Genomic DNA, 144179 nt, shown 5'->3' on the forward strand with positions numbered 1-144179 from the left:
AGCTAAATCTTATTGTAAGAACTTAATAGCCTTCCAGTGTACAAGGCTTCAGCACGAGAAAACAGGGGTCATGTAGCAGGACCTCAGTGAAGACTCACAAGTCGCTGTAATATGCTGTGTAAATACTTAATATGCGTATGTTTCATTTTGCCAGTCCTGTAAATTAACTTTTTATCTGGTTATTCAGTTCTCTTATCATCCTCAGCTTGTTTACTGAATTTCATGTCTTGGGCAAGATGAAGCAAGCTCATGAGGAGTAGCTGGTTTTCAAAAGATACAAGCTCCAGATAACTGAGGACAAGTAAGGCACACAACAATATTGAAATCACTCAGAGTTTTATTGCAGCTGACTGAGACAGAGTGTGCTTTGAGGCTGGGAAATTTCCATTCCTGAACTGCAGGACAGTGCCTGGATACTGCTACAACTGCAGTTGAAAAATAAAAGCAACTTAATTTTATACAGACAGCTACAAAATGTTAGTATATTAATTAAAATAGCTAGATTTATATTATAAGCTTTTAAGGTTGCTGTAAAATAGATCCCTTTAAAAATATTTAGAGTATGATTGTAAATTACTTGTTCAAAACTAAAGAATATGAAAATGATTTGAAATTGCAACTGTGTTTTCAAACTGTATTTGTGAACAGCAAAACTAACCAGAACATGATAGATAATACAAGACATCTCCTACAACAGTGACAGGTTCTGACAGTGACAGAATGATACCCAGTGCAGGATCAAGGCTGTTACTGACAGAATCATTCTGCAATTAATAATCTTTTGTGCTCCCCTTGGCATGCACAGAACAACCACAGCAATCTGTTTTCTCATCTTAACTCCATGGTGTCTAAGCTCCATGTAAAGTCTGCCAGAATGTTGAATGCAGAAAAAAAGAAATACTGGGGAGGAAAGTAAATTTTTTCTGGCACCAAGGCCCAGCAGTGTGGATGAGAGATTGTTTTTAACCTCCCAGCAGTGCAAGATTACAGCAATAGCCTCATTTTCATTAAGGTCGTTTTACACTGCGAAAGCAGTGGTCATTCACATGAAGATGAGTCTCAAGGGATTTCTGATGTGTGTCACCTGTTCTGTCAAGCCCAGGTAGGTACTGACTAGAAGTTATTACCAGCTGATGCTCTTTCTGAATCTTAGGATAGTTCCCTGTGGATCAGAGCTCATATCTAAGCAATTTCAAGAACCATCACCATGGTTCCTGAGTGCCTTAGAAGTTAAAATATATCTTTATAAAACATTTTAACATGTCTTATTTCTCTCTCTCATCACCCCCGCACAAAGGCTTGAGGTCTTTTTAAATAATTCTGGTAAAACTGTATGTACTTAATGCCAGTGTTTGATTGGGATGATGGGGAGGTTCAGGTTTATGCTGACATACTTGTACAACAGCTACCAAGAAAGCCACGGCTGCAAATCACACAACCGGTATAATTATGATGATTTTAGGAGATGTGGCTTCAGTTTTAAATTAGCACAAAGATCTGAGATGCCTCCCACCCCCACTACAGAGGGACACCATAGGGCAGCTCCATGCTGTTTGTCCTCAGCCTGACCCAGCACTGCTGATCCCAGGGCTCAGGGGCCCTGTGGTACAATGTTCCCTTTTCAAGAGACCTATTTACAGAACAAGAATTAACAGTTAAAGCAGAAACGAGTAACAGTGCAGGGAATTTCTAGATCCTGATTGTAGGATGAACTCATTCATGTGACTCCTGAACTTGACTGAAGATGGAGACAGTCCAAACCATGACGTATTTACACTGACTTAGCTAATGGCTTAGCTTTTTCTTAATATTCCTGTTTCTGCTTACACAAACTCTTCTCTGTTCAAAATAAAAAGGTCTTTTCCTTCTGCTTCTCATTATCTGCTATAATTTTTTAGTAAGTATCACCTCTTCTCCCCCTTCATTTTGATCATGGAACTCATAATTTTCTTAAAACATGTTTATGTGCTTTCCAAAATTGAGGCTTTTATGTCACCTTATTAAGGCAAAAGACCCAACATTAAGTGCAGGTAATGGCAGTGTATTTAAGTAGGGTGAAAACTGATTGATACCACTCCCATCTGCTCTGCCTATCTCAGCAACTGCAGAGCTTCACTGAAACACTGCACCCAGTTCTGCCATGGGAGGAGTTGTTGGGAGAGCATGCTGTAGCCTCTGACCATTTACTCGGGTTTAATTGGATTAGACATATATTTGAACACAGTGCTCAAAAGAGCTGACAGTCCTTCCACGATTTCCTGGCCTGCCTGGTTGGTTTCCTTTTTGATCAGACACATCCCACGAAGGTAGAAAATAATTTAGATATACACCAGTTTTTAATTAAATTTAGTATGGCAGGCTGTGTTTAAGCTACATTCTCCATAATAATTTGTTTTGCATTTGCTAATGACAGAGTTATATATGTATGTAACAGAACTGTAAGCAAATTTTCATTTTTAGAGTTAAAAGAACCTTTAAAATAATACTGTACTTGGTTTCAGAAAATTGAAACACTTGCATTTACTGGTGTCTGAAATTTCTGAGAAAAAGAATGCTGTGTGTCTGAAGTGCAGAACGCATCACGAAACAAAAACCATCATAGACATGTAAAAATTAATACATCAGAAGCATTATCCCACCCAAATATACAAACCACGAGCTGTAGAGTCGAATGCCTGTTAAAGACAGAGGCGAGTTTGTTGGATTTTGGTGCTTGTCCCTGACAGGTTTCCCTCCATCAGCCGAGGCTGGGTGGCTCCCGGAGCCCTGGGGCAGCCGGGGGCGCAGCCGGAGCCGGGACTGCGCTCCCCGCCCCGGGCACCACTGAGGCGGCTCGGCCGACGGCAAAGGAGCCGGGTCGGAGCAGGAAGGGCCGGGAGAAGGCGGGATGCCAGAAACGACCTCGGCGAGTTGGGAGAAGCGAGGCATCGCCGGGGCCATGGGTGCGGACAGACGCGAAGCAGCGGAGATGCTGGCAGAGAAAATATCAGTAGTAACCACGGTTAGTACTTCTGTCAGGGTCATTAGAGAACTGCTGGAAAGGGCAGAACTGGAGTTAAGATCCTTGTGCATGAAGCCCTGCAAACAAGGAAAAAGCTGTTTCAGGAAAACTCTGCCTTGCAGAAAACCAGAAAAGATACGGCACGGTTGCAAGCAGTACTCAAACCATGACTAACCTTCAGCTGAGATTTTACCTCCCCTACAAAGTTTATTTACATTTATACGGGAAGCAGCGAACAGGAAAACGTCATTACATGTAAAAACATTATGCTGAAAAGAGTTTGCAGAACCGTGTGAAGCCGGGAAGGGTCACAAACGAAGTCGCGCTCATGGCAGGGCGGAGCGGGCTGAGGGCGGCCGGGCCCGGCTCCATTTCCCGCCCGTCACCTGACGCCTCTAATGGCGCCGCGCGGCCACGTGACCCGCCGCGCGCCCCACGTGACCCGCGGCCGCCGCGCCCCCTCCCCAGCGGCTGCGGTTACCGCAGTCCCCGGCCCCGCCCCCGGCCCCGCCCCCTGCGCGCGCGGCCCCGCCCCGCGCCGCTCCCTGCGCGCGCGTCCTCGCCCCCCCCGCTCCCCCCTTGCACCTCCCGGGCCGGGCGGTGCGCGCGCGCGGCCGGCGGCGCCTCCTCAGAGCGGCCGCGGCGGGTTCGGCGCTGACGGGGCCGGCGGGCCGAGAGCGGCGGAGCGGCCGGAGCGGGCGGCGCCTCTTCCTCCCTCCTCCTTCTCCTCCTCCTCCTCTCTCCTCCCTCCCGCATCCTCCTCCTCGCCCCCCTCCTCGCCCGCCTCCGCCCCCCCGCACGCAGCACCGCGGTTCCCGGCACGGACAACATGGCGGCGGTGTCGGGGGCAGGGGCTGCGGGCGGCTCCGCCAGCGCCGGCGGCCCGGAGATGGTGCGGGGACAAGTGTTCGACGTGGGGCCGCGCTACACCAACCTCTCCTACATCGGCGAGGGGGCCTACGGCATGGTGTGGTGAGTGCAGCCGCCGGGGCAGCGCCCTTGCCCCGGACAACTCCCTCCTCCCTTCCCTCCCTCCTTCCCGCCGCCCTGCCCGGCCGCGGGCCTGGCCCGCCCTTGCCCTCGGGGAGGGGGAGCAGCTCTGCCTCCCGCTCCTCAGCTCTGCCTCCTCTCCGTGTTCCCGAGGCTGTCTCTCCGGCATCACCCTTCTTTCCCTCCCTTCACCCCCCCATCCCTCGGTCGGTGGGTGCAGCTGAGCGTCTCGTTTCGTTTCGCTCCTGCGTTTATTTTCTTTAAATCTTGTGCCTCTGGAGTTGGTCGCTCTCGTTATTTCCTCCGTCTCCGTAGTGCGATTGCAGACGTTCAGGAAGGGGAGGAGGTAGTAAATCCTGCTGGCAGCCCCGCGTCCCTTCCAGTGCCCTGCGAGGGCTCACCTGGCTGCAGCAGCCGAGGTCGCGGGGATAAAAAAGGTGAATCCGAGCATAGGAGTTGCTGCCGCTGCCTGACTTTGCTCAGGACGTGCTGTCTGTGCTGCAGAGCTGGCCGGATTAGTGCCTGCCTTATTGTGTGCAGGTGAAAGTTATCTTCAGCCTTCCTAGGTCTAAATTATATTGTATTATAAAGACTTAGTCTGAGTCTCGCTGAAAAGCGATCGTGTAGGTTTGCTGTGGGTAACATCGGTCTTACAGAGAGCCGTGAACGAACTACAAAAAACGTGAACTAACTGGATTGAGAGTGTGAGATGGATTTTTTAGCAGTCTCAATGAGCTGGGGTGATGCTGTCTGATCTGTGCATCTAATGACTAGGTTATTAACCTGGCATGCTCAGTAGCCTTACTTAGGATTTCATATTTTGTCTTCCATTAGTTAAAAAAACCCTGTAGTCCTGAAATAACTTAAGGGATGCAGATAAAAAATTCTTTTTTATTGCTGTTTTATCAACTTCTTTGCAACGCTGCCTCTGTTTCTTCAGTATGATTTTTGACCAGAAGTACTAAAAGCAACTTACAGGCTGTGACTTAATGAAAGCTTTATCAGCATTAATTTCTCTCTCTGATGGGGAATCTTTTGTAAAGCAGTGTATTTCTCAGCGAGGACACCTCACAGCCTTCAGCTGTGTGCTACATAGATTTTTATAGCTGTAGGTTTTTGCACATAGTCACTGAATTGTGCTGGCCTGTCAGGATGAAGTCGTTGTGTGTTTCAGGGAGGGGGCTTTCATCTAGGCCTGAGTTCAGCTGGGAGATGAGCCTCTCTCAGAGTTTTGTGTTGTGGCCTTCACTTTTCTTACTTTGCTGTGGGAAGATTCTTCAAAATGTAAATCAAAAATCCTATTTACTGTATAAAAAATATCCTTGTTATTGTTTCAGTGTTAGAAATCACAGCAATATATCTAGTCCAAAATTTGTTGATATATCTTCTGGTACAGGCTGTATTTTATTATGGTTATTTTATCATCTGGAGCAGTGTAAGGAAATGAATGCAGATAATCTCAGTAGTGGCTGCACTGGTTTGCATTCACAGTCAGGTTTTTGAAGGTCCTGGGGAGTAGCGTAGCTGAGGTGTGTGCTGGGGACAGTCCAGTTGACTTCAATGGGGTGTTAAAAACTGGGTTTCACAATCAAAGTGAAAAGCTAAAATATTTCACCACAGATGAGGGACTGCAAGAAGCAGCATGATGGCAGTTGATGCCCTTTTTTGGCATCCCTGTGCCAGTGTTCAGATACAGGGGAAACGGGGCCACTTCTGCCCCTCCAAATGGTGTGTGGTAAACTTCTACACTGAAGCTGTTTCCACTCTAAATCCAAAAGACTGATTTTTATTTGAAAACTTCTTCTGATACTTTGTGTCTGCTGTGAATGCTGTGCAAAATCACTATCAAATTGATAATTTCCAAATCTCCAGTTCAGCTGAAATACACACTTGGCTCCTTGCACTTGTCTGTAAAATTATTAACATAAAATGCCACATTATGTATTTTGTGCTTGTGATTATTGCTCTTGTGCCTTGGGTGTGAAATGACAGGGAACAAAGTCTCAGTTTATGGCGTGTACACGATCAGGAAAGTGTTGGATGCACTTGTAGCAGTGCCATAGCAGCTGTGCCCTATTGTGGTGACTGCGATGAAATGCGATTGCCTATCAATCCCAGCCATGCAGGTTGAGCAGTTTACTGCTCTGTGTTTCTTGTTTTGCTCTGGTTGCTAATGCAGTGAGGATCTGCAGAAGCTTCTCCCTCAGGGGGTGGGGTAGAGGGCAAGCTGTGAGTGTGCAGATGGAGATGTTTCCTGCAACTGCAAAATCCATTTAAATTTGTACACGTTAATAAAGGAAAGCAAAGCAGGTCCTGATGGTTTTGTTTTAGACCCACAGCTAATGTGGAGCTCTTTGGAGATGATGGTTATTTACAAGTGCACTGTGCCATAAGGCTTGTTACTTGGCAAACGAGTGTCTTTTGAATCTTAAAATCCTTCACTCTCTCTCTTGTTTTATCCTGATTCTTATGTTTCTACATTATTGGATTAGGGATTTGAAAACAATAAAATGCTTTCGATTATATGAGTAAAAGGGCAAATGAAGTATTCTTAGGACAGTGCTGTTATGGCCAGTCTTCCATTTTGATTTTGCAGCAGAGAGAATAATGTTTGAGAAATATTGATCACAACATAAAATACCAGTACAGGAAATAGAAGAAGATGTTGGCTGAAGAGACTGTACGTGAATGTTCTCTCATCTGGATTTGAAAACCCTTAAAGGCATTTAACTGTTTTCCCTAGTGCAGTCATTTTTTTACATAATCAGATTTTGAACAAAAATAAACTCAGCAGAGCAGTATATTTACTGCTGTGTTGTGGTTGCACTTTCTCAGCTTCGTAAGCAGAAAAGACACATTATCAGGCCAAACCCCAACCTAATGTCCTCCAGTTCAACTCTGCCAGAATCGTTCAGCCTGTGACGCAGGCTTCTGCCTTACTCTTGTTGCAGAGGGTGAAGTGGTAGGAGGTGGATCCCTGTCACAGCCCCTTTCTAACCCGTTTTTGTTTTGGTCATTCTGCATGTGTAACTAAGGGCTGAGCACAGAGCAAAGTTTGCGCCAAAATCCTCAGCTCTTCCTAGGACTGCAGGACATTCTTTGAGCAATTACTTAGTCATACAGTCTTGTTTGTTACTCTGACTTAATTTATCCAAATACATGTAAATGTTGTGTTGTCTTCTTCCTCTCTGCTTTCACTTAAGAATTTTTAGTTCTTTTGGGGGGTGTTGGAGTAAAGTTCTTTAAGTGACTTACCCTTTTATTCAGTGATAGGATGTTATCAGCATCAGAGTCAGATGGAACACACTTTTAGACCAGGTCTGAGAGTTTCAGAAATACATTTCAGATAAAACAAATTGGAAAAGGTTGTTGGGGTTGTTTCTTTCTCCCCTTATGTGGGCTTGGTTTTATTATTATTAGTACTATTGTTTTAAATCAGCCTGTTAACAAGCCGTACTTCAAACACACTGGAACAGCAATAAAAACATGATAGAGTTGAGCTTTACATTTCCAGTGTGACTTGTTCTTCCTCCAGTTGATCAGCGGTAATTTGGCAAGGATGATAATTTGACAGTAAAAAACAAATAATCATTTTGGAAAGAAATGGTGAATTGAACGTGATAGGGATGTTCTCATTTTTATCCTAGCTTTTGGAAGCTTTTTTTGTCATCAAGTTTATATGAATGTGAAGTAATATCAAGGCTGCAAATAACTGCTTATAAATAAGCAGTTGAATGCAGATGAATGCAGTTGGAAGAAAATAATCTGCAAGCTCATATCTTGGATTTCTTGCTCTGAATTTGCCATGTTACAAAGAGAGCTTTGTGTTACTGCTGTTCTGTGAAAGAGTGATGTTAGAAGTTTAGGTAGTCAATAGGTAAATGTTAAAGTAATACTGAAGAGAATACTTAAAACACTCGGCAGTAGATTCTTTAAAGTTACACTTCTCTCTACGGTCTCATGGAACTGCCCTACTTTAAGAGCATCAATAATTTAAAATTAAGAGAAGCATATTAATAAAGAAACAAAACCAGAAGGAAATCAGGAATAGAATGATTTGCAAGGCATAGATATTGATATTAAAACATGAAATTTGAATGGCATTGATGATTGTGTAATAGTTTCTTTTGAGTTACATAAAAAGGTGGCTTTTGCATCCTCTGTGGGGGGCAGCATGGTGGCTGGGGTGGGCTGCTCAGGGGCAGTGATCAGAAAGAGCCTATTGTGTTTGTTCTGTTAACTCTTGCCTGGATCCAGAGAGACACAGAGCCCTTTAATGATGGAGCCAGTGCAGGGACCCGTGCCCCTGGCTGTGTGTGCTTTTAGGGAGCACAGGTTGGGTATGGGTGTCCATACCTGGTACTTAACATGTTCTGTCTGTGTGATAAGTGGAACAGGGAGCTGATACAACTTAGCCAACCCGCCCCCAGTGCAAGGATCAGAGGAGGGAATTAGGGAGTGTAATTGGTGGCTAGTTATCAGCTTCTTCCCTCTGGGGAGAAGGCAGATGTAAGCACTTCCCTTCAGTCACTCAAGCTTCTAGCACTTACCTAACCTGGCGTGGGAATCCAAAGGAGAAATTAGAGCTGCTTTTCCTGCTCTCCCCGGTGATGGACAGGTGGCCCCCACACGCTGTGCAGCAGGGACAGGCAGCAGCCACTCACTCCGTGTCAGAGCTGTCTTCCAGGTTTATGGAAGATAAGAGGTAGCAACTTCTGCTGTCAGCCCAGGGCAGTGGGATACTGGCTTAGCTGAAGAGTGCAGCTCATGGACACTTGATTTTATAAATAAATACACATTATTCTAGCACAGCATGATCCATTCCTTGGGAACAGACAGAGATATCTTATGGGTTTTCTTAGAAGCATGCTTCATTAAAGAAATAAGGCTTATATGTGTACGTAGCTGCATCTGTCCATCTCCCATACCCGTACGTGTGATTCTAGTACCTGTTGCCTGCCTTCCATCAAATCTGACAGATGGTAAAAGTCTTAAAGATGGAAAGTTATTCTGCAGGTTTCACAAAAATAGGTATTTTGCTTGAGTGAAGAGATCCTGTATGCTGCGCAACAGGGGAAGAGATTGTTTTGGGTCACATATAAGAAATCAGACTCCCTGAGGAGACATGACATGCCCCAGTTTAACAGATGGATTTATTGCTACTCCTGAGACTAGAAATGTGTATTTGTAGGACACCAGGCTCTGTTAGTTCAGTGGCTTCTTGCTCAGGGGTGGGGATCTACAGCCCAGAGAAGAGTTGGTGCTTTACCAACTGAGTAGGTGTAGAGCTCAGCTTGTGTTGAAAACTAGTACTTCGCCAACATAGTAAGTTTTTTTAATGCTTTTTCTGTTGATGCTTTGTCAGTTTTCAGCTGTGATCTAGAAATGAAAATAACTGATTGATTTGGTATTTAATGAAAATTTTTTATGACAGCTTGCTATGGAATATTCACAGCATAAGGTAGGTTGAAGGGGACTTTCTGAGGTCATGTAGTACAACCTCCTACTCAAAGCAGGGCTGATGTCAAAATTAGACCTAGTTGCTCAACATGTCCACTCAGTATTCCCAAAATCTCCAGGGATGGAGATTCCACATCTATGGGCAACTTCTGATTTTTGTGTTAAACCAATTGTCCAGTGATACGTTTCCCCTTAAAAAAGGAGTTTGCCTTGGTGCAACTTGGGACCATCCCCTCTTGTCCTTTGTACTGTTTGTCTCTGAGAAGAATCTGGATCACTTTTCTCAGTGATTCGCTTTTATGTAACTTAAAAGAGCAGTTGGATGTTTTCCACCACCACCCCTTTTTCCCCTCCTAGCCTACACAAACCCAGTTTCTTCAATTTTTTTTTTCTTTCATGTCACATCCTTCAGCTTCCTATGCATCCTAATGGTTTTCTGCTGGATTTGGTCCAGTACTGGAAGGGAGGAAAACTGGATGCAGAATTCCAGATGTGCCCTCACAGCAGGAATCAGTTCCCTTGACCTGCTGGCTGTGTGCATAACACAGCCCAGTCCTTGGTCAGCCTTCATCACTGGGAGCTGACACTGCTCATGGATGAAATTGGATGTTGTTCTGATAATTTGGAGAAGGCTTTCACTTAAGGTGAAGTATTTTAGGAACTTATAAAATAATATCTGGAAAAAAATCCCAAACCCAGAAACATTTTATTAAGTGATTTCAATTATATTTGATTTTGATTTCCAGGTCACTCAAATGAAGTGTATGGATCTATGAATGTATTCAAAAATATAGCTTCTATGTTATTGTATTGTAAGGTAAATAAATAATTATAATGTAATAATGTGAAATTCAGCAGTATAGTTCATTTCTGTTGATTTTGCTGTGTGAAATCTGTGTTCTGTTAATTGGCAGGATGGTTATTAGAGACACTGGTTTGCTTGTGGATGAAACTCCTTTTCAGAAGAGAGCTTGTTTTCCTTTACTTTAGTACAACTTTTGGGTATATGTTTGAGCTATTGTCAAACTCGTCTTTTTGCAAGGTGCACAAAAAACCAAATGCAGTTCATTGTCAGCTCTGAGGAGGTAGATTGGTAAGATAATTACAGCTTGTAAGAAATGTCACTGATTCCTATAGGGTTATTTGATGGTAGGTCCTTTGGCAGGGTTTCCTGTGCTCCATCGGGGGCTGGAGTTGGTTTCTGTTTCCAGAGCATTCCCGTCTCCAGCCGTGTCCGCTGGGAGAGCCGGTGCAGGGACAGCCTCGGGTCCCCCCCAGCCCCTGCTGCACCCCCTGGTGCCCCGGCTGCCTGGCCTTGTGCTGTGCCCCTCCAGCCCAGTGACCTCTTAGTGGTGGATTCAATACTGCTTTGTGTATATGTATCTTGTAGCAAGGCCTTAGTAGAAATATTTTTCAGTCAAATTTGGGCAGAATCTTCATGACAGTTGAGTTTTAGCAGAGTTGTTCACGTGCTTTTACTGTCCATCTGTTTGCAGTACCCAAAATCACAACCACCTAAGTTCCCCTAAGAGGAAATTACTTCTCTTGGAAGTTCTTCTTTTGTATTATAAGAGAATTTTCATAAGATACTGAAATACTCTGTGGTGATTAGGATGCAAATGAGAGTTTTTGTTACATGGTGGAAAGTAATTCGTCTGTGTTGTGGGTATGTTTTAAGTACGAGCAACTCGCAATTAGGCTACAGTTTATAATGTGCAATTACCTCATTTTGCAGTTTTTCTTAACATTAGCAGCTGCCACTGCAGTACATTACTTCTTGCTTCTTCAGAAGGAAGGCAGATTGCTTCACCAAATATTGCTGATGTGTCCTGAGTAAAATGTCAGGTCATTTGAGCACTCCAAATCAATACTCCCCAAAATGCTTCAGTCCAGAATTTGCTTAGTTTTATTGGGATTTGGATGTTGCAAAATATCCTAAATGACATTCAGGTTGACTTTTATATTGGATTTTTTTTTTTTTTAATTAATGCTTCATAATTGTAAAATAGCTTCCTTTCAGCTACTGTAGCCAACATGTCTTAATGCTGATACCTCCTGAACAAACCACCAAGCAGTGAATGTGCTGAGGGTTTAGAAACATGGAAAAAACATGCAGAAAATGCCTTGTAATCTGATACAAAGGGAAGCAACTTCTGATAGCGGTGAGATGCACACTCAGTGCTAGTGGTTTGATTGTTTTGGTTTGCAAGTGAAATACTGAACTAACCATGGCAAAATGGACAGTAGCAATGACCTTGCTTTCATCAGTGCTTTGAGATAGTTTTCATTATGCACTGATGTTTCTGTCAGGTTTAGGAAAATCTCTGCTTTTGAGTGTGCATGGATGATTTTGTTCTATTTTCTGTTGGAATGAAATACAGTAAACTATCTCTTCTGAAGATTTATGTGGTATGGAATCAATTAAATAAGCTGATTTTAGGAGGAGTATATGGGATATAAGTCAAATTAGAACCTTAGCAGACAAAGGACTAAACCACACTGGAGGATTTGTTAATCCTATCACCACTCACAGCTCTCTGGTAGTGTTCTGCCTTCTCTCTAGGAAGGGGAAGTGTTTCCTGCACACATTTATGATTTGTGCTTTGCTGCTTGGAATGTGGTGGTTGTTTTTCAGGCTCTGGAGTAACAGTGATGATGTTGCTGGCCTGTTCTTTGCTGTCCTGGTGGGTTTTTGTTGCCCCTTGAGGAGCCTTAGGCACAGGGGGAGGAGGTGGGCACCTCATGGGCTGTGTGGAGGCTGAGCTCTCCTGGGAGGCCCAGAACCTGAGCCGGGCTTTGCAGGGCTGAGCCGGGCTTTGCAGGGCTGAGCCGGGCTTTGCAGGGCTGAGCCGGGCTTTGCAGGGCTGAGCTGGGCTTTGCAGGGCTGAGCCGGGCTTTGCAGGGCTGAGCCGGGCTTTGCAGGGCTGAGCCGCGCGGGCCGGCCTCTGCTGATCTCGGGCTGTGCTGCTGCTGCAGGGGCAGCTTTTCCCTTTATGCCTCTGCTCTGTCACTCCTTCCTCCTCTCTTGTGCTGGTGCCTGCACAGCATTGGCTGTGTTGGAAAGCTGGTTTAGCTGAAGAGTGACTTCATAAAAAAATAAAATTGAAAGGTGAGAAGATGAAATGATGGATACAAAAAGGCCTTGTGAGTGCTGGTGCTGACACAGGAGGGGAATAGGACTATGCAGGTAAAAGCTTCTTTACTGTTCTTGCTTCAACTTGGAGCTGCTTTAGTTCTCTGAACTTACACAAAGGCACTCCTCTAACCAAAAAAGTGAGAAAGGGCAGGGATGTGAGGCATGAAAGGGAGAGTGAACCACAGCCCCTCCTTTGAATTCACTGAGACCTTAGGTTATGTCGTGTTGCTGAGCTCTTACAATTTTAGCCCAAAACTCATTCCCACAGGAATTTATATACAGAGGAGAAAGATAGTGATATTTAATACTGTAAATGTTTATCAAAAGTGATGAGTGCCTTTGGAATGGATTTATTTCACAGATGCCAAAGGGCTTTTAAATGTAGTGAAGTTTGTTAAATTTGGCATTGATGCTATCAAAGGAAATACTGGCAGTGGAGAACCAGTAAACCTCTAAATAGGGAAGGGAAGTGGGAAGGGAAGAAATAGATAAAGTGAGATGTAAGAGTTTTCTATTTTCTGAAGACTAACTTGAAGTGGCTTAAAACAGAGTAGGCATACGTGGTGGTTTGAAGTCTGTGTTCTACAGTTAAAGGTATGGAAAGAAAAATACACATGAGAAGAGACTGAGAGAATTGATTTTTTTTTCCAAACAACTAAGATTAATCAAAGCACCATAAAATTAAATAACATTTTTAACCAAACAGTACAGAACCTTGGGTGAAATAACCAGTATTTTTCTAATGCTGGTATTAAGGTGTAGTTCTAGAACTGCTGCTCTTCAGAGTTCTGTTTAGGAGGTGCTAACAAAACACAAATCATCTGGTCTGCCACACCCAGGATTATGAATTGACTGAGCTTCTGGCAAAAGTAATTAATTTAACAGACTCCATTTTGCATGACTAGCTATTCATTTTCAAAATACTAGGAGTGATCTAAGGAATTATACTGTTAAGTAATTATTATGTGCATAGTAGGTAACTTAAAATTGATTTTTTTGCAAGGATCCATCAAATACTACTTTTCAAATTCTGAAAAATAAAATTCTGTATTTGTAACCTATTAGAGCCTAGAATGGTTTGAGTTGGAAGGGACCTTAAGAATCAAGTAGTTTTAGCCCCATTCAGGGACACCTTCCACCAAACCAGGTTGCTCCAAGCCCTCTCCAGCCTGGCCTGGAACACCTCCAGGGATGGGACATCCACAGCTGCTCTGGGAAGCCTGTGCCAGCGTCTCATCAGTATTAATTAGATTTATTTGAGCAGATACAATGAAATTAAATGAAAGCAAATATTAGGATGTTTTGAAAGTGCCTTAAGAATTTGTGGTGTGAAGGGCAAAAACCTGTAGTAGATCAGATCTGAGTAAAATAATTTCAGAGTCATTATTCACCTTTGCCATGGGAGGAAGGAGTTGGCGTAATTGTAGCAGGAAGCTTTACTATCAGGATTGATTTGGATTGTTAAGAGGAAGATGACTGAAGCAGTAGGTGGTAGAGGTGAAGGCAGAGCTGTTCCAGTTTGACCCAGGAAGCCTCAGAGGTTTACTAAAAGCACAGTGGAGTCTGTGGGGCTCACATGGGCACCTTGCTATGGACTTGTGGTAGAATAAAGGACACTGATTTAGAAGTTATATTTCTTTTCTCCCTTGTTGGGTTTTTATTTGTTGGTTGTTTTTAAAGAATCTAATGGTGAGGTAACTCCATTTTCATGGGTTGCTGACTTTCCTACATGGCAGGAATTAGTCTGTAAAACTGAATCTTTAACGGAGAAACTTAGACGTGTATTAAGATGCCCCTGTTTCTGTAGTTCATTTCCTGAATTCTCAGCTGACAGACCTGAGAAATGCTTTGTTATTGAGGACCTCTTCTAGAGAAAGCTGAGAAATCAAAATGAAACTGTGACATGGGTTGTCTTTTTATAAACCGGTTTCTTGAAACAAGGCAAATGTATCGCAATATAAGTAGGCACTTGTTCCTTCTAAAACCAGGTGCTGGTTTTGTAAATAAGTGCTAATAAAAAAGTCTAATGAATACACACTTGTCTTCAAAATATTATGAATAAATGGAGGAAAGCACAAATATTTCTAGTAAATGTAGGTGTTTACAGTTGGCTACCAAAAATACATTCAACAGTGTAAAAATGACACATTACTCAGTGTCCTCAAATAGTCTTTGACTATTTTTATCCTTTTTCCAATCTTTTTATTAAAAAGCCATACACTGTAGCTGCTCTCTCTGGTTTAATCATGTAGAAGAAGAAAGTAATTATTCTGAAGAATCTGGAAGGGTTAACATCTGATTATTAACAAAACAGCTCCAAACAAAAAACCCAAAACCCTCTACAAGTCTGCACTTTTGCCACCACCATCCCCCATCCCCAAAAGATACAGAGAACAGTCTGTTACAGTGGTTGTTACTGTGTCAGAATAATGCATTATTTTATTTACAGGAGTCTTAAAAATAAGTTTAAGCTATTTGCATTGTAACTTGATAAATGTCAGCGTGTTGTGGAAATGTCCATGATTGAGCTAAATGTAGACCGAATGAAAAGATTAAAGATCTCCATAGAGCAGCTTGCTTGCTGGGAATTATTTTTGCCTTTCCTATTCTGTGTATAAGCCGAATTAACCCAATATTTCACAAAGATTCTTATCTTTGGATATGCCCTTGGAATCATGTTTCCACAGCAACACAAAGCTACTGATGAAAAAAAAAAATCCCTTTTAAACTTCAAATCAATCTTTTATTTAGAGTTGTAATTAGGATGTTTGCCGGTAGCATTGTGTATTTTGTGTGTGTGTGCTGAGAGCAGCCTGTAAAACAGCCACGAGGTGAATAATCCTCGAAATGTTGGAAGAACATCCCGTGGTGGGGAAGCCTGCAGGCAGCGGCAGAGGAGCAGGCAGTTGTTTTCCAGTGTGAGGGACCGGCCCTGTGTGGGATGCAGGGACTGCCAGGAGCTGGCTCCTTCCCTGCCGGCAGCTGCGGCGTGCTCTCACTTGTTCCAGTTCTGCCCCAAATGAAACATGCGAGGAGTAGGAATGGTGGAAGAGCGTGCAGCAGGGGCTGAGCTTTGGCACTCGGCCACACGTGCCTGGAGAAAGCTTCCCGTGCCGCCGGGGAGTTCACGGGAGCGGGGCGCACGCCCGGAGCGGGCAGCGCTGTGCTCAGAGCGCCGTGCTCAGAGCTGCTGTGCTCAGAGTGCCGTGCTCAGAGTGCCGTGCTCAGAGCGGCCGTGCTCAGAGCTGCCGTGCTCAGAGTGCTGTGCTCAGAGCTGCTGTGCTCAGAGTGCTGTGCTCAGAGCGGCCGTGCTCAGAGTGCCGTGCTCAGAGCTGCCGTGCTCAGAGCGCCGTGCTCAGAGCTGCCGTGCTCAGAGCTGCCGTGCTCAGAGTGCTGTGCTCAGAGCTGCCGTGCTCAGAGTGTTGTGCTCAGAGTGTTGTGCTCAGAGTGTTGTGCTCAGAGTGCCGTGCTCAGAGTGCCGTGCTCAGAGTGTTGTGCTCAGAGCTGCCGTGCTCAGAGTGCCGTGCTCAGAGTGCTCTGCTCAGAGTGCTCTGCTCAGAGCTGCCGTGCTCAGAGCGCCGTGCTCAGAGCGCCGTGCTCAGAGCTGCCGTGCTCAGAGTTCTGTGCTCAGAGCGCCGTGCTCAGAGCTGCCGTGCTCAGAGCTGCCGTGCTCAGAGCTGCTGTGCTCAGAGTGTTGTGCTCAGAGCTGCTGTGCCTCTCTGCTCGCCGCTCTTGGAAGCAGCCCCGCCCTGGGCTTCTGTTTAAAAAGGAAGTTGGTACCAGAGAGTAGAAGGATATAAAACCGGCTTTAAAAGTTACGTGGTGCAACTTCTTGGGTTATAAATGCTCATTTGTTTATTTTATGCAGCTGTGCCTGATGTTTTACTTAGACAAAACTTTATTATGTATTTACAAAATACTTAAAATCGGGAATGATAAACTCTGCTGCTGGGGCTCGTATTGATTTTCACGCGATGTTGCAAAAGGGTCTAAATAACGGTGCCATTGCAGGTTGTCACAGGTTAGTATCTACAGCTTGAAACAGGAATAATGTTGTGACTACAACAGTTGGGCAGTTGCAAAATCTGTATGTAAATTTATCACATTACAGATAAATAGCACTCACAGCTCAACGGCTGCTTCAGCTTGTGAGGCTGCCCATGATTGGTGTGGAAATAAATTTTCCCTTCTGAATATTTAAAGTGTTGGTGTCTAGATTCATCATAATGGGACAGTTCTGTGGGTGATGGTCAGTACATGTGCTTAACGATTAGAAACTAGAAGCTATAGACTGGCACTCTGAGAGTTCTTAATATGGGAACTGTTATTCCCACTTTACAAATTTTTGTATTCTCTGGAAAGAAGTCAAGATAGTAGAAAGTTCCTGACTTCAGAAGGTGTCCCGATTAACTGCTTCGTTGCAAATATAACCAGTTGTTGTGAGGTTTAGTAGAAGCTGACAGCCCAGACAAATAGGTTACACTGTGCACACTGGGACAGCGCTGCCAGAATGCAAATAACCTAAATGTAGGGATACATTGGGAGGCGGATGAGATGTGCTGGGGAGCTGATCCTGGTCGGACTGCAGGGGGAGCACGGGTGATCAGGAGTTGCAAATGAGATCAGTAATTGCGGCTGCAACCCGCAGAGCTGAGCTGCTGCACGGGCTGCAGGGAGATACACCGGGGCCTGCATTTGCACCTTCAGAGTGGTTTTGTTTGCAAATACTGGAATGCACGCAATGAGCAGCATATTTCTTCAGCAGAGCTCTGGGGAGGAGTGTGTCAATCTGCTGCTGGTGGCAAGCAGTGAACGGTTGGAGGGAGGGAGAGCTTGGGAAATGGTTCCGTCTCCCTTACAAAGGACCCAGTTCTGTGAGTTTGAGGGGTTTCCTGCACAGTCAGTCAGTTATTTTGATAGGGCTTCATAGGCCAAATAGGGCTCTGGTTGTGGTCTGACTCTTCAATTCCACTGAAGTTCAGTCTACTATGTAGCGTTTACACTTTCCTATAGCACGTGTCAAATCAAGAAAGCATTTTTTTAAGGGTCACAGAGTTTACTTAAGGCAATATGTGCTTTAAGGGCTGTGGCTGAGAATGTGAAATGGTATTAACTAGATAATACAGATTCTTAATGTACCTGCATTATGCATGACATTTAAAATATTATGCACCAGCAAGTGTACGTGACTGCTTGTATGATTAGCTTCTTGCTCATAGAAGTTGAGATAATCCCTTGGATGTTTAATCAAGTAACAGAAAGGCTTATATTTCAAAAAGTGTGACATCAGAAATAAATCCAGTATCCCCTTTAATGTTTCAGCTAGACAGTATTTCAGTGTTACTCCCCTCAGCTGAGGCAGTGGAAGCTTAGCTGTGTTAGTGTGGGGAAATAAGATACAAACAGAAAGATGACTGTGTGGGGAAGGTACCCTGGAGAGGAAACTAATTGCATCTTTATTCCAAATATGCAGCTGTTTCTCCTCAGTGAACCAGGTGTATTACAGTTGAACCATCACTCTGCATAGCTGCTGCTGTCCAGTCCTTTGAAAGGACATAAGATTCTGCATTGTGGCAGAAAAAATGCTCAGGTCAGTACAGAGGAGAAGGCAGGATGTTTGTTTATAATGATGAAATGGCCCATAGGATTCTTTCCCAAATCCAGGTTGTTCATGCTTCAGAGTTATTTCTGGGTTTGTTTTCTGCTTGTGACTGACCTCACTGGTCTATTGTAAATACCACAGGTGATGAGCTAAGAAAATTACTGGAGGAATTTTCTTGGAGGCGATGCCAAGTTCCACTTACAGCACTTGGTTATTATCTATTTTGGGATGGAGGAGCTGCTAATGTGTTATCTATACATATGCAGTAGCAACAGTTGTAATGAATACTTGCTCAGCATGTGGCATTTCAAAGCTCCCCATGGAGCATTTGAGTTCAGTGTTTCTAGAGGCAAATAAATGGTGCTGTCTGTGGGTACAGGCCAGGGTTGGGGATGCAGACAGGTCAGAGGGGTTGAGTGGGAAGACCGTGCAAAAAGGATGTTGTTACAGTTACATGTGCATGTGCTGTATGAAGATCTTACTGATGACCCTAATTGACTGAAGTATATGTTCATTTGAATAATGAAAGTGAGAAATTTTAAGCAGTTTTGCATCCAGTGATGACATTTTTATTTAATTGAATAATGAAAGTGAGAAATTTTAAACAGTTTTGCATCCAGTGATCACAGTACCATCTCAAAAACACCTTATTGCACCACATTTCTGCTTAGTTATCAAAGAGCCTTGATGTGGCCTCTGAGTTCTCCTTTTCTAATTGGATCTTTGCATTTTATTCTGCTTTACCTAGTCACCAGGTATCTGGACATCTCAGCAGAGTAAGGCACATTAAAAGTGTATCAAAGAAAGTTCTGGGACTCAATTATAGAAAACTGGTGGGATGTAAAGCCTCCTTGGCTAGTATGATTATATTTTTAAATTAAATAGTTGAGGCTAACAGAAATGTATGGAATGTAGGCTTGATTATTTTTTAATTTCCTAATAATGCATTAGTGGGCTTGAGTAGGGACAAGAATCATACAAACACATCTAAATTCTAATTAATTAAATTACCATATGCTTCTAATACAGTAGGAGATACTATAATGAGATGCTTTGTTATTTATATAAACAAGACCATATAAAACATACTAAAATTTGTTAGAATTCATAGTCCAGATTTCAGAAAATTAGATATGTTTTACTGAGATTTTTAATTACTCAGGCTGTGATATTCTTCATGAATGCGTAGGCACGTTGAACAGAGCTACTCTTTATTGAGCCTGTTTATTAATGTAGCTGGGAATGGAGTTCTGAGCTTCTGGAAAGTCATGTAAATGTAGGAGGCAGCGAGTTCCTTACCATGGGTAACAGTCACTGTGATCCTCATTGTGCTTCCACTCCATGTGTGTACCTGGATACAGCTTTCTTTCCTCGGACTCTTGTTATCTTTGGAACTGAACTGGGAAAGGTGTTGTCAGAAATTCTCCATCCCTTCTGTTTTTCCATGTCTGTTGCAGAGGTGCTGACAGTGTAGATGGATGAAAACATGAAAGAGTGTGACAGCTGGTATTACTCGTGGGAGCTGGACACAGGATGTGGTATTCTGCTGCTTAAGAGATCATTTCTGGAGGTTTTTCTGCAGCCCAAAGTGAATGGGTTAACTCTAGATGAACTTTCTTAAACTTGTGATGATTGCAGCATATAGAAAAAACCTCAGACTTGGTTGTTGCACAGGCTGATAAAGAGGACAAATACCTTTTTCTCTGTGCAGTACGCACGAACCAGAGACTCCAGGTCAGCTGGGAGAGCCAATGGTTGTAGAGACCCAAATAGGCTGGTGAAAGTACAACAGTGTTTTGTCAGTTCCCCAAATTAAAAGGCGTGTCACTGTCACCTCTCCCCGTTTGATAAAAGTAAATGTAAACAAAATGTACCACCGCTGTATTAAATGAATTTACATTCTTTCTTTCTGATTTAAATGAATTTAATGTTCCTTGTAATTGATGTTACTGATTCTCTTCTAGTTCTGCTTATGATAACGTCAACAAAGTTCGAGTTGCTATAAAGAAAATCAGTCCTTTTGAGCATCAGACATACTGCCAGAGAACTCTGAGAGAGATCAAGATCCTACTGCGCTTCAGGCATGAGAATATTATTGGAATAAATGACATTATCAGAGCTCCAACTATTGAACAGATGAAAGATGTGTATCCTTTCAAAGTGTTACTCGGCATCATTAGTAATGGTTGCCTCCTCTCTTTTGATTGTTTCTTCCCCTTCATCCTCTTCCTTCCTAAATATTAATAAAAGTTGGCTTCTATTGTTGTAAATCAAAAGGGAAGTTAATAGTATTTGATCCGTTTATAGTTTTGATGTAGATGGGCACTAGTTTAATTCTTTCTTTTCCAGGAAAAGAGAATATCTTCTGTCTTCCAAGGCAAAGAACTCAACAGTGTAGAGAAGATTTAGTTTAGTCACATAATTCTAAAACTATATTTGCTCTTAGAGCTGCTGTTACAACTGGTTGCTTTGACGAGAAAATAAAATGGCCAGGCTGCTACAATTGTCTCAAATTTTCTTGAATTAAGGGGGAAGAAAATTTTACTGAACTAATTCCTGTCAAAGCAAAAAAAAAAAAAAAAAAAAAAAACAAAACAAAAAAAAACCCACAAACAAACAAAAAACCCCTTCTTTTAATTTTCATCGCAATCTTATTAAAAAAATAATCTGAATTACTATGTTGGGATTTAATTTTGGTAAGAGAAGGATTGTTGTAGCATAATAAATATATATAGTAGAGAAGAACAGTCGAATTTTTAAAGTGGGTAGATGGTGAGGAAAATTGATCAGAAATTGTGAGATCTACATTCCTGCTTTTATGCAATTGCAACCAAGTATCTTGGAAGCTTATTACTCATTAACCAAAAAAACCACCCTTTGTTTCTTGGCAAGCAGGATAGGAATCAGATGAAATTAAGGTTCCAATAAAAGTCAAGCTCTACTATGAAGAAATAGAGGTTTGTGATGATTAATTTGAAAGGATCACATGCTGGTGCCTCTTTATTCTGTAAAGGGCTGCATCATGGAACAGGATTGATTGGATTCCAAACTTCTAAAGCAAGAATCAGCTAGATGATTTCATAATTGTCATCAAACAGACAAATGAGAGAAAAGATGTTCTAGAAGTTTCCTTGGGTACAGTACATTGATATCTGACGTGACACCAAGTTTTTATGCTGCCTTACATCTAATACCTCACAGATACATTGTGCAAGATCTTATGGAGACAGATCTTTACAAGCTCCTAAAGACTCAACACCTCAGCAACGATCACATTTGTTACTTCCTTTACCAGATTCTGAGAGGGTTAAAATATATCCATTCAGCCAATGTGCTTCACCGTGACCTCAAACCTTCAAACCTGCTGCTTAACACCACATGTGATCTCAAGGTGAGTTGAAATTTCTTACAGATTTTCCATGAAAGTGGGGTTTTTACTGGGTATTAATTTGATTTTTGTCCTGGAAAGATTGCCAAAACATTATTTGGTTTGATAAAATAATTATCAAGATTTGAGTGACTAAGAATCTGTTGGACTGCTGTAATGAGTGCATCACTGTTTCCATCTGGAGGCTGACTTGGAAACAGCTTCTTTGAAAGCTGGGTGAAAATACTGATCTGAAGCAGCATCATATTTACCTCAGAAGTAAACTCAGAACTGTGTATGTTTCAAGATTTGATTTCTCTGTTTACACTGTTAATATTTTGTTGTTGGAAAAGGACTTCATATCAGTGGGCAGCTAAAGCAGCCTCTGAGATTCAGTGCTGATTAAATGCATGGCAATTACTTAGGGAGGGAATGTTCCTAATTTGCATTTCCAGTGATCGGCTCTGTACTCATTAATACTACAGAAGGATGAGCTTAGAGCTGTTATGATTCTTGGAAAATGTCAGCTCAGTACTTAGTGGCATTCAATAAAGCAAACCAAGTGTGAAGAAATAGAACAGAAATAGAGAATAAAACAGAAAACATGCCATTCTGTACCTTTCAGTTGGTTTTGAGTCTTCAGTGTGATCATAGTTATCACACTCTCCTGGTGATATGAGGAGAGCAGGATTTCAGAGTACTGCTCTCCATAACACAAAGAGCTATTTAGCCTGGATTGCCTCTGCTGAGGAGCTGAGGAGTCCAATAGAATTTGCCAACACTGATAATGTTGTCAGTGGCATAGGGATGGCAAATAGGGAGCAGTTGTGTTCACTGTCCTTACCTATGGAAAAGGCTGGGAGGGAGGAAAGGAGCAGGTGAAGTTTACTTGCAGCTTGGTTAAGCTGTGGAATTTGGTATCACAGAACACTGCAGATATTTCAGTTTTTAAAAAAACACCAAGCAAGTTAGCAGAAAAATACTCTTATTGAGTGCTCCCTGAGGTTTGGAGTCCCACAGTGGCAGATCCGTGGAAGATGAGAGAGACATTGGAATATGTTCCCCTTTTCACTGTGCATCACGTACAGCTGCTGGCTACTGATGGAGTGGAATTGCTGAGTTTACAGTGCTTGCTCCCAGGTGGTGCAACTGTTTGTTGAATACTATGTTGCTCCTAATTACCCTTTGATTTTTAGTGTAGCTCTAACTTTCTCAATAAACAAACCACAAAACAAAAATACTCTCTTCAAAGTGAAGAAGTGAAGTGAACCAGTTGTGAGCTGTACAGGTTTGTCACAATTCCAAGAGTGTCACACAGTTCCTTGCTGTTTGTATGCTTGTCCATTCTAAAGGCTGGCTATATGATCAATTCTGTCTACATAATGAAAATACACAATTAATAAAACAACCAAGAATTGTTACCTACTGCAGCAGGCATGAAAAGAAGGTGATGAGAGAGGGATTTTTTTAAAGGAAAACTGCAAGTTAGTGTTTGTTTCACAATTTTACCAGTTGCTCAGGAGATGCAACTGTTTGAACCACCATCTTATCGGTAGCAATTGAACTTAATGTCTGTTTCTTTTTGCACAAATACACAGAGGCACAGGCTACTCAACAGTACAACTGCAGATATTTCAGTATATTAGTAGTATTGTTGGTGTCATTTCATTTGCCTAGTAAATGGTTGCATGTACATGATCCTCCTAAATCTTTCCATCTGCTTGATAGCTTCATCCAATTTTAAGCCATCTCTGTTTAAAAAACCACGATAGTGATTGAAAGAACATTGTTTTCAAGAAGTGGAAGCTAAATATATCGATAGGATGCTGGTTCTATTTATTTATTTATTTATTGGTTTTAAATTTATTTAGCAGGGAAGTAATTTCTTCTGTCTCAGTAGCATTGTTCTGTCTCTACAAGGCTTGAAGCACTGACTGACATACCTGGCTCTTTCATGATGTAGTTTTTTATTCTCTGCCATGACTTAGTGAAAATGCCAAGAAAATTTGCCTGTTATTGTATTGCTCTCAGATTATTTATTTTATTTTTGTTACTGTTTTCGTTCACGTGGAGAAGCCTAAAAACCAACTCCTGGTGCTTTGCCTGCTACACATCATCATTTGTACAGGCACAGTGGCCCCACAGCCCCTCCAGCAGGGCAGCTGCTCTCTGTGTCCTGTCTGCCCTCCCCAGCTACAGGCAGAGCTGTGCCCTCCCTCACCCGGGGCTTCAGGCAGAGCCCTGGGCCTCCAGCGTCCCTTTCACTCTGTGCTCTCACTCCTGTCAGTTCTGCAGCCAAAACCTCTTCCTTGCAGCTTCAACCTTGAAGTCTCTCTCACTAATGGTGTTTCTGCTTTTCTGCTTAACCTGTTTCTGCTCCAGTCAGCAGGGGCTTTTTGTCATTTTAATTAGCTCCCTTTGTCATTATTCTTCCTTTCCATCCCATGAGCATTTTTCTACTTGAGTTGAGAGATTCAGAGACATCTTCTGTCATTCAGTTCTCGCTTTTCACTGTGGACCAGAGTGTCTTTCTCCTTTTGTTTTAATAGTAACAAACCCTAGCACTTTGGTTTTGTGTAATACTGAAATTCTGCACAAGTCTCTTTGCCTGTAATCTTATCTATCTTTTTCCGAGGTTAGGAGGAAGAGATTACAACAATTTTGCCTGCTGCATAATTATTTTCTGAAGTCTCTAAGCTGTTCTCTTACGATTTCTTCATTTCTGTCTTTAGAGGAGGCTCTTCTGATTATTTGTACTGAGTCTCTTTATGTAAGCTAATTGCACACAAGGCAGCTGCTCTGTTCCTGTAACCTGGGAGAACCTTGCCATGCTTTAAAAAGGTTCTTTTTGGGATTGTTTTATAAGGATTCAGGGAGCTGGGTTTATTTTTTTAATATGTAGCTAAAATAATAGCATGCAGCTTAGCTTATGACATTCATCATTGCCTTTTCTTCAGACCTTCTGTGTAACAGTCAGCTGCTGAATCTTGTCTTTCAGATGTAGCTTTTAGTCAGATTAAGTATTTCTTCCCTAACTGATCTATTAGTTACACTGACAGGCTGTCCCTACAGAAAAATTAAGAAATACCTGCCAGGGCAAAGTGAGGTTTCTGTGGTTTTGGTAGGATTTTCCATTACTGACTTTATTGACTACAGCCTATTTTCACTTCACATTTTCAGTATAATCACTGTACAGAATTAACTATCTAAGAGTAAATATTATAAAACAAATATAGCAGAGGAACCTCCTGCTGTTTGCCACTCCTACATTTGATGCCTGGTTTTCCTGAGACTATGTATTCTTTCATGGAAATACACTTTGTGTGTCAATCATAACCTAGTATTTTTTGGGGATCAGCAGAAGCTTGTGAATGTGTCTAATGTACCACTCAACAACCTTGCCATTGACCTTTGGAAGGGTAAGAAAGGAACAGCTGCTCTGCTCCACAACAGGCTGTCTTCACATTTTCAGTTTTTTAAATTTCTCTCTAGACACTAAATAGCTCTGAAAACCTTGGAGCCTCCATACCAGAGTATAACTAAAACCACCTTTTTCTTTTTGCTGAACTCGCTAGTCTAAATCGGTGTTTGTTTTTCTTTTCATAGTTAGATAAAACTAATATCTTTATAAAGGGATTGAGAAATATTATCTTTCTTGTGTTTTGTTTTTGGGGGATTTCTTTTTTCGTCTTTTAGACTTATGCTTCCTTCAGCAGCCCATAATCTCTCCAGTCTACCATTATCTCATGATTGGATAGGTTGTTTCTTATGCAAAGATGCAGTTATGATGATCGCTTTTGTAAAATCGGGTGTTGAACTTGGTTACATATGTGTTGGTTGATAATTATGTTTTCTGGAAGTCTTAATTGCTATTCTTTTTGTTTTCTGATGAGTTTCTGAGAGGTTGGAGCAGTGTATGCTCCTGTTTGGCAAAGGTGCTGTAAGCAAGCTCGTAGTGGAACATAAATTGTGAACTGTTTATTCTTACTGGTTCCTGAATGGCAGTTGGATATTCTTTATAATTGATCCAAAACATTTTTCTTCACCTCTGCACAGTAACTTTTCTAAAAGCTTAGGTTGCCATCTCTGCATTTGTGGGTGTTACATCATTGATTGGAATGGTGAATTAGTAATGGTATTGGAAATGTGTGTCTAATGTGTCTTTTTTTTCTATTTACTTCTCTAAAACCAGATTTGTGACTTTGGATTGGCTCGCGTTGCAGATCCTGACCATGATCACACAGGATTCCTGACAGAGTATGTGGCCACACGTTGGTACAGGGCTCCTGAAATCATGCTGAATTCTAAGGTAAGGGCCACAGTGAGCTGCTGGGGTGCTGCTGTTGCTGCTTATTTTCTTGTGAATTCCAAGTGTGCTGGGAACAGCAAGCCCTTGTGTGTTTTTATGATCAGAACGCACGCACACTCTTGGGGGGAAGTAGGCATAGCTTTCAGTAGAGCTGCTGGCTTGAAATAAATTGTGATTTTAGAAGCAATTATTGGGTACGAGAACTGAGAAATCACGTGCTTGACTTCTCCAGTTTGTTGCCAGTCATGAGACTGCTTCCATCACCTGCTGTGCCACTGAGCAGCACAGGAGTGGTAGGAATGAGCATTCCACTGCTGCCTCCATCAAGGCTGCAAATGTTGCCTTAATGTTATCTTGACATCTTAATTTAGGTTTAGAATGTATAATGAGGGTGAAACTGATTCTGAATGAAGGCACGTGATCCTTCGTATCTGTCAGTCTTAAGTGCATTCTCATAGTTTTCATTAAATCATTCCTTTGGTTTTATAAATTTGGAATTATTGTTGTCTTCTGTGGCTGTTTTAAGGTGCATCCAATCCTTGTGTGGGTGCTGGATGTCCTTCAGAACCCCTGTGTTCACTCCCACAGCCAGACACTTGTTAGCAAAACACCTGGCTGACACCTGGAGCTGTATTTTATATTCTGGGACACCTGTTGTTGCTGTGGCATTTACAGCTTTTCCAGTTGGTGGGTTTGTTTTGGTGTGTCAACAGCGTGTCCAAGCACTTTAAGAAAATAGATGTTGGACCAATTGAGGGTGTTTTCCCTCAGCTTTTTGTATTTTAAACTCACATCTTGTATTTTAAACCCTCGCTGAGGCCACAGCACTGGGCTACCCACATCTACTTATCAAAGGCTTTCACAATGAATATATTTTGTATTTGTAAGAGGTGGTCACATTAAAAGTTCCTGGCATAATGTGTGATTCCTTCTATGATTCTGGTGCCTTGAACACAAATGGTGAAGGGATGACATCCTGAGGAGCTGGTGCCCAGTGGCTGAGGGGTCAGTGGGGACAGACTCTTCCCAAGGGAGGGGCAGTGGCAGCAGGCCGGGCACAGAGGGGGTCTGTCACTGCTGGGTTTCACTGCTGTGCCTTTTCCTGTGGATGGCACAGGTTAGCCATACACATGGATATTCCACTGAGTGTTTGTTCCATTCCTGTTATATCCCAGTGACTACTGTGGTCTCCTCCCAGCATCTTCACCTCTCCCTGCCTGTCACATTGTACAGAGCAGCCAAGCAATAGCCATTGATCTGGCCATTTCCCCCTTTGCAAAGGCCTTGTCCTGGAGTGCTGCTTAGATTCCCTCAGGGACAGCTCCTTTCACACATGTTCAGCACTGTCAGGGGCTGTGCAATTCAGAATACCTGGTTTCCAAAATGTTTTAATTTAAATATGTTATAAAATTAGGGAATCTCAACAATTTGCAGTTGGTAACAGGTTTAGCTAAACTTAAAAAATCGATTTGGAAAACTGTATCTTGGAGACTTCAGTTCTTGCTACCCCATCAAAATAGTATTTTGATATATGGTTCTTGATTATTTCATTTGTACAGAAAAACCAAACAGCATGAGCAAGCACGACTCATCTAAAAAGGAAGATTATTTCTGTGCACTTTCACAGTTTACTAAAGTAACATGTTGCTGCTATTACACAAAAATTTCACAAAAATGTGGTTCTGCTTCACTTGCAGGGTTACACCAAGTCTATTGACATCTGGTCAGTGGGCTGCATTCTGGCAGAGATGCTCTCCAACAGACCCATCTTCCCAGGAAAACACTACCTTGACCAACTTAACCATATCCTTGGTAAGCTTTATGGAACAGCAGCATTTCCACATCCATCTGTCTCTCTCCATCGTTTCTGCTAGCTGGGCTGGTCTTCCTCCAGTGGATTACTGTGTAAGGTGTGGATCTGTAGGTGTGTCTGCTGTCCCCTCTAGTTATTTTTGCAGCAATTGCTACAGGTAATCATTGTTTTGGGGACAGCTAGAGAATACTCAGCAATTTATTTACTACATCAGCAGATATATTTTTAAAACAAAATTTAAAAAAATAAATTAAAAGCTCATATATTATTTGGTCCAGGTCAAATTTTAAAAAATTTCTTTAGATACACTACATACTGGGATCTTTTTAAGAGATTACAGAGCATTAGAAAACTCAGATCCATTTATTTATTTAACAAACGGCTTTTTGTAAAAGTTTTTAAAAACTACTCAAGTATTCTGTATCCTTAAAACATTTGGTCTGAAATCTCCTTCCTAGCAGTTCTAATACTGAATTTTAGAAGATACAGCTGTGTTAATGTGATTTGCATAGAATGCATTAATTGTTTATATTTATATTTTTTAGGTATACTTGGATCCCCTTCCCAAGAAGATTTGAATTGTATAATAAATTTAAAGGCCAGAAACTACTTGCTTTCTCTACCACACAAAAATAAGGTACCATGGAACAGGCTGTTTCCAAATGCCGACCCCAAAGGTATTTTATATTCTATTACATTGTATCAAAGTGATGGTAGGATGGGAGTTTCTATAACCTAAGAATTTATCTTTATATTGGAAATAAAACATGCAGGCACCTTAAAATAGCACCATAAATCTAATATAAAATCATAAACCAGCACAAAGCCCTGACACTAGTTTATCTTTTCAATGCAATTTTTAGTAACTCTAAGATTACCTGTTGTGGTGTTTGGTCTTTAACTTACATATGAAATCCAAACTCTTGTCACTGTCCTTGGAAGCACAGTACATTATTCAAGTGCTGATCACCAGCACTGGATTTCAACACTGGCATCAAACAAGTCTCGAACTTTGTTTCTAACATCAGATGGGAGGCAGCTGCTTGCTGCTGCCCTGGCTGGAGTTTTTGCAGACTGTCCATCAGTTGTAGGTTAAACAGGGTCTCATCAGTGGGTGGGATCCTTGGGTACCATGAAGACTTGAAATTTAATGGGTTAAAAGATTCAGTTAGGATGTGTGGAGCAAAAGTTTAAAAAGCAAGGAATGTATTAATTGTTAACCTTTCTTAACAAGCTTTAGTAAAGGGTAAATATGATTTTGTTGTGCTAGACAGCTATTAATTTAGCTTTTATACTCAGCTTTGTACAGTTTAATGGTGGTTGTGTTCACAGTACAGTGCTTCTTTGCCTGCTCTAGCACAATTTGTAATTTACTCTTAGTGGCTATGAGCAGGTACTGAATTACCATGTAAAAGCTGATTTCTGCAGATGGAACTGTATGGAGCTGATTATCCCTGTCATTGAGGAAAGCAGCAGTGATTTATTCTGCTTTTATAACAGTGCTCATCAGTGTGAGAATCCTCCCTGTGGGCTTTGACAGCTCAGATGGCAGCAGTGCTGGTAGCTCAGCTGAGGGGGAACATGCCATTTGGTGCAGCCCCTTGGCAGTGACACCCTGAGGGCAGCTGTGCCAGGGCAGCTTTCAGGAGCTGGTGGAGCCCAGCCGGGGCTGAGCACAGGAGCTGCCAGCACTGAGGAACCACAGCAGAAGGCAGAGTGATGGTTACAGTGCAGCTCTGAGGCCTTTGGAGCTGCCCTCCAATGCAGGCGGGTCTCTTGTGCAGTGCTGAGTGCCGCAGAGATCCAGGGGAGCTCACTGCTCTGGTGGGTGATGGTGATGGTGCATCCTTCCTCCCCAGGCTGGGCTATGGCCTGAGGTCACAGGTGTGCTCCTCATCCTGGTGCAAAGCTGCGACTGCTGTCCTGCATCAAGAAGCCTCTGTTAAAATTCTGGTTCATAAATGATGTGGTGAGGAGAAGAAATGTGATGGAGTTTAGGATACTGCAGATATCTTAGGGCTTCTTGCCCTATAATCACTTCTTTCTCTTCTTGGAAAAGGGAAGTGTGTTACAGGCACAGTAGCTGACCAACTGCAGTAGCACTGATTTGTGATGTCTGTCCAGAGTTTCACCAGACCTCACTCTCTGTTTTACTGGATCTTCAAGTTCCTTAAGGATTCTTCGCGAGTTGTCTTCAACAGCTTTTCCCTGAATCTCATGAATATAAATGTATTTGCATCTTCTCTGGAGAGCATCTTCTGTGCTGCTGGTTGTGCCAGAATATTTCACTGTGATGATCTAGAACTCCTAATGACTTTTGGATGATATTTTCATCTGTAAACAGCCAAGTTTTCTTTTCAGAATAAGAATGTATTAATAATTATTTATTTCAGAAAAGCTCCATCTTGGTTTGGATTTTGGCACAAAAATCCAAAGCATTTTTCCGAGGAAAGAAAGAGTTTCTTTCTGTTGAATTTCTGTTGTAGTTCAAGCCAGATAGTGCTGTAGGATTTGGTGTGTTGCTTGCCTTGCCATCCAGTCTGGGGCTGGAGGGCTTGGGCAGGGTACCACCTCTTGGAGCAGGTGGTGCCCAGGGCAGCTGTTGCCCAGGTGTGCTGAGAGAGGGGCAGGCACAGCCTCTGTGCCCAAGCTACAGGTGCCAGCTACAGCAGGGGAGCTCCAGGGTGCACTGCCTTTAGCACAGACCTTGGGTAGTGGGCATTGTCTGGGTAAGGTCAAGGTTTGTAACACTTTTTTGGAGTGTGTATTAAACCCTTGCTCACTTTTTCCCCTCAGCACTTGATTTGTTGGATAAAATGCTGACCTTTAATCCTCATAAGCGGATTGAAGTGGAGCAAGCTTTAGCCCATCCATATCTGGAGCAGTATTATGACCCAAGTGACGAGGTAAAGACATTGTTAAAATGTAAATATTGATAAAATGATCCAGCTGATTATTTTCTACTTTAGTTCAAGGGTAGTATTTCTACTGCACTAATGGAGTTGAAGAACAAATTGCATCAATTTAACAAAATTTGTATTTCTCACTTTAGTACAACACTTAGGAGATGCCACACAGTAAATACAAACTAAGGTGTGCTCCCTCTCCAGAAAATGGAGATTCTCATTTTGTGGGAGGCCTGGTTTCATAATGACTGAGTTTGCCATCAGATTATGCTTTAAAAACCTGGATTGGAACTGGCTGTATTTATGTACAATTCTGAGGAGATTTCTGACACCTTTTTGTGAAAAAATAGGGGAGGAGGAAATAACCTAGTTTTCCTTAAGGGCCAGCTGTGTTTATTCCAAGAAATAAAAATGTTTAAGATAGTTTTTTTCTTCAAGGATACTAAGTTATGAGCCTCAAAGAAGTATTTCAATTTGTAGTTTGGATTTGACTAGCTACTTACTGTGCTTGATGTAAAATTTTGTAAACTAATACGTAAAGCAGACTTAGGACTAGTAGGGTGAGTGCTGCCTTGAAGACCTGCTCAGTGTTAGGTATTTTTGTGAAGGACATTTTCAGACTTTTTTCCCGTCCATAAAAGGACTGCATGAAATTCAACAGCACGGTGACATTGATCATATTTCTTTGTGTTATGAAGCCTGTAGCTGAAGCACCCTTCAAGTTTGATATGGAGTTGGATGACTTGCCGAAGGAAAAGCTGAAAGAATTGATTTTTGAGGAAACTGCAAGATTCCAGCCAGGATACCGATCTTAAATCATGCATAGGTAAAGTCACAGCAACAGGGGACACTCGGGCAGGGGGGACATTTGAGACTTTGGTGCTGCTGATGAAATGTAGTACTTGCCTTTTCCAGTACCCAGTAACTCCCTCTCCAAGGACCTGACCTCAGTCCTGTCCTGTTTTTGTGGGAAATTTCTGTTTGCCCACAGCATTGAAGTGTCCACATGGAATCCAGGCAACTGCCCAAGGTGTTTAATGTAACCTTACTTGTAGGTTACATTTAAGCATTGCATTTCAATAATGCTGCTTAGAATAAAAGCAATGGTAATGCTTTGAAATGCAAATTTTATTTTAAAAAACATTTTAGGGGGCAATTTTCTTCATATTTTACAAATACATAATTTTGTCATATGTCTTCAAATGCTTTTAAAAAAAACTTCCTTCTAAACGTAATGTACAGAGGAGAAATCTCTTAAATTATTTTAAAGGAAAAAACCCACACACAAAACTTCAGTAGGAGTTATCGTTAGTTTTAGGTAGCTCCCAAATAGTGTGAGTAAATAAGAATAGGTATTTAAATATTCAAAAATTAATTGTGACTAATCTTCCTAGCATTTTGAAGGTCTGAAAGTTTAATTTAAGATTAAATGTACTGATATTCACTGACTGACTTTTTTTTTTTTTAATCAATGAACTTAACTGGTCTTCCTGTACCACAAGGCTTGCAGGTCTCAGGAGTTTCATACCAAATTGGTCAAACACTGACTTGATTGGAGTACCTGTGAAACTTCTGTGATACTAACAGGGGAAAGTATCAAAGTTTTATGAGACAAGCCAAAGGCAACAGTCTGCCCTGGGTTTCCTGGTTTGTGCTCTCTGTGCTTTCCTCCCTCAGAGCAGCATTCTGCAATCGCTGCTTTGTGTGGGCAGCTCCAGCAGGAAGGTGAAGTTTTTAGCCAGGGCACTTCCTTGCTGCCAGAAATCCACAGCTCTGCTGGCAGTGTGCAGGAGCTTTGTGGCTTTGCTGTAAGCAATACTTTTTCTGTACTAAAAATCTGATTTCAGTTTCTGTATTGCATATACCCCCAGATTTTCATTTAATGGTGAACTAATAGGAAATAAAAAGAAAAGAATGTGGGGGAAACTTTTAAAAGTATAGTTTTTACTTTAGTAGGGTAACAACTGTTGCCACTGGCTTGGAATATTTAGATGTATAAAAGCTCATAAGTGAATGAATTTCAATTTTTACAAATACTGCGTTTTGTTTATTTAAGCTTGCTAGGTGATACTGGAACTGTTGTAATAATTAAAAGATAGGGAAATCTGAGGTTCACACACTGGTTCTATTAGTTGGCATTGTTCATAGAGCAGAACTGGGACTCGGTAACTAACTGATGTTAATGTCCCACCCATGTTTTCTGTGTGAGGGCACAGCTGTGCATGTACACATGGTGGAAGAAAGTTACGGAAATTTTTAGGAACAAGGTGAAGCCTGATCCTAATAGGCTGTAGTCTCAAAGAAGGATAGTGAGTGGTTACTGATGTGGTAAATCATAGTTTGTGATCTCTTGCTTGCCTCTTTGCTCAGACCATACTCACCTGGTTGTACTAGGGATTAAGGGATAAAAGGATTAGGGATAAAGATATCATCGGTTGCTAGCAGAAATTTCTGGTTTGATAAAAATGCTCCAAATGCTACTATATAGAGTTGCTTTGGCCAGCACAATACTGAAATTGAAATATTGTACTTAGCTTGATAAGGATATGCTGGTAATTTGTCCGGGTCATTTGTGGTTAGGATTGCCAGCTATGCCATAGCACAACAGTTAAACATAGCTGCTTGACATCCTAGTGAGGGCCAGTCCCCAGGAGCTGGCTTCAGATGCACAGTGACAGTGTCCTGCTGTGCATTCCCGTTCTCCTGCACACTCCCACTGTGCTTGATCAGCCAGCTCTTCTCACTGGGCTGTTTCTCAAGATTCGGTGTCCCCTGAGCTGTGGGTTTTGGAATTGAGAAGCAATATGAAAAGAACAGATTTTTGGTTTAAACAAATAATCTACTTCATTGATCAGTTACATTTAATCTTCCTAATCTTTTGAATAATTAATAGTTTAAAATTGAATGCCCTGAGATCCACTGTCTCTGAATTCTTTTTTAACATCTGTAGATCCAGCTGGCTCTGGCGGATGGTAAACCCAGTGTGCACAGAGCACAGAAATAGGAAAGGGCTTGTTTTAAAAGGTGATGTTAAACTTCCTTCACTGAAATATGTCTCTGCTCTCTTGTAGGACAAGGACTTAAAGGACTGGGCATGCTCAAATGTTGCTGTTCCTCTTCCCAGTTCTTTATTGTTGGTCATGTCTTGTGGCCTCTCTCAGCTTATCCACTAACTCCTTTGAGCCATTCAGGAGGGCGGTTCCTGGTAGTTTTGGCTTTTCATGCTTTCAATGAATCTTTTAAGCCTGAAGAATTGTAATTGACACTCCTATGCGTAATGCCCATTGTTGACCTGTTGCAGTACTGTACTGTACGTGCACCTACTGCTGGCCGTGTTTTAACTGCTTGCTTTCTGGTTTGAAAGATGCAGTGGTTCCTTTCACTCCTGGATCAATATCCAAGAAGATAATTCATTAACCTGTAAGACGTTTACACCATGAACTGTGTTTTTCTGACTTTACTGAAGTCGCTGGCATTTTTTTTTTAGAAAAGCTACTATTCAGGGCACTTTAAGTCAGTGACATCCCAGATTTTTTTTGCACGTCCTTTTTAAATAGAAATGGTTGGTTAGCATCCGGCAGAGTGTACCGTTATGCTATGGATTGCAGCATAAGTTGTGTTCATGTTAATCTTGCTTATGCACTTGTTTGGGTGTCCTGTGCTGTACATACAGGTATTCTATCCAGTGTAAGAGCCACATAGGAGCCCAACTTAACTGAATTCATCTAATAACATTTTTCCATGTATTGACAAAATTTGTACCCTTTTCTCCATGCTTTTCCTAAGAGATCATTTAAAGTTTACTCACGTTGGAGGCATAGTACTCCCAAAGTTCCTACCATGCAGTAGTGTTTGTACGGCCTGTGCAAAGGCAAGGTGGCAGCTGCAGCTGCTCTTTGCTCCCTGAGTGCTGGAAGGGTTAACACAGACCCCGTGGCCAGTGCTTTTCCTGGGCAAGGCAGCCGTATCTGGTGGCAAGCAAGAAATCAGAATATGATGTTAATTAACTCAGTCTACATCCTGCATACCAATGAAATGTTTCAAATGAGGATTGATAGTTTTGACATTTGAATCTAATTACTGACGTTCAGATTCTTGCAGAGAGGAACACTGCATCTTCAAATGAGAAAGTTTGATTTACTTTTGCTCCTACAGCATGTCAGCATCTCAAGTTCATTTCTTGCAACCTACACTATGGTGATTTGTAATCAAGCCTCCATGAGCTCGTGACATGAAGTACTGTTCTGTTGTCAAGTACTATCAAACTTTTCTGATAATGCTGAGTTAGGACAACCAAACAAAGCTAGCACTAAATAACATTTAAAATTGTATACCTTTTAATGATCTTTTCAAGTATTTGTTACTGAAATTGTATAATGTGGAGTTTACTAGGTGTTATGTTCCAGTGCAGTGCCTCCTTTTCTTTCCCCACTGCTCTCTGTGGTGAGAAATTTGCCTTGTTTAAAATAATTACTGTGCCCTCGCATGACTGTTAAAGCTTTCTGTGCAAAGATGATTGTCTAAGTGCCACATGCCTATGATTGAGAAAAAAAATAATCTATTGTTACCTCTGAGTTGTGTTCAACTGAAATGCTATTCAACAAATAACTTAGGAAAAATAGTTCTATTTTTAGCTTTTCATATCTCTGCTGTCTTTTTCTCATTTTATTTTGGCAGCAGTGAAGAATGGATTGTATAAAGACTGCTTGCTAATATGAACAAAATGCACTTGTAATTCCTGGAAATAAATTTAAATCTTATATCTTCACATTAACATTAAGAATTAGTTTTTGGTTTCCTCTTGGGTAATGTCTTTGAATGAAAATCAGGTTCAATTGCTACTGTAGTACATAAGGATGCTGGCTGGTTAATAACTCCAGGCTTCCTCATACCATTTAGTCTGCTCTTCAGAGAAATCTAGAAAGCCATTAACTTAGACTCCAGTAGATAAGGGTGCTTACAAGATTCCATTTCAATTTTTTTTCCTATAGTTTAAGTGTTAATCTGCCAAAACTAATTTTTAATAAGCAAGGGTTCATCATTAAAGGGCATTTTCTATTAGGAAGTTCCTTTGGTACATAAATCTCTGATGTGGGGAACAAATTCAGAGCATTGTCAGGACACTGCACAAGTTATCATGGAATTGTGGTATGGAACCTATGCTAAAAACATTTCTGTAGAAGAAATATGCACTTGACTGTTGATACCAGTGTAGAAATTTCTCTTGACTTTTCTACACATCTTTACCAAAATGCTTTTCTCACTCAGTTTTGAAAAGTTGAAATAGTTCTAGAATCTCTGCTACTTGCATGATCATCATTACAAAAGGAATCATTTTTGGCATGGTTGGAAAGATGACTGTTACTGAAATTAGTTTGTAACACCTCAGTTTTAATTTATTAAGGAAGAACTTTGGCAGCTTACATCACCCTTCTCTTTCCCAATTCTTTTTTTTTTTTTTTTTTTAATACTGTCTTTAATTTGGGATGTTTGAGGAGGTGTAGACTTACCCTTGCATCCTGTCCCTCTGAGTGAGAAGCCGAGGGTTTGCTTTACCTAATGTCTGGTGCTTTTGGGCTTTCTTCCTTAGCTACTTTTGCTGAATCCAATTGGCATCCATCAGGATCCATAACCACATTCATCAATCCTTTACTGAATTCAGTAAACATTGTTGGGTTGAATTTGTTGATGCGTCAAATGCTGAAGCAAGACTTTTTTTTTTTGGTCAGATTTTAAAAATAATTTAAAGAAGGTGCCTCTAACAACACTGTGTTAGGTCAGTTATTTCATCATTTTACATTGGGTTCTTTTCTTTATGCAGTTTTTATATTTTAGAGCAGAGAACAGCAACTCTTAATCGAAGTAGCATGCATATTTCATGGTAAAGATGCTTTGGGAATAAGGAATGTAAACAGTTCACTGTCAAAAACATTCCAACCTTACAGCTGAAGAAAAATATGCAAACACAAAATTCTCATGGATACTTTGGCAAACAAGCCTCTGACTCTGCTGTCCTGCCTGTGGCCAGACTCTTCCTCACCCCTGTGACACCAGAGCTGGGCCGCGTGCGCCGGGAGCTTCCGGAGTGGCAGTGGGGACAGAACTCGGCCGTGGCCAAACAAAACCTGAGGAGCTGAGCAGGGCTTTCCTTGCAGAATGAGAGAAAGAAAAACCTGTTGTTGCTGCCCACTGTAATATGCTACGATATATTTATACCATGTCAAAGTTGTTTGCTGAGCAACTGTACTATAGATTTAAACTTTATTAATATATATTGCTTATGTTAGTGTAGTTTATATAGTCCTTGGTTATTGATAAATTTATTGTGTTGTTACAGCACAGTGATATGGTATAAATATAGGTCTATACATAACACACCATATACTTATGAATTTGGTCCCTTGCATAGTACTTTTATATTTGTACAGCAATGTCTTCAAGCAATCCCAGATTTTAGGGGAAATATTTTTGTAAATGCAGTGGTTTAAACAAAAAAGTCCAAACAATCCTTTTACTAATCCTTTTAAATACATTTGTGGTTCAAAATGGTTTCATTAACAATTGAAATCAAGACACTAAATTAGTGAAAAGTGCACATTAGTAAAGTGAAGCTTACAGTGGTTTTTGTAGCATGTGCTGTGATCAAACCAAGTGATACATCGGCAGAAATGTAAAAGTTGGACTACATGTGTAAATCTAGAACAAATTTCTAAAGGTTGCAGCTGGTTTACTTACTATTGTTGCCTTTTCTCGTGTTGTATCAGTGTAGAGCACTCTTAAAATACTCAAACTGCTTTGTCTTTGCTTTGTACTGTTGGTGCCTTCTTAGTCATGTACCCCACAAGTCCTGCATAGCTAATTTCGTTAATGGTAAGTTTAAAATAAAAAAGCAAAGGAAGATTTTATAAAAAATAAATAAATCATTTTCTGTATGTTCCTATTCATTGTAACAATTAAACATTTATATTGTGACAGATTTGTGATTTGGTTAATCTGTATAGATCAATTGTAAGTAGCAAAGGTTTATATTTCGTCTTATTCTTTTGATGTTGTAAACGTTTGTGATTTTCTTTTTTAAATCAGGTAACTTAATGTTCTGTTTTGTTTTTGGCATCTGAATCTTGTAAAAACAAATGCAAAGAAAATCATTAAATTGTGTCCCTGTATTACCAAACCAGCATAGTTCCGTGCATATCTAGAATGACTGGTCTGAGCTGGTCCATTGGCTGATCCAAAACTGCCCCTCCTTGAAAGTGCACAGGGAGCAGCCTGCAGGCAAGAGCTGTAATTGCTCAAGGTGTGTGTCCCCCTGTGGAACTGTACCAACTTGGAATTAAACTAGGGAAGCCAAAAAAAACCAAAACCAAAAACCAAAAAAAAAAAAACCAGATGAGCTTTGGTGTGAGAAAATTACGAAATCTTGACCCAATGAGTGATGCAAATTAATTTCAGTGTTACCTAATGGTTCATGGGCTTTTTTGACACTTTATATGGGTTTTCATAATGCACTGTTCCCATGAAATCTCAAAAATTTTTACTTATGTAATCCTTAGAAACCAAATGTTTTCATTTCAGTACAAAAAGGGGGTTCTCTGACCAGGGATTTGAAATGTAGGATTTCTGGGAGCAGTGCAGGTAAGTTCATATCGCTGTCATAGACTTTCAGTTCTTCTTCAAACAATTAAACTCTTAAAAGGTGTAGCTGGATAATGGCAGCTAAAAACTTCTCCAATTAATATGAAAAGGCAGAAAATGTGACCTGAAACTAAAGAAAACTTAGCCATGACTGGCAGGCGTGTAACAGCTCTGAGACTGGCTTCTAAAAATTCATCTCTCCTTCTCCTCCTTGGCTTTCACTGCAGAGTGCAGGTTTTTTTTCCCCCAAGAATAATACAGGATTTAATTTTCACCACGTTTCTTATGTATTCTTAACATTTTTGTTGGCTGTGGCTGTTCACCTGGCAGAAGATGTGTTCACCATAGCATGCACTTCAGGAAGGGACTTCAAGGTACAACTGCACAGCTGCTTGGCTCCAGGAAGGTTTTGACAAATAACTGATTGACTTAACATTGCTGTGATCCTTGTTTCAGTGGGATTAGTTTGAAATACCACACAAATTCCCTGTGTTTCACCAGAAGTGGCTGTAAGCTCTCCATCTGTAAGCTTCAGGTGTAGTGGGCACTCCTGAGCCGTTGGGCACGTGGGTCAGGGTGGTGGTTCCCCTGAGCACCCCCAGGTGCTGGGGAGATGCTGCACTCAAATACTCAGGAAGGCTGGCAAGGAGCTGCTTTTGAGGACAAACTGTTTTTTGGAAGAGATTAATGTAGGTCTGATGGCATCAAACTCTGTAGAACTCTGACCTAGGACTTTGCAGACCAAAGATAATTCTGTGTTGTGCATGTTTCATCTCCAGTTATTCTTTCTAAACTGCATATATGTAACACTGAAAAGCTGAAAAAATAAAAAACATTTGAGGCATGTAGACTCACAAACATCATTGCATGAACATATGCCGCATCTGTTGGTTACCTTGCTTATGTGTCTTCTCACCACACAAGTCCAGGTAGCTTCAGAAGGAGTTCCAAAGGCAGCTTCAGTGTGGCTGCTGAACACCACCCTGATGTCAGAGGTGTTCACATCCCCATCAGAAAGGCAGCCCTGCTCACGTGCTGTTTGTGTGAAGCCTGATCTTGGGAGCTGGATGTGAGACCTGTTCTGTAACCCCTGTCTTTTCCCCTGTAATTTATAAATTGACACTGACAACTTTCCTTCAAGTGTTTTCTAAAACTGCCTGTTTTTCAGCACATCTTGCTGTTGGCAATTTATTTTCTCTGTGTTTAAACTGAGTAAACAAGTTCCACTTGTTACAAAAAGAAAATTTTATTCTCTAGGATTTGTGAGCATTCTGATGATAAACAGCAGATTATTTCCTGTTAAACTGATGTACCTTGTGAATGCTGAAAACTTCCTGCAAGTTCCCTAAAGCTGCCTAAAGTTTCTCAACATGCACACACAGCCCATTTTTCCTGAAGTTCCTTCTCTTTACAGCTGATTAGCGTGGTAGAGAAATGTGTGATCCTTCTAGCTTCGCACAGAGGTAGCTTGTGTTCCTGTGTGAAGGCTGAAGACAGGAGACTTGAAGTCTTCCATTGCTGAGTTCCCTGAAAAGAGCAAGAAATGCCTTGCCAGGGTCTTGGGTTTGCAGTGTTTTCTCACTGAAAAAGACAAAAATCCTTCAGTGTCTCTTCCCAGTCTGTGTTTGTGTGCACTCAGCTGCTGACTGCTGCCTGCAGCGCTGCTCCTGTCTCCGTGCCTTGCTGCTTGCACTGGGCTGACCTTTGCTCTGAGTTCCTCTTCCAGCAACACTGCTCTTCCTCAGGGGTTTACACTTTCCATGTTGGGATCTTTCTCCAAAGTCCCTTGTCTGCTCTGGGTGATGACTTCACTCCTTTGTTCCTACTTTTCCTTACCTTGCACGCTTGCAGAGTCCTGCAGTCTCACAACTCTGCTTTTATTTGCTTCTTTCATTTTTTGCCTCTGTCCAGCTGAGCCGAGGACAGAGTTGTGCTTCACAGAGCTGGGCCTGGCTACAGGCAGCTGACCTGGAGCCCTGGCTCGGGAGAAAACAGAGAGGGCAGGGCAGCTGCAGTCCTGGGCCAGCCCTGCCATGGCAGCAGCCAGGGTGATGGCACTGCAGGGATCCCCCATTCCACCTTGCAAGTTTAATTCTGACCTTGAACACACAACTTAGAAATAATGGAAGATGTTAATCTCTCTAGCTGTGATGTGTGTGTGATCTATGTCTGAAAATTCAGGCTTTTTTAGCAAAAAAAACCCCAACAAACAACAAACCCAAAGCTATAAGAGAATGCCATCGAATTTTTTACAATTTGCTATTACTAAAAGACTTGAGATGCATCTTGTAGGAAGGTTGTTTATTTGATTGTTTTTGTTGGTTTGTTTGTGATTTTTTTTGTAACATCCCAGACTAAATGGCTTGCTGTGAACATCTTTTTCTGCCTTAAAATTACAAATGCAAAAATGCTGAATATTCAGAATTTTGGCTTGAGACTCACTGAACTGATGATACTGCAAGAGAACTGGAAGGCTTTTCAGTCAGGCCTTTCTCCTAGGTCACCTTTAATTTTGATAGCTGGTCCGGAAAGGGAATTTGGACTAAAAATCCTTTCTTGGTTCCTGCAAGTATTAAAACTCACAGATATTCTAACTTATAGTTGAGGCACCACAGACTCAAGAGTTCAAACTTTAGACTTTTTAATGCATTCTGTGTTTTAAAAAACTTTTTGTTAGTTTTTGTATATATACCTTTTCAGGCTTTCTGAGTAGGTTTGCACAGGTATGGAGGGGACACAAAGTGGCCAGTTTCCCCACTCAGAAATATTTCAGTGGGTGTTGTGGCTGTCACTGTAGCTCCGTGTTTTGATTCTGTTTGCCTTCATGCAGTGTAAGCACAGCACTCCAGACAAAAGTGGGGATTGAAAACAAACCATTTCTTAATCATTCTGTTGTAGCTAAATGTAATATAAATTTGGATTTGAGGATATGCTTGGTATTTTGGAGGCACTGTGTTAAAGTTGTTTTTACAGCTGACTTGGTGACATTTCTGTAAGTAAAATATGCTGTTGTTCCAGCATGGCAAAGGTCTGCATAATTCATGTGCTCAACTTAATCACTGGTTTTCTTCTTGTGACAATAAATGGCATTGTACCAAAAGCAATATATCCTGTGTGTAGTTAGTAGTGGAAATAATTATTACTGTGCAGCTTGTATTTTCATTGTCTTTGCAGCCACTAGTATGGATTGTGTGCACTGACAGTCGCTCCAGGCTATTAAAGATATCTAGGGGAAAACCAGGTCCTGGATAACACTTGTTTGCTTTCTGGAAGCTGTTGCTGTACTTTGAAGCAGAAAAGGGCTGCACCTGATGTTGCATTAAGCTTATTTTCTTCTGAGTCTTGTCATCAGAATACATCTAAGTCTAGAGTGTTTCTCCAGATTTGCTCCTCCACATTGTTCCTCTTGAGAAAGGCCCAGGCTCAACACCAGCATCATTAGAGCCAATGGTGGTAAGAGAGCAGAAAGGCTTTTTTTCTCTGCTTGATTTTGGGATTCTGCTAAACTGTACTCAGCTTTAGAGCATGGCACTATAAAAAGACTTGTGGAATGCTGCAACTGGCTTTGCTCACCAACTACTTAAGACCAGATAAGACTTCACAGGCAATATGCAATGCTTGGGAACTCTAGTCATAAGTACTGTTCCCTCCTACCCCCCAGCAGCAATTCTGCACTTCTGGCTCTGCAAGTAAACCCTGGATAACTCAGTTCAAAGGGAAGCTTTCATTTCTGGGTGCTCAAAAGGGCAAGATAATAAAACAGTTTCTCCCTATCACTTGCATTTGACTGCTAGTGTAGTACTCGTTATACTAAATTGTCACTGTACAAAAAATTTCATGCTGTAGAAATAAGAGGGCTGAAGAGCTTGTTTTTCTCAACATATTCCTTCTCACTGTCTAAGTCTGTTGAAAAATACCTACTTTCAGTTATAGCTAAATAGCCTCTCTGCATTCTCTGTGCACATTTTTCTCTGCTGCCTCCTACTCTTCTTAGATGTGATTTACTTTACTGCTAATGGTGTTATAAAAACTGTGGTACTACAGGTGTCGTGGTAATTTGTAAATAAAATTACTGTAAACGCACAGTCAAGTTATTTGTGGTGCTGCTCTGTATGCGTGTGACACTGCCTTAGCTGTCAATCCTCACTGCACTTCCCTGGAGGATCACCTGGGGATTAGAAAGGTTGTGCCTGTGCTTTCTATGAGGAACCTTTTGCTGACCAACCTCCACAGCAATCTGGTCATATGAACAAGTTCCAGGCAACTCTAGCATTGACAGCAATTATTCCTAGGCAGGAACGTCACCACAGTATTTGCCAGCTGACAGCAAACCAACCCTTCTGTCAGACTGATTGTCAGTAGAGCAGTAATACCGTTTTATGTAAATACCCCTAACCATTTGTATAGCAAGTACAGAACGCAGGATTATTTACCAGTGGGAAGCTGAAGAGGAAGCTGTTGCTGGGGCGTTGTGTCCTTGGAGCCTGTTGGTGTTTCCTATCCAAGGAGAGAGGGGCAGAAGAGTGGAGGAGTCTGACCTGTGTGGAGAACACGAAGCGCTGTGCTGCAGTTCCAGATCCAGCTGCGCTGCTCTGCTGCGCGTGTCGCGGCCGGCAGCGGAGCAGCAGAGGCTGCGTGGCTGGGCTGCAGCACAGGGACAGCAGGAATGCCAGGAGCTGGGAGATGTGCTCAGGAGCTCTGCTCCCTCTCCTGGAAATTGGTCCCGAGGAGCTGGAATGAGCGGCCAGGGGTGAAGCCCTTCAGAACAACGTGCCCTGCTGAACGCTCGTGTCCATGTGCTGTGGGAGCCATGCCATCGGGCAGTGCAGCAGCAGATAAAATTTAAGGGGTTTCGTGTCTTTTCTTTGAGGGGGTGAAGATGAAATACTTTTAGGAAATATTCAAATGGCGGATTTTCTACAGTGCTGAAGAGAGAAGCAGCTTGTAATATTCCCAACTACCTGAGGCTCCAGTCAGCTGTTTTTCATGTATTCAGGGAAAAATTCACTTTTTGGAGATGACAATATTTCTGCTTCCCAACTTTTAACTGCTTCTGTAATTCACTGTTTTCTTCCCTTGAAACCGTCTTCCCTGCAACTGCTACATACGATCTTTGGGAGCCTGAGTCTTTCAAAGGTATTTAAGTGAATTAAGAGGCAAATACCACATGGAAACATTTATCTGGAAACAATTTCACTTAACAGTTTCTCAAAGCAGGAACTTGTGGCCTTTTACCACAAGGGGTAATAGAGTTTATTTACAACAAGTATATTAAACAAAACACTTATCTTGAAGAATAAATAGAAATACAGTCCCTCTCAGAATAAAATGCCGTGTCTGTAATAGTTATTGAATTAAATCTTGGGGGCGAAAAAGGGACTAGGAAGCAAAAATATATCCAGATCAATGTGCTTGAATGAATGAAATTAGTGTGTGCAACAGGGGTTGTCTGAAGGTGTTGATTATAATCCCGGTGGGTTTGGTGGGTAGAGAGGTGGGCAGCAACAATGAAGCCTGTGGCATCACTTGTATAAATATTGCTATCTGCAAATTGCCACACTCCTCATCCAACAAAGGTAGCAATTAATTAAGCAGATGAGTCTATTTCAGCTCCTAAGGTACTCATTTCAGGATATTCAGGAATTGTCTTGGCATTCACTTGAACTGAGAATGGATTCATGATGACATGTTTGTGTTCAATTACTGAAATTTTCCATGTGTATATTTTGGGTTTACTTGAATGTATGAATCATTTGAATATTTGGTAATTTTCACTGTGAAAAGAAATGTGATTGCCTTTCAGTGATCTGTCTTGCTCCTGCTTGCTAACTGTGCTAGATTTTGGAGCAGGGGGCACAAAGCCTTTCATGCCCTGGAATAAAATAATCTTCAGGTAAACTAGTAAAAATTAAAAACTCTTTGTATGGCCTGTTTAGGAATAATAAACACATCTGTAAACCCTTTGCACCTACTCAGGCAGTGAAGAGCTAACTAATTGCTGAAAAGCTTGAGGGAAACAGCTCTTCCTATAAGCACAATTCCTATACCCTGCTTGAGACTACACCTCGGGCTGACACCTTCCAGGGCTTGCTAATCAGCAGCTGCTACAATACAATACAATACAGTACAATACAATACAGTACAATACTGGGTGGCTTTTCCAATGCCATGTTGGTTTTCTTAAACCAGCCCCAAAACTGGATTCACCCAGTACGCAGTCTCCCTCAAGAAGTAATGGGCTCCACCAGAGGTGTCCTGCCTGGTATCTTCTTGCAATTATTTTGTTTCTATTTGCTGTCTTGTGCAATAATTTATTTTCTTGTTTTCTCTTTAGTCCTCTTACACTGTAAAGGCTGTGCTGAGGTCAGATGAATGCCTGGCTTTCCTGGATAACAGGCAGCCCATCTCAAGAACTTTCTGTAATCCAGTGCCATTAGATGTAGCTGTTGTCAAATGTAGCCAAGCTCCTGAAGGCAACCATAGAAAAATCCTGTTGGAAGGAACCTCTGAAGGTCACCTGGCCCAATGCCCAGTGCAGATGTGGTGACCGGGACACCTCTGAGGTGCATGGGGCTGAAGAGCACCTATTCAAGGGAGGGGAGAAGTAGATCTTTCGTTCATACTTATATAAGTTCATATATATATATAAAAACTTACATATAAGGTCATACTTATACAGCTACATGTTGCCATTTTTAAGAAATACAGTGAACAAGACAGATTTAGGCATGGAATTTATCTTTTAATCACTTTCACCCCTACTTCAGTCTCGTTGTAGGGTATAAAGGAGGCTACCCCTCGCATGTTTTTTTCTGTTTTGACTGGAAGACATCGGCAGTGCAGGATGATCCCTGTTTTTACAGAGCCTACAGCTGCCGCAGACACGCAAAGGCTGAGCCCCTCCTTGCTGCACAGGCTGCCCTTCCTGGCACCACCACAGTTTGTGCTGTTCCTGCTCCCGGCCTCAGCTTTCAATCTTGTACCGCCTTGCACGTTTCAGATATTGGATTTTACACATACTTTTTACAAATCAAACCAAATTTTGTGTAATGTTTGCTATTCATTTTGTCTGCAGGTCAAATTTTTTAGCAATGCTGATCTAATCTCCAGAAAGCAAAAATAAGAGAGACAAAACCAACCCTAGAAATGATGTAATGACACTTTTTATTCAGCCTCGTAGTATAACCTTTGCCTCCGTTAAAATCCAAATAAAAGCTTTGAAGGAAGTGAGAAAGCGTAAGCGTAGCTCAGAGCTCCGTGCTGCGAAGCGCTCCTGCGCAGCCCCTGCAGAGCTGTGGGGAAAGCTGCCGTGAACTGCGTTATGCAAATAAAACCCTGCTGACGGCAGTCAGCCGCGATCGTTAAACAGCAGCATTTGTAATAATTCCCACACTGCCTAGAAAAATATCATGTAAGTCTTCTAGATTTAGAGCACCAGTGTTTGACAAAGGCTAGTGACAGGGCACAACACAAACATATTTCTGAAACTGTAAATGAATAATTTCTATTTTGATGTGGTAGATTTGGGGGTTCTTTTTGTTTTGGGTTTGGTTGTTTAGTTGTATTATTTTAAAGCAGTCTGAGTCTCATAGTGGGTGTACAGTATGACTGGTCAAGGCAGTAGAAATGAGGACTTAAAGACAATTTTTTTGCTTGGGTCTGATTTGATCATTATTCCATTTTTTTCCCCATTTCAAGCAATTCCAACCATCTACAAAAAAAGCACACCACCGTGCTAGGGAATGAAGCACAGAAGCAAGGTGAGGCATTAGGAACTTAATATGAATATTAATGATTATGATTATGCTAGTTATGAGTGTCAAACTTTGTACAATCTGTTCTTCTCATCTCTGTTCCCATCCACCCATTCCATACATACTGGCAGAAGTATCAAAAGAGCAATTCAAGATAGAGGACTGAGAGAACAGTATTACAGCTTGTAACATGAAAAACTAACTTCCCCAGCCTGCGGGTGTGTTTTATACCCCCAGCTAAGATGACACATTTCTCTCTTTTAACAATATCCAAAGTGTTGCAGACTCTTGTTTGTAGCAGCAGCAAAGTGTCTTACAGGAAATTTCTGTACTGATGCCCAGGGGATTTTGCTGGTTCCAATAGCTTTTCTGTCAGCCTCCATGCCCTGCTTTGCACCCTGCTCACACAGATAATGCTGTCTGCTCTGCTCTGTAATTCTTCAGCTCACACAAGAGCAAGTATCAGTTTCCTGATCAAATGTGAGTTATGTTGACTTGTGCTTGTGTGCTCCTGCCAGAGCAGCTGGTTTGGTTGTGTCCTGTGCCCCCTGAGCCATCCAGAGGTCTCAGGTGAATTTTTTTTAGAACCTAAAAGTTTGAGATACCCCAGAAAGGCACTGAAATGTGGCTATTTCTGGCAGAATGGGTCTTCTCAAGGATACTGGGGAACGCAAAAACCAAACCTAGGATGCAAAATGGGTTTCAGAAAAGCATAGGACAAAGGCACCTGTGACAGTTTCTTTGCGTGGGATGCTAACATTGGCACTACTTTTCTAGAATATATGGATGCAGAGAAGGATGTTGAAGACTGTAACCCCCAGCTGGTGTGGGTAAGATCCACCTGAGTGCTGGCCTCTCTAGAGCTTAGATACCAGCTGAGGTGGTGTTGCAGTATTTGCATTTCACCCCTCTGTTACCAGACAACAACCTTCTAGCCTGGCACACTGCAGAACACGAAGCAGTACCATTACCTCTGCCTTTATTTTAAGTAATTGTTATTACATTCTCTGACACACATTTTATGTGTAGTGCTGGATGCTGCTGTCTCGAGCAGATGTAAGAGTCTTTTATGGCTCCCTCCCACCCTTGTTCCAGCCATTTCAAGCACTGATTGTGCTGTGGTTGCAGCAGCCTGGCCACCCCATTCCTCTCCTGCACTGCTGCCCCTGGGCCACAAGCTGCAGCAGTCCCTCAGCAAACATTCTGCCAGACGTGTCAGTACCAGAGCAGAACAGAGAGAGCTTTCAGCAGCTGTATGGCACAGCACAGAGGTAAGCACTGTGTGCAGAGTGCATCCTGACTAAGTGACAAACTTAATGCAAAGATTTTTTTCTTGGTACAAAGTCTAGCAAGGAAACCTTAATATGAAACTGCAGTGAAGCTCTGAGTGGATTTGCTTCATGCAAGGGGTATGATGTGCAGCAGAGAGAGTGAGACTTTGACACTATTAACTCACTGTGGCAGTCTTGCAAATCTGTACTTATTTTTATATTTCTGAGCATGTCTGCAGGGGATACAAAATGGAACTTTAGATATAGAATGTTTTTCAGATTGGCAGGTACATCACAAGGTAAAGCTGCTTTGTCAGTCAAGCCTGGATATCATGGATGCTCTGTGTGACATAGCAAGAGAGACTTTTCTTGCCATGCATATTCTGCTGTGGCTTGTGACTCCTTGGAAACAAGCATTTTCTTTGTTTTCATGTCATATGGATCAGGGGACATGTCTTTTGTATTAACACTGCCACAATAAGTCTTATACCTCATACCCAGTAACCAACCCTCTACCAGTTTCTGCAATCATAATTTGTATTCTCTTGATCGCTGCAATCTTGCAACTGTAGCAATATCTTTAGAGATGAATGCCATTTCTACGGTGCCTGTTAGCTCTATCCTGTAACACACAAGCTGATACACAACAGAACAGAACATCCAGCATGTCCTGGCAGCTCACTGCCTTCCTGCTGCCAACACTGAAGGTGCTAAAAGTTTATTTACTTTTCTGCAGTCTGAAGAAAACACCTATTTGTGCTATACACCAAAACGTGAACTTATATAACTGGGACATGAAGCAGGCACTAGCTGAGCCATGTGGTCAGTGAGCTGGGGTGTTGGCAGCCTTCTGTAATTCCTGCTGTGTGTTTTGTCCTTTCCTATGCTCAGTTCACGGTTTAGGTGGTTGAGCAGTCAAACTGAGACAATTACTGAACACAGTTCAGGGATGGCAGGAAAAGGTTAATTGAAAGCTATCTGCTTTTTCCTTCCGTTCAAATGCTAGCATTTTGTTTAATGACAACCACTTGAAAAAATACTTGTTTTAGAAAAAAAAGAATGCTGCCAAAATAAACTCCACTGATCTGTGTTTATGTTTTGGTAGAAACTCTAGGCCACTCTTGAAGGTAAATGGTGAATTGCTTTACTGGCCACAGCAAGTTAATAATGAACAGCAACATTAGTGCGGGTTGGAATCAAAAAGTGCTGGCATTTGATGTTCTCTCTCTGCCTAGCTGAGGCTCCTCTGACAGTAAGCAGGAGAATGTAACCAAACACTGTGATTGACATTGCTACACAGGGAACTGGGCAATGCTTGCTTGGGTCAATCTTGTCTTCAACCTGCCTCCCTATTTCTCTATTACCAGAAAAATTTGAGCCGTTTGTCCTAAAAGTTATAAAGGAAGCTCACACACTTATTTATCAATATTTATATAAGAATGATGGCAAGAAGGGTCAGCTGGTTATAAAGATTCAGCCACAAGATGGAGCCAGTACAGTACCAGGCTCACCTTCCCAGAGGGACCAAGTGTTAGGCTGTTTTTTCTCTAAATCCTTCAGCAGTTTTAATAGGACTGTTCACGTCTCAGTTACTGAGATAGCCTTGGAGAAAATAAAAATCCATTGGAGAAAACAAAAATCAGAAATATCTAGTATTTAGGGTACAGAAATCACATATAGCCTGTTCCAACTTACAAATGAAATGTACAGGTAAGTTGGTTACCAAACATAAAAATCAGTGATGCTTTTTCTTGAGTCTAAATAAAACTAGTCTTTCCTGTAAACCCCTGCATTCTCCAGGGGTTGACAGAATTAAATGACATAAGGGGAAAAAAGGAAGGAAAGATTAAGAGGAGGGGGAAATTACAGGGTGAGGGTGGCAAATAAGGCCTTTGAGTTAATCTTACAGAATCAGGTGTATCAATACAAGTAATAAATCAGCAGAGGCAGCTCTAGCAGTTGCCACAGTGAATTTAAAAACCCCAGTGTGAAGAGCAGGAAGACGGGTTGCTTTGTATGTTGTCCTTCCAGCAATCTTTGTAGACACTTTTTAGATAAGTTACTAAAAAGATATGTGTCAAGTGTCAGGTTACAGTGTATAAACCTGTGCTCTGATAGTCACAGAACATGTTTTTTCTTGTTATTACTGTTCTTCTTTTCAGTCTCCTTCAGTTTCAAAGTTATGCTAGATTCATATTAATTACAATAAAAGCTTTTATTTGTGTCCTTCTCAGAAAATTTCCATGGCCAACATTACTCTTTACTTTGTATATTCATCTCAATATTGCAAAAAGAATCAGCTCTTTAGTATCTGTCTTCATATAATTCCAGAGAATAATTTGATGCCCTGTTGCATTTTGCCCTGTGTACAATAGGCTGGCTACCACAGGAAGTCAATCCTAATCGAAATTGGTTCCAATTCAATTTTTCCTAGGGTATTGCTTTGCTATGGAAATCTGTAATTCACCTCTGAAACGAAATTAAATTCACCTTCTGTGAAAAACTCCAGGTAACATGCTGGTCATTCCTGATAGCAGATGCCTTCTGAATGTGGCCAAGCTTTTAATTTGTATAGTATGTCTAGCCTGATTCATGAGAAAACACAAGTTGAAAGTATTTTTACCATCAATTAAATAACTTTGGGTTTGCTTGCCCCTATAATAAGATATTCCTGTTTTTGAAGTGTGAACAGCAATTCTCAAATGTCTTTGGGGATCCCAATAAAGAATCAGTTGAACTGGCAATTAATTGCACAGACAGATACAATAATCTGATTGGCTGAACAGGAGAAGGACAGTCCCATGCTTGAATCCACTGCAGGAATCCACAGCTCAAGAAATCATTTGATACCTTGGAAAGGATCTGAGAAGAGATACAGAAACAACTTAGAAATTGAAAAATGTGTTTTATCAAATGCTGTTACTTAAAAGGATGCTCTCGTGTCTGTAGTGAGTCCTACGGTCTCCTCCATCTTACAGAGACAGAGGAAACAACAGCTGAAAGGTAAAATTAAATACATTAATGGGAGAAATTATGAGAGTAATTAATGACTGGAACAAGGATTTAACAATTTGTGTAGACAGGATGTTCTAAGGCATGTTTCCCTAAGGGATGTTCTGGTTTAAATGACAAGTAATATCACCAGTCACATGGCTTCTGTCCCATGGTGAGCTGTACCACATGATTACAATAATCCTCTGGCTCTATTTATCTGTGAAATGATAGAATATGCTTGTGCTGGATGCCCTAATCTGGGCAGGATAGAAGATGAAGATTGAAATATAAATCTGGATTTTAAGATAAGAAATACCTCTCTTAGAATAAAGGGGAGAAAAAAGAGGAAACTGAACAATCCCAATACAGAAAAAGCTTGAATCCTTGCCTCTAGCCAACTGTTTTGCATATATAGGCAAGCATATGCAGAATGTATTTCTACAAAACACATCTCAACAGAAATTTAATCTCTGCTTTTCTATGGCTCACAAAACACAAATTAAACTTCCCAGATAAGCAACAGCTGGCCAAGAGTCAGCCAGGGAGCTGATAGCTGCATGAAATATATGACAATCCTACATTAGGATGGAGTATGTATACATTGAAATGCTTATGTAGTTCTCTTTATTCTACTACCTTTCCTTTTCCCTCAGAAAAACGTATCTTCTGCTTTCTCTTCTGCTAAGTACAGAAAATCCCTACTAGCATCTGATTTTGTGATTTAAATGCTATACTACTCATCAAGTGCAATTAGTTTCTATGTGTTGTTGTGCTGGTTTACTGTGTTGCCACTCCTGTTTGCATGCTAAATATTCCACTGTACTGTGTAATTTACTTACAGGAGTGAACAGCTGGAAAACGGATGATGCTGTTTCCAGCCTCCTGGTAAAGTGCAGTCTGCTCCTTGTCTACAATCCCAATGTTTCATGCTGGAGGCACAGCCTCCAGTCCTCTCTGCATTCAGAATCCCACAGCCACTGTCAGGGAGGGGCTAGAACAGTTCTGTCTGTTCCGTCTCTGGAGATGATCTAGACATCACCCCTTGCAAAGGAGCTTGAGATAGCTTCAAAGAACTACTGCTTCTTTTTCAGAGATGAGGGGGAAGTTACAGAACTAACAGACAGGACCCGTGAATCCTGCTGTTCCAGAGGTTGTAATTGGTTGTGCCAGATGCAAACACAAATGAAACAATTACAAATTCTCTCATTAGAAAAACATTGTTGTACGTTTTAGAGACACACACAGGTATTTCCACACTGCAATTGTCTGTTCTGCTCTTGAATCTCTTGACAGACTTTCACAAAGCAAACAACCAAAGCCATAAGGAAATAGTGACACAACCAGGTTTCCCCACTTACACAGCCTGGCCACAGTCCCTGAAGCTGCCTCTGCTTTTGAGGACATCTCTCCACAGCTTGGTTAGTACAAAAAACACATTTCAACAATAAATACAGCTGTCACTTGTTCTCACGATCACCATTTTCATTCCTGTGCTTATAGCATGATGATTCTTTTGTGGGCCTTATATATTTGTTTAAAGACTAAAAGAAGTATAAAACAAAACTCAACTTACTGTTATCATGTAGAGAAAGGCCTAGATATTCTACTGAAAGCTGATACTAAGTGATTTAAAAAAACAAATTCAGGGGGAAAAGATAATAAAATTTAACCTAGCAACTAAAGCATGCTGATGCTTCAAGGGCATGTGTACTAGCTAATTCCCTGATTAACCTCTCTGCTCTAGGTAGGACACTTGTATACCTGTCAGTCTGAATATTAGAAAAGTTTAATTAACATCTGGTTTTGGTGTTTCAAAAGTCACACAGGAGATAAAGTAGATCTTCCATAGTAATTATGGGCATTAACAGAGCAATTCAGATTTTGCAGATGACAAATTGACCTCCAGTGGTGTGTATTTCAGCCCACTGACAGAGGAAACATATATTCTCCTAAATTAGGTATCTGGAGCTCTGGGTGATTCTGACTTTTTTCCACATCACATCCATTTATATGTATATGAGCAGATGTCTACATCACATAAAAATCATGATACAGATTTGTTTGATTCATAGCCCCCAAACAAATCCTTTTCCTATTCTCCACTTGATGAAAGCTTGAGACATCAAAGTGTTTCAGGACAGTGATCACATCCTTTGTATTCCCTGACCCACTGAAGATGCAGCTTCTCTGCATCTTTTCGGGGTTTGCAGGTTTTATGTTGGCATAAGTGGTACAATTTAATAGATGTACTGATTTCAGAAAGCACCCCAAATGAAAGGAATTTATTTGTTCACCTGAAATACTTCCCTACACAGGCAGTTCCAGACAAGTAACTAAAATACACTGTGACAAATACCAGTGTAACTTACGTCCTAACAACAAGCTGGTTTACAATTAATGCATAATGTTGTATTTTCATATTATATAATCAGAACTTTGATATGAATTTTGTCAGCTATTTCTACATTACAGCATTTAGACCAGTTGCTGCTATGTCCCAATAAAAAAGATGCATTTTTCTTTTCCTTGGAGAACTTTGGAGAACACAATGTTACGTGAGTAACTGAGAGTACAAGATCAGATTTTTTGTTTTCCATAACTAAGCTTGCATTTATAGCAAACACATAGGAAAGTAGTTCAAATAGTTTTTAAAAAATAATGTTTCCTTCTTTTAGTGGTTTTATTTTAGCTAACACAGAGAATCTAGAGTTTGAAATTCTAAGACCAAGTGATTTTTAAAATTTGGTTAAAGTCTCCAAACTTTTGAGACTTAACATATCCTAAAGAAGCAAAGGAAACAGTGATGCAAACATTGAGATTCCATAATTTCTTCCATGCTTTTAAAGTTATTTCACTATCTCAGCCACTGACTACATGCAGTGCCCCCAAGTACATCACACCGTATTGGAGGTACATTCGTACAAGGAACCTTAACCTGCTACCACTGACTGCATCCTTGACATGTCTTTATCTTTGGGAAAAAAAAAAAAGAGAGAGAAAAGCATGAAAGGATGGTATCTAACAGTGCAGCTTGTGTATTTGTTACTAGGGAAACAAACAGCAAAGAGAAAGAAACCCTCAGTGTCCTTGTCATTTGGATCTTTCAGTAGAGAAGCGGAGCTTGTGTTGAAACAATGGAAACACTGTTCAGCTTTCAGGATCCTTTGCTGTCCTCACTGAATGACAGACACTTCTTTCTCCCCCTTGTCCATCTTGTCATCTCTGAAAATGAGAGTAATTTCTACATTCTGCACTGGATTGCTGGTTGTTTTTTCATTCACCATGTCAACTTTAATCCCCGATCCTCTGTAACATGCTCAGTTTCTAACACCCAAACCAAGATTGCAGCAGGTCTCTTAAGGTAAACGGAAGAGAGAACCCCGATGTTGTGCTCACAGCCATAGAAAAGCAGACACAGCAGCACCAACAGTGCCAGGTTGGTGCTACTTTGAGTCTGTACTGAATCAGAGTTCAAACTCAATCAGGACTTCAGAGAGGCGAGGGTACAGCAGCATTTGCTGCGCTCCAGCACGAGGAGCCGTGCAGCACTGAAGGCCTGTGTGACATCAGTGTCCCCAGGCCCGAGGCTGTGGGCTGTGTGGAGCTTTGCCACCATTCCCAGGGAAGCAGGGAGATGCCAGGCCATGTAAGGCATGACTGACACCCCTGGTTTCAGCCAGCTGAGACGTGTCAGTCACAGCTTAGCTGGACTGACACCTCCCTGTGTGGGTTGGGAGGACAACTCAGACATCAACACTGTACCGTGACTTTCTGCTCATTGCTAAATATGCACTGTATCAGATTCCATATAATTTTTCTATCAAACTATGCTATATCCTTGCTTCTTTTTCTGTTCCAATTATTATGTTGTTCATTTTTAGCTTTTGCCTCATCTAACTCATCTTGTGGGAACTGGATTAGGAAGATGGATTTGGTGCACTCTGAAGTGTAGCTAAGTAAATCCAAAGGATTATCACCTTTCTCCTGTTTTTACAAGACTACAGCTACCAGCACCAGAGCTAGAGAGATGATGGTAAAATTGCAATAAAAGCCCTACTGGAAATACTCTCACAGATTTTTGCGTCCTGCTGTTTCAACAAAGCATATTTCTTCTTTACTCTGCAAGTGTGGCTTTTTTGTACTGTTCCACACTGGTTGTTAATTTGCCATAAAGAAGGAAGAAGGATATGACAAAACACACAAATTATATTATAATAAATATCAACACTTGAATTATATTTTAAAATGGATAGGCAGAATAAAATCAACCAGCACATAGTTTATTGATCATAGACACTAGCTGAATTGTAATGGATTCCTTATCTCTAGTATTCCACAAAGTACTAAGACCCCTTGGGTAAAGAAATCAAACCACTTGATAAAGATTAGGGAAAAAAGAAAACTATGCCAGGACTGACAAGAAAAGGAAGTGACAATGATGTTATTGATGGCGTGTTTGTAGCATGACAGCAGAGCGCAGCCTGCGGGTACAGTGTCAATGACACTTGGTCACAGTTTGTGCCCCTACACTCTGTCCGTGGAAACAAGAACAGCCAAAACAAAACAGGGGTGGCTTTTATTGACTTTTTAAAGAAAAACACTGTCATTGCCTAAAGACCTCAAGTACTTGGGAAACTACTTGTATGTGAGTTGTGTTTTGGCTCCCTAATGTTGAAAATTGTTCTTTTACACCATAAAACCTGTGTCTCTTTTCTCTATAAGCAATGTGCTTTCCGCCAGCTCTCTCTCTGTTATCAAGTGCTCCAACCGATCCTCCTTGTCTTTCAGCCTCTAACTGGCCTTTTTTGCCTTAGTTTTTTCTACAGCATTTAAGTTTTACCAGAGTAGTGCCACCTCCCAGGGTTTTAGTAAACCCTGCAGAAAGGCGGAGGACAAATGCTTTCTGGTATGAAAACGCGCTCCGAGCAATCCGACATAGCCGGTTGCGGGGTTTTCACGTGGAAACCGCACGCGGCGACGAAAGCATGAACCGATCGGGCTGCTTGGGCGGGGCTGCATTACCCGGCGCTGGTTCCGCTCCCGCTCCCGCTCCCGCGCCGCCGCGTCTCCCCTCACGGCGGGCCCGCCTCAGCCCTCGGCGGGCGCGCGCCGCCCGCTTCCCGCCGCGCGCCGCCGCGCGCCCCCCGCCGGGAGCGGCGCTGAAGGGGGCGGCGCTCGCGGCACGCGCCCAGCGGCACGCGCACTGCCCCACAGCACACCCCCCCGCCCCGCCGCGCGCACAACGGCTGGCGGGGGGCGGGGCAAGCGCGGGCGGAGACAACGCCGCCGGCACGCCCCCCCGCCCGCGCCGCGGCCCCGGGCCCGGCCCGAGCCCCGAGCCCCGAGCCCCGAGCCCCGAGCCCCGAGCCCCGAGCCCTCCTCCACAAAGCCGGGGGCGAAGGAGGGAGGGGCGCGCGCCACTTCTGCCCGCCCCCCCGAGAGGGGCGGGGCCGGCCGCGGGGGGCGCGCGCGCGCGGGCGCGAGGGCGCGCGGTGATTGGCTGGCGGCGGGGGGGGGGAGCGCGTTTAACGGCCGCTGTGCCCCCGGGCCGGGGCAAAGCAAAACAAAGGCGGCGGCGGCGGGAGCGGGAGCCCGGGCGGAGCGCACGGCGCGGGCACGGCACGATGCCTCGGCCGCCCCTCGGCCCGCAGCGCGGCACACGCGCGCCTGACCGCCGTCTATGACTCTCCCCTTCCCCCCCCTCGGTGGCCGCCGCCGAGACGGTACCTTCGAGGCGAGGGAAGCCGTCGTGTACCCCCACCCCTCCCTTGATCGCCCCCTCTTTGTTTTTCGGTGAACGCCCGGCGCGGAGCTCTCGCTGCCCGCCGCGCAAGGACCGGGGGTCCCGCCTTCCCTCCTACCCGCGGCCCCTACGGGAGAGGGGCCCGGGGGCTGCTCGGAGCCCGGGCTGGGAGCGGAGTCGGCGCGGCGCAGCGGTGAGTACCGAGCGGGTGAAAAGCGGCCCCTCTTCCCTGTGCTGGGATTTATTTTTTTGGAGGGGCCGGGGGGTTATGGGCGGAAGGCGGCTGTGAGAGGGGATCCGTGCTGCGCCCCGGCGGGGGGGGCCGCTGTCTCCCGTGCGCGCGGGGCCACCGAGGCAACTTTGCTGGCGGGAGGAGGCTCGGGCGCTATTTATAGCGCCTGGAAATGACGGCAGAGCTGTCTGCCCGCAGCCTTCTCGGTGCGGGGCGGGTAAGGGCGGTTTACATAATTGAGGGGGGGCGAAGCTGAGCTCGGCGCGCCGGGAGCCGGTGGGGTCCCCCCGCGCTCTCGGCCGCGCCGCGCGGGGCCGGGAGCCGTGGGCTGTGCACGGGGCTGGCGTCGGGGCCGTGTTCGGGTGGCCGCGCGGCCGTGCCGGTGGCCAGAGCGGGGAACGAGCCGCTGTCCTGCTGGAATCGCTGCGGGGGTTACAGAAAACGCGACGGCGTCACCCGCTCCGGTAGCTTCGTGCTCAGGCGTGAGAGAGGCTTTAAAGTCGCAGGGGCAGCGGGGTGTCAGCCGGTAACTTTCTCCGCGCTTATTTTCTCCTGCTATTTCCTGGTACGTAAGGGTGAAAATGAGGCTCCTGCGGCTCAGTCTTTAACTTGGAGGTTTTTCCCTGCTGGAGTAAGCTCACCGTAGGTTACTGACAGCGCGCGCACAGGCTGCGTCCAGCTTTTTGCAGCTGCTCAGAGACTCTCTGAGCGTATTCCATGTCGCTTCTTCCTTAGCGCCGCGCAGGAAGGCCGGAGAGGCCGATTCCTGGCGGGGCTCCTGCCGTGCCACGCGCGGGATCCCCACGCGGGGCCGGTGCGGGGCCGCCCCCCGCGCGCTCCTCGGGGTGTTTGTTTACACATCCGGGGCCCGCGCGGGGCGCGCCGCCCCCGGCCCCGCCCCGGTGACGTCACGGGCGGCGGGACCGCGCCGCTCCTCGCCCGGCCCGCGGACTTCGGGGCGGCCCCGGGAGGAGGGCGGAGGTCGCCGTGCCCGGCTCCTGCGGCCGGGACAGCCCCTGCGCCGGTAGGTGCGGACGCGAGTAGCGCTTCAGGAGACGCCTGTCCATGCGCCGGACCAAAGCGCGGACTGTGCCGCGGCCAAAGAACGGCAGAGCAAGCGTTCGTTCGGGTTTTTGCGCTGTTCTGTGCGGAATGAGGAGCAGCAGCTCGAGGAACTGCTCCTAACCATGGGAGGGGAAGTGAGGCTGTGTTTATTCACCATTGTTAGAGCCAGCTAGGAAATGGTTTGTTTTGATCTGTGCCTGTGACGGCACAACCAGTCTGTGGTTCCTATGGTGTGTATCAAACGGAGTCGTCTTTTTGAAGAGAGCAATATCGAATATAGCTTTGTTAAATCGGCCTTGGAATGATTTTAATTTCTGTAGTTAAAGAACCTGGTACGTTGAATGTGGAAGAGTCCAGACTGCCTTTAGATGTGTGAATTAAAAACACTTCTAGGAATGCCCTGAAGAAAAATATTTTCCTTTTACGTTCCAGAGCACAGAATTGCTAAGGTTAGAAAAGATCTGTAAGATTGAGTTCAGCTATTAATCCAGCACTGCCAAGGCCACCACTAAGCCACATCCCCAAGTTCCACATTCACACCTACTAAACTTCTGCAAGAATTGAACTAGTGTTTCAATTACTGATGGAAAGGGTTTAATTTAAGCCAAAGTCAAAACATCTTAGCATGTGGTGTCTTTCATTCTGAAATGCTGTTTTGTTCTGGCTTTGTCTATTTCTGTTAACCTAAATAGGAACTGTATCTAACATTGAGTTCAAACGGAATTTAACAGAAACCTCATGTTCTTGGATCACTTTTCTTGTATATCTTGCTTCTAATAAATGGGGTTTCATATGTAGCTGTTCTACAAGAGCGAACTGTTCTCTGCAAATGATGTAATTATTCTTCCCTATGCAGTTGTAATTAAATTATCTTGGGACACTAAGTATGCAATATTTGTTTAAATTGCTATTAATATTTAAGTCCTGCTCTTCATGCCAAATGAGTTAATATTTCAAACATATAAACGTATCATTTATCAATTGTTTTCCCAGTCATTCTCATGTGTAGATCCATGCTTTGGATGCCAGCTTGTTCCTATTGTTGCTTTATTTTTTTTGGTTTGCCTTTGGTGTGTTACGTGTCTTGTTTGTGGCTTATCTCTTCCTTTGCAATTCTTTGTGTAAGAAGTGTTCTTCTAGCAAGTCGTTTAGTAGTTTGCATTTTCTTCTGCTTAAGATTAAAAAATCAAAACCGAAACCCCTTTAAGTTTGCTGTGCTTGTCTCATGTGCTAGCCCTGCTGTACAGATTGCTTTCTCAAGGCTTCTTTTGAAGCAGTGACTGCTTCCTATGAGCGTACTTTCATTTGTGTGGCTTGCACTATCTGCTCTAGCTGTGTAACCAGCATGCTATTGCTAGGAGAGTGGTTAATGCTGCCCTGCACACAGTTTACAACTGTGGTAAGTCATTTGCATGCTCTTAGCTGGATCAGCAAACTGTAAAATCTTTATATTGTCTCTCTTTGCTGTTTGTGCTATTGACCTACTCAGGCAGTCACCTGACAGCTGATGACATAAGTTGACTGTGCAGTGTTTGGAGCACTCATTAGCGTGGTGCTTGCATAGCCTGGGAGCTGCTGCCTCTGACGGACCAGGAGATGTTATCAGACTTTAGCATCTGTTTTGTTTTCAGACAAACTAAAAAGGTTTGCTTTCCAGCACAGCGGAAAGCTCTGGCGTGCTCTGACATGTAACATCTCTGAAATGCACTCTGAGGATTAAGGATGCAGTTGGGTGTTCTCTGTGCAGAATTTAGCTTCAGTATCAGATGGTGGGTTTGGCAGCTTCCATTAAGGCTGTTCTGGTACAGTGAGGAAGTACTTAATTAGCTTTGATCAGGACACCAGTCAAGAAGGTCTTTGCCTAAAGGCATAATTCTGCAGAGCTTGAACGAGTAGTCATCGGATCAGATCCTTGAATAGGGTGGCAGTGTCTTACTTGGTATTTGACTTAAAGCCAGATGTGATCCTGCAAGATTTTTGCTGAAAACCAAAGTGCAAATATATAAAATATATTTACTGTTGGACAGAACAAGTTGCTTTCCCTGTTGTTCACTGTATTGGAACTGACCATTAGAACTTGAAAGACAATTAACTTCCTCTCATTCCCTACTTTTTAGTGTGATTTTCTGCATGGATGTCTTAAAGAGTATACACCTGGTATAATGTAGAAAGTGCTTGTGTTTCGTGGAGAACTGCTTGAATCTCATCCCTCATTAGAAGTGTGATGGAGTAGAAGCCATTAGCAGAACAGAACTGCTTTTTGCTGTGTTGAATGGAACTTGAACTGTGCAGTTCCTTGGAAAAAGGGGCCTGTAGTGCAGCCAGGCTCCAGTTATTTGCTCCAAATAATGCTTTGCTTTATGGCTGGACTTGTTGAATAACAAGTTAACTCTGGTCTTGTAAGCTGCTAATTGTTCTGCTCTTTTCACCTACAGGTTGTGACTGTTTCTCTTCTGTCATTTGTGTGGAAAGTGCCACACACACTCCAGAACAACAACGGCTTTTGCTTGCATATTCCAGTGTTTCTTTTGTCAGCGAGTTCAGCAAAGTTGTAATTCTTCAAGTGCCAGCCCTGAGCTGAGTGAGGAGCCACCAGCAGAGATGGTAAAAATGACAAAATCAAAAACGTTCCAGGCTTACCTGCCAAACTGTCATCGGACCTACAGCTGTATCCACTGCAGAGCCCATCTCGCCAATCACGATGAATTGATCTCCAAGGCAAGTGGTTTCTTTAGAGACCTCATGAATTATTTCTTAACCAAAATGGTTGTCACTGTGACACCACTGCCAGTAGATAAGGGATGCAAATTGATGCATACTTCAAAGTATCTTCCCTGGGTTCACTCTTGGGTCATACATGTGTGCTAAGAACTGGATATATTCTGCAAGCCTCTGAATGTGACATAAAGGTTGATCTAATATATTCCCCATGTTAACAACCTGTGTCTGCTGTCAGGTGGGTACTGTTTGTGAGCTGTTGTATCTGAAAAGTCTGCTAAGGAAAACTATCAGAAGAAGCATGGATCGCTGGGTAGGGAAATTATTCTGCTTATGGTTATTCTAGAGATTTCTTTTGGCTCTGTTGGACTGAAGGTCACAGAACTGTCTGTTTCCAGGGTGTCCCACTCTGTTATGGAATTTTTAAACACAGTTTTGCTGTCTACCAGCTCCTAAAGAATATGATTAGCCAGAGATGTTCAGAATAGTTGGACTGTCTGAGCTTAGAGAATAGGTGGAACATTGAAACAGTCTAGGCCTGCCTTTCTTCCCTGTTGCTAGAAGAAACCAAGACTTGTAATGTATTAAATATGTAGGAAAGCTTGAAGTTTGGGATAAATACTTGACAGACTGGTTTATTCTTTGCTTCAGACAAACTCCTGACTAAATTACTCTTTATGCTGTCATGGAGAAAACACTTCAGTTGCTTTTCAAACTTTTCAATATAAAATGTTCTCTTTATAACTGTTTTGTCAAATAAAGTTAGTTTTAAAGGGTTTGACACTAACTAAAATTCTCTCTCTGTTGCTCCTGCCTGTTTGTGTGTTCAGCAGCACTCAGGTGATGCTACTCTTCAGTGCTGAAGAGAGGGGAGGGCTTGAAAATGCTGCTGCTTCTGAATCTAGGTTTTCTTTGGGTGAGGAGAAAGTATACCTGCTTGCTTATCCAAGGGCTATTAGGCAATAATGGGTTTTCAACATACAATTTTTTCCTTTAATTAGTTTTTTCCCCATGTTGATTTCAGAATTTGAGTATAAGAGGCCTTTTTGGCACCACTGGATTCTAAATAACAGACACTCAGAGTTTCATTATTCACTTCATGTTCTGGACCAGAAAATACTGGGATGGGTTAATCTTTCCTGAATTTCAGGTTATAGATATTTACAAGAAGAAAGAAACTCTTTTTTTTGCTGTGTCTCTTAGCATGTATTAATTCATTGAGAAAATGCAATCCAAGCACATACTTAATAGGAAGCTCTTCTTTTTGTGGACTTAGATTTTTGCATGCCTGCTAAGCTGTCACTGTTGCTTCATGAACCAGTTTTCTCCAAGGGCTTGGGAACTTTGGTCAGCAGAATACTTCAAATATTTTTAGCAAATTATGTGTTCATTTTATGGCTTCATAAAAATTTCAAATGTTAAGAATCAAAATATCAATTCAAAGAAAACATAGAGGACTCTTCAAAAATCTGTAGTAAATACAAATAATTACTTTTGTTTATAATGGTATTGGGAAGGGTGTTAGAGGTAGATTCTGCTTGATTTCTGGCTTCCTTAATTTTTGATGAAGACACTTTACAAAAATATTTGTGCTTACAGGTCGACCATATGCTTATTTGACAACTGATTGATATTTTGTCAATTTAAGATTTCTTAACCGTATTTTATTGTCTAAATCTGTATGGTAAAAGAGAAATGCATTTAAATGTGTGATATATTTTTGTATGCTTTTAAAATAAAAAGAACATTTGTCATCTATTGTACTTGTATTTGGGACATAGCTTTGGAAAACCCATCTTCCTGAGGCTGAAGATTTACATAATGTAATCTGGCATGGGAGAAGTCCTTCTGATGGGAACAACTGCAAAGCAGTAGATAGACTTGGATCATTAAAAGAATCATTAAAAATAAGTACACCTGGCCCTGGGGAGGGTGGGGAGTGCAAATAAATTTTGATTTTTTTTTTCTGAACTCCTCTTAAAGTGCCTTCATTGAGGCACATTATATGCAATGAACTTAGATTAGTGGGAGATGATATTTCAACATATCTAGAATCCTAGTTACTGTAACTTTTCAGATGCAGGAAAAATCCCAAACAAACATAAACCAACCTGAAGTGTAGGAATTTGATTCTGTACCATTGGAAGTTACCAAAGAACAGTGTGGTTCCTGGGTTGGTTTGGATTTATTGATGGAGTAGAGACAGACTGTTCAACCTGACTTTCCCCCCACACTTCCCTGAAGGCCTAGTTCAAAGCTAAAGTTCTGTGTTGCATTCTCTAAATACAATTTTTGGTTGTAGATTCTCACTTTATCCAAATGCTTCCTGTACCCTCTCATGTCAGAACCCAGTGCCTCAATTTCTCTGCAGCAGATAAAGGCAGTCAGTATTTACTTAATGCCTCGCTGTAGCTGCTTCCTCTGGGGGCTATCCCTCACCCCATCTTTTCTGGGTACATGGTGGTTTTCTTCCTTATGTGTGGTCAGGGAAAATGAACCAAAATGCATGGTACGCTTCTAATTTAAAGCAGCTCCAACTGCTAATGTGCTTTGAGGTATAAGAATTTATTATACCTGACACTGTAGTGGTTTTTGACTTGAAGATGAAAAGCTATGCTGTGAACTGAGTGGCGTTTCTCTTAAACGTTGGTCTGTCATGGAAAAGCAAAAGTGCTGCATATTTCTGTCAATCATCCCTTTGATTCTGATTCTAAGAATCGCTGACTTCAATACAGATTTGCAATTCTTCTGCTTTTGGGAACTGTTGATGCCAATTGTCTGACAAGGATGGCAGCATACACGAATCACCTTTTCATTTTATTTCTGTTCTGTTTGAGCAGCAGGATCTCTTTCTTGCCCTGGAATGAATTGCAAAGCTCTCTTTTTCTTGTGCCCTTGCTAGTGATAAAATGGCAACCAAGAGTCTTGGCAATGGCTTAGAAATAAGAACATAGATTAATGAGACAGGACAAAAATGTGTTACCTGCTCAAGTGAAGTAAAGCACCTATAGCTTGTAAAAATTTCTTTAAAGAGGCAAATATTTTAAAAATCCTATCCTACTGTGACTGTAGGCACAGAAGAGAAGTAAACTATGAGCAAACAACCACAGGTCTTAATGAAGAGTAAGGCAAGGAGCTGATGCCATAGGAAGCAATTAGTGAACTTAAAATTGATGCTTTGTGGATTTAAGAAGTTCAAACAGCACATAAAAAGTGACCTAACAGTAATGTTAATAATAATAATTTTAAAAATCCAAACCTAATTTAGTTTTGAGAGAACTTCTACAAGACTCCTTGAAGTACAGGGGAGGTTGCCACTTGTGTGGACTAAATAAAATATTATATGTTTGCTGCTTTTGGAGCAATTCTGAAATAAGTTTTGTGGAAGACCTGACAGAAGGAGCTTTCTTTTAATTTGTTAGGTAATAGTAGGAAATGTGCAGTGATTATTAGGAGCAGTTAATTTTATAGGAGATAAATGTTGCTTGAAGAGCAGAAGTACCAAAGCACTTGAGAGTGGCTTGTACCTGCCAAGTTCCAATAATTCAGGTATGATCCACCAAATAACAAAAAATAAAAATATTTAATAGAATCTTGGAATCTGTTGGATTTAATGCAAAGGATAATGTTTTGTTACTCAAAGCTGACCTGCTTGAAAGACTGTTGAAGCATCTTAGTGTGCCTTAATTCTGGGAATGGAGAGAATTTGGATTATTTTGTACAGATGACTGTATAAATACTGTCACTTTCTTCTCATTCATTGCCAAGCATATCTGACCAGAGGGGAAAAAAGTCATGTGAAGTCACAGACAAGACTAGATGTGAAATTATTTTCAAGAATGATTTCTGCATAAAGGTATATATGTATATATGTAACTGTCATTGACTGCATTGGGAAATCCTTGCACCTTGTGAGTGAAAGAATGATCTTGGTAGTTAAGTTTAGTTCTCCAAGGCATTCAGTATGATTGCTCTTCTATTATTGATGAGAAGGAAGAGTCTTAAGGCTAAATAGATGCTAAAACATTTTTAGCCTTGTTTAGCAATCTGTGTTTTTGTCCTCCACTGTTTAACTGATGAGATCAAGAGGAACTTTTTAAAGGGTTTATTGTCTTTAAGTAAATATGATGCGCTTAGCTTGGTTCACTTTGTAATCCTCCTCTGCTTATGATATAATGAGTATTTAGAAAGATAGATGAGCCTGTTTTATGCATGTTTGAAGGCTGTTTTTGTTCCCTCGCTAATTTCATAAATAATCTGGTGATAATTTTTTTCTTCAAGAGGCTTCTAGTTTTTTGGGTTTATTTTTTTCTTCTGGGGAAAGAACCTAGTTTTTGGAAGAGAGGAAGAGAAGTAATCTTTGGAAAACATCCAATAATAGATTGAAAGCTTAAAGGAGTTGGGAAGTGTTCTTCTCTGTATATTTTGACATAATTATTTCTGAAATCCATTCAAGAAGCTGCATAGGTCAAGATAACTTGTCCTGCATTACAAAGTCTTCAGTTTGGGAAATACCATTTGCCAGATTTGCAGGCATGCAGTTTTTGGGGTAGAATTTTTTAAGGCTCTTTTCTACATATTGAACTTTGTAACTTGCTTTATCAAATTCAGTAAATACTTGAAATGAACTTTAAAGAAATCTTATTTATCATGGAGTCTTCTAGAAGTTGTCTAGGATGCAGCTGGGCAGCAGCATCCCTGGTGGTTTGCATTATCAAGGAGTTGGATGTTATGGAAACACCAACTGGAACAAATGTGGGGGTTTTCCCCAATAGTTTTTTTGTCTGTACCTTATGTTGAATTCAGTTTTCTGAATTTATGTTGCAAGTCTGGAAGAGAGGATATCCTTACATTCTCTGATGCATCTTGCTGAGGAGATAATTTCACACGTCAGAGCACTTCTGTTTCTGGTTTACTTTAAGAATGCTGCCCCTAACAAGTACAACTTTATGTATTTCCCAAATTTGCTTATTTGTCCAGAGAACTGATTCAGCTTAATCTATCTTTGCTTGTAAAGGGAGCTCCAGCCAATGAAAGGTAATTAAGATGGATTAAAATCTATGGATTTATTTAATTTCCCTTCTTTAATATTTTATTTCTGTGTTTCAAGTAGCTTGCAGACACTGGTAGCGCCCCAGTGACTTGCTCAGAATAATGCCAGCCTTGCCCCAGTACATGCTAAGATGGCAGTTTCCCTGGGTATTTGCTGTAGAGCATGATCTCTAGCCATGCAATCTAATCCTATCTCTGGGGAATAATTGATGGTATAAGCTTTTCAGTAGCATCCCTTCCCCCACCCATGCCTTCAGCTGTGCCTTAGGGCAGTAAATACATGTTCTGCTTGACTGATATTTCCTTTCCTCCAGGGTAAAACAGCTAATCCTGGTGTTAGAGGTAAGGGTGGGTTTAATTTACAAGCATAGATCATACCTAATTCTGCATGTGTGTACAAGTGAAACATGTGTAAAGCTTCTTTACTATATCATGTATCAGTGACAGAGGTCTGTCAGATGACTTGAAAAGAGCCTAGTTCCAAACTATTCTTGCAGGTGACTTCACTGTAGATTGCAAGCACAGTTGGACATTATTGTTGATACTGTTAGATGTTCTGGATACATTCTGCTGTGCTGAAACAAGAAAACATGATAGATCTGGCACATTCCTTTGTATAAATGGGTAGCTGGTCAAAGATATGGATTTTCTGAGGAATAATTTAACTCATAAATCAATGCAGTACTATTAATTGAGGACCATGAAAAAACAGCCTCATAGCAGGTATGAAGTTCAACTGCAGATATTAGTGGAACTGATAAATTACCCAGCTTCTAAGTGAAAATCCTGGTTGCTGTGAGTCATTATTGATGAGAGCTGGTCACACTTGCCACTCTCTTCTAGTTCCTCTCTACTGAGTAAGACATATTTAAGACTCAGTTTGAATAGAATGTTCTGCATGAGTTTTATGTATAGTGCTCGTGATCTTGGGAGTGCTGAGCAAATGTTCAGTTAAATGAACAGTTAAAGTTTGTGTTTGCATAGGTGATGTTTATTCTATTGAAGAGTGGTTTGTCTGGAGACTTGTTTGAACAGTTGTGCCTGTTAGTCCTTGACACTGCCATTTAAAGTACTTTTTCTCATTTTCTTGGAGGAGTTGACACACAAAGGTGTTCAACCTGTCAGTCCCTTAAAATTCATATCAGTATAACTGAGTCATACAGTGCAGAGTGTGAGAAACCTAGTGCTGATAAAAACAAATGTTCAGTATTAATTTTTTTTTTCTGGTTATGCAAAATATTCTGTTTATAGCCAAGTTACAAGCTTAGCAAGCAGCTCAAGCACCAAACTGAGCTGTCCTCTTTTCATTCTAGTAGTAGAATGCATCAGAAAGTAGAACTGTGATAATAAATCTTTCTTACACCAATAAGAGAATGCATCCGTGACAGACTTATACCTTTTTGTGGTGTTTGAATACGGTTTTGGGGGGAAAAAATAACAGCTGTTCATGTGAAGAAGAAACTGACTGCCAAGTGCTGGCAAGAGACTGATGATAAAAATTAGAAGGCATGGAGATTTAAAAATGGATATTCTTGCAGTGCCTTTTATTCCAGTCAGTGTATAGGAGTTCTGCATGGCTGGATTGCACACCACTCAATGCTCAGTGAAACACAGATGATGTGGTTGGGCCCTGGTTCTAAAGGGAAGTCTGACCCACGTTCTGTGTTCCAGAATGCAGTTACACAAGTTGCTGCACGTTCCTGTCAAGTTACCTGGCTGATGGAAACATGGAGGAACTTGCTCTTTGCAGCTGGGCAAGGAAGCAAGTGTTCTGTGGCATGTAAATACAATCCTTAGCCTCAAAACATGAGTGTAGGTAAGAAAAGATGGTATCAAATGAATCAGTCATACTCTGGGGATGGGAAGCAAGGCTGGAATGGAGGAGCTTTTCACAGTGACGTATTTGTGAACACGCATTTTTTCTAAAATCACTAAAATCACGGGAGAAGATTCTGTGTTGCTTCTCCCTCTATCTTGATAATCCTAAAATTAGAAGGTAATGGCCATTTCTGAGGGAAAATAAGCCTAGGAGAGTACAGTATATCTAGGGCAACAAAGCAAAGGGTGCAAAAAAAGTCAAGTCATCTTTAAAAATACATTGGGAAAAGAAAAACAACTAAAGCAGTGCTTTCCAACCGGTGGTTTGTATTTCATTTGGCTTGATTTTTTTTCAGCTTATGAAACAAGAGAGGGGAATAGCTGCTTTTTGTGCTATTCCTGGCATCCTGTTAACTGCCCTCTGCTTAATTTTGTAAAAGGCAGGGTCAAAGGAGAGCTTTTATTAGGTGATACTAAGTCAAGACTAAACATAAACTTGGCAGAAATAATTTCATAAGATCATTCAGAAGATCTCCTGACTTGTTTCTTTCCTGGAGTCTTTTTTTTTTTCTTCCCCAGCCTGCCATGGAACTTCAGGTATGGCATAAAAGTAGTTTAAAAATTATTATATAGGACCAGACAAAAAAACACCCAACCCACCACATTAATATATATGTGATTGGTGTGTGTAATTACATATAAATAGAGAAACTAGAACATGATAATTGAGAATATTTCTTGGTGCTGTTTGAAAAAGGGTTTGTGAATTCTAGTTTACAACATGGAGTTTTTAAAGCAAGGAGAAATGGCTGCAATTTTTTTATTTTAAAGAATTTTTTCAATAGTTTAACCAAGTATCATGGTCATCATGGCTTTGTAAGGTCTTTTTAATAATTTCAGGTATGTGAAACAAGGAAGTTCTAGTTTTATGTTTACTTCTTATTGAATAAGAGGATTTTTGAAGTGTTTCCTTACTTTTTCTTAAATTTTGGAGTTGCACATCTGTAGTTTTCTCTAAATCAATGTGTTGTTTACCCAGGCTAGTTACTCATTTGTTAACGGGCGTTTTTTAAGAGTCTGTATCTGAAGAGATTCTGTTTTCACCTGCAGGAAGCATTCTCTGTTACGGGCTGTAGTCTAGAGAGTCCTGTAGGACTCCGTTCTGTAGGAACTGCAGAGTGTAGGTCTGCACTGCTCTGCTAGTTTTGTGATGTGTGTTTAAGTATCTCAGGAGAACTGAACTAGTGGTGGGGTTTTTGTTTGTTTTAAAGGCAGCTGTAAGGATAAATTACTTTGTGACGGAACTGTTCAGACTCTGTTCTCAACCAAGTCTCCCCTTTTCAGGGTCAGTCCCACCTGAAGTTTCAGCTTTCACTGTCCTGCACAGCCTATCTGGTTTTCCTTGCCTGGTGAAAAATAAGACTTGTAGTTCTGGCTTGTGGAGACAGTACTTTTGTCTTTGCTAAAGGTAGAATCTCCTTAGAATCACCAAGGTTGGAAAAGAACTGTAAGGTCATCAGGTCCAAACACAAACCCAATAGTGACAAGTCTACCACTAAACCATGTCCCCAAGTGCCACATCTGTATCCATGGTGACTTCACCACTGTCCTGGGTAACCTGCTCCAATGTTTGACAACCCTTTTGGTGAAGAAATGTTTCCTGGTATCCAATCTAAACTTCCCCTGGTGCTACCTGAGGCCAATTCCTCTAGTCTTGTCACTTGTTAGGTGGGAGAGCAGAATGACCAAACCTTGCTACAACCTCCCTTCAAGTATTTGTGGAGAACAGTAATGTATTCTCTCAATAGTTCAAATGGTTGCTAAAATAATAAAATATTAGTGCTATAAACTGTTAGGTAGAATTTCTCATATTAAAGATTTTACAAGTACATAACTACTCTGGAACTATTGCTACCTGGAGTAATCCAGAGTCAGGGATTTCTTTAAACATTCTTTATTGCAGTATATAATCTCATTAGTGTTGATCAAAAAGGGTTCATTTATATGCATTTTCCTTTTACAAGGTGGGGGAATTTTTTTGCACACTATTCTGAGTAATTAAAAAGCAACAATTATTGCTGTTGTGTTGCTAGTTGGTAGAGTGGCAAAATACCTATTTTAGTGTCAAATGACTTGTAATGATATATAACTAAAATATGTGTCAGGAGAAGAATCCACTGCAGAAAGGACCTTCTGCCTATGGTTTCATGCCTGGCATTACTAAAACCATGCTAAAGTATTCAGGTTGATATTTTCCTTCCAAAAATGTTCCATGTTGATCTAATGCAGTCTTCTGAAAAGTTGGTCTGTGATGTTCAACACTAGAACTACAGGGAGTCTTAAAAACAATTGTACTTTCTCTGCATCATGGATAAAGTAATTAATTTTCTTTAAAAGTAGATTAGAGAATTGAAATGTTGAAAGAAAAAAGAAATTAAGACAGTTTACAGTTTTGTTTGTTTTTTTTTTTTTTAATGGAATTCAGTAGGGAAGAGGGAAGAAAGGAAAACTCAGTTCCAGTGTGATCCTGTTTGGATGGGAATGGCTGTGTTTAAACTACCAAGTAATTGAATGCAGAAAGAGCCAGATGAAGGCAGTGGTGTGTCTGACACACGTTTGGAATGTTTTACCTGTGGCTGGCTCTGGTCTGCTCACAAGTTCTTCCAGGATGTGTGCAGCTCACATCCTGAGCACAGGTTTGGGTCTGTGTCTGCATTAACCTTGCTGAGTGCATGGAAGAAGAACTGCTGGTTTAGTTGGTTCAGAAGGATCAAGGGTGCAGTTCCCAGGCACTGAAACTGCTCCGCAAGCCAAACCAACCCCCAGTAAGTGTGGCTGATTAGGGGTTTTAATTCAAAACTGTGCTACTGCTTTGAACTAAAACATTCATTTAGAAACAGCCAAGAAAGTCTAAGTGCCATTGTTTGTCCATCACTTATCAGGAATGTGAGAGGCTGGAAAGCATATGCCTGTGGTCAGGCATTTGATTGTAACAGTAGTCTTACTAAAATGAAGCTGAGTTTATCTGTGAATTATAAACTGATCAGATGCATTTCCTGAGTAGAGTATGCTGGTTTTATGCTTGGTCCAGATTTTCACTGCTCTTTTATCAAATGATGCAATGAAATTGAAATAAAGAATCTTTTGGCTGCAGCAGAGGAAGACGGAGGAGATGGGAATAATTCCCTTTGGGTTAAAAGCAGATTATTTCAGTTAGCATGAAGGATGTCTAGGAAAATGAGAATTGATCTCTTGCGGAGGGTAGGAAAAAACTGTTTTGCTTGCATGATGGATGTTGAATATTCAGCAATAGCACTTGATAAAATAAAATAAAATCATTATTAAAAATCTAATGTAGATGAAAACTTGTCTGACCAGACTTTCCTATAAATAATAAGTATGAAGTAATTAATCTGAAATAGTTTATATCTGTGTTATCATTCTATGTTTACTTACATACTCTTCTGAAACTATTTTTTTTGTTTGGTGGGGCTTTTTTTTAATATGTGCAATTTTTTTTAATGCAGTCCTTCCAGGGAAGCCAGGGACGAGCCTACCTCTTCAATTCTGTGTAAGTATGTGGTTATGGTTCTGCACACCACCTGCAGAGTGTAACTTTGTGCTTCCCAAAGGGAAAGCAGTAGGAATTAACGGAGCTGGACTTTGCCCTGTTCTTTCTAATGCTGGCTTTACTCACCAGCAGTAGTTATTAAAGAGCTACTGGGCTGATTCTGAAGTATTCATTTGCATATATATGAGTTTATCTTATATTTTAAGTAATTCTCCTAAGAGCTGAAATATTAGGGGAGTGTGCTAATGTGAAATTCCTTTGGTAGCTGTCTCGAGAGGAGCTGCCATTCTGAGATGCTACAGAAGTCACAAGATATTGAGTGACTATAAATTTTCTTTAGACAACTCTACTGTGGTCTAAAGAATTTCCCAGTCTGACAGTTGGATACATTTACAGGTTAATGTTTCAGTAAACTTGGTACATCTTTAATGACCTTGAATATGGCAAATGTGCTAGAGGCAAAAGGTCTCTGTGATCTTATCGAGCCTAATATTTGCAATCCTAGGCATGTCCTTCCCTTGATAGGAGGCTCTTTGCATTTGTTAATGGGTGTATTTTAAGTTTTTTATATGCAGGATTGCATTTTTGTTATTTTTCGGCACTTCTTTGTGTTGCAGCATTTTGAAAAAGATACAGTTGAATCCCCTAGTCTATTTTTGACCATGATAATTGAACTGTAACTGCAAAGGATTTGATTGCAGATCCTTGAGATTCTTTTAATATGCAGTCCTTCAGTGGTGACATGGGATTTCTGCTGTAATTCTAATAGGAAGAAACTGGTACTACAGCAGCAAAAATGGCAACATTTTGCTCATATTTAAAACTGTCTAAAAACTTGGTTTAGTCTTGCCTCTTGTTCTCTGCATAGACTCATTTGTGAAAAAACTGGCTTGATGCAGTACTTCAAGGGATGTTTTGTTTTGAAATTGCTGTTTGTTCATCAGAGCTTAGTCTGCTGATCTGTAGCAAAGAAATATTTATGAGGCTTTTTTCTTGCTGCTATTTTGGAGCTGGTTCTAAATTCAGCTCTTGGTGCTGATTCACTGGTACAGACTTCCATTAGAGAGGTCTCAAATAGTTTTTGAAGTAAAGCCTGAAACTGTAGAAGTGTCCAGTTACTGTGTAGTGTTCTGTTCTTTGGAAGTTTAACTATTTAGCTTGTCTTTGTTGCTGGCAGTGACACCACAGCCACTTAAAAACAAAACAAAAAACAAACCCCTTTTTTCTTCCTGTCCTTCTGCTCAGTGTAACAGAGGAAGTTACTTCTGCGCAGCATTGAGTAAGTTAGGCATTTTTTAAACCACTTTTTGTCTGCAGGAGAAAAGGTGGGGAACAGTAAGAAAAGAAGCACACTCATCTGTTAACATAATTTCTCCCTTTTTTTCAGGGTAAATGTGGGCTGTGGTCCAGCAGAGGAGAGAGTTCTTCTGACAGGTTTACATGCTGTAGCAGATATCTATTGTGAAAACTGTAAAACCACTCTTGGATGGAAATATGTAAGTAATAGACTTAAATCCTCAATAAGCGTTTGCATGTTGAAGCACAGATGTTTGAGTAGCCATTGAGTAGCACCATTGCTGAAAGCTTATGTGAGTTAGCTCAGGTGGTTTTGTGTACATCAGGCTCTAATGTAGTCTTACTTCCTTGCATCTGCAGAAATGCTGTAGCAGATAATAACTTTATTCTGAACTACAAATCAAGCATGAGCTATAGGTGCTGTTACAGTATTTGATAATCTTTTTGCAATACTCCCAAGCACACATGCACTAAAACAGGTGGGAGAAATTGTCAAAGTGAGCGTGTAGTGTCATGGATTGCAAAAGTTGGTTATACAGCAAAAATATTAATTACAATAAATGGTACTGAGCATATTTCTCTGTTTACAAATAATGTGGACTTGAGTCTCTTGTTTGAAAATTTACCTGAGCACTTGCAGCTGTGTTGCAAGTTTGAGGTTTTGAAAGTCTTAGATTCTGGGTAGGATTTTCACTGATTGAGTGTAGCTTCAGATCTTAGAAGTTTTCCTAATGTGTTTCCTGTGATGATGAATATAGAGAGCTTTTGAAGAGGTTTGCATTCCCTATTTTCATTACTTCTTGGAATAAATAAATAACACCTATAACATGCCATTTCTAACCTTCACTTTAAAAAGCATTAAAATTCCCTAAGCAGAGAGAGAACATGGACAGTTCTACAGCAAGATCTGTGCTGTAGATCTGCTGATTCCACTTAGAAGAAGTTTGCTTCTGTTTCCTTCTCAATGCTTTTCAACCTCTCTTTTATTCCCCTCCCTCTCCTTACTCGGTGTAACCAGTATGGGTTGTTAACTGTAATGGCTTCTGGTTTGTATTTTTTTTTTTTTTAAGTTTGACGTTTAAAATACTTAATTTCTTGAACTTAATTCAGTGTTGTCTTGATTTTTTTTTTTTTTCCCTTCCAGGAACACGCTTTTGAGAGCAGTCAGAAATACAAAGAAGGAAAATTTATCATTGAACTTGCCCACATGATAAAAGACAATGGCTGGGAGTGAACCACAACCTTTTTCCTTCTGTTTGGACTATATTCTGTGGAACAGGCTTTACAAAGACTAATGCAAAGTAAAGGAAGAGCTTGGCTAGAGTGGCCCTGAGAATATCACTGAACTCTGAAACCTCACAAATGAGTAGTGTAGTGTAAGTGGCTATTTCAGGCCATGTTTGCCTTTTCTCCTTGTGTAAGTTCCCTCTTTTTGTACGTGTATTATTGTGTGAACAGTTGTTTTGGAACATTTTGGATGACCTTTTTCTAAACTCTCTCAGACTAGAGAAACAGTTCACTAATTGAAAACAGATTTTGCTGGTTAGCATCTCTCTCTGACCTATGCCTTTAATGCTACTTCTGCTGTGCATGCTTCTTGCCTAAACACCTACACTCCAGTCCTGTAGAAGTTCTGTACCTGAGCAGTCTGAAAGAATGTATGGGATGGGGTGCTTTTTTATATGTAGCAATTTCTGATGTGTTTGGCAGTGAAGAGGATGCAGTATTGTAGTTTTTAATTTCTTTTTTCAATTTGAGTGTACCACAACCTATGTACATCTTGTAGGTGAATTGGTTAAAGGTACAGTGCTCACTTCAAAAAAGATTTCAATTGCACTGACTGAAGTTAGCAGGCCTCAAGTTGTTAGGAAAAGGTTATGCCAGAGGTTTGGTATCTTAATGAAATAACATAGAAGGATTTTAAATCAATAATGCTATAGAATATATTCCTTTAAAACCAACATATTCCCTAAGGACTTTGCTGGATAAAAAAATTATAAAACTATAGCTTGAAAAGTTAAAAAGACAGAAAAATATATGCATCTTCTATTTTGAAAAAAAAAATTAGTTGGTATATTAGGAAAAAACAAAGTTTTGGTACTGTACCTTTGCCAGTAACAGGGACTTGTGCATCAGTAAAGTTTTATGGCTGGTTCCATGTAACTGTGTAGTCCTAATGCACTGGACAAAGAGGTTGATGTCAAGGAAACTTGTTGAAGTCTTCTGCTACATTTGAACAAAAATATTTATTTTTGTGAGAAATGGCCAGAGCCTATGACATGAAAATTAATATAGTACCTGTAGGAAAAAGAGGAGTAATAAGAGGGAAGGGAAGTTTGACTTGTTTTTTTCATAAAATAAAACAGTAAGATAGTTTTTAAAATTTGGGGGTGGGGAAAGGGTTTCCTGGTTTGCTGGCTAAATCATCCCCAAGTATCTTTTTATAATAAAAATTTATATGAAACTCACCTTCTCTTTCGTTCTCATGCTGTTTCTTTAATGGAATCAGTTAATGAGAGAAACTTCTGGAAAGTATATGCACAATATGAGCTGTTGGTCTCTGTGTATGCAAACTGAGCAACTGTGAAAGAAACATTCTACATAAATTTGCTGACTTGATTTTCAAATTAAACAGTCTCTACAGACTTTTTGTATGTTAATCCTTTTACTGCTTGAGGGCAAACTGAAAAAAAACCCTTTAACACTACGTAAGTCCTATAACTGAACAATACAGAAGCCTTGCAATATGAAATCCCTTTCTCTCAATAACAATTCTAATATGGCACCTCTGAAATTAATCACAGGTGCTGACTGCTGCTGTTCTGTTTTTGGGAATCTCTCATAGGCTTTCTGAACTCTGCTGCACTTTAGAAATTGTCAGACATGAAAAATTACGCCAATGGGTAGGGGCAATACAAATCTTTAAAACCAGCTTTTTCCAGTGTTTTTGTGGGGAGGAGGAGTGAGAGGAGCATTCTCCCAGGTGTACACATTCTCTGTGATGCAGGCTGGCTAATCTGCCTGCCAGATGTTGTCATGATTGATACCCATGAATTAAAAATGTAAGAATTAGAGAACTAGCTCAAGCTGTTGGGTTTCAGTCCAGAGGCCTCAGGTGGCAGAGGTGTGTTCAACCTGGATTTTGTGGCTTACACATTGCTACTTTGTGTTCACATCAGGTCTCATTTTAACAATGTCATTGATGTAAGATGGGCTTGCCTGTTGCCTGTCTCGTGCTCTTTTTGACCTGGAATTCTTAGGATTTTGTTTTCCACCATTGCAATATATGTTGCCAACAAGGAAGGCACTAAAACTATCAGCAAAAAGTTTGTGTTGGCTTTTAAGTCCTGTTGCAATGTTGATACTTGTGAACAGCTTGTGTGAGGTTTGTGTGTCTTTGGGCTTTTCTTATTTCCTGGCTACAGTCTTGCTGAGGCAGTACACTGGACTGAAGGCAAAAATAATGGCTGCTTTTCCAGAGAGAGTTGAAGTTAAAGAAAATATGTAAAGTATTAGAGATTTTTCTCTCCAAAACCGGGGGTTTGGCTAGCTCTTGTTAATAAGGTAATGTTATCTGTAATACAGTCTTATTTTTAGAAATTCAACCTCTTTCTTCAGTGCATTATTTATATTTCAAACTGGACATTTTCACCAAAACCTTAATTAACTTTGATGCCAAAGGTTGGGACTTCAAGTGCTTAGCACATAGAGCTTCAGACTACTGGCATAAAGAGTTAATGACCTAAATGTAATGTTTATGGCTTTTAAGAGAACCAAACAAAGCAATATTCTTTTTGGTCTTTTATTAAGAGTGGATGCTTAGAAAGAGTAAAGAGTAGAACTAGTACAGAATCACTATTTTATGCTGCCATGTAACAATTCTTGAGGTTCATTCTTTTGAGGGAATATGTGAATTTTCTTCCTGTATTGTTTGGCAGCATTAATGATTACTTTTTTCCCCTCATAAAGATATAGAGAACTCTTGTTATTGGTTTTGGTGAAAGTTGAATCCAGACAGCAATGACTGCTGGCTGATGTGAAGAGGTCAGTCTGGTCACTGAACCCTCCAGCAGTCAATTGAAAGAAAAATAAACTTACTTGAAAAAAATTTTACTAAAGCATTTTCCCTCTAACCAATTTTTGTAATATATTAAAGATTATATTTAAAGTTTGTATGTGTTTGCTCTGGGTAAGTTTACTTCCCCTCCAACTTGAGCACTTTTCTTACTTGTACTGGTTATTTTTGGTCTTAACATTTATTTTGTATTTTGTTTTTTATAAATTGTAACAAAAAGCTTTTGTGAACCTTTGTTTCTTGCTGGCTCTTTCTTGGACCAAATGAACTACAATGAGCTGGCTTAGAAATGTTCATTGGGATGCATAGGAATTTGCTAGCAAAAATGTACATGTGTTGAAAGATTTTTTCCACTGAACCTCTAAAGCGCCATGCCTGTCCTAAAGTAATTAATCATAATTTGGTGTGACTTCAGTGATCTGACCACACATTCTGTCTAGGTCCAAAATAATGGTTGTAACAATGGTTTTCCAGGACTGAGTCTGCCTCCAAACCCTACAGTTTTTCTTTGGCTGGTCACTTTAAGTACATTTTTGATTACTAAAAGGCAGTGCTGCCATGTATAAAAATCCCATCACATTGCAGACTTGCTGTGAAATCAGCTGCAGAATTTGGTGAGGGATTGCTGACCTGTTTGGTGAGGGATTGCTCAGCCTACCCACTCTTGCTGTATGCTTTTAGTGGCCTGGTAATCTTATCTGCCAGTTAAAAGGGTTGGGATCTGAATTTCCCTTGTTGGTTGTAAGCTGTACAATGGCAAACTGTGAAGGAAGATTGTTACAGCTCCATCTTAATGTCCCAGTTGCACGGCCCAGCATAATGACCAGGGTGGGTGGTGTGCCATTGTGCTTGCAGTCCTTGGGAAAGGAAGGGGAACATGGTTATGACATTTCTTTGTGTTAAAGACTGGCCTCAGAGGTTCTGACCAAGTCCTCACTGCACCCAAAATACAGATAACCAAAGGTCATCTGTATTTCCCACTGGTGGATCAGTACAAGAGTTCCCCGAGGCTGGGTGCCAGGGCTGGTGGCCATGCACTTCCCTCCAAGTGCCCTCGTAGGGCTCCTCCTGCCCACTCATCTCAGCAGCCAGATTGCAGCAGCAGCCACATCCAGACTCACAGACCAAACTTCACTCATCTCCAGCCTTGGATATTGGCCATGAGAGGAAGAAGCTGTCAAATTATTGTTAAACTTCATGGACACTTTATTGGACTTCACTGAGACTCATGTTAAGCCAACCAGCAGTATAAACACTTACTGGAAAAGGAACAGATGCTTCAGAGGTTTCTTTTAAAAGGACTGTTACAAGTGGTTTAAGGTCTAAAGCATGAGTCATAAATGGCAGTTGAGTTGTGCCTCATTGTTTCTTAAACTCTTTAAAATGCTTTCTTTTACAGGTGACATGGCTGTGTTGCTGTTTTGTCCTTGCAATACTGTACATCATTTGTTGTTTCACTATACTGTATCTATTCGAGGTATCACAATAAAAGCTTTCAATTGTTTTGTTGGGTTACCTGTTGGTTTTGTGCTATCTTTTCTTGCTAATTGAGTTCTCAGGCTTTATCCTCTGGTAGGGTCAGAGAGAGAAGACAGTGCTCTTAGTTGCTCTTAAAACCTCATAAATGGGTTGAATCTGATGTTTATGTAGTTTTAGGACTGCCACAAAACACTTGGGGTTTTTCCTTTCAAAAATCTTTCCAAAATACAGAAATTTGTGTTCCTACTCTTAGGGCTTTTGCCTATTTTGAACCAATTGTGGGACCTCTGCATAGTGAGAGTCAGTCTGGACAACCCCCAGAACTAATCCTGAGAGGAACTGTAGATATGCTTTTTGTTGTGTCAGTTTGATCAGCTGTAGACCTGAGGAGCATTCTGAGCACAGCACTCCCTCTGTTCATTCTGCTTTGGCTGCGAGGAACTCCTGTAGTTTCTCTGATCACATTATTGGTCTTGTCAATGATATGATTTCTCTGGACTGCCTGAGGCTCAGAATGAAGTCATTCAGTGCACACTTACGTGCTGTCTTCAATAATCTGTCATTTCATCTCACAAAGAAATTGGGATGTTCTTCATGCAAGATGGAATATAGTATTTTCATCTTGAGGAAATGGAAGATAGCCAGCTACCCTTTTTCTTATTCAAGTGCTGTCTTAGGGAAATGAAATAAGGATCTTTCCAGATATGAAAAAAACCTCAAACCCTAGGGATAAATGTAATTTTATGTGAGATGTATGGCCTTCCTTGTATAAAGACCTACATTTTGACAGGATATAATTGAAGTAATAAAGATCCAAATAACAAGTATTTTTGGGATTTGAGATGATCATAGTAACATCCCATTATATTTTGGTGTATCAGAGGGACTATAAAACACCAACTGTAAGCATCTGACTTACCAGAACAATTTTGGCAATGTGGACCCCAGTGTTGTGTCTTACCAGCTGGAAAACACCAGGATATCTGACTTCCAGACAGACAAGGATGGGCAGATGCCTCATCTAAACCCTGAGAACCTTCCATGCGATGTCTTTTTGTCCCTGTTAAATTTCAATAATTGGGCAGTGGTGTAGTTTGGGGTTCTCCCCCATGCCCCAAGTTCTGCAGCTCTGACTGGGGACAGCAGTAGGTCTGTAATGCCGGAGTCCAGGTAGTCTGAACCGGAAAACAGACACAAGTAGAGCTGAGCTTATCTTCTGCATAGGACTCCAGCTGGGTCACTGCCCATGTGATTCTTTCCACTTTTGTCTGTTCCTCTGCTCCCTGCTCTTGGCTCTGCCCCAGATGGGTCCAAGAAGGGAATGAGCACCTGTGCTGCTGCTGGCACTCACCTCCAGCAGGCACAGCAGCTGTGGCTGGACAAAGTAGTTCCTGGCTGTGAAGCAGCTCTGCTGAGCCATGGCACTGACGAGCATTAACTGTTTCTCCTCTAACGAGGCTGAGCTGTTCTCAGGGTTTGGCTCATTCATTTCTATAGTTCTGCTGAATAAGATTGGAGCTGAGGTGCTCTGTGATTCTGGTAGCAGTTTAATCTATGCTAACCCGATTGACTGAAGATTTTACTGAGTAACGATCACTCTAGAAAGCAGACAATACAGGTTTTTCAGTGTTTAATAAATTAATGAGTAGATTTTTCATGGTCTGATTTCTGTATTTTAATAGTAAGCATAGCTTAACTTTCTTTCTTGCCCAAATAGACTTTAGTGATTTCTAATTTAAGCAAAAACAATGGCAGGGCCAAACTAGCCCTTTATTCAAAATAGAGTTTGCGTTCTGACATTAAAACATGTACATGTATGCAAAGTCCATTCTGGCATGGAATATCATGGCTTGCCCTGTACCTGTAGGAAGGGTTGTGAATGTTATTTAATTTTCAGAACATTTTTTTACATTATTAACTATGATCATCTGCTTTCTTTTACACCTGATAGAAGTTAAAGTAGTTTTACAACATGAATAACATCATCCAGTTTGGGACCTGGAGCTGAACAACACCATCCAGTCTGGGACAGAGCAACCATGATGTATTGGGCATCTGAAATGTTCTTATGTTTCAAATGTTGTACAGTTAAAACTCCAGTGTATTCAACTGCCTGATTACAGTAAAGGTTTTGGGATCTTTTTACTTGTTAGTTGAGTGGCACTAGTAGCTGTGTTTGGATTGTGAGGTATTTGTCCATTTAAAGGTGAAATCATAAACTTTATTCTGCAGAAAAGATTATTCAAAATGTTTCAGTATAGGATCATATAAAACCACTGCCACAGACATGTAACACCAAAAGGAAAAAAAAAAAAACAAACCCCAACTGCAGGAGCTCTGATCATTGCCTGTGCAAACAAACTTTTTTCCAAAACTTTCTTTAAAAGCCCACTAGAAGTCCGGAATCTTGTGACAGGGAGCAGGGCTGCCAAAGGCCAGAGCAGCTTGTTTTGCAATTGGGCCCTGGGGAAATTGCTACATCTAGGGGCTGGGTTGAAGCTGTAAAGCACGCGATTTTGAGGACTGGGGGGGCTCTCCTAAACAAATATATTTCCTAAACAAACATTAGATTCTCTGCCATGCACAGGGGAAACCTGCTGATGTTATCACAGTAAGTATTCTATTAAACTGGAACTGCTGAACACTGTGCAACTATTTAGAGGGGCACGTGCTGAGTGCCATAAAGCCCATGTGTGAAAGGTATGTGGGGCACTGGGACAGGAGGGTGAGGACTGACCACTGAGCGCTGGAGGGTGGCTCTGCCCAGGAAAGAGCTGGATCAGTATGGCTCTGACAGCCTGCCCTGCAGAACAAGCACAAGTACAAATCCATGGGAAAATGTGACATTTTGTGACACTTCAGGCCTCTCCCAAAACTATCCCTCTCCATGTCTTGTGTCAAATGGCAACTGACACTGCTTTTTGTGTGTCCTGCAGAGAAGGATGTGCCCCTGCCTGAACAGCCTGTGCTGGGCAGCGAGCGGAGCCTCCTGTGCACTGCCCGAGGTCAGGCTGGGCTGGCAACCCACAGCTCCCAGCAGCTGCTCGCTGGGGCAAGAGGCTGTTTCTGGCCATAATCTCCTTAGAGATGAATTCATCATCTGTTTCCCACTGGTGGTCAAACAAGCACTATTGACTGGCGCTCCACTTTCTAACAAACTATAACTGATGAGATTGAAAATCTGCTTCTGATTGTCTACTTAAATTATCTTCCTTCCTTTCTTCCTCTTTTATCTTCCTCCTTTCTCAATTCCCCACTTTTTAATGATACCCATAACAGTCCAAAGTCTGCTGAATTTTGCTTTTTTGTTGTTCCTCTTCCTTCCCCCACATATTACTCAAGGGGCAGCAATAATGATTTATGGTCAGGCATGAGACAGATATTTCACAGTGTTTGATCTAGTGCCCAACCAACCCAAGGAAGCCACTGCACTCCCACCCTGCCTGGCTGGGTGTGCAGCCCTGAGCTGGGAGCCAGGGCCAGTCCCTGAACCTCAAGGGCAGAGGACAAGGTGTTGCTCTTTGCTCCTAAACTACCTCTGCTTTACTGATTAAGCTCCTGCAGCAAGTTTTAGGCCTAAATACAACTTCTTTGGCATGATAATCAACAACAAATGAGCATGTATGAGCTGCAGATCCATAGCCTCCCTGCAATGCTGTGCTTTATTGACCCTGCTCCTCCTGCTCCTAAACTGATGAAGGCAATGGATTTTTGTTTTAAACAGTGCTTTTCCCCCTTCCTTTATTCCTCTCTTCTGCAGTGAAAAGTTTCTTACAGCATCAAGGCTGGAGACACAAATTAATGCCCTTTAATTACCTACTCATAGTATATAAAAACAAAAGCTTTCTCACATCATTCTTTAAATGTTTACTAAAATAGAGACCTTGCTCTGGCAGATCTCTCCTTTACTGGCCAAAACTCATGCTGAAGGTTAACAGCTCCCAAAGTTAATGATTATCTTGCCTTGTTTGCTCAGTATTTCAGAGTTAAAACATGTAAATATGCCTCCCCCGTGTAATTGCTGTGGTCAGCCAGCGATGAGCTCTGCAGCAAACATAAACACAGCTATTAGCAGAGACAAATGCTTCTTCCTGGCTTGGCCTCCCGGGGCTCCCAGAAGTGTCGGCTCCCCCAGAAAACAGCCAGGATAAGGCTGTCCTGCTGGCGCTGGTGATTACACAGAACCTGCTATGAAAACCCCCTCTCAAAATAGCAATTTCTAATCTCCCCTGAGGCCATTAATCAGGTTTCTAATCCGGCAAAGCTGTCCATACTGTACAGGCTGTGATCCCCAGGCCTTTATTAGAAACCCCTCTTGGTCACAGCATTTACTGGGTCAGGGGACTGATTGTCACGTTTGTCTGGGCAGGAATAGCTGCCCATGTGTTTTGTGAGACATATCTGTGATAGTGGTGAATGCCAAGACCTGGCTGCAGTTTACCTCTGCAGAGTGTTCGCTTACCAAAGGCTCATGTGCATAGAAATACAACCCAACTCAACTCAAATTTGGTAATTCCTAAAGATTTAGAGTAATTTCTGCTTTTCTGGAGACAAATACAATACCTTGTCCTATCTGATTTGTTTCAGATCAGAAAGGAATGTCTTGAAGATGTGTGACAGTCAAAACTCTCTGGGCAGCTTCACAAACGCAGAGGTTTTGCCCAGGTATTGACTAAACCCCAGCTGGGGTAATTGCATCTGCCTCTTCTCCACCATTCCCCGGGTGATTCTATCTCGGAGGACCTGATGTGTTGCAGAGGTGGGGGGGATGTGACTGATGTGTGTAGCCTCCACACAAGTATGTGACATTTGCAGCATTAACAGAGATCCCTCTGGCAAAAGGCACTGTACAAATTCAAACCCATCTTTCACAAAGTGCTGCAGCATCCTCGGGCAGGGGGTGTTACCGAGGCAATGGGCTGCTAAATCTCCTCCTGCCACGGGAGCTCTAGAGGCTCCCTGAGGCCCACGGTGATATTTGGACACTGACTTGCTGGCTGAAGGATTCAGCTCCCACACGGGCTTGGCTGGAGGATGCTGTGGGGTCGATGGGGGCCTGTCCTGATGCTCAGCAGTGTCTTAGCTGCTCATGAAGGGGATGCTGTGGTTGAGCCCCTCGTGAAGATTTGCCTGTGCTTTACTGCCATGGTGGTTCCTGGTCCATAGGGCTGTGCCATGCTGCTCAGTGTCCCTGCCAACCTGGAAGAGGATGCCAGGGGGCAGGCAGGCAGTGGGGAGCTCAGGCTGGTTGGCAGTACCTTCTGTGCCCCAGGGCTTGTTATCCAAAGGTTAATGCAAGTGAGCAGGGCAGACATAGGACTGGCATCATAATTCACCCCACACCATGGGTCCTGCTGGCTGAAATCCTGAGCAGTGTGGCCAAGAGAAGAGTCCCCACCTTATTCAGCCGCCCATCCTGTACTGAGCAGACCCACGGGGGTGTGGAGCCAGCGTGTGCTGGCGCTGGATGCTGTCGGCACAGGGCAGTGATTCATTTTGCCACTCGGGACTCTGGGTGTGGATGTCTCACATCTCATCTTGGCAGCAGCAGCTTCTCCCGCTCAAGGGCTTTTGCTCCTGCCCAGCACGGCACAGGGTGGTGGCCAAGCACTCATGGTCCTGATCTGCTGCTCTGCATGTGATCACACCAGGCCAAAACCTGCATTAAAGATACCTGCCTCATCCCTTGGTTTCCTAGAAATCCAGCAGCTGGCCTGGCAAGCAGACACCCAGACCACAGGGCCAGTTAAATCAGCACAGCAGTGACCATTATACAGAGGTTTGCATGACGAAGTGTTTACAACTATGCCAGAGGGTGGGGGGAATATTTTTAATCTTTGCTTTTCCCACTTGCACTATGGATGCAAAAGAATGTGGAGGTGGGACACAGCCTGCACACACGTGGGGTGTCCAGCTGCTGGAGCAGGGCTGCCTTGCCTGAGACCGGCAGTGCCTGGGCACAGCTCCCTGGCTGCCTGGCATTACTCAGAGCAGCAGGCAACGGAGTTGGGAGCTCCTGCTGGAAACCAGCCCCAACCCAGGGACATGCACTGCTGAGCACTGCACTGGGCCTGTTCAATGCTCAGGCTCCTGGCATTGAAAGGAAAACTTATTTTAGTGCCATGAACATAATCTGAGATGCAGCTGCAGCAATGGGACATGGACAGAATTCCCAGCTCTCCTTCTCAGGCGATGGGAGACCCCCAAGATTTTTCCAGTCTTTTCCTGATCATGCAGCTGTGCTGCCCCTTGCCATTGCTTTCCTTTGCATCTTTTGTCTTTTCTCTTTGTCCTTTTTATCCTCTTCTTCCTTCTCTTTTATTTTTCTCTTTTTTTTCTTTTTTTCTTCTTTCCTCTCTTCTCCTTGTCTCTTCCTTTCTGCTGTGCCACAATCAGACAAAGTCTGACAGCCAGGAGCAGTTACTGGCTTTGTGAGCTGCTCATGTCCAGCAATACCATGGCCTGACTATGCTGGCTGGGACATAATTCCTTCCTGAGGGCAGGATTGGTGCTGGTTCCTAGGAGGGAGCCAAGCTGGTTCAAGATGGAACATCCTATCCCTCTGCCCACACAAGCTGTTGTTCTGGCGCCTGTTTGTGAGCATTAACACACCATGGTTTTGCCACTCCAAAACTCCAAGAGTTGTAACAAGAGCCAGGGCTTCACCCAACACTGTCAGTGTGAAGGGCTTCATGGAAACTTCTCTGGTTTCTACATGTCAGCTCTGAAAACCAAGCTCACCTCCTCCAAACCAGACACTTGAATTCTGTCCAAGAGGCAAGGGCAGCAGCTGGGCTGTGTGAGGATATCCAGCTCTGACATCATGGGTCAGTGAGATCTGCCCTGGGCAGCAGCAGCAATATCAGTAGCTGGTAGTTACTCCTCCTCCCCATTTTTTTCCCTCTTTTTTCTCTCATTTTCCTCTCTTTTTCCCATATTTACATGAAGTTGAGCTACACAGATCTCCCTTTAGACACTGGATAGAGAAGTGAAGATTGTTGCTGTTCTCCCAAAGAAGTCTCCATGTGGTCAGCACTGGATGCTGGACCTACTAGATGGGCACGGACAGAGACCTGAGGACTATCCCCCTGCTCCCCAACCCTCAGCACTCTACCACCACCTCCAACTGTGTCACTTTGGTGCGAGCTCTGAGTGGCTCTGGTTTGGCTCTGCTGTTGCTCCCTGTGGCCTTGGTACTCCGTGGGATTAATTTTAAGGTAAAGTGAAAGTGTGGCAGAGGTGTGGAGGTGGCAGAGCTGGGCCCTGGACTGAACGAAGCTCAGGCTGGCACCAATTCCTTGACAGAGCAGCTGTGCTCTGTGAGCGGGGCATGTGCAAGCCCCCTCCCTTGGAAAAAACACATGGATGCTGAAAAACCCAACAGGCCAAGCTCTAGCAATGTGCAACTTGTTTTGCTAGAGATTAATTGCCCCAGTAGACTCCAGGCACTGTGCTGAGCTGGATATTTAACCTACTCTAGTGACTTATTTTTTTAAGACAGGAACATTACAAATTTCATCTGTGCTTTGACAGGGAGGTCACAATCTGCCAAAATATTCACCTTGCCTCTGTGCAACTCCAGGAAGGGAGTCAGGAGCAGGGGGTTCCACTTCTAAGTACTCCAACCCCAGAGTTGTGGGACGCAGCCTGGCATGGGTCTGGGGAGCACCCTGTCCCCAAGACACGTGGGATGGCAGAAGCCAGCCCTTCATTGCAACGCTGGGCAGAAATGCCACGTATTGACTGATCAGTTCACCCATGAGCACCTGCCACCTCCTGGCAGGGCTGCTAAAGGCCCCTGCCCCCCACCAAAGGCCCTTTGCCAGGCCCAGTGGTGCTCTGGGTGGTTTCCCTTCTGGAAAGGGTTTAGGTGCCGCTCAGAGCATGGGAGGGTTTTGCTGACCCTGCAGCCTGTAATCTTACTCCTGGACTTGAGACACTTCTTGGCGCCGTTCCCCACTCCTCTGTCCCCAGGACGGGCTGTAATCTTCTCTTGGCAGGACAGCCCTGACCTGAGCAGTCCGGCTCCCAGCAGATTTCTCCAGCCTCGCCAAGTGTTTGCAAAAATACCCAGTGATTTATTCTCGACAGCTCAGCTGAACGAAGAAGAAAACACGTTGCTCTTTACATCTATTCTTGATTTTGTTGTTTTTCCTTATAACAGAGGTTGCCAATAATAATACAGCAGGAACAGCTCCTGGCCCCAAACCTGACAGCTCTCTACTCTTTTTTGTGGCAAGTGTCAACCTGGTTTCTTGCCAACTCAGTGTCTGCTGACAGTGTCCGGCAGTGATGTGGGCACGATAGTGAGGGCAATCCGTGCTCCCTCAGCCCCAGCTTGCAATGGGAATGGCGGGTGACACCCAACCCCTTGCTGCCACTTACAGTCACTGTGAGGTGGCAGCTGACACCCCTCCCCTCATCCCCTCACCCACCGCCCACAAATAGCTGGTTATGGAAATATGGCCAGATGAAATGGAAAACCAACAGAGACAGACAAGGGAGGGAGCACCAACTACGCCCCTGCAAGGCCAGACCTGGGAAAAGCCTCACTATGACAGGCAAAAGAGAAACCAGGAACATTAGCCCTGGCAAGGTGGGGTGGGTGGTGTTACTGGTTTCCTTGTCTGCACTGGGAGTGGGGCTGGCAAGGGAACTGAGCTCTGCGTCCCACCCCACAGACCCAGTGGGGATAAGCATGCTATTTGCCTGGGAGGGGGAAATACATCAGTGTCTTAAAATGTGACCCTCCGGGTTATTCACTATGCAAATACATGCTCTTAACTAATCAAAGCTGTAAAAGTCAGTTGACGTCTTCCTTGTGTCCCTGCCTGCCACCTCCCAGAGTACCACAAGGTCTGAAGCCACAAAGACAGTGAAAAATGTGCTTATTCAGCTGAGACCCTGGGAGCACCAGGGACCAGGAGACAGCCAGGACTGACAGATATGGAGCAGGATGGAGAAAGCAGGACTATTGCCTAGGGTGAGGCTGGCATTGGCAAATAGGATAGGGTAGGTGCAGCCATGTCCCACTAGCTGGGATGCTGCAGAACCTGGACACAATGCCTCCATTGCTGGACAAAGAAAACATGCTTCCCTGTGACTGCTGAACATTGGGAATCCTGTTCACAGTCAGCCCCTTTCCCAAGCATCCCTATCTCCCACCTGCCCTTCCCAGGAGTGGCCATGGGGCTTGACCCCCCATTTCCATGTTTCCTGGGGAGAGACAAGAGGGCTGATCCCAGCATCCCACCTCTGGGATAGCTGAGCCCTCCTCCCCCTGCAAGCCCTGGGCTCCCCCTCCCTGCCGCCTGCCGCGGCCTGGCACACAAACCCAGCTGTAGACCTGGGCTGTGCAACAGCTAAATACTGGGAATCTGGGCGGCTGCCAGGGACTTTGATCCCCAGCCACAAAACCTCCTCCACAGGCTGCCTTCTCTTGTGAAATAACCTCCTGGGGGGGCTGAGCTGGCGTGTGCTGCCCCTAAGACCTCTGCAGCCCCAAAAAGGGAGTCTGTCTGGTCAGCAGCCTCACCCTGAAGTGGTGCAGTTCCAAGCCAGTGCCTGTGCCAGTGGTGGAACTGGGCAGACGAGTGTGGCACCAAACGCATTTACCTTGGACTGCTCCCAAGCACTGCTGTGCTTCTCCCTGGTACATCTGCACATTCCAGCCCCAGCAAGGCCAGCTGAAAACCTTCCCAGCTGGGAAACCCCAGGCACAGGGTATGTGCCTACTTTGGCACTCAGCCTCTTCTTCCAGAGGTGCCCAGTGGGGCAGGATAGGCAGCACTGTGGGGCGCTGGGATCCTGATCCTGCACTGCAGGCTAGGTGGTTGGTACAGAGTTATCAGAGGTGGGTGATAGTGACTGCCTTAAAATCATTCTTAAAGTTTTTAAAAATATTTTTTCCAAATTTTTCTTCCCAGAGGTGGTCAGCAGCTACAGCCCACCCTGGCTTATGGTGGACAATGCTGAGCATCTGGGTACAAGCCTTGGGCTGTGCAACATCAGCCTGGCCAGGTGTGACAGAGCCACAGGTGCCCTCTGCTAAAGCGCTGACTGAGCCACTGATAAACAACTTGTTTTTCCCATTTTTGCTGTCTTTCTTCTAATGTCAGCATCGTCCAGCATGCTGGTGGAGAGAGGCATTTTACCTTACTTAAAGGCAAGGATGGAAAATTGAGAGATTTTTTTAGTGAATGACAGACTGCAGCTTGATAAAATCAAGGCAAAACAGGGATGCACAAATAAGGATGTTTAAATAGATGGCAGAAGAACATCTGGGGCTTCTCATACCAGAAAGCCTCCTATGCAGCATATAAATCCCATCCCTTGGTCCAAAATGCTGCTAGATGCTGATGGTCTCCCTTGAACTGTTGCTGCAAACACCCCAGACTTCCAGATGGACACTGGCTGTGTGGTCACAGCCAGTCCTGCTGTGAACTGCTTTTATTTCACTATTCTGTAGTTAAACCCAGATTTCCCCCATCCTCATTTGTCATTTTATGAGCATTTCTGCTCCTTTACTTCTAAGTAGCCACAGCCTTATCTCACACCCATGGACACAATGTGTCAGTGAGACACCTCTGTTTTTTGTCCTGGGACTGTGCTTCAATCTGCAACCACATCCTGACCATCCTCTGGGCCTGAGAAGGTTAGGGTATCAGCCTTCATCAGTACTCCAGTGCCACACAGCTGTGGCTCCTCAAGCCCAGCAGTATCTTGGAGTGTTTTCCTGCTCTGACAAGTAACCTGACTCTCCATGCCCTACTCCCAGTCTCCCTGCAGTTGGACTCCAGCACACACACTCTTGGTCACACCTCAGCTGATACCCTCCAGGTCAAGTGTTTGACCCTGCAGCACCCTCCTGGGTCTCCCTGTGTTCCAGGAGCTGCTGCAGCTCCTGGAGCTGGCTGGGACCAAGGGCAACTCAGTGCGTTGATCGTGAGCAGTGCAGATCACTGCTGGGGCTGCTACTGCCAGCTCCCGTGGTGCAGCCATGGCTCAGCAGTGTGGGAGAATTTCCTTTCTTTACGAGCCAAAATTCTGTACTTTCCTGCCCCCCACAAGGTTCCCATGGATCGAGGTGAAATCAGGGACTGGCTCCATGTCAGCCCCCGCACAGCACCTGGGAGTGAGACAAGGGCTGGTTCTGGTCCCAGTGGAGGGGATGGAGGCAGCAGCAGCAGCACCAGTTCACCCTCCTGCCAGACCAACCTGCGCCATGGCACACAGCAGCTCTACAGAGCTGGGCATGGACATGGTACCCAACACTTTCTCCACAGAACAGAACATTCTTTAACCTCTCAAAATTAAAAAAAAAAAAAAAAAAAAAAGGTCCTTACCCCAAACAGTTTTTTAAAGGAAAACCAAAGATTAGAAACACTGTAAGCAGTGGAGACAAAACACCAAAAATAGCATCCGAAGTTTCCTCCGCGCACTCTCCCTGCAGGCAGCCTGCACTATATTTGTCTTCACTTGCCATTTCTGCTGCAATCAATTTGCAATGGCCACTGGCGAGGAACCCATCTATTAAAAGCTCGGCTGAGATCTGTGGTGAAGATGTCTCCAATAAAAAAATGTAGCCATTCATTATGAAAATAAACAAAACAGTATCCTCCTCTGCAGGCAGACCTTCCTGCTCCCAACAAAATCCACTAAAATCATCCCTGGCCATGCTGTCTGAGCTTGGGAGCAGCTGTGTAAGCCCATGAGGGTTTCCTTCCATGCAGGGAGGGATTTGCTCTGCAGCTGCTCCGAGGCTTGGAAGCACTTGGTGTTTGCTGCTTGTTGTACCTTATCTCTGCGATTTGCTGCAGGCCACCCTGGGGAGGTGGATTCCTCCCGGGTCAATTGCTTTTATCACAAAAACAAATGTTTTCTATCACCCCTTTCATCCCGGCATGAAAGTGCAGCAAGGAATCACACGCCTTCTCGCACTGCCTTGGTGGCCTGTGCTGCTGGGCGCTCCTCTGCCCCCCAGAGAAATGTGGAAGGAGGGACAGGGAAGGCAAACAGGAGCCTGGAGTAATTCCTGCCTTTGCCTAAAAAAATAACCCCATGGGGCTGCCTAAAAAACCCCACAGGACTCCCTAGGGACACATGGCTCTGCCCCCAGGTTTGTCCCAAAAGCATCGTGGCCAGTGCTGGCATCAAACTGCTTTCTCCCAGAGCCAGGCACTGGCTGGGAGCCTGTCTGACGCCCTCCACTCGTGAACGGGACACTGAGGGAGGCAGGAGGGCTGTTTGAGGAGGCCAGAGCCCATGCAGCCAAACACAACAGTGGCTGCAGGGGGATACAATTGCTGCCTATAAATAGTGTTGGGAAGCAAACATTAGGGAGGCAAAAAAGCTATTCAAGCTAGAGGACAATGCTGGCACTAAAGCAAATAGATATAATTAGCCATTAATAAATGAAGGCCAAAGATTAGGGAAAGTATCTAATATCAGAAAAGTGAGAGCTGGGAAGGTTTTCCATGGGGAAGGGCAGAGGAGACCTTGACCAGTGTTTATAACAGGCTGTGGCTATTTTTTAAAAGCCATTAAGTTATGAGCTGTCAAACGCAGCCTGCTGTGATTGCTGATGAGACTTTTTTTCTGTATAAAAGGAAAAATTTGGCCTCTTTGAGATGTCAGGAATGGTAGAGGGGCCTAGGAAGCTGCCCTGATCCCCACTCTGCTTCCTCCTCCCTTGGTAAGATCGATCAATCCCAGCCCCTTCTGGAGCCCTCTGTGCCTTCTCTGCCCCTCACAATGCAGTGAAGCCCTTCTCCAAACCTGCCTGGAGAGATGCTTTAACCTCTGAAAGCTCCACAGCAATGCCAGAGTGGGCAAGTACTGGCCCTGTGCCATGGGCTTGCCCCAGCTTGGGGATATGGGGCTGGGGAGGGTTTTTCTCACCACAGCTGAGGCATCCTGCTGGCAGCAGCAGCTCCTGCCAGCCTGTCCTGCAGCGGCCAGCAAAGGGCTGCCATGGCTGACGAGACGAGGCAGGTGGATGCAGGGACTGGTGCCTGTGGGACACCTGCCTTGTGCCCACGCCAGCCCTTCACACTGGCCCCAGTGCCACACATCCTGTCCCTGCACTGTTCCCCGGGGAAAAACAGACTGGAAACCCTCAGGATGCCTCCATGGGAACTCCAATATCCCTGGCCATTGTGGCAGGACCATAGTTTGGATGATCAGGGGCTGCTCTGTGCTGCCCCAGCAGAAACCTCAAGAACACTCAACCCACTGGTGATAAGAGGGCCCCTGTTACCTGAGCCAGCCAGCTGCTGCCATGGCTGTGCTTTACTTTCCACCAGGGGAACCGCAGGAGTCACTCTCCCTTGAAGCCCGTGCAGGGAATCAGGTGCCTTTTCTGGAACATACATTTTAGTCAAGGAGCCATTATTGGCTGAGTGTCTGTACGGGTACGGTAGTGACAGAGATGGTTCCTCCTCAGCTGCTATTTCCAGAGAATGAAGTCACCGGGCTGCAGCGCCTGAGCTCCCTGGAGGCTGAGTCAGTGCCGGCCCTGCCGAGGGAGGCTCCGTGCGCGGCGCCCACGGCCGTGCCCCAGGGCTGAGGGCTCCAGGCATTGAAGAAAATGGCGGCAGGCCACCAGCCCCTCACGGCTCCAGCGCAGGGGGGCTCAGCTCTCCCGCCCCGCCAGCTCTGTCCCGGACAGCCGCTTGCCCCTTCTGTGCAATGCCCCTCCCGGGCCATGGCTCTGGCCCCTTCCCCACAGTGCCAGCACAGGCTGGTTAATCCTCCACAGGGCTGTGATAACAAATACGCTTCCCAAAGAAAGAGAGGAAGCGAGAGCTGCCCGGCCGCGCCGCCGTCTGTAACCCGGCCGGGCCCGGCGCTGCCGCCTCTTCCTGTGCTGGCTGAGGGGGTTGTTTGCCTCCTCCAAAGCAAGCAGTGTGGAAACTTGGGGGGTGTTTTGGCAAATCCCTTCCCCTTGCTTATAAAAGATGCTTCCTGTGCCAGCTTTCCGACATCCTGTTCCTTCCAAACGTTGTTGGCCATCGGTGGCGGGGGGATCCCAGAAGTATTTGACACTTAGAACCCGGTGGTTTATCCACCTGCAGGGCGGCCATGGCCATGCCTGTGACTCCACCAACAGCTGAGGGGACTCAGCCCGTGCAGGGCTCAGCTGTGTCTTAAAAGGGATGGAGGGAAAAGCAGGATTTCCTTGGAGACCTTCAAACACAGTCTCACTTCTCAGTTTGTGGCCCCAAATGAGATGGGAACCACCAGGATCAACCATGTGATGCTGAAGCAGAGCAACTGGTAGTCTGAACTCCTGGGCTGAAGCCATTCAAACCAGCAGGGAACAGGCAAAATTAAACCAAACAATAATAGTTTTTGCTTTTTCTCTTGGTAAATATGGTAACATAGTTGCAGCTACTTGGCTTGAAAAACTGTTCAATCTGTGCTGTTTCCCACACAGACAATACTTTACTCCTTGAGAGGCCAGGCTGAATTCATGCCAGAAAAAGCAGAGGTGAAGAGCTGAGTCCCCTGTGAGCCCCCCATTTGTGTATGGAAACAATTGGGCCTGGCTGCCAGCCCCACCACACACCACAGCCTTCTCAAGGGTGTTTTCATCTCTACTGCGGTGCCAGATCTCAGGAAACAATGAATTCACTGGTCACCCAGTGCCTTTCAGCAGAATAACTCAGGTATGGAGCAGTGCAAAGTATGAAAGGGCTGGTGTTACTCTAGTCAAAGCCAGACAAAAGCTTCTTCAGCCCCTGGTTAAAATCCTACTTTTTCTCTCTAAGCACATTTACTGGAAAAATGTCAAAGAATGTAAAAATGTGCTTACAAACAGCACAGTGGTTCCCAGGAGTGAGTTCCTATAAGTAAGGCTACACAATTCTTGCTGATCCCTCTGGCCATAATAGGAGCTGGCTGGATATTCCCTCAACACACCGTTTTTGCTGGAGAACCAAGTGATGAAAGGGGAAAAAAAGGCTTCAGTACAGTCTCCTTCCTCCCCTTTCCTGGCTCAGGTAGTGGAAACCGCAAGTCACCCTGCAAAGAGCCAAGTTTTGGAAAAATGAGGGATACAACCCACTGCCTTGCTCTCTCTGCCCCTGCCATCTTTCAGAGAAGACCTTGTGTCACACTGGCCCTGTGGAGTCCAATGACTGGAATGGAAGTTGAGATTACAATTAAATTTATTTGAATACACAAAATTAGGGGTGTGGGAGGGAGCAGAGGCAGGGCTCTGCAGGACAAAACTTCACTGCAGGGTCTGGCTGTGGTTGGAACGGTGTTGGCCTCACAAAGCTCTCGTGAGTGTCTGGCTGCTGACTCAACACTGGGCACTGGCCAAACCCCTGGGCTACTGCAGCACCCTGGGGATGGGCCAGAGCCTGTGTCCCCCAGCCTGGGAGACACTGACTGCAGCTGGGAGTACCAGCAGGCCAGAGAGCTGGATCCAGGTCCAGAGGTGAACCACGGCTGGAAAGCACCCCTGCTTGGAGCAAAACTGAAAGGGTCACGCTCAGCCCTCCCTAGAAGCCAGGAAATCATTGTTTCTTTTGTGTCCAATGTTGTGGTGGGAAATGGTGAGCAAGGGGGCAGTGCAAAGGCAATGCCTGGAAGGGCAGCAGTCCCTCTGCACTGTAAACAGCAGTGGTCCTTCAGGGACTGCAGTAAACTCTGCCAAAAAGCTGGAACAGAACAGGAAAGTGGGCAGTTATCTCTATAGCCTGCTGCCCCTTGGATCAATCTGCAGCAAGGACTTGCTGAAATGGAAGCCCTTGCCACAACTCTGCTGCCTTCTTTCTGATCAAAACCTCCTTCCTTTCATAATAATCCCCATCTTAATCTAAAACAAACCCAGCATTTTATCCTTATGGATTCATAAAATTACCTATCCCAGCTCTAGCAATGCTGTGAATTTGACTACTCAAAAGTGTGCTGAAGTATAAGTTAGGTAAAGGGGATCAATAACAATTTATCATGAAAGAGCCAGCCATCAAGAGGTTCCAATAAAACAAAAGAAACTCAGCTTTAGGAAAGTACCATCAATTCCCCCATTCCAGTAATCAAACATGTGCTATTTCAAACTCAGACGTTTGCAAAACAAACTCCCCCTATTATTCTTTCAAATTAGTTTGAACTTCCTATAATTTAACAAAGATGTAATCATATCCGTAGAAATCCCAGAATTCCTTATGAGCATCTTAAAAAGCAGGAATGAATCATTTCCTTGTAAAACAATCAAGTTTGCAATGCTGTGATCTTGGAAATAACAGTTGAACAGTCAAAGTCAAGCATTCAAAAGAAAATAAAATCATTTAATGCAAAACATTTCCAAAACTTTTTACAGCAATTTCCTATAAATGGAGTCTTTTCTTAAAGAATGAAACCACTGGTACAAATGTATTGTTCCAAAGGGGATTACAAAATTTTCTCCTCAGTCACAAAGGAGGTAGAGAGGGCACTGCTCTTATCTGAAAACACCTAAGATGAACCAAAAAGTGATATTCAGGATCTAGCCTGCTGTGTCTAAATTATGGTAGCACATAGCTTCTTTAGGATTAAAACTTCACAGGCTGATATATCTTTACTCCATAAGGCCTTTATTAAGATTCTTAATAATTTGTGGTTACGTAATGGAAATGTCTGAGATGCCTGTCAGCTACATTATGTGGTTTTTCTAATGATGGGAAGCCTGACATCAGAGCAGACTATTGGGGGTGCATTACCCTGCAAAGACCAGGCTTTAGGGATGGGTGTTAAAACAAACAAACAAAAGAGCTGTTTCTATTCCTGCTCAGTTGCTCAAGGCTGTAGTTTCTGGCACCTGAGGGCAGGTGTGAACTGGTGCATCCTGGCACCTCTGGCTGTCCAGTGGCTCAGGGAAGGGCAGCCACTGGGAGGAGTAAGTGGTGCAGCTGCCCTGAGCTCCCCATGTAGATTTACAGCTTCCCAGGCTGTTGGAGGCTTTAGCGGGTACAGAGAGAGCTCTTTTGGAGTGAGCAAGGCCCTTCAGATGACAGCAGTCAGTCCAGACAAAATTGGTCTTTGTTGAGAACCAGCAGGAGGCAGCTGGAAGGTAAGGGCAGGACAGGCTGAAGCGCTTCCACAGAACTCTCCAGCAGCACAGGAGCTTCCCAGCACATTAATTCATTCCCTCCCCTAGCACACTTGGCTGGTCTGGGAACGATTACCTGTAAAAGGAGCTCTTTCACCACTGTAGCTGTTCACTGCAGTAGTGCCCTGCAAGGCTGGGCTCTGCCTGGTGTGCTGCCAGCCACACAGAGAAAGGCTCCAGCTGATCCCTGGGGAGCTGGGCTGCCTGCTCCCTGCTTTGCAAAACAACAACAAAACAGCCTTCGAGGAAGATGCAGTGGGGGAATGTGCTCTCTAGAAAACAAAGCCACATTAACCAGCCTCAACAAAGCAGCAGTTTTCTCTGCCAGTGGAAGGGCAGGCTGGTGCCTTCCCTCCCCAGGACAGATTGTCTTTTGGGCTCTCTGGGGCCACGTGGGAGGCTCCTGTTTGTGCTGTGCTGCCCCAGTGCTGGGCTCCCCATGCTGCTACCAGGAGCTGAAGTCCCCGAAGCCTGTGCTCTTCTTCTCTTTCTTCACAGCTGTGCTCGTTGAAGGCCCATCATCCTCCATGCTGCGCTTCCTGCAGCCAGAATGAAAACAGCTTTGAGGGAGTCTTTACTGCCAGTGAGACAAGGGCAGCTTGGATGCCTGTTCTGCCTGTTCTCTCCCAGCACCAGCTGTACTGGAGCCAGCCCATCCCTTGTCAACTAGACAGGAGTGCAAGCTCCATGCCAGCATGGGGACTGCAGGGGTTGGGGATCTTTGGCAGGCCAAATAAGAGAGAATATGAGTCCATTGGGATGGTTTGGATCAGGCTTTGAACACTCCCAGGAACATGGTCAAAGCACAGAAAGTTCTCCAGGCCAGAGCTGAAGATTTAACAGCTGTACCTTTTGAGCATGGTCAGGAGAACATGAGCCATGAGTTCTCCCCACACCTTCACACCTGCACTTGTGACAGCAAAAGAATTTATAGGGAATTAGGTATAAAGCAGCTGGGAGAGCTCTTCCAATCTTTCCTGTTCCTTGAGCACAGCCTATTGCAGTTGCTGCTATTATTATCAGCCTCTCCTGAGCAGAACTTGCAACTCCAGGGAATGCTGTGCCACCAGCTCACATGCTGTAGTTTTTTTGTCAGATATAAGCAGCTGATAGGGAGAACACCAAACCTTCAATCTGACAGAGCAGGCTGTAATGACTGAAGGTCCTTTCTATACTACCTGGTCTTTTCCACAGAGCCACAATTGCTGGATTTCCTCTGTAAGTAAGAGTGCAGTATGTCAGCAGTTTTAAGCTGGACATAGTATTTTAAGGACACACAATATTCTGCAACTGAAAAATTTTACTGACACACTAAACTGACCTACCTGAACATATTTCTGTTCTCACAGTTATGCAAATGCCTGTAAGTCACAGAGGCACACACAAGCTGATTAAATGGCTGCCCAGATCTGTGTATGCATAAATACAGGCCTTTTTGTAGCAGACAGACAAGAGCATTTTTGCAAATGCTTTTAAAGAAGTCTGTTAAAAATCAAGTGGAAGGCGTTTATTTTAATTTTCCCAAAACACATGCTAAGCTGCTGCTCAGCACTGTCCTTATGAAAGAAAGCAGTGCTGCCAATCCTGACGGGGTACAAAGGGTGTCTGGGAGAAGGTTCTTTAGGATAAGCCTGTCCAACCAGCCAGGTACCCTGGAGCTACTCAGCTGCCCTGTGCTCCCACAGCAAGCCTGGGAGCCTGCTCCCCTTTCCAGCTATTTCAGCTGTGCTGGTAGAGCTGTTTGTGTGGCTGAACAGGGAACTAGACCAGCAAACTGACAGAGGCCTGGGGCAGCTACTTTGTGCAGGGCAGAAGTTGCTAAAATAGAAACATCTGTGGGACCATGGCCTTCAGAAATAGCTTCAGAAAAGGAAGAGGATAAAAGATGGTGTAGAAGTGACAGTACAGTTCCTCAAAGACTTCTGAGTTCTGGAGAGGTAGCTACAGTTCTGAAGTCAGCAAATGCTTTTAAATACCAGCTTGGTCATGCTCAAGGGCTAAAAGAGAAGCTCAGCTAATGTATGGCCTTGAAAAACAACAGAAGTGAAGTAAATGCTTGACTGTTAGAACTACATGAGGGTGTCCTTGCTGGCCCAAAACAAACAACAATGGCACTGGACAGGGCCACCACCCAGCAGGAAAGGCACCTAAAATATTCACAAAAATCAGAGGACAGAGAACTCACGCTGCAGCCATGTTGATGTATTTTCCAATCCCCTGCCGATAAGTTTTAGGAGTCTGAACCTCTTTCTTTGGTGGGACCACTTCAGCCTTTATTTTGGCTGCTTCTTCTTCCTGCTGGAGCTTCTCTCTTTCAGCAGTGACCTGTGGGAAGCAAAGGATGCAATCTGTTGCAAGAGATAGTGCAGAATAAGGAGAAAATGTCTACAATTCTTTGAAGCTTTAAAGCACTCTAAACCAGCAATCAGCACTGCTGAGATTATAGGGCAAGCTTTAGGAGACAGCCCTCAAGGGCCACTACAAACAGGCTCTCTGCAGCCATAATAGCAAGACTCCTCACCTGCAGCCACCCACAGCTACTGGGGACATTTTAAAGGAAACCATCAGAAGCCTGATGGACTGGGAGCTGTGCCAAACTCAGTTACAAGAGTAACTCTCCACTGAAAGAACAACTGGGATCCTGGCAAAAAGGCAATGTTGAATGGCAGCTGCTTAATCTTAGCTGGCAACCAGATGGACCAGGGAGCTGTCCATGTGCAAAGAAAAGGCATTAAGGTGCAAAATTTTCCCCAGAAAAGCTTTGGCCTTTCAAAAAAAAAAAAAAACCAAAAAACTAACCAAACAAGCAACCTCACCTGTGCATCTGCCTCTTCATAGGGATCAACAAAAACTGTTGTTGTCTCAATTCTTATTTCCTCCTGGAAACAAAAGAGAAGAACAGTAATTCCATCTGCTTATTAAGTTGTGTCATCTCCCCTATTTTGGTTTCAAGAAGTGTCAGCAGAGTGACCAGCACTGCCACGTGAGACCTCTACCCCCAGTGCTTCACACATACCTTGGGACGGTCTGTTTTTGGGTCACTTTCCACATTCTCCATAGCAGTCAGAGTTTCAAAGCCACCAACCACCCTAAAAGAGGAAAGACATGTTATCCAACTGTCACAGCATACTCAAAATATTCCTACACCCTTACCTTTAATATACCTCATTTATGCCCATTACTCTAGCAGATTTTTAAATCATCATGTTTGGGGAGAGAGGAGTCAGCAACAGTGTTTGGAAGACCTAAGATAATGAATGTCATTCAGCATGGAAGATTGGAATTTTTTTCCTCAAATATGGGATTTGAACTTAAAATTAAACAGAACATGGAAAAGTCCAACTCTCAGAGGCAAAGCAAAGCCCAAAACCTGGAAGCCACACAAACCAGCCAGATGAACAAGTTTTTTCTTCTTCTTCATTTTCAAACTATCTATGAGACCTTAGAGTGTTATCAGGAAGAGAATGGTAACTACAGCAGCACAGGAGAGCAGTGGCACAGCTGTCTGCACTAACACCACTAACACTGAAAGCACAGCATTCCTCCAGAAGAACATCATAACTGTGAGCTCATGAGGGCTCTGGGAAGGCAGCAGAGCATCAAGTCACAGCCACAGGATAAGGCCAGGACACTTCTCAAAGCAGTTTTCACCTAGGAGGGCCTTAGATCCCTGGCTTCTCACTTTTCAAGCCAACATATTCAAACACTTGCTTGAAAATGTTTAAGGCTGAAGGCTTTCTGGACTGTTGCATGTTTATTTTCAAAAGAAGTGTGGAACAATGGGAACATTCTAGAAAAGCATATTTAGAAAGGATAAATGGGGAAACCCAAATAATTATAATCCTGTCATCCTGTCATTTATCCCAGCAAAATAATGGAATAGCAGAGACAGGACATGATTAAGAAAGAAAGGAAATAAGTAACAGCAATCAACAAGGTTTTGTGGAAAACAGTGTCTGTCAAACAACCTTCTATCTTTGGGACAACAGATGTGGTTAACAGGGATAACAGTGTCCACAGAACAGACTTCTGGAAGGCGGCTGATATTTTGATTGAGGAACCAGAATGATATGAAGTGAATACAGTACACATTAAATAAAAAATTGGCTGACAGGTGTCAAAATCTAATTTTAAACAGGAACCACTGAGTCAGTATGTCTTCAGAGGGGTCCTGCTGGGATCGGCTCTTGGTCTCAGGGTATTTAACACTTTTATCCACCTCATCATCCACAATTAAATTTGAAAACAGCTATTCTTAGAAGAGCAGTAAATAAAGAGGAAGACAGGCTGTTGATGCCAAGTGATCCAGACCCATTAGCAAAACAGGCTGTAGCTGGACAACATCTGTTTTAATAGAGCCAAGCCACATGGCCAGGAACCAAAAATACAGCCCATACTAACAGCTGTGGGACAATAAGAAGCAGCTGTAATTCTCAAAAACACTGCTCCAGGAGCCAGGGGAGTTGGGGGCCAGGAGATCAGCAGCAGGGGCAGGAATTGGCCACTGAGGAGTCCAAGGCTGCCCATGGGACAGGGCAAGCCAAGAGCCAGCAACTGCCCAGCTTCTACAGGGGGCTGTTTTGAAGCCTGATTGTTACTGGGACTACAGCACCAGCACAGGTAGGCTGACAAGGGATAGGCAGATGAAATGGGGGAAAATCAAATTAAATGAAGCTGGTGGGAAAAAAGGATACCAAACTGGTGGAATATATAGAGCATTTTATCACCTAACTCTGCTTTCATATCAAAGAAGTAAGCAATGCCTTGACCAAAACACACATGATATTCACAGTCACCTTTATACACTTTATACACTCATACCAGGGTATTTCTCTCTCAAAGACATCTGTCCAGTCCCAGCATGGCAGAGTCTGCCCGACCAGCACCAGGAGAGGCCTCTGACTCTCACCTGCCATGAGAGGTGATCCAATGGAGAAATACACTTCCTACAGCACTCCCCAGTGCCCTCAGTGCCACCCCGTGGGCTGGGACAGGCTGGAACCACAACCAAAAGGACAGACCCCACCACAGAGAATGAACTGAGATAGAGAGGGTGTTCTCACACCTGCCCCAGAACAGCTGTGCTTGCTCATGTTTCAGTGCTGCTCCAAACCCTATTCCCCAAGGGCCTGCTGATATTCTGTAATAAGGCTGTGACTTTTAGGTACAATTAAAACCCATGGATGCAAGCTAGAACAGCCTCAGTCATTTGTGACTGGAGGGAGCAGACTGGGGGAGGCTGCACAGGACTTGAGGATGCTGTATGAATTTTGGATAGTTCATAACAAAAACTCAGTTTTAAAATCTCTCTCCAGGCCAATATCAGATTCACTTATAATACTGGTGATTAACACCCAGCTCAAGATATATTCACTATATTTTAACTGCCCCAAAGGAAACTTCTGGTTTAATATTGGGGGATTTTCTAGCCAACAGCTCACTCATTATCTGCTTGTATGTTTTCATTTGATTAGGTTTCTGATAATTTGAAATGGCCAGATCAGCTGTGCACTGGCAATCTCAGCTGAGTAATCCCTTAGCCCATAGCTAGACCTCCCACAATATTAGCCCTAATGCATTTTACTGATGCTACCAGATCTTCAGTTGCTTTGCTAATCAAACTTTATAGATAATATTTTGTCACTTGTACATTTTGAAAGGCTGTGATAGACATGGCATTCACAGGTCATCAGTAAATGACCTAAATAGTCTATTTTGACATGACTACTATGGGCTAAGGGGGAGAAAGACAAAGCTGTTATGCCTGCAGAGCATGTCATTCTCTTTTCTTCTTCACTTCTCACCTCTCAAATGGAAAATTGCTTCCTTTTCTCTCCTTGGCATTCTCCAACATTTTGCACAGAGTATCTCTGTGTACTATACTGCTAGCACAGTCAGCTCTCAATATATGTTTTTGTCTTTATAAAGACACTGTGGTACTGATTAAAAAAAAAAAAACTAACAAAAAAAACCCCCCAACTAATTTGAATACAAACCACCAGCTCAGAGGAGAGAGCTCTGACCAGAGGGACAGAAAATAATCTACAAGTCACTTTTGTTCAGGGAGCATTTGGGAGCTTTGTCAGGGTCAGGCCCAGCTGAGGCTGGTATCTGCCCACTAAAAATTAACATCCAAATGGACAAGGTCTGATTGCAAACATCACCCATCCAGTAAAAACTGAACAAGACACTAACCTGGCAGTCAGAGCTGGATGCAAAAGAAATTGAATATTCCAAACTGTAAAGGCTTTTGCAAGCTTTCCTCTGATCTAAGAGAGACAAGGCATATGCAGGCCCTTGAAATGTTACACGCTGTTATTGTCAAATCTCATGATGTTACATTGCAGCACTAAAATCGGTTTGATGAGATATAATGTGACAAAACCCATGCACTGGCATCCCTCACAGCAACTGCTCCTCGGTGATCGAGGAAACCAACACACCAGAGAAGTTTTTGGGATTCTTTGCCTGCCCAACAGCACATATTTTGGGCCAAAAAAAAAGCCCAAATAAATTATATGTAAGAAAGACCATGAGACCAGTAAATTTAACATTTAAAAAATCCTCTAAAAGAAGATGCAGATTCCAGAAACTCACATCCCTTTATAGTCTTTACACGTGCTAAACGTGTGGCACAGACAGTGACTGTTCACACTGGTATCATGCAATGTCACTTCTGCCAAGTTGGAGCCAGCTTGGCAGGGAAGGGAGAAGGGCATAAACAAGTTTAACCCTTTTCCACTGCTTTTGGCTCTATTCCTTTTATAAGGTGTCATACATGCTTTGTCCTAAACTGACTGAGGTTTAAAAAGGTGTTCAGATGACACCCTACAGTGAAAAGAGTGACACTTTCAAAACACCATTCATATTAGAACAACCAGTGGAACTGAGAGTTTGCTGTGTGCTTCCAGTAGATGCTGAACAGAAATTATGATCTCAACTATATATTTAGCTCAGCAATCCTGAGACAGCTTGTATTTTTAGAGGAGCTTGATAAATGTTGCATTACATTTAAGCATGAACGACAAGGCAGGTACATTTATGGTATTTTTTTTCTGTTAGCATAGGAATGAAAACAAAAATGTGCCCTTACTCGTGCAAGTCTGCTTTCTTGAAAGCTGGCTAAGTTAGCACTGGAAATCTTTGCATTTCACATTTAGATGTGTTATTAAAATCTTACTTTCTGTTAAGACTCCTTTATGTAAACTAGTAACCTTGCTTCAAAACCACTGCCAATGCCTTTGCATGATGAAGAAGTGAAATATCCGGAGCAGGCAATATCATTTGCAATATGCCAATGAACGTCTCACTGTACATCATTTAATGCTGCCCCAAAGAAAACTGCATCTACCCTGAAGGCCCAGAGACATTCACACATGAATTTTTTTCTCATACTTTTGTTTGGAAGAATTATAGGAATTAAGCCTTCTGCAATGCTGGGGATGGCAGTGAGACAACATGATAGAGTTTCCTGGTCAGAAGATGACACAAGAACAATGTGACTTTTTTAAAAAGCAAGTTTTAAACTACAAACAGAAAACAGAAAGAAAAAATTGCTCTTTTGTCAACACATTCTGCTCTGAAGGTTATTTTTATAAAAAGGAGAACACACATTTATATACACACACAGAGGGAACAACACATATGTGCACAAACACGTACACTCAGGACAAAATGTTTTCTATTCATACACCCAATCTGCAATGGAGCGAGCAATTCAAATGTGCAACAAGGATGCAGCCAAAACGTCTCCATCTCTCTGCTAGATAAGGGCTTAATCTAGCAGGCAGGACACAGTAATAAAGGGTGCTGAACAAATAAAACAACTTGGAAAAGAGCTTATTGAAACTAGACTCAACAGATGAACCTGGCATGAAAGGACTTCCCTGTCTTGGCACAGGTCCCTCTTCAGAGATCATGCAACTGTTTTGAAAAGGACAGCAGCCCTCATGCAGCTCCAACAGCCCAGTACTCATGTGCAGCCATGGCTTCCACAGGGAGGCCTGGCTCATTTCCCCACCTTGCCCTTTGCTCCTATTCCGGTGTCTGGGGAGCAGACTCTGCAGTGTAAAATTAGGTCAGTCTCCTTACACAGAATCAGCTCTTCTGCTGTCACACAGTTTCTCCTATCTTCAGATGTGCTAAAGCAGAAGAGCCACAAGAACATGAGTTTTCCAGCTTAGAAGCAACTGTGATTCAGTGATTCAAATCATACAGGGAATGTTGCAAGTGGAAATAAACAATGTGTTATATAGCAGTACCTGGGTAACTGAATAATGCCTGGTAGTTGCCTTATGTAGCTAAGTATTTTAGAGGACAAGAGTTACTTTCATTGCCCCAGTCTACAGAATTGCAGTAGAAAGCATTAAACAGGTTAAGGAATACTTAATACAGGGTGATACTGATCCAAGGGAAGAACTTATTTCCACAAAAGCATCTGGCAAGGAGAGAAGGGAAGAAAAGACAATAATAAGCTGAATACATGTCAGCTATTGACTGATGCCTCCAGTCTGACCAAGCCTGAGGTTTCCCAAACCACCTTGTTCATTATTTCTGGGAACAAGAGAATTGAAGAATGAGCAGCAGAAACCTCGGGAGACAGTAAAAGTTAAGCACATAAGCAGATATGTACAGCCTCATACAAAAGGAGTATGTCCTTGACATATTCATCTCCTGTTTCAGTTGCCACTTTCTTTTCTCAGCTCTTGACAAACACAAGTGATGTTCTAATAAACACACAGAACTGCTGTACAGATAATTTCCAGCTTTGCCACTCTGACCAAAACACTTTTCTCTTTGCTCCCTTTATTGCCCTTTGTTTTATTGCATCACATCATGTATTTGCAACATGCCCTCATTTTCAAGCTCACCATGCTCTGCTTGTCCTAAATCTCACCCAAAATTCTGAAAGCATCTTTCTCCTTCTGTTGATCACTTTCCACTACTATTTTAAACATGCACATTTTCATGTATGCCTTTAGCTTTGGAACAGGCTCCCAAAAAACACTGATGAAGCAATTTCATTTTTTCCTGAGGCTTTCTTTTTCCAAAGGTGGTGGATGGTAGGCTGAAATGGGTAACTGTCACAACTTCCCTGTATATATGCAATCTCTTTTCTACTTACACAGTTTTCAGGGACAGAGATTGTTTCTATTTCAGCTAATAAAGGGCAAACCTACCAGGTTTCTGATCCATGACAGCTGTGAACCATTGCAACAGGAAACATAACAACAACTTGTATGGGATATGCTTGCACCTTAATTTCATAAAGAACACCAAACAGGAACCTGAGCTTATCTGCTGTTTTGGCTGTAGTGTTCCTGTAGCCCTTGCAGGTCACAGCACATCCAAGACCCTGCTTTGAGCATGGGTAGGAAGGAGACTCAGGCACAGAGCCCAGGGCAGCAGCCTCCCCAGGCAGCAGCCCCCTACAAATGCCCCTCATCCCCTCTCTGCAGAGCAAGGGCATGTCAGTTGGTTTATATTATCTCAGTTTCTAAATTAAACCTCTTACCAGCAAGCTAAAAGCCCACAAAAACCACCAGTTGGTTTTCATGTTAATTACCTCATTCTCTAAGTCAGAAGAAATAGTAATTACTAGAAATGGTAATTACTAATTTAATCTAGGCAGCTCTGTTGGAGCAGGAAATCCATGCAGTCTGCAACACATCTCCAAGGGAAGGCATTCTGCTTTCACTCTCTGTTTTGGCTCCCCAGCCATGCCAGATTATCTCCTTCCTTTTCAGTACCAGCATCCTCATCACTGCCAAAGTGAGCAGCACAATCATGATGAGCTCTTCCCTGTCCTCCAGCCACACCTTTCTCCTGATACATGAAAATTCCAGTGCACCAAGGCAGACACATGTCACCTCTTCACTGTCCCACTGCCAGGTGTGGACACTGATAGATTCTCCTACATAAAAATTGTGTTTCAGACCAGTGGGGACATGAATAGGATATATATCCAGACAAGGAACCTTTCAGTGTTTTACCCACAAAGGACCAAGAAACAAAGAAAGGAGTAGGGAATGGTTGCCCTTTCACTCTTTTTGTTCTCCTAAGTATGGAAAGCCTGCTGGAAACTTCTATACAAGTTACAAACAGGTCAAACTGTGCTCTCCAAGATACCTGTGTGACACTAACATGGACCAGAGTCACACAGGAGTAGCTGAGAGTAGAGCTCTGATCAGAGTTTTTAAATTTTTATATTAACTGAAATAAGTAATCCTCAAATCTATATGAAAGTCACAACAGGCCAGTAAGCAAAGTTAACAATACAATTAAACACTGATGGAAACAAAGAATCCTGATATCATGGGTTCATTCTGCTCTTAAACCTAGATATTATTCCTAGATATGCTTCCCAGATATTATTGTGCTATAATCAGCTCAGCAAATCCTGGAATCACCCAGGATCTAAAATAGCAAACTGAAGTTGGACTTTTACTAGAGGTACAATCTCTGGCATCTTCTGGCTTTTATGACTTTTAAAAACAATGCAGGTAAAAACAGCTGATGGATTTTGATGACAAAATACAGAGCTTAAGAGCTACACACATTTTATTATTACATTTGTAGGTAAATTCAATTATTCAAGAATTCAACCTGTAGATTAATACAGCCTGATTGGGATACATATATCCCAGCATTTAATTTTTATCTTCTTTGAACTGATCTTCATTTACATGCAAGACAGATCAGAGTAAAATTTCCCTGCTCTGTGTTCATATGAAGATGTCACTCAGTTTTCATGCAGGAAGCCAAATATGATTCTAAACCAACACTTTTTACAAACCTTTTCCATTGTATTTCAGCTAAAAATACAAGCAGCACCACTTCTTCACTCTGGCACCTAAACTCAGATTTTTGTTACAGCAAAGACAATTCACAAATTGTCTTTGCTAAAACTGCAAACATCTCTGCTATACACGCTTAACCAGATTTACCTGGACTATGTAATTCCTCTCTAAAAGGCAACATACACTGTGAAACACCATCTGAGCTATTTTGCTCACAAGGTACTTGAGATATTCAGCACAGTGCAAAGGCTTTGGGGAGCACAGCTCCTGCGCCACAGAAAGCTCAGCTTCTCTCCAAATCCTTTCTCAGTGAATTCTGGTAAAACTGGAGCACACTGGGAAACACAGCAGAGACACTGGAGAACTACACAAGTTGCTCACTGAGGTTAGCCTGCACCCAGAACTGAAGACCAGGCACATTTTCAGCTGAGCTGTCCTAACACAGACATTACTTGAGAGCTGGCCAGCTCAGAATAACAGCATTACTGTAGGGGATTTGAAGGGGTTTTTGCAAGGTGGACTCAAATTGTTGCTGAAGTGAAATAATCCTAAGATCTGGATAAGGTAACTCCTCCAAGAATTACTGACTCAGCTTTTAGTATTAGAATTTGCTTTATTCATCTGCTTTCATGAAAGGACAAGGGAACTTAGATTTTTTCTAGGACAAATCTGAGAAAGAAAAAAGAAATACATTTCCAAGAGTGCAATTATTGAAGAATCGGTATTGGAACTAACAGCACTAAAATGAAGTGCCATTAAAATAAACTTTCTGCCTCAAAAAGTTGCAGGCAGGGAAGATGGATTAAACATATCACTTCCATGAAAGGAATAAAAGCCCAAATCTATAAGTAAAAAAGATTGTAAGATTCTCAGGAACTCCCAGTGCAGCAGGCTAGCAACATTTCCACTCCTGCCATGCACAAGATATCTGAGAACAGCTCTGCTTGACTTGGTAAATACCAAGTACCTGCAGCAGAGGAAGCAAAGAGCAAACCATAACAAAGATTTTCTAATTTCTTCTTCAATAAATACCTTAATCTTTATCATGTGAAGACTTTGCTGGAAAAGACTTTCAGAAGAGACTTCTTTATAAGGAATGGAGTTCTCTCTCTGTCTGGGCATTGGTAGTATCTTTATATATGTGTCCATAAATATACAGATTTTATACCATTGTCAGGAATAAAAGAAAAGAAGAATAAAATAAAAAAGAATAAGAAGAGCAAAAAGATCTCATCTATGCAGAAGCTCTATGCCATGATGAACAGTCCTGTCATGACTAATTTTTCAGTTGATGGCTCATAAGAGGATGAAAGCAGTATTGAAGAGCTAATCTCTTGTGTCCCAGCAATTAACATGCACAAATATCAACATGGTTCATTACATGATGATGATGACTTTGCTCACGACTCCTGGAGGAGTCACAGAAGCGAAGTGAGGCAACTTACAGTGACTGGAAGAAGGAAAAAAAGGCAGGGTCTGCTGACTGGCATTGGTGCAATGTTGCCCACCTACTCATGACCAGGAGAACTGGATTGTGAGCTTGGATTTTGCTCCAGTTCAATTAAAGAGTCACTAGATTATTCTCTTTAGGTTTCAGACATACAAGGGAGAATGTCTGCTATGCTGCTGCCCGAAATATCCTTCACTTACCTTCCAAAAACTGTGTGCTTCTTGTCCAGATATGCACAAGAGCGGAATGTGATGAAGCTAGAAAGAATAAAGATATAACAGTTACCACATTGTCCCACTGACCCTCAACAACAGCCAGTAATGCTTAAAAACACAAAGTGTCTGCAAAAACTTTTGGAGAGAAGCCAAGCCTCTCTCCCTCCCTGGCTCCTCTCTGGAAGGCCTGTGGACTAAACATCCTTTAACTCCTCAGTATTGTGGGTTCCACCTGGATTTTTGGAGTTTTGCCTTCTCACTTTTCATCAGAATAACATTTTTAAACAGTACTTCAAGAGTGGGGCCTTGCAGCAAGTCCAAAATTAATCTGAGCATCAGCCTCCTTGGCCATGCAGGCCCTGGGAAGCTCATGCAGGGCAGGCAGACGTGCATCCTGCTTGGGAAGAACATTTCTGGTGCACGATGGGCAGCTTGTATCCAGCAAATGAAGCTACATGACACAAGAGCCTCTGCCAGTGGAAACTTCTCTTTTCTGGATATTTACTTTTTGCATTTCTCTTCCCTTAAACTGGCCTGTTGCGGATCCATTTCTCCTCTGGACAGAGCACACTCATGCTCCAGATACAAACATCCCAGAAGAATATTTCAAAGTGTCAAAAGTAATGAATTTGACTTCTAATTCTGGGGTCTGTACTTTTAAACATGGGAACTAAAACACTAATCCAAAGCAACCTTTACTACTAAAGCTGTACTCTAAAGTTTGATGCTTCTTTGGAAGTCCTGTACTATAAATGTATGAGACAAAGGTTTCCACATTGTGGTCTGCAGACCATGATGGCCTGTCTTGGCTGGACATGCAGTGCTGGCTCTCCTCCCTGTCTCCATCTGTTACACTACATAGGAGACAGCTAAAAATATATAAGCATTCCAAAAGCACTTTTCCATATAAGCAACTGCCTCAGGAAGTTATATGATTAGAAAGAGGAGCAGCTGTAATGTTCCAGACAGTCTATTAAGATGTAGCTTGCCCTAGGAAAGCACTGGGATGCAGTGCAGAATGCAAACTCTTACATGGGATACCACTTTATTCCTGGATATCTAATAATTAAAATTATCACATGGTCAGTTATGTAGCATTGTAATAAAAAAACCTCTGAGAAATAGCAAATACACAGGGAAAGCTTCTCATCTGTCACTGCAGTCAAAATAAATTAAAGACAACAGAATTAACATAACTCAGGATGGTCCCAGGGAAGTCCTGAGCATTATTTGCGTGTCACCTTGCAGGGGGGACCCAGTCCCTCTGCCCTGTAGTGCCTGTCACCTAAGGGGAGAGCTATTCACAGAGTTCCTAAGCCTGGAGGAGATTTACCTAAGTGCTGCCTAGGAACCTTTATAAATATGGGCAGCTGGACTCTCTTAAGAACTTACAAATAAAGGAATTTCATATTTCATTTGCAAATTTTAGGAGAACATGCAATCACATTTACAGCAGCAGATGATATGACTCAAAATGGCACATCACTTACGGTCTCTGCAACTTCTGTTATTAGTATCCCCTTTTTTTAAAAAAAAAAAAAGAGGAAAGAAGCCTCTACTCTCCCATAATTAATTTAGCACGTGAGAGCTGGCAGTAACATTCAAATCCAAAATAAGTTATACAGCTATTCAATCCAGCAAACTGCCCCACACGTGCTTCGGCTTAAGAATGCAAGTAAGCCTAAGAATGTGAGGCCCTGAGACAAGCCCTTGTGTTTAATTAAAGTAAACCACACTGCTGCAGAGTTTACAACCCGTCCTAGCACCCAGCATCACGAACACCAAGATCTGCTCCCTCCCTCCCTCCTCTGTGCCAAGTCACAGTACTGTACATACACACACACACACTCTCCCTTTCCTGGGGCTCCCAATAAAATATTTTTTTTTATATTACAGTACTTACAGAGCAACCAATAAATAGTTGTCTCAAACTCAAAGTGACACAGAACATTTTTAAAGGACTGAAGGAAAACACCCACACTAATGTTACACATGAACAAGGCCATTACAACTTCAGTATCTTTAAGTTTTCCCTCATTTTAGTCCTTATTCTGCTTTTGTACATTGGAAACCAAGTTATTTTCAATCCCAGATTGTACACTCTGCCATGTCTGGGTCTACACATTTCAACAGAGCAGAACTGTTCTCATTTATTTAAAATCAGATTACTAAAAAGAAGTAATATTACCATAGAGTTTATGTTTCATCTAATTCCTTCAAAAAGTTCAATATGGAGCTAAATTTAAACAGAATGAAGAGGTGTGATGAATGATGATAATTATAGGGGTAATACTGGGGAGGGACACTGTAAAAATCAAACAAAAACTTCAAATCATTACAACAAAAAATGTAAATTATTGCTGATATAATAAACCCACAGGTTTTCTTGCTGTTCTTCAGTCTGCTCTTAGATTGGCTAAGAGCAGCTGTAGCCCTGATTGCAATATGCACCACTCAACAGAATACTTCCCTTTACTGACCTTTACATTTAGAGTAGCTCGTAAAATGTAATTTTTCTTCTTAACAGAGTGAGAGACAATGTCCAGAGGCAACCAATAAAGTACAAAAAAGCAAATAACTACTTACAACTGTGATTTGTTTGTGTTGGGTCCTGAATTTGCCATACTAAGAACACCACGTCCTGTGTGGGACAAATTTGGCTTGAATTCATCTTTAAAAGGTTTTCCCCAGTAAGATTCTCCTCCTTAAAAAAAAAAAGAAAAAAGAAAAAAGAAGAAGAATGTTTGTTTTCATTAATTTCCCACTGTGTGTTGCAACAGGCATTAACATTAAATTCAAGGTTTCCAGCACTTGCAGTCACTATATGTTAATACATTGTTACCTCACCCCTATCTCTAGGCCAGTATTTGAGCATGACCTTGAAATCTGGTGTTGGCAACTGGCAACACATTTCTGTGCCCTCACACTATCAGCTGCAACAGACCACACTTTATCAACAGCTTTATGTATCCTGTGCTGAAGAACAGTCAAGGATTTAATTTTTTCCTCCTGGTCCATCATAAGTTTTCTTTTTTGAGACATTAAATCTTTAAAATTGGCTTCATGACAAAACATAGAGCAAAGAGTTACCGGTTTAATTGCACTCTGGATATAACATTGCTTCTGGAAATAAAATATCAGGGAGATGAAACACATTCATAGAATCCACTAAGAATAGGAGCTATAAGATCAAATGCTTAATCCCAGACTAAACAATGAAGAATGATGGCATACAGTGTTCCAAATTAAAAGGCAAAAATGAGATATTAGGACTAGACAACTGGATGATGCTAACACTTTTATGTAATTAAGGTAAAAGAATGATAAAATTGCACAAACCCCAGCCCCAGCCCTCCAAAACTGATTTCTGTTCTGTGACTGTGGAGAGAGAGAGGGTCTGTGAGAGGTCTCCTCCTGGCTGTCATTTTTACATTATCTATGACAGATCTGACATTTTAATTTGCACTTTCCCTCAGGATCATTCTTAATAAGAAAAATGAAGGCTGAGATGAGTCATAGTTTCACAGTCAAATCCATAATCTTGTTTGACAAACCATGAAAAAATATTTCACCTTAGGACAGTATTAAAAATAAAACAAACAAAACTATCCAAACAGGCGGCAAGCAAGGCTTGTCCATCTGCAGAACTGGCTCAAGAGCCCTCCAGAGTAAGTGTAGCACTGGAGAAGGAGAATGCCAGGGAGGGGTCTGTAGTGCTCCACAGCCATGTGCACACGTAGCACAGAAAGCAATTTGATGATATGGCTGCACAAAGAAGCAGTAAATGAAAACAAGGAATGAATCAGGCTCCTACTGAAAATCTTACCCAAAAAATCTCAAGAGTGCATTAAATGAGAAAAGAGTTTCAGACGATACCATGAAAACAAAGCATCACCTATGGACAGCTGCAAGTGGAACAAAGTGAGAAATTCTGGAAGAAGCCAACCCACTTAAAAACCCAATTAATCATATTCAAAAGACCTATTAATAGAGTTGAGTGTTGCCTGCTCTGCAGTTTGACAAGAGGTGGCAAAAGGGGACAAACCCTGTAGGGATTTTCTGTAATCAGGAGTACAGCAGTGATTACTTCAGCAATCTCTGGCTATTGAATATTTTAAGATCAGCTAAATTACGTCAGCTTGATCCCATATGCCAAGATTTTCCAGAGGTGGGTGGCAGGGATATGGTACAGCTGCAGGCAGCTCTAGAAGAGTTTGTGTTGTCTGACGTTTTCAGAGGGTAGAGAACATGAGCACAGTCTGTTGAGATGGGACACAGCAGCAAGTGGCCAAACCTGTGAGCCTGCTACACTCTTCATGTGCTTCCAGCTGATGTTGGAATTACAGCCAAGCTGCTGAAAGACAGTGGAATCAAGCCTGAAGCCTTCACTGGTCAGAAAAATAATTCAAAAGGAAAGAGAAAAATTGTGAATGACAGAGAGACTCTCTCTTTCTGGCACTGCAAACAACCAGACCCAAGAGCTTGCAGACAGGAGCAATGAACCATGATCTTTAGGTTTTGAAATATTTATTTTTGTATGATTTCATTTTGGATCATGCACTGCAGGTCAGAATTAATCTCATATGTATGAAAGCTAAGTTTGGTTCATTCCAGTTCTCTGGAAATAAGCACTAATATTTTAGCAGAGTTACAGCCCCTGCTCTGTCTGCCATACAGCTCTTTCCAAGGCTAATTCTGTCTGCCCAGGAGCTGCAGCAGGAGCAGGGAATTTGCAGCAGGGAATGTGCAGCATTTGCCTAAAAGGCCAGATGTCTTATGAAGGACATAACTGAAGTGTCTGTGGAGACCTGGCAGCACAGACTGGCAAAGGGCAGTGGAGATGCTGCAAAGGCATTCAGCAGAACAAGCACAGCTTGGGGGAGTTTGTTGTTATTTTTGGTTTTATAAAATAATTTAAAGAGAATACTTTTTTCTTTTTAAAGGAAAACCCCAAAGTATTCTCCTTAAATTAAAAATAGCCTGAATGTGCTTTTTATCAAACTCCAGCTAACCTCTGGAATTGTTCCAGGCTTCAAGTATCTGCTTGAAGCAGGACTAGACAGAACAACTCAGAAGGTGGCAAGTTACATCTATACATTTTTTAAATTACAGAAACCCAGCATGACTTTCTCTGTGAAGATTAAGTACAGACTCCTCATCAGTCTAGGGCCATGGCAGCACAGTGCCTAATGCTCAGCTGGAACAGGGATTTTACATTCTTACTTTTTACTCTCCACATTAGAGCTCAATGCAAACTTGGGAAAACCACTCTGATTTCAAACCTACTAATAATTATGAGGTTTTTGTAAGTATCCATCAGATTTTACTGTGTTTATTCTCAAGACAGTTGGGAGGTGTGGTTTTACATTTTTCTGAAAGCAGAATGGATGCAGACAGAGGAGGTGGGAGCATGGCAGTGTCTGGCTCCAGCCTTTTTATGTTACACTCCCTGTATGTGCCACAAAGAGAGGAGGCTCCTCCTGACACTCCCCAAATGTTCTTCAGAGCACACACAGATCTCTGCTGGCTATTTAGAGTCATGATGATGCAAACCCCTCACCCCAGTGCTGATGCATCAGCCTACAAGCAAAGCCCACAGAAAACAAGAATTGACTCCGGGTGTTGGATTCACAGCTGGCAGCACTGCCTGTCATTTCACCTCCCTCTCAGCTTCTCTTCTGTCCAAGTGGAGCTGTGTGCCTACTGGACTTGGAAATGTTTCTGAGATCCTGCTACAAAAGTGCTGGAAAAGAATTCTGTGGGCTTCTGTGCTAAAAATCAGTTCACATGGCAGCAGCCATGGCCCTAGCACATACTGCCACTGGCTGGATTGATGGTGGGAATAATTACAGCCTGCACATGGGAATCTCCTGCTTGCACAAAGATGGAAATGTACGTGGGATCAGCCACAGAAATACAGTACCATTCAACAGCATTTGACCTGTACAGTGTCAATGCCTTCAGGAGCCAGAAAGAGTTTTTGTACAATTCTGTAAAATAAAAATCACATGCCTACTCAGATACGCATGATTCAAAGCTACAGGAAGCTAGGAGACAATTCCACATGTTCTCCTTTTTAAAAAAAAATTCTCTTAAATTAAAGATGTGTTTAACTCATTCTCACACAGAGTTGAAATGAAACAGACCACACAGCTCTTAGAAAAGAACATTAATAATTTCTGTGGCTATCCAGAGTGGCAAGATATATTTAACTTGTACTGAAGCATGGTTAGTTATTCAGTACTGTGCTGATAGTAAACAGGTGAACAGATCTAAACTGACATCTGAAGCAGTCACACATCAGTAACTACACAGAAAAAAAAGCCACAATTTCAGATTGTCTTTTGAACTAAACCAGATTACTCTTTGGTAGTCTTTGTTCCTACTAAAAGCATGTAAAAGGTTTTTTTGAGGTATAAGCATAGAATTTGTGCAACTTTCTTGCAAAGAGCTGAGAGATGCATCTAAAGCTTCAGAAATGTAGCATTCCAAAAGCCAGGTGTGGGCTGGGAATCATCATTCATGACAGTTGTGATTTTAAATAAATCCTTCCTTTTTCTGGTTTAAAAACTGCTAAGCAGTGGTAAGGAAGTAGGAGGGTTCTGATTCACAAAAATGATGGCTTACTTTCTGTAATTTTCTTCTTGTCAGTTGGAACAACGAGGCACATAATAACATCTGACACTTCTGTAGAGCTTTCCAAGTGAGATTCTGGAATCATTTTGCAAATATGAAAGCCTTAGCTCAGGCAGTAAGTGCTTCTCTCCTCTCAGATAAGAGCACATGGTACTCAACCCCACAAACTCGAGCGTGGATTTGCAGATTAAAAGGAGTATATTCTAGATAAAAAGGTCTTGCTCTTGCTTTTGCTGTGCTTCAATCATGCAAGAAAATGGGCTCTAAAACCGGTACAGTTAAGGAACTTGCCATCTTAGGAAATCACATTGCATTGATCAAGTTTGTCCAGAGTCCTTTGCTATTGACATTTCAGAGGAGCTCTTCTTGCTGCCAAACAAAATGCAATTCTCATCTACCAGTAGTATTTCATCTTGGACTTTTACAGCTATAATGTGCCTCCTTTGTGCCCTCCTGGATTCGTAAATCACAGGCTGATTCATGAGACCTTCCAACAGGTTGCAAGAAAGAGTAGCTGAAAAAAACCTGTGCTGCTTTGATAATGTGATGCTTTGCATATATTTCCTTTTTCATACAAAAGGGTTAGGATATTAAATCTATTTTTTCTACATGCAAATTTTCTTCTATTATTTGGAACATTGAAAATACAGAACAGCTGCTCCACTTGCACGACCGTGAGTTAGAATTACTCACAGCGTTCAACCACTTACTTGTTATGAACAGCAGGAAAAGAGATACGTCACAAATCTAAAATTAATTTTCAAATAATTAATCATTACAAAGAATGACCATGACTCAGCTTATTGCTCTGAATACTGCCTCTATGGGTGGTTATTTTGTTAGAGAAGAAATAAGCTGCTGCACCACAATAAAATTTCTCCCAGTAGTCTTAGGAAACATAAAGGTGAAGGCTCTAGGAAAATGAGTCTGGTGCTCCAAATCAGTGTCATTCTTGCAGGATGTGTATCTGACTACTCTGGCAGTGCAGGTCTGACAGCTATGCTAGGTAAAACTCCATTCCACACTCACTTCTCAGGGTGGTATCTCAACTCCCAGATGCCATAATGCTAATTTCCACTCTTCTCCATTCCAAGGTTAACAGCTGAGTACCAGGAATTAGCTGTCCTTCACGTGTCTGCTGGGTCACATTTACTACAATCCAATCAAAAAGGACATACTGGGGAGCTGAATAACAAACAACAAAGCAAGGCTCAGGGCTGCTTCCAGAGAGAACGGTTCAGCTGGAGCAGGCTTGGGAGAGGACGACCAGTGACAACCAGCTTGGCATTTACTTCTGTGAACTGTTTCTAAAACACAAGCACACTTAATCCAGGTGAACCAAAGCACAGTTACAGTCTGTGTATGTATGACAAGTAACCTTCTGTCATGTTGTACTGATTGTGCCCAAATCCACCCAGAAGATGAACAGTCTTGGGCTTAGCAATGGAGCGGATGATCATCTCAACTTCTGGGGGCTGCAACCATAAACCTGACACCCTGACACATGGGATGAATGTCAGATGACAGAAACCAAAAGGTGGGAAGATATTCAAACAAGTCTGTTCTAGTTCCTGAACTAATGAACAGGAATAATTACATAAATAGAGGAAGAATATGTAGAATGAAGAATATGCATCTTCCATGTATCAGTTTAGAAAAGGTTTCTTTTTTCAAAAAACAAACAAAAAAGCCAAATCTCTTCACTAGAAATTATCAGTTGAAGCAGAAGGTTCTGTGTGAATGAGGAAACAAAGCATGTTCTTTTTGTTCTGAAGTCTTCCTACAAAAGACTCTAAGAGAAACAGTTTATAATATTGACATTTAAAGGGTAACCTCCATATAGTCCTCCCTATTGCCAATTGAAATATCTGGGAAGAAAGCCCTGTTCTGCTCTCATATGCTTCTCTGATATTACAGAAGTCAAGTTATTTACTTCTAAAGCCCATTTAATCTTACAGACTTTTTTAAATTTCAAAGGTGTATCTTTTATTTTCCCCTTCTAAGAAGCAGTGAGTCAAAAAAATACTGAAATCCCTTCCAGCAGAAGACATAAAAAAAAGGAATTTATCCTGCAAATAATAAATAGGCCACAGGCAAAAACAGTACAAAGTACTGAATCCCAGTGCTTTACTCCAAAGCTTTCCTAAAGTGAACGCCTGCGATCACATTAATAATGCACAAATGAATGGACCAACATTTTTAGAGCACGGGAACCCAGGAGAGCATCATTCCATCTGCCCTGCTAGAGCAGTGCTGCTGAGCTGAACCCTCCTCTGGCTGCCCTGCTGCACAGGGAACATCAAGCCTCAGGTCTGGCCACCTTCTTACAGCTCGAGACACATAAGTGAAATTTCTGCCTCACAGTCAAGTGCCCTGGATCTATCCAGTAGTCAGGAACAAATCCTGACAGACCACTTGCACTCTGTGAACTGTCTAAGCAGCTTCTCTGAAGTATTAAACACAAGGGCATGACAGTTCAAGAGCAAACTACAGCCCACCAGGCTCCCCATTTACCTTTTCTTGTGATATTATCATATTCAACAAGTGTTTAGGTAAAGACATATAAAATTCAACTGTCTTCCAAAAATAAAAGCCATTCAGGTGCAAAGAAGACACTTGCACCGTTTGGACTCTACAATAATTGCAGTCAGTCTCTAAAAATCTCCAAGACCCATGTCTATTTGAGTGCACACTGTTCATTTCAGAACTTTAATAGTACTGACAGATGTTTGCGAGACATCTCGCCTGCGATATACTCGTATTTAATTAAGAATGACAAGGAGGAAAACAAGATGGAAAATACTAGAGGTCATTAGACTCCTTTAAGTGAAAGAATATATGTAGGAGGATTTTCATCCTTTGTGCTCATTAGGATTTCACTTCCTACTGGAAAAGCCAGTAGAACTGAGCTTTGCCCTTCAGAGCAGCAGTGATGCCAGTCCTCTGCCTCTGTTAAGTCTGAAGTCTTACAGCACTTCTGCCATTTGCACAAACAGGCAGGAATGACACCAGCAAATTAATTTTCATTCCACAGCAGGATCTGAACTCCACCCTGCAAGGGTGAGAGGTGTCTGAGTCAACCTATTAAATCTCTTCCGTCTCCTGACACCTCTTTAATTTCTCATTTCAAAAGATGTTCCTAATTATGTCTTTTGGGATTTGAACCAAAATTTCCATATAAAACAATCAAATCACATTTTACAGTCCAAGCATAGATGGTAGCAATTCTTGTTAATGGATTTTTGCCATCAAAACAATGAACCTTTAACTAGTCTCAAATCCTGCAACTGTTGATTATCACATGCACTACAAGAAAAGTTGCTAGGCCACTACTCACACTAACATAATTAACAATATAAATAGAGTTGAAGTATTAAGCAAGTGAGGAGCTGGGGATGCTGGTGACAGTCACAAGTGGACAGATAGAAGGTGCACAAGGAAAATGAGCAGATTTACAGCAGTGACCAGAGGTATGACATGACCTGTCTCCTGTGGTGGGCAATGCTGTGACACCCTTCAGCTGCTCTGCCTCCTGACCATTCCTGCTGTGACTGTAGATCTCCAACCAAGGGAGAAAGAACAGGTGGAAGAATTTTGTAGCAGTGATCCCCAAAGTTAGAAAAAGAGCAGCTTGGGCATTACAACACAACTAGCTGGGAGAACAGATGGTGTCTGGCCAATCACCAATTCCAAGGCAGGTCTCAAGTATTTCATTAACACTGAATTTGAAAGTGACTTGCATGAATGTGTTTCTTCCTTTATTCTTTGCCCTGGAAGACCAGCTGTAAAATCACTATAATTTTCATTTATTTATTTTCTGAAGAAAAAAGGAAGCAAAAATGGCATGATTTCTGCATGGAAGAGTGTCCAAGCTTTAGACTGAGAATATATCAGATGAAATTTTGAACATAGTCAACATGGTCATAAAAATATATCAAGGATACCTCTGCTTTAAAGTAAACATGATGTTCCACTTACCATCATTTAAAAAAAATTAATTTTAAATTGTCTGGAAGTAAATGTAACAACACAGCCCATGAAGTGAGAACATCTTACTTGATTCAAACTCAGCCTTACCTGTTCCTGTTCCAGTGGGATCACCTCCTTGGATCTGCAGAATTAAAATTAAATCAGCATTACATATGAATCTGTGTGAAAGACATTAAATACAAACCATAAAACCCAATTGTGCTCAATTTTCTGCCTTCTTTTTGTGTCATGTTGACAAGTCAGCAACAAGGAAACCATTACTTCTAATTTGTACCTTATTATCAGCTGGCTGTCATCCCTGACATTGCTTATCCATAAGCAGAATGGCAGTTTCATAAAAATAATAGGTCTTTTATGAGTAAATAGGGAAAAAAACTAATCTCAAATGGGTTAACCAGATCATCCTTTTTATTATGTGCTGAATCAGAACCTGCTTTTTAACTGATGATGCACTGATTTTGGAATTGAAAAGGCTTTACATTTTGCTACCAGCCCTCCACATGCTGGGAAGGCAAGAAAAAGGGGAATATGGAATATTTTTTGTATCTGAATCTGTATCCCACTCACTAGCTCCAGTAGGAAAAATCCTCATGTGAAACTAATCTTTGAGTAACAAAACAGTGTATTAATCACTGTACATGCAGAATCTACAGAAATAATATTCTGTGCTTTAGTGCCAGTGGAGGGAACGTGACATGATCAGTTTCAAAGTAATAGCACACAAGCACAATTTTAGTTGTGAGATTAACTATGAACTGAAATACACAGTGCTGTCAAAAAAAGCTTTTTGTAGGACGACAGGACAGAATGTAACATTCAGTGATGTTCCTTCTGAGTTGTGCTCTGCCTTCAGGATCAGGTTGCTCATTCTTCTGAAAGGAAGTTGCAGGGCAGCTACAATATCCTAAGCTGCCTGGACTGTAACTCTGTAAATAAAGATCTTTGACTACCAAAGACCCATTCCAGGAACAAAAGGTGCTCTTTAACTCCTTTACAAGAAAGCCTGGGCACCCGGTTCTGGAGCACACTAGGAAAGAATAACCTGATAATACCCAAGTGCCACAACCTGAAACAGAAATTCAGATGCTTGCTAAAATTTCATCTGAATGGGATTTCAACAGGCCACAGTATTACTTATCCAAATTAGCATTTCCCCCTCTCTCCTTCTGTTCATTAACCACCCACCCACATCTTGGGGAAGATAACAAGAGCCAAGGCAATGACTCTTCAAGGCTTTGTCTGGAATGCCAGCAAATGCAGTGATGAATGCAGTGATGTTCTGAGTGACAATGTTAGTCAGAGACAATTGTTAGTAACACCCGTAAGTACACATGGTTAGGACAACTTTCATTCTGATGGTATATTTAATATATTTCTATTGCAAGTTGGCATGCATGGAACAACTTAAACCTGAGATAAGTTAAATATATGGGATATTTTGAGTACATCATATATTGTGCATTACACAGGAGTTTTTTAATACTCACCACAAAATTCCGAATTGATCTGTGAAAAATTGTTCCATCATAATATTTCTTCTTGCACAATTTGATAAAGTTTTCACATGTTCGGGGTGTCTGAAAGACAATGGGAAGTTTTAATTAAGCACAACCTTTAACAATCATTACAGTGGTTACAAGAATCACTTTTCACTTGTGCCTTACAAAGAAACATGCAGAACTTGAAGAGGACAAAGGCTCTGTCTACAGGAAAAAACCTGTAATATACCTTCTTTTAAGGTACACTGGAGAGACACACACTGTGTTAAATAAATTAAACCCAGACCTTCTAATTAGCACAAAGAACTGTTGAACATTAGCTCAGATAACAGGAGTTCCCAGTTGACATCTTGATGGTGAACACAGGTAAGCTCAGAGACTTGCAAGTAACTGAGTTCCAGCAGTGTATCACAATTCTGTTCCAAAGAGGGGTTTCTAGCACTGAAAAATGTTAATTTACCAGAGTAAGAAAGAACCTGACTTCTCTGCTCCACTATTTCAAAGTCAGCACATTGAAGCTAACTGGGACAGAAGCATTTGCTCCTCTTTACCACTTGGAAGTAACAACAGGACTGACCCAAGTCACTGGAACGCAGGAAAAAAAAAACAAACCTAAATTGTTTTCAAAACTCTAAATAAAAGAAAAAGATGCTAAATATATTGACAACTTCTAATTCACTTTTACAGTGCAAATTAAAGTTATTTAGTGAATTTATGAGCCATGATATTTGAACAGTACCTTCTGAAAAACTTACTTTCCACCTAATCAAACACAAGTACAGGAACGGCCTGTTTTCTATACTTGAACATGTTTTCCAGCCCCATTGTGGATTATGTGCATAAATCTATTTAAATTTTACAAAAGAATACATCTAACTGAGTTCTTACAGGCCTTAAAAATATCCTTATTGCTGGATGTGCTGGCAAGTAAAGCCTCAGCATGAGCTGCAGGGGCTGTAAGTGAGCATGCACAAGACTTGTCTTTGTGAAAGGCACCAATTCACTTTGCACTGCTGTGACATCGCTCTTGGTCTGGGAGCTGCTGAGAGGCAGAGACTGAGCCATGGAACATGAAGTGACTTAAAAGCAAAGAAAAACCAAACAAATGAAAAAACAAGGCCAGCCTGATTATAGTAATTTAAGGATGAAATAATCTCTATCTCTTGAAAAGCCAGTCCATACAAGTATTCATCCAGAACCCTACAGAACTTTCTGTATTTTCTCATCTGAAACATAGTAGTTCTCACCCCTCTTTATTTACACTGAAAAGTCTCTTAATTTTCCAAACAAACTTTGTGATATTAAATTCTCTGTATTGATTCCTTCTTAATTACTCTGCTCAGATGATAGTTGTCTATTGGGCCACAAGTGAAAAAATTAGCAAATTCTAATCTTACACCAGCCATTATTTCAGATTTCCTAAAGAATGCATTACTGAGTTAAATGGTAATGGCACCATATTGGCTTTATGGTAGAATGTCACCAAGACATGTACTTTGGTGGCATCCTGAGGGCAACTCATAAGTAACTACATTCCATAAAAATTGTACCAATCAACAGGAGGTTCTCCTACAGTTTCAATGTTTATAGTAAATGTGATTTTTTTTCCCCTTTGAATTTAACATATATGTTTTAAAATAATCTTTGTACTTAATCTTTCTAGTAAAATTCAACCTCTGAGGAATCACTTGTGGAGCACAGACTTTCCTTTATAAGACAGTATCATAACAGCATTGAGCCTAGCATTTTGCTATTAGTTATTACTTGTGGAAAATGTCAGTAAGAATAAAAATAAGTTTAAAGATTTCTTATGAATCAGAAATGGGATCAGCAGCTTTTACCCCACGGCACTTTATGTCATGAGAGCCAAGCACTCTTTGGAGAGAGAGACATAGTTAATTTCTCAAGGAGGAATACAGCAACCTGTAATTAATTTTTCACAAAAAATGAAACCAGGCAAAAGACTGAGTCCCCTAGGAATGGACACCAAATAATCTTAAATTTGCACAAAGTTGATAACCCAATACAGATTTCCTGTTTATTTTCAAAACACGATTTGTAAAATATACATTAAAAAAACCTGGCTCTAGTAATGTATTTTTTTATGCAGGATGTGTGCTGACCCTTCTCTCTAAATGGATTTCTAGCTATTATACCCTTTTCCAGAAATAAGCTTTTCAAATGCAACTTCAGAAATATTTAGTATACTTGCAATAGTCATTTCACTGCAAGGTTTTTTTTAAATAATTGCCACCAAATTGGTTCCCATGGTCACCTCATGCATCACAGAGATACATTTGGCAGGTAAACAGTTCCTTAGCAACATTACCACTACCTTTTATAGTGCTTTTTAGTAAACACATAAGAAGGTTTGCATTCAATCAGTAATAAACCCCAGTTTCAGTCATGCAATAGATCTCGAATATCTTGCTCAAATTATCTGATTTATTCAAAGCAGTTAATGTTCCTGCCAAATCTCACACTGCCAAACACATTTCAGGGATTTTTTTAAAGCAGCATCCTGTCCAAAGCAGGAGAAAAAGGCTCGAGGTTTATGGGGAAGGTGCAGATCCTCAGTAATGAAGTTGTGTTCTGCGCTGACCATACAAACAAAGCCAATCTTTGAAGTCTTTGTTCCAACTACAAAGACTGATGACATATAAATACACATAAACAAACCTGACTTTGTTATTTGATGTAAGATCTTGTGGCAGATGTCAGACTCCCATTCTCTGAATGCAAAGCTGTCTCCTTCAGAAATTTTCTGCACAGCCCTTGCCTCACACCATTTCTGAAGTAGGAGGGGATAGTCAAGGCACCTGGAAATGCAGGAGGTAACGCTGGTGTCTTGTTCTTGTGCTCCAGGCTCACTTTTTAGTTCTGGCTGGTTTTGTCTTAAACTGGCCTCAACAGCAACAGCTAATTTTCCCCTCTTTATCCCTTTTACATTAAGCAGGAAATGACTTAAATTATTTTATTCTACTGACTATGACTTAGACCCATATGTAAGGAAGTCAAGGGAAAAATGCCACCATGTTAACCTGATCTTAAATGCACCGACAGAAAACATGGTTTTTAAATCTACTGCAATATTTTCTCAGAATGATGCAGTGACAGTCCTAGAAAGGAAAATTTAAAAATTGTGGAAGGCTTTTCTGACCAAAGAGTGTGGTAGGAGAGCCCTGAGAAATCCTCCTTTTCTTTGGTCAAGTTGGGACCAAGTAAGTGAATGCAATGTCTCTATGATGTCCTTCAGCTAAAGACACTTTTCTTTCCAAATGACAAATAGTAAGAAGAAAAATTTTATTTATACCAAAAATGAGTCACCTGCTCCAACTGTGCTCCCTATTTATTTTGTAGATGCCAGATAACTGTCTTTCAACTGCTGAAAATTCACACCCAAGACAAGCAGTAAAATTTTAATAAATGCTTTGAGACAGGAATCCAGAAGAGTACTTATCCCAGAAGATATCACAAATGCTTTGCTTGGCTCACAGATATACATATTTAATGGGGCCACAGCCCAATGGTTTTCTAAGTAGGTTTAAGTCTCCATTTAGCTAACACGCTTAGTAGTGTGGAAAAACCAGCACTCTACCAGTTACTACGCCCAGACAAATTTCAGAGTTAATGAGAGATTGCTGCAAAGAATGACCCTGCAAAAATATCAGTGACAGGAGACTGTGAAATCATTATACTCGGCAAACACTGAAGAAAGGAATATACAATTTAGAAAACCAAAGCAAAACAGAAAAAAAACCTGACTGCTTACTACAATCTCCTAGGATAAATGCAGATTTTATCTGAGCCAATTTCAGTTTCCATTTTGCCAGCAAGGGTGGCTCCAAGCCAGATAAAATTCATCTCTCCTGCTGCATCCTGAGACCTGAAGGGTGAGACCAACGAAGCCGGGTCCCTATCTGATTTCCCAGTCTGCAACTGTCCTTTCTCATCAGCTGGGCCATTACATTTGTAAAAGCTATCTTAACTCAGAATCTCTACTGGGCACCGAAGAGCCAAACAGGAGGAGATGAAAAACCTGCAGCACTCCTGTTGCCAAGGTGCGGGAGATGGGAAAAGAGGGAAGAGTTCCTGAGTTGTTGCCATGACTGCAAGGAAAAAGGCTTTACTATGTGAAGAGCTAATCATTTCAAAATGCTCCATCCCTTGAGGATGTGCATGAACCTTGAAGGGAAATTTCACACTAAGCATTCAGAAGCTGTCATTCGCACATCTGTATAATTTTCTTGTGTTAATTCCACTTCCCTTTTATTTATTTTTTTTCTCTCTAAATTGGATGAACCATAGTAGTGGTACTAAACTACAGAGCCTTGCTATATGCTCATTAACCCTATGTTTCAAAGCAGGAAATAATGAAAAGCTCATTCCTCTCAAATTAAAATTTCATTCTACAGCCTTCATCTTATCACACAATTCTGCTATTAAGAGGCATGAACTAGTGATGGAAATTTCTAAAGCTTCAAACGAAGCTTTCCATTTTCTTAACACAGATCTCCTTTAAAATGCAAGGTAGATTTTGTTTTGCTTTAAACCATTTATGTACTTTTACACAGAGCATTTTTTATCTTGTAATCGTTCATTCAGCAACTCCTCTAATGCATGAGCCCATAAAGAGGTGATTTGGTAAGGTTTAAACTCAGTTTCCCTACTACCTTTCAATCTGTAGTACTCAGCCTACCCATCACAAGAGACGAGAATCCAGCAATAAAAGCTTGGCTTTATTTGGGGCTTAATCAGAGCTAAATGTAATGGTACAATTTCAGGAATCACCATCTATCAGTTGCAAGTGTCTGTTCCCTCCTCCAAGCCATGGAAAGAAATATGTAAATGTTTCAGTGTCCAATACTGTTCTGGAAGGCCATTTAAACCATCCCGTTTCACTTTGTACCAATGAACTATGAGCACATTCCCTTTGTTTCACAGGAAAAGGGACAAGAAAACCCAGAACTCCACAAAGCCCATTGCAAGAGCATGGGAAGAATTTTACTCTGGGAAGCTCATGACATTTCCTGAATGAGAAACATTTACTTCAGACCTAAACACCACTCCCTGCCAGCTCCACTTTCCTGCTAACAGTTCCCCAGTATGAGAGAAGGACTGAGCCCGTGACAGGTGATGGTGGCAAACAACAGCTGCCTATGGTGGTTCAGTTCAAGAAAGCCACAGTTCATCTAAGGGACACAATTCTCAGCTGGTTATACCAAGAGCAAATATGTTCAGGCAATTTGTGATCTGTGATCAGAAGAGCGCAGTTCCAGAGAGTGAGCACTGGGAGACATGAAAGCTTTGGGGCACCGTGGGGTAAAACACTCAGCCAGACTCCTACTGATAATAAAAAAGAATCAGAACAAGCTAACTATGCCTTGGGAAATAGATTGCTGACTTGATAGCAAACATTTGCTTATTTTGCTACCTCAAAGCCTCCAAGTTTGCCTAGAACAAAGAGCAGAATTAATGCATTCTCATTACGCAGAAACTGTAATTTAATCAGCTATTTAGCATAGAGTTCAGCAGATAGCTACATTTCACTTTTAAAAGGCATTTCTTCCACTATACTGATGTTCATAATGTTACCAAAAACTTTTCTGAAGTCTAAGCAAGATGCTCAGCTTAGACAAGATGCCAGTAAAAAGATGACACACTTCAGTTTTAGTTCTCACATTCTTGCATACACAGGGACAATCAATCAGTTTAGCTGAGCACAACTCAAATTAAACAAGGCATCTAATTCACTCATCTAATTTGTCAATGTTAACTACTAGTTCTCCAGAGGCAGAGTCAGCCAGTTATTACTTTTCCTCCAACTTATATTTACTGAAGTGGTAGAAAACAATTCTCATCCCACCTCACTGCCCCCACCAAATTTGCTGTCACGCAAGGATTGAGGAGCTTGTCAGACAGCACAATGTAGGGCTGGGTGCTGATGAGGTTGGACTGGCAAGCAGGACAGCACAAGTGGGTACAGTCTAAATGAGGATGCAACTTTAATTGCTCAGCAACCTCCAGCAGCTTAAAACTTGGAGCAATGCATGTCCCACGGCGGCTCCCTGGCATTTCATCAATCTGCACTGCCTGCACATAAATTCCACCTTTTCAGAAGACGCAACCTGTAACAATTTCCATGCTAGACAAAGAAGCTCTGGTAGCTGTCAACCTCCCAAGGTCACCCTGCTCTCATCAGAGCAGCCAAGGTACAAACAAGAAACACATCAGGGAAAGATGAAGAGCAACAGCTGTGTAATTCCAAAATACCCACCTCATCCTCGGGTTTGGGATCACGAAGTGGCAGACACAGCTGGTATGGGATGTCTGCAAATGTCAGAAATCAAGGGGCACGATCCAATAACCATCAATTCCCCTCCCAGATCCAGCTTGCCATGGCAGCTGGGAAGGTAGAAAGGGTCCAAATGTGCAAAATGCCTTTCCAGCAATTACTCAGTGCCAAAGGCTGCCAGGAAAACACATAGACAGCCCAGGGCAGCAGGGACCAGTTCATGGAGAGGTGGCTCAGCATATAAAGCTGTGGGTATAAGGAGGAAGGAGGGACATTCAAAGGATGATGTTTGTCTCCCCAAGTAAACATTATGGTGATGAAGCCCAGCTTTCCTGGGGATGGCTGAACACCTGTGTGCCCTTGGGAAGTGGTGAATTAATTCCTTATTTTGCTCTGCTTGTGTGTGCAGCTCTTGCTTTACCTGTTAAACTGCCTTTACCTCAGCCTACAGATTTTCCCCTTTTCTGATCCTCTCCCCCATCCCACTGGTCAGGGAGTGAATAAGTGGCTGTGTGGGGGTTAGTTGCTGACTAGAGTTAAATCAGGATAGGGTGTTATGCTCCCAAAGTGAAAACTACTAAAATATCAGCTTCCAATCACTCAGAACAACTCAGAAGTGACCTGTTCATCAAGATGGCTGTGCAGAGCCATCCTACTCTCAGCCCCACAGAGCAATAGATCTGTCTGCTGTTGTACCACTTGGAGGAAAAAACACACCAAGATACAACAACATCCTCTCTAACAAACATTTTTTAAAAACATATACAGCTCTTCTACTGGAAAAACACAGCTTTGTTTGTTCTTAAGTTTCTGTTGACAAGAAGTCTCAAAGTTGAGAGTTGCAGCTCTTCCTATAACAGCCTATTTTGATGAAAAAATATGAAATAAGCCATTACAACCATGCCAAGACCATTGTATTTCATCTCTCTAATCCTATTACCAAATGAACAGACACTGGTACATCATCAGCCAGTTATTTCCCAGACAGTGCCAACATCATGTTGACAGAAAGCAAGTAGAATGGAGGTTTAAATCAGGAAGAAAATGAGATTCGGGAAGACAGGAGAACCTCATCATGCCAGGAGGTCAAAGGATTTTTTCAGCAACGCACTTCTTTGTCAGAGGAAATGGATAAGAAGTTTATAGGCTTCTGATCTTCAGAACAGTCCCTCACACAAAAGGAGAAATTATTTCAAAGAACAGGGCCTGGATTACACATTTATAGATCACAGTCATATTTATCAGGTCAGAGGGCCTAAAAAGATTAAAACATCAATGTTTGTAGAGTAATGGCTTCTTGGGAAAGCTATGCCAAGACATCACCATTAAACAGAGCTTGCCAGACCCTAAAATCTCAAAAAGCATTTTTGGAGCGTCAGATGGAGCTTTGAAATCCATCTCACATTCTTCTTTGTTTTGCCATCTTGCCCTTAAACCTTAAAGTACTAAACTTGAGAGAGACAAGTGAATTTATGAAACCTGCCATGGCAGCTACAGACTGGCATTTGATTACAGCTCTTGGCATGTGCTGAACCACCAGATATCACCCCAGTGACCACTTGTAGGCAGAGGACTCACCCAGCAGAGAAAAGAGATAGAACATCAAACCACGTGTTCATCATTTGACAGGGTCTTCTGGAGCATTACATTTACATATTTATTTATAGGTGTATATATATATATTTAAAAATGGCTGCTCCACCACCTACAAGGTGAAACTCCATCACTATAGTGACTAATGCAGTAGAATACACAAGGCTAATATGCAGTTGTTCCCAGCAGTAACTTGATTAAAGCAACTAACAGAACTTGAGGAGACCAGAAAAATCACAGTAAATAAATACAAGAAATTCAGTGATATTCATTGCCTTTCATCAGTTATTTCTTCAGAATTTATGTGTTTGACATACATGGAACTAGAACTGAGAGAATAACACTTGTTGGATATTGTTAGATCTTCTGTACTTGCCAGAATTACTTCTGACAAGTAGAAGTTTTGTAAATTTTTATCCAATTAGTGTATACAACAAATGTTTCTTATGTGCAGCTGAACTCAGCTTCCTGGAAAACATCCCTACAAATGGCCATCTGATTATTCTCCATCAGGAGGAACATATTGTATCTGAATAGGAGGATTGGGAAAAAAACAAATGACCAAAAAATGCAGTAGGCACACTGCTATGATCCCAAGAGAGAACAGTACCTTTGCTCATCTGAGGGTCAAACTCAAAAGGGTGGGAAAAAAATCCAGCTTATCTTTCCAAGTATTTTTATTGCCTTTTTTCAGGTCAATGATTGAAACCACACACCATCCTTCTGGAACCTGAGTGAAGTTTTCTAGTGCCCTGAACAAGTTGATTTCAAACACTGAAATTATCTGGATTCTAGTCCTATGTCATGCTCTTTCTGAATCTTGTCACAAAGTAACTGATGACTTCAATCACACTGCAACACTGATTTCCTGCCCTGGATCAATACAAAACATTTCTTGATTAGGTTTTTGGTGCTAGGAAGAATTTCATCACTATCAATCTTATTGACTGGCGCCTTAAAGTACTAGTATATGAAGAACCCTATATTTATTTTTGAACAAAGGTTTCCACATGTACATACAGACTGAGTTACAAACAATCTATACTGGCAAATAGCTCACAAAAATGGGAAAGAAAGGAAAGAGCTGTGAAGGGACAGGGAGTGAGCACCCAAGGAGAGTGTTGAAGGCAATAGATACTGGGCAGATTTCAGAAGCAGTGCAGAGTGCTGACAGCACAACTACAAAAACATTTTGTTTAAGTACAGACAAGAGGCATGAAAATCCAGTTGAAGACTCAGTACAAATACCATCTAAGGGAGCAAGTATGTCACTTGCTGCTCTCTATTTTAGTGAGGACATTTCACCTCAAAGTATGTATTGAAACCTAAACCATAAGACTATTTTAAAACGTAATTTAAATGTTGTAAGTCCTATCTCTGGACACAGGTATTTATCTGTCATATTTATATAGCAACTTCATCCTCAAGCTTCCTTAAACATTTCACAATCATATATTTGCACTACTGTGAAGTTATGATCACTGCCAGGATGGCTTCCATAATCATATGCACAGGATATCCCTCAGCAATTAAAAAAACCCTGTGCAGTTTAATTTGAGAGAGCATAATGGTACAATCCTGTTCCCCCTGACTGCATTCAAGGACCATACCCACACTATACACTTTGGCAGGAAAACCAAATCCTGTATATAAGCCAGCTCCAATTAGCTTCCAGGAATGGTCCAGCCTGTGCACTGGATAAGGCAGAAAGGCTGATAAAAACTTCAAGTATGATTAATTAAGACTACTGCCACACATACTCACAAGCAAGGTGAACTGGAAGTGTTTAACAATACTTAGATTTTTTCCATCTTTGCAGCCTCAATAGACTCATTGTAGCTGATATGTGTATATGTTTGTGACCTATGTATGTGCTATATGTTTGCAAGATGTTTGCTCTGTCTGCACTGAGCTGACCTCAGTGTGATTCAGGAAAACCAAAGTTAGAAGCACAAACTCCTTATTTAGTAAAGGGAGAAAAACAAGTGCCTCCCGGAAAGAGCTGATTTCACAGACCTAGGAAAATGACCTAAGGTGGATGTTGTGAAAACCTCCCTACAGCAGCAAGTTTTTCTTATTTATTCTAAATATATATCTTTTTCCCCTCTGCAGTGCCAAAGATCTGCTAAATTCACACAGATTTAATCGACACGAAGGAACAGATGGCTGGAGGCCAGCGTTGGATCATGTCTAGTTGTGTAAAACTGCACACACTTCCAGGGTGTACAAGAAGCTTTGTGTGTGAAAGGTGGATGAATAGGAATTCATCTGGAAAAAAGGAAACATAATGGATATCATACAGGAAGTTTATAATGAGCAATGAAGCCTGGCTCCTCAGGACCGAGTGACACTGGTCACACATGTGGCCAAAAAGCCCACGCTGATGAGAATAGCTGCAGTCAGCCTGCTTTAGCCAGGAGCCAGTTTGAGAACATATGGCAAAACAAATGATTCAATGCAATCTGCTCGTTCTGCCACTTCCCCTAAATATTGCTGTACTCACATCCTCTGCTTTTTGCCTTATTACAGTGTTACTATTCCATAGCATGGAAAACACCTGTAGGGATGACAGAGACCTACAGAACTACTAACACAATACACTGCTGTGGAGATTCTCATGCTATTTGCATAGATCAGCTTGAGATGTTTACATATATCTTGCTTCTTACTCATGGGAGAGAACGGAAGAGGAGGGAAAGCCAGAAGACTTATGCTGTTTGCTCCTTTTTCTTCCTTGCACACAAAAATGGATACATTCTCCCAGTACATCTGGATTTCACACCAGGCACCCCAGCTTCCACCCAGAACCACTCCCCTTATGCTTTGTGAGGCTCACAAGAAACAGAAGTTTTACCATTTAAACCCCTATTCACATCCTTCAACTTTTAAAAATACCAACTTTCAGGCCTATAATATCCTGAGACAGAAATCTCAGTAAACCATCAAAGGTTTGAAAACTTTTTTCCTTTTATAGAAGTGGCTGTATAAATAAATAAGCAAACCCACTACCCAAGCAGTGACGTCTGAGACATCACTGTCACCACAACTCATTCATCTATCAGAAGCCTTGCCATGTTTATTATTTTAAGAGCCACTGATTTCCCCCAGAATCAGACTGTATAATAGACTATAAAAAACTTCAGTCTGTTGTTCTTTAAAATCAACTTCTATTAATGGCAAAGGGAAGATGTTTGAAAATTTGAATTTTAAGAACTGGGATAATAGGAAGCAAAAAACATAGTCTAAGGTTTTCATTAAGGTTTGTTCTATAAAGCTTAGGCTTTAGAAACAAATCTAACAATTTCTGAGGATCTTAACTACATGGACTTAGACTGACAGACTGCTCCTGGTTTCGGTGAGGCTCTTTTCCGGGTTCACTAAACTGCTGTGTAACCTTGGATTATTCCCTTTTCACTGTGCTCTGCCTTCTCTTTGCTCTCTTCCTTCCTGGTCATTTTTTGGGTCATTAATCCTGACCCTTTGCAGTTCTAAACACGTACCATGGCATAATGTAGGTAGTCCACTAAAATTATGGGATTACTCACAGAGAACACTTACACATATAGAGTAAATATTTATAGTTAATTAATTTATGTATAAATAAACATTTCCACTGCCAGCTCCAGTTCTGGTTGTTATATACAGAAATTCATCTTATGGGGCACAGTACCATGTCACAGTGCAGCTCCAAATTCAGGTCTCCTTTATTAGTGTGAAGTCGCACATATCCCTTCTTCTTCACATATTGATATCTCACAACATCTTCTTCAATAGCAGCTACAGCAAAGCAAAGGACAGTAATTAGCTTACGCTTGCTAATTGATCCTTAGAAATCATCAGTAAACAATTCATAGAATCTACTGTCTGACCTCCTATGGCAGTGAGTCTTGAGGGATCCTACTCTGCAATTAATCTATGATAACCATGCATTAATCTCTGTGCAAAACACTTTCCATCATAGTAAACCACCAACTCTTTGAGAATCAACCAAATAATGTATATTTTAAATCCCAGAAGCATTCAGTAATACAAACTATAATTTTCAAGCAATGTGTACCAACCACAAACATTACTTTGAACCCAAATTGCTTCTTGTCAATCCCGGAAGCCAAGCAGGTAGCCATCAGCCAACCACAAACTGCTGACATACAGAGATCTACCCAGTTCTGAAAACAGCTGAAGCTATTACTGGGGACATTACTGGTAAGTCAAACCAAAGGATCAATCTATGATGTTTCCATTCCCATTTTGTCAAAATGTCTAGTTAGCCAGATATTTTCTGTACTCTGTCACCTTCAAATCACTGTAACTTACCAAGTAAAAGAACTGAATTTGGTAAACATAGTTCTAGCAATGCGTTCAATCTTTGCCTAAGTATTTGCCATCTAAATTTTAGTGCTTAACTTTCTCAACTGGAAATACTAATGACTCAGCTATTTAATCAATATCCAAACTAAATAAATCTTTTACATTTGTGTTTAGGCTGGAGAATAAAAGGAAATCTTTATTTTATTAAAATGTATTTTGGTGTGAAAAGCAGTAAACTAAAAGTACCATCACAGAATTTGCTGTTGTTCTAATTAATACTGGGCTAGGCCAAAAAGGTGGCCAAGGTTTGGTATGGTATCTGAGGAGAGATTATATTTCATTCCTAACTTAGAAAAGGGGATATGTCAATTTGTCATCTCTGGCCATAGAAAATGTCTCATTAATTTTGGTTCAAAAGAAGTAACTGTAATTCAAAGCCAAAGCTTGACTGTAATTGCTCCAGTATTTTCAGAACAACCTCACTGGAAAGTAAGGATATATCTGGTCAGGGAATACATTTCCATGACATCAGCACTGACCAATTACCAATGCATTCTTTCAGTCCTCATAAATGTATGTGTGCTAAGGAGCACAATTTGAAACTCAGAAATAAAAAAATGGTCTCTAGGTAGGTAGTTCTGGTACCTGCTTCGTGGGTAGTTTCAGGCACCATTGCAGTGGAGGTGAAGGAAGCACTTACAGCTCCAGTGGAATAGTGAGCCTGTTTGCAGAGGAAAAAGCAAGAGAAAAATACATTAGATCTTAGAATTTATCTACCAAAGATACTATTAAGCATCAGAAACACACAAATGCCATCCTTCTAAAGGCAGACTTCTGCTCTAGCTCCTACTGAAGGAAACAAATACCCAGTGCAGCAATAATTCTCCATCTGTTGCCCACATTTGCTCTGATGAAACTGTAGTTAAGGCTGCTCATGCGCTGAGCCAAAGGAGCTTAATGCTTCCCCTCCAGTTTAATACATCACTGTGCAGAGATTCTATCATCACAATTTATTTGTATGTCCAGAGGTACAGATAGGCAAGGAGTACTTCTGCCAAGACATCTGTACAAGTCTCCAGTGCTGCTGAGAGGAAGGAATCACAGAGATAATGTAGGGGGGAGCAAACCAGCCCCTCCCACAGCTGGCCCTGCTGTGTGCAGAGGCACTGTCCCATATTTTGAGCTCTGTAATTCTGCAGATGGGAAATCTCAACGTCACACATGGATTTTGTAGCAAATTACAAAGATCTAATAAACCCAGAGACATGTTTAGCAGTTCCAGGGAAATGCCTGTAAAGAGTCCAGCCAGGTCAATGCTCATTCCTTAAGGTTTCACTGCATTCTAAGCAAGTTTACAGCGATGCCCACCCATGTCCTAAGCTGACAATCCAACTCCCCAGCATGTGTAGAGCTCATCCTTATCTCTGCCCTCTTTTTTCTTCTCCTTACTTTTTCTTTTTATTATTTTAACACTACAACGTCCCCAAAAAGAGTGCATTTGTGATCATACTCCTTGGTCACATACACTCCCTAATCTGCCTCTAAGCCTTCTCATTAAAAGCTGTATGCTGCACTGCTGTTAGTTTTCATGTAAGTGTAATCAAATCAGGTAGGCAGACACATCCCAGAATTATTAAAGGACAGAAGAATACTCTCTCTTGCCCTTTTGAAACAGCCTTTGATGTAGGAAATCTAGATGCAGATGGGTTGCTTCTCTTGACAACCATGAACATGCACCTGGAAGTACATGCTTTAAAATATTCCACTAAACTCTGCATTCCAGTGGAAAAATAAAATGGAGGAGCAGCTTGGAATGATTTATGTATTTGTCCACACCAGAAATGATTCACTTGCACTACCTTAAGGTGTGCTCTCTCTGCCAATAAATGCAGGAAGCAATGATAAACAAACTCAAAGTGAGAGATTATAACCTGGGAAAAAGTTTCTGCCAGCACATACATAACCACATCATAAGGACTCTTCCGTCTCATTGTGATTCAGTTCTCAAATGTTTATGTTCATTTGCAATGATTTAACAAATAGAAACTCACTGACACATACTATGCATGTCTAAGGAATCCTGATATGATTCTCATCTTTTCATCTAAGACAAATTTCTGTGTGAGAGGAAACAGAAGGAGCAGTGTTTGTTCATACTGCAATACGGCCTCTAAGAAGAAAAACAACTATTAACATTCTTGAAGAAGTCAATCAGCACCAAACTACAAATTAAGTCAACTTACTGCATTCAGTTTATCCACCTTCTTCTTTTCAGGAGCCTTCATAGTAGCTGCTAAAATGTCATCACCTTTGAATTCCTTATAAAGTTCCAGTAAAGTTTCTCGGGTCTCTGTATTTGTATTTTTCAAATAGTAAGATGGATCTAATTTTGCTTTTTCTTCATCTAGGTAAGACAGAGTTAAATGACTCAGAATTAAAAGAAACATTGTCTTTTGTTCCCCTTCAGTTTATTACATCATTAATTACACAAAAAATTTCCAGCTATTAATGCGACTTTTTTTTAAATAAAAAGGTCTATCAGCTATATATATTCCTCCAGACACAGTGACAAATAGCAATGTATAACACTAATGACAGTGTTAAAAATATATAGCACAAAATATAGTGCAGTAAATGCCAATATGATGTACAAGAAAAAAAATCAAGCCAACTATCATGAAAATTTATTTGAAAACACTAGGAATCATCTAAGTCCATTCAAGTCTTGTAAAATTTTTATAGAACAATAAAGACAAAAAACAGTTGGGTACAATATAAACTTCTGTCCTTCACCTCCTCACTGAATGGCCAGGCTTGTGATACTAAAATCCCAGGATCTGATATTTAATGTGACAGTAGGGGAAGAAGGTTGCTGGACTGGACTGTGGAATTTGATTTAGTTAATATTTTAATTTAGTATTTCATTTTTACAAGTTTCACTTGTCCTCTGTCTTGGTATGCTTATTATTTGCTGGATATTAGATATTCCATAGCTGAGATAATACTCACTTATTCTGATTGGGTAAATAGAAAGAGATGCTTGCTTGCACAACAGTAGATTAAAAAACCCCAAAACCCAGATACGAGCATAATAAGCTAACCACTGAGAGATGTCAATTCCACAAAATCGTCTTCAGATTTTGCATGTTTGGGTAGCCTACCTTCAATTCATCCTTACCTGGATCAATTACTTTTATGTTGTTTTTAACATGAAAGAAGTTTGAGACATTGAACTTATCCAGGTTTGTTGGATCCTGAAAATAAAAATAATTTTAAAAACTAACATCAGAGACCTTGGTAGGTACATATTCCAAGCAACAGACTACACCGAAGGGCAGACACCATCATAAATAAACAGGGAGACACAGAATAACTTCCATACTCCCCAAACCACAGAAAGATGAAAAAAATGTAAAGTAATCAACCCCAACCAACATCAGCAACCAGTCAGGTCACAGCAGACTCCTTAGGGATCTGGAATTCAGTTCCAAACATAATATTACACATATCTCACCTACAGAAGTTACTACCAGAACTCAGCCAAGTCTCCCCCATCCTAGAGAATAAAGAACAATGCAGTCCCCTGGTTCTTTCCTTTGTTCTCAGTTTTGGCCTAAGATCTGTGCAAAAGCACATCAGCTATCTCCTGCTATTTATAATCCTAGGCCTGATTTGCACATGCTCTGTGAACTTTTGCAATGCATCTCAAAATACAAATAAAACCCTCAGAGCAAGTCTCTGCAGTAAGAACTGTGTTGACAGTTGTTTTTTTTTTTTTCCACTAGTGCTTATAGAACTATGCTTTAAAAATATGAAAAAAAAAAAAAAGATAAAAGAAAAAAGCTGTTATGAAAATTCAATTTAGTTACCATTGGAGGAAAATAGCAAAAACACACAGTCCATTAACTGTGATCCTTTTTGCTATCTCTAGGCAACTTTCTGCAGAACTATGACCTTTCAGAGAGAGCAGGACAAGGAATGCCTACTGGTGATCTAGGTTACTTCATACTATTATTAAACAGTCTTTAATCCTCTCCTTACAATGACTTCAAGGCTTTCTCCTCAAGCTCCTCTGCAGCACAGAAAGGTCAAAACATCAGCCCAGGACACCCAGACACTAATGGAAAGTCTATCTTACAGAAAACAATTCAAACTTTAAAATACCAAACTAATAAAGTAATATGCAATAATTTCTAGTTCAGGATAAAAATAATGCAATATATTATGCAAAAAAACATGAATAAAAAACTAACATGAACAGTATTAAACATATTATCCTAAAAAATTTAACAAAGCTTCTCAGACCACTATGGTTGATAAAAAGTTTGACAATTTCATCTCTGCCAGAAGTAATGCTTAATACAAGCAGAGATACTAGCTCCATAATTTATAAAATTATCTAAGTATGCCTTTCATTCATCCCTGAAATAGTATGCTTCCACCAGAAAGTGCATTTTTAGTTTTATTGCTGGTAGTAAAACCAAAACACATTTATGAAATCAAGCTGTGTGATTCTGCACATTAATGGGACCTCCTGGCTTTCTGCTGTCCCATTTCCTAATCGCCAGATAACAATTTTCTATTGTTTCCTGTCCCACTATACCCCTCCAATAGATCTTCACTGAGACAAAAAGACTGCCCCAAAAATTTACATTTTTAAGATTTTGCTTTAGAAACAGACAATCCTTAAATAAAGCCACTAAAAAGTAGGAAATTTGGATCTGGTTTTTACCCATTTTTGTTTCCTGTGACACCAGCACTCAGGTGTATTTACTATTTATTACCTTACATACATATTTATATATGTGAATAGAGATGATTTTAAGTTCTGCTTTCTGACAGTCAACAAGATGCATGGAGAAAGTCTGGAGAAAGAACTTTGTGAGTTTTCACAAGACATTTTCACTGTGAAATACTCTGCAGCAATCATGAGCTGCAGTTTTCCAAGACAGCAATCATTGCTCTGCACATAAATATACTACCTCAAAAGGTGAAGGAAGGAATGACTGCTTACCCTTTCAGGAAAGGGAAAAATATCTGTGTATTAATGTTAATAGAGATAATAGATTTATGGCAATCCTTGTCTGCAGTTCATGGCAAAGCTGAAGGGCAAGACTTGACTCCTGGAAACAATTTTTCATGGACAGGAGGGAAGGCAGCAGTAAAAATGAAACAGAAAACACCTTCATGATGCTCCTCTAAATAAAGCATCTTCATTTATTTACTTATTGATTGTTTAAAAATAAATAAAGGACATCACAACTGCCAGTGCATTACAAAACCCAGGGCCTTGTGCTCAGGGTACCACAAATCAGATTAGTTCACATTGTTTAACAGCCACAGTTCATTCAAACGTCTATGTGGCTTAACCAGCCTAATCACGGGCATTGAGCAACTCCAGCAAAATGTTTACAGCCTCCTTCCTTGCAGGGGATTTCTCAGGGCTCTCCAAATCACCACCAGCCCCTGTTTTGGCAGTGCATCTACTATCATTTGAAGGACAGCAGAGGCCACAAGGCAGCTCCCTCTCCCTGCAGACCAGCTTTCCATCTGCCCTCTGGGAGATCTGAACTCCAAACCCCAGAACTGTGACCCAAGTCCTCTGTAAAAGGTCCTTCCATCACAGCCACGTGGGCCATCTCTTTCAATGGAAACCTTGACAAAGGTTCAGTTTACAGTGTTGTCCCTTGTATTCCTGATTCTGCAAAGCAAGAGTCTCACCACATTTCGAGAAGGGGGACAACCCACACTCCAACACCCCAAAAGAGATTTCCCTCTGTCAGTGGAATAGCCTCTCAAAAAATGGCTCCTCAAATTGAAATTTGAGTATCATCTTGTACAGGATACCTAGGATATGTTTGTTTCTCCCTCTAAAATATAGCATCTTGATATACTAAGAGAAGTTTGATTAGAATTAGTTTGATTAGAATTAGTGTGAATCAGAATTAGCATACTGTGAAAGCACTGCAGTGAATACTAAGTCAAACACAAGATACAAGTTGCTTCTACCTGCTCCCAAGAGGAGAAACATATCTGACTAGACCAACCTGTGCTGCAGAAGACACAAACCATTTCCTTACTGGTGGTACTGAGTCCTACAACACGAGATATAAATTTTTTAAGGTAACAATATGAAAACTTTGTAAGTCTTTAGACATATCACTTCAGGAAGAAAACTGTCTAAACACTAATAATTAGCCTGCCAAGCTCCTCTCATTGCATCCATGACAGTTACTGGGCACAGAATCAGAGCAGTCCAAACAAGATGCCACAGAGATGGGCAGACAGACACACTCACATTGTCAAAGTCTCAAGCTCTAATGAGTTAATTGCCTCTCCTGGTCAAAGAAAGGCTGGACTCATAGGGATGTTCCCAATCCTATTATGATTAATGCCTGGAGCCCAAAGACCTAAAGAAATAAGTTCTGTGTAAGTGCACAGAAACTAGAAAGGAAGATAAACCATGGCCTACTTTTGTTTGTCTTAGCATGTTTAAAAATACGTACACAAAACACCATGGCTGTCAGTCTCAGGGTTTTTCTTATTAAGGTTACAAACAATAAACTTTAGTTTAGCAAATTACTAGCACAGATATAGACTTCAAAGGGTTGCTAACTATCATTATTAAAAATCTTACATTTAATGTTTTCCTGAAAGCTGAGTTCTGAAAATAAGAAATCTCAAGTTTTATTCCACTTGTTTTTTTTCCAGCCATTTTCTGGTTTTACCTGCTTAAGGAAACAGCTTGGACTGTTAATCTTATGCACCACATAGATGCCCCCAAATAGCAGGTTAAAACCAGCAGGTTTAGACGGTGTGATTTCTTTGAGTTCTGATTTCTCTCACCATTTGGTTGGCCATGCTGCATCCCTAATTATGCTCATGACTGTCAGCCTCGTATGCTGACCATGTCGCACTTCTTTACCCTCTGCTCTGCACGTCCATTGGTGCAGGATTCTCCCTCACAGAGACCTCACCCACAACTGTGAGGAAATCTGCTCTGACCTTCTGTCACACAAAGAGCAAATGAGGAATAGCTGAGGAGTGAAATATCAATTAACAGTGTGCAGCTCAGCTACCTCCAGTTCTGCTCATTAGCTGTGCTTCCTGCCACAAATGTCAGCGGTGTTTAACAGCTTGTAGAGAGCCATGTCTTGTCCACAGCTGATTATATAGAAACAATAAAGCTGACATAAGGAAGTACATAACAGTATGAGGCTTTTTCCCTTTAACAGCAGCAAACCTGTTAGTATTTACCCAGACTTGGAGTTTTCTTCTCTTCACCCCTCCATCTCTGCAGTGCAAAGATGCATTTGTTAGCCTGCATCTACCAGGGAAGGCTCCCTGCAGGCTGCCACCAGAGCACTGTGCCTGCTACCCCTGGCACAGAAGGGCAGGGGCTTTATTGCAATTCCTTAGGCAAGGAGGAACCCCCACATGTGCCTCTGCGTCACCTGCAGCACTGCCACTGAGCACAGCCACATTTCTCATTAAATCCCCTGCCAGCACACAGCTCAGCAATAGCTTTGAAGAGTTTCCAGAGAAGGAGTAATTTCTGCTGTATTCTCACAAACTGAAGTTTGTCTCTTGTTTGTGAATAGATCCACAGTGGAGGATGATAAATGGATGGGGTGCTATCAAATGGGATGTGAACGCTGGGTATTTCAGCATTCTTACTTTGCTCTCCTCAGGACATCTCACACTTGCTGGGATGGGAAGTTCCCCACTGTGTCCAGCAAAGCAATACCTGACTCTGCTCCTCTCTCCAGCTTGAGCTGGGGCAGATGCTTCAGCCTGACTGGCCTTATAAGAGGGAATTCAGAAGACACATATTTATGTGCTTGCCATTAAGTTCCACATCATTACACAGAGAATAATGTGCATAATATAGGATTAAAATGCACATGGAATTTACATTCACACTAATTAAAAATAATTTCTACCAGATTTTGTCATAAAGATTTGACAGTAGACATTGAGATCTAGCAGTATATCCCCCAGAAATTTACTTGGAATATAATCTCAAATTAGGTTAAACATTTAGACTGAATATTAGCTGAAAACCTGTAAAACATAGGTCTGGAAGAATTACCTAGATCTGAACTGAAGTCTAATACACTATTATTTCAAAAGCTGTGCTCAATCCTATTTTGAATCCAATTGCAAAAATGGTGAACCAATTGAAATTATGAACAGCAATGTACCAGAATGGCAAGCAGAAGAGGGAGGAAAGAACACTGCAAACAAGTGTTAACAATATCAGCTTTTCCATTACAGACACCCTGTCCCCACAGATCCCCAAGAGCTTTACATCCTGCCTTACCCATTAAAAGTAACTAATTAATCTTACAGTACTTGAGTTGTCTGTCAGCTGGGAACACATTCATGACATTTTCAAGGGATGCTGAGTTAGGCTGAGCTGATCATCATCAAGGAAAAGAATATAAGTAGGTTGAAAGTTCAGAAACACAGACAACATACAACAGCAAATTCCATTAAAAAGAGACATGAACCAGTACAGTTGAAGAAAAATTTTCTGATATAATGATAAGGAGAGAGAAACTTTGAAAAATGTAAGACCTGCACTGCAGAAGATGGAAAGCTTGACTTGAGTTTGTAGCAAGATCACAAAGCTAAGACAAGGAAATTTAAACTTTAGTGTAAAGAGCTACAGTCTAAAAAGCCAGTCATACTAGGAGTGCTGTATCTAGGAAGGGTAGCATATGGAATAATGTCATGTGCATTTCTGTCATCATCAGCAAAATCCTAAACTAGAATCCATGACATCTTCTGCCTCAATAACTCCATTCCAGTACTGCTAATGTCTCTTGCACACCAGGATATGGTATTACTCTTTACCTCCTGCCCTGACTGGCTGGATAATATGGCCATATGCTGATGAAAAGGTGCCATGCTCCACCCCAGGACATTTGCATTTCAACAAGGGAAAAAGTAATTTCTGTATATGGACTACGTGTAGGGAGTACCACAGATTCCTTTACAAAGAGAAGCACATCATAGACCTAACACAGTATTATTAACAACTGAAGTTGTGATTCTGCTTTTTTTAATTTTGAATTAAAAAAAAAGTTGCCCTTTTTAACAAGTAAGTAGCACATAAATAACTGCTACTAAATTCAAAGCAACCAGATGAGATGGTGCTTAGCAGAAAAGATAACAGGGTGGACTACGACTCGTGTTTGAATAATGTTTAGCACCAAGAACAGGAAAAGCACATTATGCAATTCTGCCTTCTCTGAAAAGAGCAAATCTTTCTTGTTTTGTTTTTAATTATATATATTAGGAGAGAGAAGCCAAGTTTGAGGTCAATTACTATTCTGGCAAAATCCAAGGAAACGTAGGATTGTCCTTTATGTATCAACAAGGAAAAATGTGATCATACAAATAATCTGTAAACATACATCATTCATGTTTTCCACTTACCATGTTGTATTTCACTACCAAACACAGGTACCCCCTCTGCTTCCTACGACATTCAGAGACAGCCTCTGGAAATGCTATTTTCTATTGCTAAACACAGCTATTACAGTCAGCCCTATTCAGCTGTTATTTGCACAGCAAAGAATGTTTTTTATAGCAACTTCCTTTATATCTACTTTTTTGCCAAACAGCAAGGGTCAGTGATATCAACTCAGTCCCAATTCAGCTCTCTTGGATATCACTGCACTCAATTTACATGGGGAAATGAGGAAACAACAAAGTGATAAATTTCAACACAGAACTGAAAGGTTTTTAAGAGAAGGAGGAATTGGGGTAGAGCTCTGAAACACAACAGATTGCAGTCATGAACTCTGGCTAAGAAACAGAGCCACAGGTGGTGGAGCTTGGCAGTGTGAAGCCTGAAGCCACCACACCGCCTGCAGTGTTGTCAACAAGAGAGCTTGTAGAGGAGATGTCGGTCTGTCTTTCAATAATTTGTATGAAGAAAACACTGTGAGAAAATAACAACTTATTTCTCTAGCACATCTACTTAAGTAATTCTAAAACCCAGGCTACTCATGCCACTTCAGGCTGAATCTTGGCCTCAACAAAGCAAGTCAGGGTAGGCAGAATTTGAATAGGAGAAATCAAGCTCTACATGCAAGTTTGCAGGGGGTGTTGTACAGATAGGTCAATGGCTCTTCTTCAACAGCCTGAAGCCAATTTGGACTGTTAAAAATAATTCTGAAAAAAATATTTAAAAACTGATCTGGTAAAAGGTCAAACTTTATCTGGTCAACAGCCTTCAGATGGTCAAATCTCTTGCAGTCCAATCCCAAGATGGGGGTGTCTTTGCTGATCCAAACTTATGTAAGAAGAGTGTAGCAGAAGTTAACACCAATCCACACTGAACTGTTTGTTTATGATAAAACCTACTCACACATCATGAATGCCACCCTGAATGGAGGTGGGAGAGGTGCAGCGCTGTGGCTGTGACCTTGGACTGCACAACTATCAGAATCTACTTAGTTTGATATTAGACATATTTCGCCAAGCAAGACAGAAACCCAACATGTCAAGAATGAAGATGAAAAATGCTGATAAAAACTCACATAGCGAATGACTAAATTTTTAGATGTTCCACTTTGAGATTTAGAGGACTAGAACAGCTGTGAAAAATCAAAGCTAGGCAAGTAACAGGAACACACTCTTTATACATACATTCAATTCCAACCCTACAAAACATACCAAAATATTTTTTAGTGACTGCACATTTCAATTGTTAGTTCAAAATAACTTGGTTTGCCATATGGGTGCACAGACACATTTTTAGACACTTGTCTTTTTTTACTTTTCCAAATCCATTAGCAACCATGCAGTTACACAGAAATAACATTCTGTTGGGAGCTTTCAATCAGAAAAAAAAGCTGTATTTTTTGCATCCATTGGAATAAAAATATTTTCCTTTGTTGCATTAGTTTGATCACCAACAAGCCCAAAGGAACAGAGGAAAAATATTTTAAAACATGCTTTTAAGCACTGGGGAGTAGAGAAGAAGGGTTACACTTTATTTAAATTTAGACATAAATGAAATTAAATGACTATTTGAATTAGACTGTATTGGTCTTGCTAGTGGCAATTAAGTGTTCATGAGATGCATACTAACTCATGATTTCAATGATAATGATCAAGGAATCTTTTTTCCCCTGTTTTGAAATTATGCAAGCTTAAAAGTACTTACTTTTAAACAAAAGTTTTATATCTTTTGATACTACACTTCATCTGTAAATAAGTATCTTTTACACTGTAAAATTCATAATGCTCTTCTAATTTAGGTTTTAATTTTCTTAAAATCAGCAAAGAACCAAAACTGGTATTTATCAAGAAGCAAAACATTCCAAACAAGCAATTAGAAAAAGACCTCTGGTTCGCTGCCTTCCTCTACATTTAGAGAAACATTCCATGGAAAATATTTTGCTGAACCTTTGACTCTTTTATACATCTTTGGAAGAGTAAGATGGACAATCCACTTCAGTCTTAATGTAACATGTCAAGTTCCTAAAAGCTTAAATACTCTACATACTAAATATTGTTTCTTTTGATACCACAGACCATGTTACTACTCATCCAGATTGTGTCACGTGGAATCTTTGTGGCTTATCTGGATAACAAAGAAAATACAGTGAAGTTTCTCTGATCAGCTACTCTGATTTCCTGCTAGAACAGTGTACACAGCAGCATTTCACCCTCTGCAAAATAAAACCCTGTATGGCATAAGGTGTAACAGAGAGAAAAGTTCACCTGCAGTGTGACGATGTCTTGCCGAGTGAAGGGCTCATCTGTCAGGAGATCCTTGTAGCTCTTTGGTTTTATGTTCAGCTGCTCAACTGCCTAACAGCCAGGCAAAATACACAAATACCAAAATCTCATTATTGTGTGGAATATTACAAGTAAATAGGTGATATCAATAAAATGTTGAAGACCAAATCATAAAGAAAACAATTTCACCCTCATTCTCAGCTGGCAACTGCAGTATTTTCAATGTGGGTTTTAATAAATGAGAAGCTTTTGTCTCTCATCCCTACAAAAGTTGACAGTTTTGTGTGGTTTGCTGGGTTATTTTTCTAAGACAAACCTTGCAATCTTCATTCCATAGTTATGTCCATCATTCAACCAAATTAATCATAAAAGTAATGCCAAAATTTAAAAAAAAAAAAAATCTTGCTTTCAGTTTTCTAAGTTCTTACCTGCAAAAGACCCCTGAATCTATCTTATTTACCCAAATGTCCTCTGTGGTTCTCAGATGGAAGAGATAATGTCCCAGAGATAATGATCTCCAGAAGGCCATAAATTAATTCCATGCTTATAATAAACCAGTAACTGCAATTATTTCATGTGGTACCACATGAGGCAGAAACCCTCTTGGCACAGCCCATTCAGGAAGCCCAGTATTGCAAATTGCAGCAAAGAGACAAAGAGTTCTGCAGTACTGACCAGGGCTTAATAAAGACCACCCTTAAACTCATCCTTGCCTGTTAACCCCAGCAGCCAAAGAATGCTGCTTGCAGAAAGAACAGAAAATATTTTCTATTTTAACCTGATCTAGACTGCTGTCACAGGTGAGGACAGCTCTATTACATCAGAGCAAGTTTTCAAAGCCATGATGAATCCAGCCTTTTCCTTGATTGCAATGGTTTCAGCCTGTTTCTCCCTCAGTATCTGAATATCTCATCAGAATTCAAAAGGATGTTCCAGTGTTCAGACTTTTTACAACACTGGATATGGATTCATTAATTGAAGGATTTATTTGCTACTGAAAAAATAAATAAATCTTGCTTTTACAGTAAGGCCTATGCTAAGAAGTCACAATTAAAATTCCACTTGGGCTTACATAAATGTTCACAAAACATGAATAAAATGCAGTTTAAGTGTCCATTAAGGCATTCTTTCTTCTATATTCCCAGCTCCAGCTAAAATGCTCTTTTTTATTCACTGAATGAATAGAAATGAGGCAATGTTTTTGTGATGACACTGTATCAGAAAGAAGACAACAGAAAATTTGTCTCTT

General features: G+C 41.8%; 3 protein-coding genes and 1 long non-coding RNA gene across 8 annotated transcripts in view; 2 read left to right on the forward strand and 2 right to left on the reverse strand.

The window, feature by feature from the left end:
• Nucleotides 1-319: 319 nt before the first annotated feature.
• On the reverse strand, nt 320-3654 carry LOC116184183 (uncharacterized). Of its 2 annotated transcripts, none has more exons than XR_013340926.1 (2): nt 3587-3654; nt 320-3078 (listed from the first exon to the last, which is right to left on the reverse strand). It is a non-coding gene; the product is annotated as an uncharacterized LOC116184183 (long non-coding RNA). The 2 variants fall into 2 exon arrangements; XR_004148932.2 differs by lacking the exon at nt 3587-3654 and adding an exon at nt 3177-3443.
• Nucleotides 3619-42302, forward strand: MAPK1 (mitogen-activated protein kinase 1). The gene is made up of 9 exons (XM_021549887.2): nt 3619-3973; nt 20154-20336; nt 21391-21580; nt 25749-25865; nt 27563-27677; nt 28224-28355; nt 30475-30584; nt 31283-31410; nt 33656-42302. Exons 1-8 carry the CDS (start codon nt 3831-3833, stop codon nt 31397-31399), a joined length of 1107 nt encoding a protein of 368 aa, XP_021405562.1. The 5' UTR covers nt 3619-3830; the 3' UTR covers nt 31400-31410; nt 33656-42302.
• A 13521-nt stretch (nt 42303-55823) lies between these two features.
• On the forward strand, nt 55824-77323 carry YPEL1 (yippee like 1). 4 transcript variants are annotated; one of them, XM_021549930.3, is made up of 5 exons: nt 55824-56174; nt 59714-59996; nt 70394-70437; nt 71825-71933; nt 72878-77323. In XM_021549930.3, exons 2-5 carry the CDS (start codon nt 59880-59882, stop codon nt 72965-72967), a joined length of 360 nt encoding a protein of 119 aa, XP_021405605.1. In that variant the 5' UTR covers nt 55824-56174; nt 59714-59879; the 3' UTR covers nt 72968-77323. The 4 variants fall into 4 exon arrangements, with proteins under 4 accessions (XP_021405605.1, XP_021405608.1, XP_021405606.1 ...); XM_021549933.3 differs by lacking the exon at nt 55824-56174 and adding an exon at nt 56248-56430; XM_021549931.3 differs by lacking the exon at nt 55824-56174 and adding an exon at nt 56573-56778.
• A 16234-nt stretch (nt 77324-93557) lies between these two features.
• The window catches only part of PPIL2 (peptidylprolyl isomerase like 2), a 67841-nt gene continuing 17219 nt past the window's right edge, over nt 93558-144179 (reverse strand). The window contains exons 8-20 of the mRNA XM_021549965.2: nt 142913-143002; nt 134349-134424; nt 133414-133574; nt 131816-131891; nt 130533-130639; nt 118963-119052; nt 117563-117596; nt 109436-109553; nt 106835-106891; nt 97402-97474; nt 97202-97264; nt 96571-96710; nt 93558-94924 (exon numbers count right to left, since the gene is read on the reverse strand). Coding sequence (XP_021405640.1) covers nt 94831-94924; nt 96571-96710; nt 97202-97264; nt 97402-97474; nt 106835-106891; nt 109436-109553; nt 117563-117596; nt 118963-119052; nt 130533-130639; nt 131816-131891; nt 133414-133574; nt 134349-134424; nt 142913-143002 — 1179 coding nt within the window. The 3' untranslated portion in view covers nt 93558-94830. The remainder of the gene's footprint in view (nt 94925-96570; nt 96711-97201; nt 97265-97401; nt 97475-106834; nt 106892-109435; nt 109554-117562; nt 117597-118962; nt 119053-130532; nt 130640-131815; nt 131892-133413; nt 133575-134348; nt 134425-142912; nt 143003-144179) is intronic.

Source organism: Lonchura striata, chromosome 18 (assembly GCF_046129695.1).
Source record: "Lonchura striata isolate bLonStr1 chromosome 18, bLonStr1.mat, whole genome shotgun sequence".
Taxonomy (NCBI): Eukaryota; Metazoa; Chordata; class Aves; order Passeriformes; family Estrildidae; genus Lonchura; species Lonchura striata.

Excerpts from the sequence above, each read along its gene's own strand:
- MAPK1 (XM_021549887.2), top strand. The coding sequence starts at position 3,831 with ATGGCGGCGGTGTCGGGGGCAGGGGCTGCGGGCGGCTCCGCCAGCGCC. Across the intron at positions 25,866-27,562 it reads AAATCATGCTGAATTCTAAG|GGTTACACCAAGTCTATTGA; the intron begins GTAAGGGCCACA and ends CTTCACTTGCAG. Across the intron at positions 28,356-30,474 it reads TCCAAATGCCGACCCCAAAG|CACTTGATTTGTTGGATAAA; the intron begins GTATTTTATATT and ends TTTTCCCCTCAG.
- YPEL1 (XM_021549930.3), top strand. The coding sequence starts at position 59,880 with ATGGTAAAAATGACAAAATCAAAAACGTTCCAGGCTTACCTGCCAAAC. Across the intron at positions 59,997-70,393 it reads ACGATGAATTGATCTCCAAG|TCCTTCCAGGGAAGCCAGGG; the intron begins GCAAGTGGTTTC and ends TTTTTAATGCAG. Across the intron at positions 70,438-71,824 it reads GCCTACCTCTTCAATTCTGT|GGTAAATGTGGGCTGTGGTC; the intron begins GTAAGTATGTGG and ends CCTTTTTTTCAG.